We start from the raw sequence: 144179 nt of genomic DNA, 5'->3' as shown, positions 1-144179 counted from the left end.
GTTAGGGAAACAGGACTTAGTGGCACAAGATAACACTTGTGAAACAAGTGAACACTAAGAATACATTGGACTCTTTTCACTGATTTCTCATCCTAAATGAAGACAACCCTGTAAAGTACTCAAATTTTGGCTAACCACTTGGACCAGAGGGGCAACAAGGCATATTAGAGCTGAGCAGAAAAATTTCTGTTTCACAGGGGATTTCATAACTTCAGTCAATCATAAATTGATTTCATAACTTCAGTTCTCTGTGAAAGGGAATGGAGCCCTGCTCCAGGGCAATCCTCATGACAGGCTGCTTCAGAGCAGGGGTCGCTGGTATCCACCTGATGGGCTGCCTTAGAACCATAGATCCTGGCAGCCCAGATTGCTGAGGAGCTGCAAGCCTTAGAGCTTGGGAGCCAGGACTGAGAATGGTTCCATTAGAACTTTGTTGAAATTGAACGGTCTCCATGAAGAGTTTCAAGTTTGACAAGTCTGCAAATTCTGATGAAAAATGTTTCACTAATTTTTCCATCTCCCTCTTTTGGGCCTGGTCTACGCTGGGGGGGGGGGGGGAGGGGGGAATCGATCTCGCTGAAGTCAAAGTATCTTAAATCGACTTAGAATTACTTACTTTGCGTCCTCGTGGCACGGGATTGATGGCTGCAGCTCCCCCGTCGACTTTGCTTCTGCCTCTCGCTGAGCTGGAGTTCAGCAGTCGACAGAAGAGCTATCGGGGATCGATTTATCATGTTTACACTACACGCGATAAATTGATCCCCAATAGATCGATCGCTACCCACTGATCCAGCGGGTAGTGTAGACGTACCCTAAGTAAAACTCCTTAGACAATCTCTCTCTTTCGGAACTGACACCAATAGCAGCAATACCAGAGTGGGAGAAAGCATCAGAAATCACCATCCCTAGCCAGTCTTATCTCACCCACCCTCAAGCAAATGTTTAGGTGAGCAGATTTGCCTTGCATGAAAGCCTGAATATCATCTCAGTTAGATTGACAGAATCAGAAGGGGAATAAATTCCAGAGTTTAAGTTATTCTGGAATCTTATTGCAATGAAATCGGAGCAAGTTTTCAATGATTTGCAGTAAAGCTGGCATATAGCATTTTTCATGGCTCTCATATACGTTAGATGTTATATGCAAGATTAGTAACTTTGGTTACTTCCATTTTGGGACATCCAATTTGGACTCTTTAAAGGAACCTGGTATTCAGAAAGTACCGAGCACCAATCCTCTGGGGGGTGGGGGGGGGGAGGAATCAGACCACTTCAGCATCAACTTGGGCATCCACAAATTAAGATGCTCAAAATGTGACTAGCAATTGAGTCTTCTATGTCTTGGTGAAGTGTTTTCAAAAGTGACTAGTCATTTTAGGTGCCCAAGATGAGACATCCCTAAAGGGGCCTGATTTTCAGAGGGTGACGGCTCAGTACCGAGCACCAGGCCCCTTTGAGGAGTCCCGGAATTGAGATACCCCCAAATCACTAGTCACATTTGAAATTTTGGCCAAAGCTTTTAGTTAAATGGGCAGTAAGGTTTCAATCTGACACCAGTGATAAATGATACATGCTGCAAATACTATAGCTACTTAACTGAGAGGCAATGTATAGAACTCTCACTGCTTGCTGCCCGGACAGCTGGGGGGAGCTGCCATTTTGTTTCAATTCAGATGTAGAGTATTAGGGAGAGTTGCTATATTCTGTTTTTCTTATTGAAACTTTAAAGAGAAAAACAATACAGAATAGTAAAAAGCAACAGATAATCTCACACAGGAGTCACCTAAAAAACAGCATACATGTTTTGCTGCACAGATTTATCACGCCAGCCAAAAATGATAGAAGTCTGATATCTAAGCCAATTAACACCAATATAGTCTTTTTTCAATACCAGTTGGCATGCTGCTTTAAGAACTAAATGGCTGAATTAGACTCTTCCTCTACAATACTTGAGAAAATTTACAACTCTTTACGGAGGCAGGAAGCTTCAAACAACAAGTGTACAAACAATTGATGTACCATTGTAACAAAGTACAAATCTTTAAGGTCATGCAAGGATGTTTATAGCTATGTTCACTGCCCTATATTATGAGTCTTATTTGTTTTAGTTATAAGCTGGATATTTCAGGGTAACTTCCTTTTTTTCCCTGTAGGGAAAAACCTTAAAAAAAAAAAAGTTTAAGCTTTTGCACCACTGAGACATAGAACATTCTTTGTATTAGTTAAAGAAACATCACTATGATGGATTAAACCACATTGATTAAAGGCATACTATAGGCATTACTCTACAATCTTTCCCAGGAGAAACATTTAACCTATTTCCATTAGCTATTTTGAAATACCATTGAGAAATTTATTCCTATTGACTTATAAATGCAGGTGAAACATTAACATTATCAGCTTAAAAATCAGTGTTTGATTAGTTAGCAATTAGTACAAATAACATTAATGCTGTTACTTGCTGCAGTATATAAGGGTCAAGTTCTGAAGTCAGGGGAGTTTTGCCTACATAAGGATTGTAGCAAAAAGCTGGATAAGGCTAGCAAGACTTAACCCTATGCATTCTCTTATGCCCTAATTCAATGCAGTGTTCAAGCACGTGTCTCACCTTAACCTGAATCCACAGAGACTTAAGCATGCAGTAAGCAGTTCCACGCAAAGCTGTAGCACCCTCCAGTATCAGTTCCTGGCATTGCAAGGATATTCACCTTGAGTGCCCTTTGATCACTTTATGGCCTTGTGACGGCCTATTTCTGTCCATAACATAGTCCTCCAGCTAAGCCACATCTGTCCAGACCTCTTCCAGGGAGACAAGAGTCCAACTAGAAACCTAAATGTTCTAACAAGAGATTGTTTCATTTGTCTTGGGTACTCCTCCATCCTTCCTCTGTGTTCAGTCCTCAACCCCATCACAGGCTCAATAGTCCTCATGCTAGGGCTTTTACACCCCTTCCTTAAGGCTGGTAGCAGAAACCAGATCCACGCTTTGCTCTAGGTTGCAGCTTGGTCTGCTCCTTTAGATGCTGGGCTGTGTCCCCAGGACACTCCCTACCTCTAAGCCCCTGGTGCTGTTTCCCAGTAGCTTTGTGTTAATATAGCCTCTCCTTGAGTTCCCAAGCTTCTCTCTAAGTCCTTCTAGCTCCTTCCCTGGAACGCCAACCCACAAGTATGGCTCTCTGGGTCTTACCCCATTTCCAGGGCTCACCAGTGGAACTAAAGAGGCTCTCCCCAGAGATAGAGAGAGCAAGCATGCACACTCACTCATTCCTGGGTCTCCTTTTTCTGACACAATTCTCCTATCTCTATATAGTGAGGCCATCCTGATCCCTTCACAGTCTGTGACACATGCTTCAGTGCTCTGCAGAATTGTGGCCTTAACAATCACTCTTGTAAAAACAAATCCTTTCGGAGGATTCTCCCTATTCTTTTATAAAAGGGCCTCAAATTTAATTATTGTAATTTTCATTTATTAAAAGCAGCTACCTTGTTACATAGCAGCTGTTCCTGTTTGTATCATCTCCCAGTGGGGTTATCCACTACTTTATTATTGATTCATTTGCAATCAGTATGTTCAGGGGTTTGTAGTAAATTGAAGACACTATTGTACACATACTGTCCCAGCAACTAGTTACACAAAAAAATCTGATTAGTCATAATGATTACAGCAACTAGTACATAAAAGCTAGATTGATTAGCAATAATGATTTCCAGATGTGCACTGATGACTCACTAATGCAGTAGTCTCATGTTCTGCTTTATCGGAAGACTAGATATCCATCACCAACTGAGAGGGAAGATAGCAACAACTACAGCAATGCCTAATTTCTAGAAGTGCCTAACTCTCTGGCCAGCTGTTATAAACTAAACTGGGAAAAGAGGCAGAGACTCCATGAAATTTACTAAGCACTTTGCTATTGCCAATCAATTTTATATGGAAGACACTCAGATACTATGAGGAATGGTGGCAGTATAAAATCTGAAAAGAGCACTCTTCAAAATAGTACTTGAGAGATAGGCAGTGACACATGTATGTGCAGTAAAATGGTTAAAGTATGCCCTGGAATTTATATATCAATCAACCTATATAACATTATGAAACAAAATAGAGCCGTAGGCCTTATTTACAGCACACCTTTCAAACATTGCACTGAATACAAAATTACTAGTTTCTTAATGAGACCAGGTGGGTGAGGTAATATCTTTTATTGGACCAACTTCTGGTGGTGAGGAATTGTCCCTTGGCCTGGCAAGAAGGGATGCCAGGCACCCTTAGACTCTTCTGGCAGCTGCTTCCCCCACTTTCTTTACTCTCTAGGACTGGAGGGGTAACGGGCCACTGCACATTGACTGGACCCTGGAAATATGTGTTAACTACTTATGCTAAACAATCTTGTATTTAGCTGTGACACCCTGAGTAAGTTTCCCAGATCTGAAGAAGAGCTCTATGTGTCTAGAAAACTTGTCTCTCTCCCCAATTACCACACCCACTTGTCTCTCTAATATCCTGGAACGGACATGGCTACAACACTACATACAAATAATAGTTTCTTCCTGGGAATCCTAGGCATTTCTATGGGTTTTACACCATAGGGTCCAAGCTCTTTAAAACCACTAATGAATTTATATTCACAATACCCCTCTGAGAACAGGTGATACAATTCCAGATGAGGACCTGAGGCAGTTTGTTATGTGTGCCCTGTGTCACCTGGGGTTTCACCCTTAATGTTTGTTTTACCTCCCTCACCTAGCACCCCCTTGCTTGTTTGTTTGATGCCTCCCCTACCCCACCTGAGCCCCTTCACATTTTGTTTTCAGGCTTTCCATAGCTTGTCCCAGCCCCATGCTTTGCTGTTTATTCCCTGCCCAGGCCCTTCCCCTTATTGTTTGTTCCTTGCCTCCTATGTCCCACCTGGCTTCGCTTGCCCCTCCCCTCACCATTTTTGTTTGATACCCTGTTCACAGCACCCCCTCACACTTACATCTACCCCTCATCCCAATGCAGCCGGAGGAGCCAGTTTCACCCAAACTGCTGGTTGTGACACACACCCCCAGCTTCTCTTGTTTCACTAATCTGTGCCCTCCTCCCACCACACACAACTCAGTGGGGAGGAGCAGTTAGCCTCTGCCTTCCCTATCACCACCTTTCCATTTATCACTCTGATCCCCCACCCCTTCTGGTGACTCTCTCATTGGCAGACCCCGACTCAGCCACTCAGTGCAAAGTTTCCACTCCAACAGCTTTGTCCATGGGGACACTGGGGAGAATGCTGAGCTGGGGACCCGGGGACACTGGTGTTGCCCCCACCTTGGCTTTTTCCCCCCATCTGCTCCCATGGCAACCACCATTAACACTGCTGCCAGTACCATCAATGCCCTCAGTGGGGCGGCGGCAGCAGGGACAGGAAGGGACTCCACTGCCAAATCTGCTACCACCAGCAAGGGAGCCCCCTCAGCCAGCAGAAAAGGCCAGGGGAAGAAAAAGGGCAGGAGCTTCACCCAGAAGGCTCCTTCCACCATGGTGGCTGCCACTACTGCAGCACACCATCAGCTGCAGCTCCCCATCCGCCTGCAGTCCCTTCCACTGGCTCTGGGGTTGCTCACTCCTCAGCCCCCAGAGCGTAGGCCCAGCTGGCCATGGCTCCGCATGCTATCCCATGACCCCTTTGCCACTGCTGCCATTACTGCTGCTGCCACCTCTACTAACATCAATGCTCGGTGGGGCCCTTTCCCCCCACCCTGACTAGGAAGCACAGTGTCTGCTGCCTCCTCCTAGCGGCTGCCTTGCCCTACACTGAAGCCTACATAGCAGGCATTGACACTGTGGCCAGGCTGTCAGCCATAGAGTTGGCCTCCAAAATGTATGGGATGGTTGTCTTCTTCCTGGCATTGGAGGCTGGCACCCAGGAGCTAGTGGCGAAAGACATCTCAGTGGGGAGGGCTTCTTTGTTTCCCTTGAACCTGTGGAGGACCTGGGCATACGGGGGGTTCTCACCTCCATCTCATCCTTCCTACCCAACGTTATCCTGTTTCTCCTGTTCAACTGGGGGAAGCTGGTCTCCGACCCTCTCCTGCTGGGGTGAAAGGACTCCATCCTCTGCTAAGTCACCATTCAGCTGCCAGTAGTAGTGTGTGGCAGGGGGAGCTTGGAGGGGTCTTTTCTAGTGCCCTATCTGGGCTCCTTGTACCAGGTCCGCTACTCTTTGGGGATGCTCGGTGCTGCTTCTGCCAGACTTCAGGGCACATCTCGAGAGACTGTCCTTTGGCCTGGCAAGGTGGAATACCAGGCACCCCCAAGACGCAGGAGGGTGTTGGTCCTGCTACTGCCAGCGACCCTACCTGCCTGGTTCCCCCTCCTCCTCCACCAGCCAACAATCCTGCTCGGGTGTCAGAGAGCCATTGGGCGGGGTCTGTGGAGGAGGGGGTTGCTCTGCCATCCAGGAGCAGGTCTACATCGGGGAAGACCACCGCTCCTTCTTTGCCCCATCCCTGCCTCCCCAAGCCACAGTCTCATTGCCCTTGCCCGTTGGACCTACCCCAGCTGGATGGCCCTCCAGTGAGCGCCGTGGAGGTCTGGGTATTGGTTATCGGGAAGGAGACGGAGGAAGTGCGGCAAGCATAAGTTGCGGGCCTAGCACCTCCCCCTCCTTGAGGGGGAGGAATGCCTCCACAGGACATGTAGGGGGGCCACCACTGAGCCTGATTCTGTGCCCCCTGAGAATGTCCAATTGGTGGATCCCCTCCTGAATCAGGGCATTTGTTGCCAGAGCAGCTGGAGAGCCCCAAATCAATCAGTATCCAACATGATATTGAGGCTGTGGGCACACTGAGCCCATCCCGGTGCCCGAGCACTGTGTCAGAGAAGGGCCACCTCACACCTGCCCTCAGTGCAGCACCATCCACAATGTAGTTTCTGTCTCAGCTCCCGACACAGAGTGAACAGCAGAGGGAGTACAGCAGCTGCCCGTGAAATGACGTAGGGGAATAGAAATACCAGCTGCACAAATGTTCCTGCCTGAAGGCTGTAGGGCCATTGATGGGGCTTAGCTGGAGGACGACCGGGAGTCTGTGGGATTGGCTGGGTCTACAGAGTTCTTGACCCCCACTGTGCTGCAGGATGACCTGCACCAGTTCCTGGTAGATGTCTTTGGCTCCAAGTGGAAGGTACAGCTCACTCTCCCGTGGTGGTGGTGGGGACTTTAATCTTGTTCTCCAGGCCTCGAGGGCCTTAATGGGGGAAGGAAAGGGGACCAGGAAACAGGACATCACAGACTAGCAGTGGGCAAACAGCTTCCATGATGCCCTGATCTACTTTGGGATGGACTATGGGTTGCTGTGGGGGTGGATGGCACTCATGGCTGTGAGGATTCTCGGCCTTCAAATGATACCAACTACCATCAACTCACTTAACACCAGAGGCTGTAGGATGAGTCTTCACAGGTGCCTCTCTTTCCTTCGGGAAGGGGGGGGGGGGGCGGGGGAAAAAGAATACTCTGTGATCTTCCTGTAGGAGACTTTCACTGATCCAGCTGCTGAAGCCAGATGGCAGGTGGAGTCAGGGAATGGGGTGTACTTCAGCCACTTCACCACACTCTTGGATGGTGTAGCCACTGTTCTCCCTGGACCTACGGCCCGAGGGGCTGCTGAGGTCATGCTGGGATGCCTACTGGACCTCTGGGTCTGCGTGGAGGGGATTCTCAACCTGGTTAACATCTCTGTCCTGATGCTGTGCCCAGAGTGGGTGCGCTTCTATTGCCAGGCGTCTGACCTCCTCACCACTTAGAACCCCCGCCCAGGACCAGCCCCTTGCGAGGGTACAAACATCACCCAGGACATGTGGGACTTCCTTGTGACAAAGAAGTGCCGGCTACCATGGGTGTCCTCAGGGAGATTGTTGATCATCACTCCCTGTGGATGTCTGGCGCAACCACCTCCCAGACACCACCACCTTCACTTATGTCCATGTGGAAGACACATGGTTGTGCCACTCCTGGATGGACTGCATCTATCTTTTAATTTCACATCTTGCATGCCCACTCCTCGAGCATCATTATCCCATTCTCAGACCACATTCTGGTGGCCATCACGGCCTTGCTGACACCTGAGCCACTAGGGCTGACCTACTGGCATTTCAGTAACAGCCTGTTGGAGTAAGTGGGTTTTGCAGTGTCCTTCCAAGAGTTCTAGAGGGCCCGCAGAGGCATGTGGGAAAGGCCCATGCCCATCTCTTCTGCCGTGACTACACCCGGGGACCAGCCAGAGAAGGGATACAGCAATAGAGCAGCTGGAGTTGGATGTTTTGGAGCCAGAGAGGAGCCTGGATGCTTGCCCTGGGGATCTATCCCTCTGGAAAGAGCATCAGAAGAAGCTGGAGGAGCTCTGGGCCCTCAGCAGCCATCGGGTCTGGAGTAATTTCATTCGATCCTGCATCCATCTCCTTCAGGAGCTGCTTCTTCTACACCCTAAAGAAAAGGAGTGATGCCAAAACAGAATATCACCTGCCTCCTGAGGACAGCATCCCCACAAGGATCCAGGGAAAGGCCATGACCATCTATGCCCCCTGTTCTCCTTGGATCCAACCAATACCAATGCTTGCGGGGTCCTGTGGGATGAATGCCCTACATCAGTGCGGGTGACCAGAACCAGCTACAATAACTTCTCACTCTGGCAGAATTCTCAGAAGCCTTCCAATGAATCTCCAGGCATTGACCAGCTGACCTGGGAGTTCTATCATGCTTTCTGGGCTGTCTTTGGGCAGGACATCACCATCACCTGGGCTGAGTCCTTGAGGATAGGGGTGCTCCCCCATAATGTAGGCAGGCCATGCTTGCCCTGCTGCCTAAGAAGGTGTACCTCCTCGACCGAAGGACCTGGTGCCATCTTTTGCTCCTGAGCATGGACTACAAAGTTTTAATGAAAGCCATCTCGTTGCAGCTGGGGTCCATGCTGGTGGATGTGATCCACCCTGAGCAGACCTATGCCATCCCAGGCTGGACTGTCTTCAGTAACTTCTATCTGGTCTGGGATCTACTCCATCTAGCATGTAGGGATGGTCTGTCACTCATCCTCCTATCCCTGGACCAGGAGAAGGCATTTGACAGGTTGGATCACAGGTATCTCAAGGGCACTCTGTGGGCATTTATCTTTGGACCCCACTTTGTGGGGTTTCTCCAGGTGCTATAAGCCACGGTGGAATGTCTGATCAAGCTCAACTGGGCCTTGACTGAACTTGTCACCTTCTGTCAAGGGTACATCAGGCTTGTCTGTTGTCTGTCCAGCTCTAGACCATTGCTATCAAGCCCTTCCTCTGTCTTCTCTGCAAGAGGATGATAGGGTTGGTACTTTGGGAGCTGGATGGTCTGTGGTCCTATCAGTGTATGCGGACAATGAGCTCCTCATGGCCCAGGACCTGGGAGATCTGGCACAGGTGAAGGCTTGCAAAGCCATTTATTTGGCAGCCTCCTCCAGTTGGGTCAACTGGGTCAAGAACTCTTGCCTGATGGTCAGAGATGGGTGGCAGGTGGGCTACCTCTCACCTGTGCTCCATGCCATCCAGTGGGGCACAGGTCCACTGCTCTATCTGGCCATGTACCTTTCTGCCACCAATCCCTCCCCACTGGAAAATGCGATTGACCTAGAGGCCAGGATGTCTGACTGGTTGGGGAGATGAATGGGCCAGTTCCGGAGCCTTTCCCTTCAGGAGAGGGCACCAGTGATCAACCAATTAGTCCCATCCATGTTCTGGCATCGGTTCAACACCCTAAGCCCAAGGGACTCTGGCCAGTCTCCAGCAGAAGATTCTGAAGTTTTTCTAGCTGGTCTCTGTGGGTGATCTGAGCCTTCCCCTGGGAGAGGGTGGACAGGGCCTGCTCTGTGTCTGTAGCCAGGTTCACACCTTCTGCCTCTGCAGAGACTCCTTTACAGTGCAGATAGGCCAACGTGGAGCATGCTGGCACACGCCTTCCTCCGCTGCCTCTCAGTGCTCCAATATGACAGGCAGCTCTTTTATCTCCACCTGTGGTGTCTCCCCCAACACCTCTCTGACTGCTGGTCTTTTACCAGGACCTCCTCAGGACCTGGAAGCTAGTTTCAACAACCAGGTCCATAGCAGCCATCAAGGGGGAGGATCTCTTCATAGAACTCCGACTACATAACCCCCACCTCCATGTGCAGTGGTAGAGTTCCCCCATGATGTACCAGAGGTTGGTCTTGGCTGGCATCACCAGAATCGGAGACCTCCTGGACTATGATCAGAGGAACTGGGTGGACCTCATGGCACTTGACCAGCGCATGGGGCTGCCCACCCTGTGTGTCCCTTCATTTGCTCCAGGAGGTGAAGGCAACCTTGCCTCCCACATCTCTCACTTTTCTTGAGTGGGTCATGTGGGAGGGTGCTTCCTGTGGATACCTCATCTCTTGCCCTCTGGAACTCATCATTAGGTCCCTGCCCTGCAAGCCCCGCCAGCTTCCCCTGACAAGCAACCTAAGTCAACTGAAGAACATCCAGCCAGTTCACCGCCAAACTGCATCCCGAGACCATCTGTACATTCTTGTGCTTCATACCACCTACTCCCTTGTCCTCATGTCCCACCATAATACAAAGTGGTGGGACCTGCTACTACCTGAGGAGGGTGAGGAATCCCAGTGGGCGAACCTGCATTCCATTCTGGCTCCATGGCCGACCAAGGATATCAGTTGGCGGCTGATGTGGTTCACTTATCCCTTCTGTGGAGAGAGGGAGACACTTGCACATAACTACATAGGCTGCTTCAGACTGAAGCCCCTCTTTTGGCTCCTCCAGAACCTCTTACTGGGGTTCTGGCTGCAGTTCTCCCTGCACCTCCTTATTTACACACACCCCCATCTGTGGCCCCACAAAATTGCGAGAACTCCTCATCAACTTCCTCCGGGCACTGGCCAAGATGGCCATCCATCACGCCAGGAGGAGGAAGTTGGATAGGGGTGTGTATGCTCTTGTGGGGCCTATTTCCAATCCTTGTGAAGAAGTGCCTCTGAGCAGCATTCCTCTGAGCAGTGTTCACTGACTCCTTAGATGCCTTTGAGGACCAAAGAGCACTGCTGGGGGTTCTCTGCTCAGTATCCCCTTCCAGTTCCCTGATTTTTTTCCTTTTGACCTTCACTCCTGTCCCTGTTTTCCATTTGTTGTCCCTGGTATTTACTTGTGGCCTAGATTCAATGGCCCCTCCCCCTTGGAGTAGGGCTTTTAGCTTTGGGCAGGCTTAGGCCCTCCATCTCCTGGCAACCACAATAAGGTGCACACCTTCCAGCATCTGCAACAAATGGTGCAGGGATCACACAGACAACACCCTCCTTCCCTATACAACCTGATTTATCCCCAGAGCACGTAGGCCACATATTGAATGAGGAGACTAAAAAGAAATATTGAATAACTACTCATTCATGGAATGAGACACCGGTCCTGTGGGAAAAAAAATATGGATCATGTAGTTAAAGATTATATCATAATGCATACACATAATGGGGCAAATAAAGGCTGCATGGGCAACCTTAATTCTGGCATTTTGTAACTTTGGAGTGCTTGACTTTGCAACCATAACATTCTTTTAATGTAGTTCTGTGTAAAATGTAATTTCCTATTAAAAAAACCCTGAAAAACAAATTCCATTATGTGGAACTATATTGACCCCACAAATCGTGTCATCAACAGGGTTTGGACTGGTTTGATCTACAGCACAGACATCTACCACTTGAACTATTGAGAGCAGCAGTAGTCGGATTGTGCAAAGGGGGATGAAACACGTACATTACCAGTGAGTTACACAACTATTTGCCAGTAGTACAGGAATGTAGAGAATTGGGACTCCTGGGATCAATTCAAGGTTGTGGAGGGGCATGTGCTCTAGTGTTCATAGACACTTCTGCGCCCCTCCCTCCTGCCAACTTATGTCCCACTCCCCCGCTTCCTATCATCCTCCTCCCATCTGCACTTTTGTATCTCCCATAACTCTCCCCCTCCCCTCAATGAGCTCCTATCAAAAATTCCCCACTGGCTTCTGGATCCCACTGCTTCCCCTCCCCCCCTTCTGGCTATTGTCCCCCCCAACCCCGCTGCTTCTCCCCACTCTCTAGCTCCAGTAACCCCCTCTCCTTATGTCCCATCCTCATCCCCCCACATTCCTTAAGACATTGTATTCTGTGTCAGTCTGCTTCCTTCTTCCCCTCACTGCCTGGACACCAGCAGAAGCATTGAAAGCCCTAGAGAATCAGTCACACTGTTCTCAGTTCTGGTGCCTGGCACCACAGAGCAGCAATTGCAGGGAAATTTCTGTTCAGGCCCTACAGAGCATGCTCAATCACTCTGAAGACAGTGTATGCACAGTCCTGTCACATGCAGGAGCCAAGCAGAACTGGGGCATGCTCAGTGCTGACAAATCTTCACAGAATTTAGAAGTCAAACTCTACCAAATCTCTCCTCAGCATGTGCAAACAGAGAATTTAGCTATCAACCTTTAACAAAATTCTTCTGAGCATGAGGGTTACAAGGAATAGCTGGCATGGATTTGTCAAGAACAAATCATGACGAACCAACCTACTTTCCTTCTTTGACAAGGTTACTGGCCTAATGGATGGGGTAAGCAGTAGATGTGATATATCTTGACTTTAGTAAGGCTTTTGACACAGTCCCAAATAATGTTCTCATAACCAAACTAGGGAAATGTGGTCTAGATGAAATTACTATAAGTTGGGTGCACAACTGGTTGAAAGACCATATTCAAAGCGTAATTATTGATGGTTCGCTGTCAAATTGAGAGGGCGTATGTAGTGTTGTTTCACAGGGGTCAGTCCTGGGTCTATTATTGAATATTTTCATCAGTGTCTTGGATAATAGAGTCGGGAATACGCTTATCAAATTTGCAGATGATACCAAGCTGGGAGGAATTGCAAACACTTTGGAGCCAGGAGTACAATTCAAAATGATCTTCAGAATTGGAGAACTAGTCTGAATTCAACAAGATGAAATTTAGTAAAGACAAGTGCAAAGAACTTCATTTAAGAAGGAAAAGTCAAATGGACAGCTACAAAGTAGGGAATAACTGGCTAGGTAGTAGTAATGCTGAAAAAGATCTGGGGGTTATAGTGGATCACAAGTTGAACATGAGTCAACAATGTGATGCAGGTACAAAAAAGGCAAATATTCTGGGGTGTATTAACAGGAGTGTCATATGGAAGACCTGGGAGGTAATTGTCCCATTCTACTCCGCACTGGTGAGGCCTTAGCTGGAGTACTATGTCCTATTCTGGGCATCACACTTTAGGAAAGATGTGGAGAAATTGGAGAGTGTCCAGAGGAGAGCAACAAAAAATGATGAAAATTTAGAAAACCTGACCTATGAGGAAAAGTTTAAAAAAAAAAAACTGGGCTTGTTTAACCTTCAGAAAAGAAGACTGAAGGAGAACAGTCTTCAAATATGTAAGGACGGTTCTAAAGAGGACTGTGATCAATTGTTCTCCATATCCACTGAAGGCTGGACAATAAGTAATGGGCTTAATTTGCAGCAAGAGAGATTCAAGTTAGATATTAGGAAAAGCTTTCTAATTATAAAGGCAGATAAGTTCTAGAATAGGCTTCTAAGGGAGGTTGTGGAAGCCGCACCCTGGGAGGTTTTTAAAAAACACAGGTTGGATAAACATCTGTCAGGGATGGTCTAGGTCGGGGTAGTCAATTATTTTTTGGCAAGGTCCAAATTTCTTGGTCAAAGTATAGTCAAGATCCAGTCTTCAGAGAAAATAATTAAAAAAATAATAATTATAAGTAAATAAATAGATTTTAGGTTCCGTTCAAAAGCGCCTGGTGGTTTAGATTGGACCAGTGATCCGCCTATTGACTACCCCAGTCTAGGTTAATTTGGTCCTGCCACAGTACAAGGGACTGGACTTGGTGACCTCTCAAAGTCCTTTCCAGCCCTATATTTCTACAAGTCTATGATTCTATGTGCAAACAGATTTTTTCAATGGCTCGTAACTTGGCCAAAAGTTGAATGTTTTTTGTTTGTTTGTTTTCATGCGAGAAGAAAAAGCACATCCCTGACACCAGGGTGACCCCCTTCAAACCTCAAATCCCAGCTCCAAAGCTTGGAGGCACTAGAGTGTCTGAAAAAATTCTTATCACTTTGTTAAAATGGGGAAAAAATGAATTTTTCCCCTAATCTCATTCTCTGAAATGGCTGAACTGTTTTTACTAAAACAAAAACAAAACACAACAAAACAAACAACGTTCAGCCAGGGGCAGAAAAGCATCATGGAAAATTTCTTATCGTGGGAAACATTGAGCGACCCTAACTATAGTCCCCATTACCAACTACCTATAATAAAAGTCATCTGAACTGACCACTGACATAGGATTAGCTGTTCATTCTCATTGAATGTATAGTGAGGTTTCAACAAGATGGGTTTTGCCAAAGGACATGTTAAAGAATGATCAAAATAGTTTGACGTAGAAGCAGAAGAAATTCTTAAGTACAACCACTATAATGATTTTTAAAATCACTTTTAGTTTTAATAATCTAGGTATTATTAAGTAAATGATTAAATAATTTGAAATGCTGTGTATAATATTTGTAGCCAAACCCAGCAACCGCCTTCATCAGCACTGGTTTGATTTCAACAGCTTTCCTGGTATGGGCATTGTGACGGGGTGCGACTCACCATTGCGGTGCCTCCTGCTGGCTGTCCTGGGAATTAGCTCTACACCCTCTTCTGGTGGTGTCTCACCTGCTGTCACCTCTATTCCTGGACCTGTGGTGGTCCAAGGACACAGCCCTCTGGCTGTGCTGCACTCTATGGTCCCCCCTTCAGGGGAATGTACCGCAGTCCAATGGTCTAGCCACTTCCTCAGTGGCAAGTGGGGTGGGGGGGGGACCCAGGCCCACCCACCAATGTTCCCTCTAATTTTTTATATCCATGTACAGAATGAATTTTATTATGTGCATCAATATGGAGGTGATGTGTGGCAGGGGTGAGGCTGAGGAGTTCAGAGCGTGGGAGGGGGCTCAGGGCTGGGGCAGAGCGTTGAGGTGCGGAGGGGTGATGGCTCCAGCTAGGGTTGTGGGCTGTGATGTGGGGCTGCAGATGAGGAGTTGGGGGTGCAGGCTGCCCCAGGGCTGAGGCCAGAGGACTCCCCCCAGCCCTCTCATTGCTGGCAGCAGCGAGCTCCAGGGGAGGGGCCCCTCTCCCCATGCCGGCAGCAGCGAGCTCTGGGGCCGGGGGAGAGGCCCGTGGCTGAGGCCCGTGGCAGCCCTGCACGCCCCAACTCACTCCCCTTGCCAGTCCCCACCCACCCTCTACCTCTCTCCACTCCAGGCCCCTGTGGCTGCGCGGCCCTTTATAGCCCGCTGCATGGCTGTGCAGCTTAGAGGGAACTTAGTCACCCACTATTCTGGTCCCATCCAGTCCTATAGATGGCAGCCATGTGCTGCGTCTCCTCAAACCTCTCAGTCTACTTCCTTGGGCCACTTCCCCACAGCCCCAGCACCATCTCTGCCCTTATCTCAGGGCCTCAGCATGCCAGCAGTCAGCTGGGAGCTTGCTCTCATTCCCTTTATCCTGCTTAGCACTACTCTGTCCAAGGTGCTAGCTTTCTTCCTCCTGCAAGGCAGGCAGGCAGCCTTCCTTCCTCAAGCTCCAGGGAGCAACTGCCTCTGCTCTGCCCTACAGTTCTCTTTATATTGGCCTGCCCAGCCTGGATAGGCTGCTCCTCGCAGCCTCTCTCCTATTAGCTGCTTTTCTCACAGCCTCCTTAGGCCTCCATTAACCCTTTATAGGCCAGGCATATTGTTAGGATGGAACCCCAACAAATTACGAAGTGTGTTTACCATGGAATATCACTACAGGGTTGGTCAGTGCTGCAATAAGATAACCAGTGACAGACAGACTGAACATCCAGACTGTTTTAAGGACCCACTTAGAGCTTGCTCTCGGCGGTGCTCCATCTGTAAGGAGGCTACATTCCTTTGGGATTAATCCTGATGATGACATATATGATGTTGAACCTGATAGTACTCCCTTTAAAATGTTTTCACTATGCATGCTACTTAATATTCTGTCATTTTAAATTAAGGATACATTTGTAAATTGTTTATAACATTTATTATCCTTTTATAAGCACGTTATGGACATGAGCAGTATGTTACACATGGTTATATGCACATTTGCCTAAGATCGTACAGTTGGTCATTAGCCATGGTTACATGGAAGCTATTAACCTGTTGGTTATTACAATTGATTAACCGTTTATTAAAACATTTATTAATTATTAATCTTTATAAACTATTGATAATGTACCCTTAACATACAGCCTGACTAAATATTCTCCAAAGCTCTACTATATGTTCAAGAAAACTGGCAGCAATTCCTTCCTCTTCCTCCCCCCTCCCCCCCCCAAGGTCTTGATTAAACAGGGGGAGGTAACATCAGGAAAAGAGTGAATTCCAGATGTTCTTGCCATCAGTGACCAGTTCCACTAAAAAACATGAACATTTAATAATAAATTGCAGTCAGATACCCATGGCCCCACCAGGTGCAGTCATAATACTGGCAAAGAAAATATAAAGTATAACTAGCATTAGTTAATATGAATAGAAAATGAATTAATGATGATCTCCCTTGAAAAAGCACTGGCCCTTTCAAGATGCATGGATACATCTGCAAGAAATTAAGACAGCAAGTGCTGCATGCAGCACTCCTGATAAAAGTCTGGTTTTGCACATTTGTTACAAACTTTACAAATGTTATTAATTCTCTGCCTACTTCAATACTTAGTCCTATTTATCATAAATTACTGAAATGAAGGCAAGAAAAAAACCTACTGATTTATTAAGGATCCTGTGGTATAAAACTATATTATATTAGCATAATACTAACTAGATTAGTAGAGCATACTATGTAGATAATTTCTCTAACTGTTTAACATATTACCTTTTCATAAAACATGGCATCCTTCAGGAAAAAAATATCTATTTTACATTTATCTTGTCATTGTAATTACTTATAAGAGCATTTTAAGTATGTTTCATTCAATTCCTGTTTCTTCACACGTGTGTGCTCAAGTATACATCAATTTTAGATCAATGGAAATGCAATAAGCGACACCTATCCATATGATCTAGGCGACAGCTAGTGCAGCTGAACTGACCCCGAGGGAGAAGTAAGATACACCAGGAAAAGGGCTGGCACTACCTATTCTCCTCCCCCGCCCCATTAAGCAAGGAGAAAAACAGGGACAAAATTGTGACTGAGCCACGGTTCAAAACCTACTCTGCTCGCTCCCCATTATTCAGGGCAGATGGTAGTCTTAGTGAGCTGTGTCTTTGACTTTGCAGACTTTCCACTACTAAAACATACCTGATTAGATAACCTCCTGGCGTTTGTGTGCACTCAGGTGCAGCAGTCCACCCACGCCGATCACAATGCAGGATGTGGGGGCCTAAGGGGCTTGTCTAAATGGGGAGTTAGTTTGCAGCAGGATAGGGTGTAACATTTACAGCGCGCTAGCCTGCCTCACCTCAAAGGTCTTGTGGATCCTGCTACCGCAAACTGAAAGTTCCATAGTGCGCTTTGATCTACTGTGGTTTGAACAGCAGTCGATCAACGCTCACTGTGAAACGTTTAGTGCATGGCAGCATGGTCCACAAACACATGTATGGGGTAGATTTACATCACCACTTGCTGCTCACTAGCTCTCAATTTAGCCAAGCTCCAAATCTTGACACTGCTGTCGTGCAGCATTCCACTATGATACTTCGTTGTACCATAAAGTAGAGCAACTTTAAATGCTGAGGTTTCTTTTAATCAACGTCATACAGTGTCTGGGCCCACGTGACCCTGCATTTCTTGAATATCCAGCATTTCTATTGGCTTTAGGGATACAATGCTACCACGTTGCTTATTTCCTAATGGGATTTAGGCCTAGAACTGACAAACACTTAAAACATTCTTAACTTTACACAAGAATAATCCACTGAACTCTTTGTAACTACTCACATGGCATGTACAATGTTAAACATATCTAAGTGTTTGCAGAATCTGGACCTTAATTATTACACTATTATTAATAAAAGTGATACAATTTGCATTTAAAAACCAAGTAAAATATGTATTGGATTTTTTTTAATAGGGGGAAAAGTGAGCATAAAAGTTTATAAATCATAAGGACACACTCAAGAATCACATCATTAAAAACTGTGTAACATGAGCCACAATGGAAAATATGAGAGAATATAATATTAAATCAACCAGCAATACTTCATAATCACTACAACCCAAACTACCAGCAAAGTTCATCTATAATTTAATGACAAAGATAGCCCTATATTTCATTGAGCTAGATTAGCATATCTTAATAGATTTATGTACAGGGCCTTGAGCCAACACAGAAACATTTGGAAGATGAAACTGAAGAAAACAATCTCAACATTTCCATGTGTACCTTTAGTAATTGCTACAAATATCTGGATTAAGACATTAACCTCAAATAGTGTTCAGCAGCTGCTCAACTACCAACTGAGAATCTCCACAGCACTTGAGAGAATACTAGGAGAGAGCTTAGGGAAGGGGTGGGGAACCTTTTTTCTATCTTGGGCCCTTGACCCAGAATAAACATCAATCGTGGGCCACACACAAGTAAAAAGCAACTTAATTTAGGGTGTTATTATTATTATTCTTTTTAAGAGAGAGAAATATAAAACGTTCAACTCACCCGCCTGGAGGTGCGCGGAGGTTCGGGGCTTCCCCCCGCAGCGGGGCGAGCTGGCACTCATGGCTCCAGCCCCAAGGGGTGGCGCCAAGGCTCGGGGCTTCCCGCCTATGGTGGGGCAAGCCAGTGCTTGCGGCTCCAGCCTGGGTTGGAAGCGCAGAGACTTGCTGTGGGCCGGATGAAATGAAGCAATGGGCTGGATCGGGCCCATGTGCCATAGGTTCCCCAGCCCTAGCTTAGGGAGACCACCCAGCCATCAACCCAGGTAGAACATGTGTTGTACTCAGCAGCAAGCACTGCTCCAGGTGTATGCTGCTATTGATTAATGCACCAGCAAAGGGGACTTGAGAATCTGTACTCCTGGCCTGCCTGGACGACTGCTTTCCCCAGCATGTTTCTTATGGCAGAGGACACATCAGCGTTATCTCTGCTTTTCCGTGCTCCCGTGGGAAGCATTTGCCCCACAGTTTGTAGATACTGAAAGTCATCCCCCACAGCCAGATGCTGCTCCTTTGGTTGTTGCAGCCTATAGCCCAATCAGATACAACTGATTCTCCTGCTTTAAAAATACTAACTCACTAGCAATCCTGTGCACTTTACACATCCTGCCTTAAGTGTTGCCCTCAGGTGGGCAGCATCACACTAAATCATCTGCACAATTCATGAAGCAAGAGCCTCTGGTTTGCCTATTTCAAATGGGGAAATACCTCAAGAAAATAATAAGAAAATAGAAATGATAGCTAAGGCCCTGTACACACATACCATCATCCAGACAGGCAGAGGAAAAATACATTGGACTTTGGCATCACTTGTATAGCTTGTCATAGCAATAAAGTGTTATTGAATGGCACTGAAATTGTGATAGAGTCATTCAGGGCTATTTACATCAACTGCAGCTGTTGGGAAGAGAGCCCTTTAATTTATACTGAGGCTGAGGTTAGCTTTGCCTTGGGGTTTGTATAGCTGTAGAGAGTCTGGGCCAGTGTTTGATTCTAGGGACACTGATGCTCTCTGTTTAATAAGTGGGTGGAAGAGCAGACCATGGAGGTTTCTGGTGAGCCATGGCATGTCTGAAATTCCCTACTGCTGATATAGGCTGCTTCAAGATAGCTGCTTCTGATGAGCTTCTTATAAACAGGTCAGGATTGTTGCTCTAGGTTTGTATTCACCTATGGGGAGGCTCCCTTGGGAGAAAAATATAGCTCCTACAGCAGCTGCACCATACCTGCAGCTATGAGTTCACTAAGAGCTCAGCCCTTATACGGGGCCTAGAATCACCCCTCAGAGCAATGAAGCTATAAATAAGGTCACTGATGCTGGAGAAGAATGAGCATCCAAGAGGAAGCAGCGTTCCCAGCTACTGTCTCTAGCACTAGGATTATCACAGGCACCAATAGTAAATGTTTGTGTGAGTCTTTATTTATTGCTTTAATTCCTGTTCCTCTGTCTGTTCATACCAATAAATCATTCTGCACTGAAGAGGTTGAGTTTGAGTCTCTGCTCCTCCCCCTACCATTTGTAACATCTCCACGGCCACAATTTCCATATTCAGAGCCCAGATGAAGGCTTGGCTGCTAAATCCCTGTTTCTAACCACTGCTTCCTTAAACATCTGTTCCCAAAAAGTGCGCTCATCAATGCTCCATTGCAACTGATAATTCCAGGTCCCAATTTTCCCCTCATGCTGTAACTACTATTTTTCCTTCCACTAGATATACATTTTGGGTAACATGTTGGATACACCTGTGGCTATGTCTTCACTGCAGGATCACCCCTGGGGTCTTACCTGGGGTTTAGCCCACGCCCTTCTCACCCAAAACCCTTTACGCCTGGGTTTATATGTGGCTTCGATTCTGGGATTGCTTGCCTGGCTGGAGCTATAGGTTAGGTGACATAGGAGCCTAAATCCTATTTTCAAAAGCATTTAAGTGCAATGTTACCTGCCAAGGGGAGCAAGGAGACCTGCACCAAAGGTGAAATCAATGGAAAAGCTCCTGCTGATTTCAGTGGGATCAGGATTTCACCCACAATCAAACACAGGATAAGCCATGCTGGATCAGATTACTGGTACAGTAAGCCTGGCTTCCTGTTTCCGGCATTGGCCTATACCTCTACCCTCTGATGATGGCAAGGGAAGAAGGACTCCTGCTCATCTTGAATATAGTCTATGCAGGGTTGTTCATGAATGAAAGAAATTCCTTCCTGTTCCCCATAGTGATCAGCTTATGAGCAGGAGCATGAGATTTAATTACCCTTACTACTGTAGCTTGCACTGCTACAAAATTGGTAATTTGGTGGTCAAGAAATTACCCATTGGTTTGTCAATCCTGCCATAGCATCTAACTCAATGACCCCCCTGCAGCGTGAATTCCACAGACGCAGAACCCAAATGCCAGCCCTTGAAACTGACAAATACGTCCCCATATGTAAAACAGAAACGCACCAGTTACTCGCACAGGAGAATGGAAAAGCCAGTTTATCTAAATTATGTAAACCAAACGTTGAGAGAAGGTTTAAAGCCTCAGCAGTTATTTTTAACAAGTAAAATATAAACTGCAACACAGCTTTAAAATCTGCCTTTGAATTATCTGCCTTTGTACGATAAGCAGCCGAGCTATTTTAAGAGCTGATCCTGAGAAGGAGCTGCGTGTCCGCTGCTCCCATTGAACACAGCAGAGTTGTGGGTGCTCAGTCCCTCTCAGGATTAGGCCCTGCAAGCCTCGGCCTCCTAATTCTCTAGTGTGCTCTTATTATTCTACATGAGAGAGACTTGAATCATTGTGGAAGAGTTGAATGTGAAGTTAATTTGTATTTAACTTCTGCTCACTAAGAAGAGGGAGATGATTGCCTTTACTGCCATTTTATCTCACTTATTTGCATTAGAGATGAGTTGGAACCAGAACACAGGAGCAACACCCACTGATCTTTGAGGACCTTTTACCTCTGGTTTACAGCTGTTACTAAGGTATCCCTGTATCAATGGACAAGTCAGTAAAAAGGGAGATAGATGTGATCCAGTGGATAGAACCTTTGTCTTAAGATTTAGAGACCTGGATTCTATTCCTAGCTCTGGCCCTAGCCTAAAAGATGGCCTTGAATAAGCCCCTTTGCCTCAATTTCCCCTCTGTAACACATAAGATGAATGACGCTTACCTCCTTTGTAAAATACTTTGGGATTGATAGAGGAAAATTACATAAAAACTAGATATTGTTTACAGCCCAGGAAAGAAGGTGGTTGTAGCAGCCTTAACACTGTTTTATTGTTAGGCTAGAGAGGGCAGGCAAAAGCTAGTTCCCTCACTATTCCACATTTCTAGAACTTGACGAGGCACAGATGAATGCTTGTGAACAGTGCTGAACGAAACAGGTGAAAAAACAAACATCCAGAAACTTTGGGTTACATTTCTTAGTTCATTTTGTAAGAGTTTTTTCTTTTCTTTTAACCCCTGGAATGTTGACCTTTGCAAAACGTGGAGGGACTGGATTATTCATAGCTGAGTGGGTGAAATCTCAAAAGCCCTTTTTTCATGTGTGCAAAAAATTCACCCTGGACACAGGAGGAGGAGGATGACAACCATGGTGTAGTTTTCCTGCCTACACCAAAGCCAGGCGGTCTTCTAGTGGAGTAAGTACAGGGCTGCGAGATTGTGAGTTCAACCCTACCACTGACTGACCTTCATGTCTTGCACCTTAGAAAAACAAACACTCTTAGCAGGTGTCATTATCTTCATTTAACAGTGGGGAAAAACAGAGACTAAGAGAAGGTAAGTGACTTGCCAAATGTCACAAACAATTCAACAGAGGGTCCTGTGGCACCTTAGAGACTAACAGAAATATTGGGAGCATAAGCTTTCGTGACAAACAATTCAGTGGCTCCGTTTGTAAGGAAAGGTTGTGTTCTGGATATTCTTAAATTGGACACAGCTAAAACCTAAGGGGCCACATTCCTCCCTGGTCTAACTCCATCAGATCTACACCAGACAGGAATTTGGCCCAAGATATCTAATATGCAGCAAATCAAGTCATATGATTTAGCATAGAAGGACTACAGGCCAGATTTACAAACGTTTACTATCAGATGCTGTACTTACTACTGTGAGTAGTCCCATTAGGAATGATCTTGTGAACACTTATGACTAACTTTACTAACATGAGTTAGCCCCAGTGTCCACCCTTTGATTACAAGGTCACATGTTTATTTTCAGGGACTACTCCTGGTAGTAAACACTGCTCCTGGTAGTAAGTAGTCGTAGGATCAGGTTCTATGAAAGTAAGCCCTTACTGCAACACGCCTTCTTTTTCTTTAATTGGATAGTTGTGGTCCCTAGCCAGATTGAAAGGAAAAAAAGTGTAGACAACACCACTGGATGCTAGAGCTTTGTTATTACATAGGGTCTGATTTTCAGAGGTACTGAGAACCTACAGCTGCCACGTCAATGGTCCTGTAAATCAGAACCTTAGTGTGCCCAAACTTGAATACAGCTTGAAATTCCTTATCTAGCAACACATGGAGTGATTGTAACTGTTCTCCTTAAGGTCTGGTTCCTGGTCCTACTGAAGGCAATGATCAGACTCCCATTTGACTTCATTCGATGCAAGCTCAATCCAGAGAACTAAAGTTTACTGCTTTCGCCCTGGCATACATTTAAATTCATTAAAGTCTCTGGACTGAGTTTCTTTTAAGGCAGAAACCCTTTCTATAGTTTCCATTTCTGGCCGGTGCAGACATTCACGGCATTTCCTCCCTCGTGGTTCTCCCACTTGGGTTAGGCGTTTAGTCACAGTTCCCACTACCAGCCCATGAACCAGCCCCTCGCACATTTCCTTGCACACCACGCCTTGTTCCGCTCAAGCCAGCATCTTGGTTTCATTTGATCGTGTAGGCACGGTTCCGATGCTACACATTTAGAAAGGGGGAGTCTCCATTTCACCTGCCCCGGTGCTGTAGATTAAACACCTCATGCTCACAACCTTTCACACACCCCTTATCCTTCAATGCTGGTCCCGCTGCCTGCCCAGCTGTCTCGCTGCAGCCCATTCCGCGTCCTAGCGCCGGAGCACCTGCAGGGGGCGCCAGAGAGCTTTCCTGCGACTGCCGTAGCCGGTAGGAGAAGGCAGCCGCGGAGAGCTGGTCCTGGGGCTGTGTGAAGTCTCCGCATTCTGCGGCAGAGGGACTAGACCGGGGGAGAAAGGAGACTACGGGCAACCCACGATGGCTGAGGTCGGCTTCCTTCTCTGATCACACAGCTAGGTGAGCCGGCCGGCAACAAAGACCAGGGCTGAATTCCCGTCCTCCCAAGTCACCCTCGTGCTGCTTTACTGGTGTGGAGAGGTGAGTTTGATGCACGAAGAGGCATCTGGCTGAATAGGGCTAGAGCGCACATAGCCAGGGGCTACTGCAGCAAGAGAGGGACCCTGGCGAAGCCAGCCGCTATCTTTGTGCTTTGCCAAGAGCAACAAACAAGCTCCTTAATTGTTACCGGGTTATCGCTTCGGCGATGCCCCAAATCGGGCAGAGCTAGAACAGGATGGGCTTCCTGGGATCATCTCCGGATTCTGCATGGGAAGATATTAGGGGAGACACCTCTACTTCTGGGGATCCCTCCTGGCTGTTAATTGTAACAAGAGTAGCAAGGTGGCAAGCACATTGTGAGCTTGTCTATCTGCCCAGCAGTGGGGGAGGATTCCTTCAGCCCTTTCATCAGGAAAGCAAAATATTACCTGTTGCACTGTATTATTTAATCAGTGACAGCAGTGGGTTTGGAGCAGCGATCTGTAATTATTTCAGGGACTGTCTTGATGTGCTCATCACATATGGGAAGCCAAACATTTACAAGCTGAAGGTGAGAAAACTAGAGAGAACCAAAAAGTATCCCTTAGATCACACTGTTGCTCTATATGCCTCTCAGCTCTTTTGCTATGATAACGACACTGAGGCAGAGACCTACGGAAAATCGGAAGAGAAATTAATGTGTGAACTAGTATTTGTTTATTAAAGTGGGGATGGCAGTTGTGTGGTTGACTTAAACCAAATATACCTTTTTATTTTAATGCATGGGCCTGATTGAGAAGGGAATCTTTGCTCATAGTTTTTTTAAGACGTTCTTGGTGACAAACCGGCATTCATACTTTTTTCAATGACATTTGAGTATGAAAATGAATATTGGATTTCTTTTGGAGCCAGAGTACACCCAGTAGTATGTCAATCTTTACTTAGAGAGAGTATGTTTTATAGCAACACGTTGTCTTGTTTTCTCTTTTGCTCTGATATAGAAATATGGGGTTCAGATTCTCAACTCAGTTGCTGCAGTGTAAATAAGGAACAAATCAAGCTGATGGAGTTACTCCAGATATAGACCAGATTGGCATCTAGCCCAGGTGTTTTAGAGGAAGGTGGCATGTAAATATAGAAAAGGGACACTTGCAACCCTCTAATTTACAGTGTGCATTTATGGTCATCCAGAAATAAGCATCCATCTCTTTAAACAGTAAGGGTCAGATTCTCAGTGTAAATTGACATAGCTCCATTGACTTCAGAGCTACTCCAGTTCACACCAGGTGAGAATCTGGCCCAAGCTGCAAGACGGTTTTTAGGGTTGTCAGCAGTTATGTGTATTAGAAACCCCAAGAGCCATTAAAACTAGGGATTATATAGTACAGATTGATTTAAGTACTTTCTTCTGCCAGCATACTATAGCATTTTTCATTTCCTATCTAAAGCTGAAAGTGAGAGTAATGTATTGGCTGCATCACATTTATGCCTTTCTTCCATGAGCGGAACTGGAGTAAGAAAAGCAAATCTTGCTACAGATGATTTTACATGACTCGCTTTTCACAAAGCATGCCACTGTGACTTTATTAGGTTAGAAATTGGAAGGCAAATGTATGCATTTTTTGGAGTTAAAGTCCTGTCTCTCTTCTGGTAGATGAAACAATTCATAAAAGCTTTTGCCTTTCTAAATGCTTGCACGGGATGAATATGATTTGCCGTTTACTCCTCTGCAAAATAAACCAGGAGAATGAGATTTCAAAAATATATTCATATCCTTCTCTAAATAAAGTACATTGGACAAAATTTGTGCAACATATTGTATTCTGGAGAAAATTTAATAAAACATTATTTTATTTCACAAAGTTGCTTGAAATGTGTTATTGCTTTAGTGTGGGTAATGCTAATGTAGCAATTAATATATCTGATATTTATGATTAAAATAATCTTATGTCTTTCTATAGAAATATTGGCAAACCTTTCTAACAGAGATTGGTATTTTTTGTGAAACATGCTGTGTACAGAAGTAAAATTATACTATGGTGTAATTGGTGAGATGAATTATCCACACTAAATGGTAGTATTGGTACAATACTAATCATCTATAGTGCCTTCGTCCATAGATCTCAAAGCACTTTACAGAGGAAAGTAAATTTAGTTATCCTTAAATTCACAGATGGGAAAATTGAGGCAGAGAGCAAGGTGACATAACACGCTGAAAGTCATACAGCAGGGCAATAGAGGTAGTAGGAACATTCTTATGTGGTCTTTAAAAATATATAAAGAGAAACTTCAGTGTCCCTTTCTAGCCTATGCTTTTCTGAATATTTACGTCTGAGCTGAGTCATCTTACACAAAGAACATCAAGGAACTTTGTGTAAAGGTTCTGTTTACTGGAATGGGCAAAGTGCAAATATTTAGAACTGTTGAAGACTTTTAATAACTGCTGCTGAGTAATTGGGGCTTTGAAATAATTGAGGGTTTGGGAAAGGGAGTTCAACTATCTGCAAATAGATTAATGAATACTTATGGTTTTTAAATATATTCTGTAAAATAAAATTCATTAAAGTTAGTTTGGCCAAAAGTAGTAACTTAATATAAACTATCCCAGCTGGCTTAAAAAAAAAGTAAGAGGGAACCTTATATGGCATTATGAGCTGAGCGCTGAAGATTATTGAATAAGAACCTTTGTTCAACAAAGTGTAATGGGGCATGTCTCAACAGCTGAGCTAGAAAACGAATGTGATATATATTCTACATGAATGGTGACAAACACCAAAGGTGTCAGTATTGTTACCTCCGTGTTTGAGGATATTAGCATATGGTTTAAATAAAGAAATATTTAGGAAGAGACTTTCTGCCTACTCACTGTATTACACCGCTTTAAGGTTCTGTGCAGAAGTCACAATGACGTGGTGAAGCTGAAGACGGGACCTGGGAACCTTCCGTCTGCTCAATTTTGGGTAATCCAGTGAATTCTCCAGCGTTCCATTTTCCCACCATGGCTAAAAGTGCAGAAGTGAAGCTGGCGATCTTTGGTCGAGCTGGCGTGGGGAAGTCAGGTATGTTTGTTGTCTGTTTTTCTTCTGTCTTTGATCAGGTGGCTTTTTCCTCACTCTGTCCAGTGTTCTCAAAATGAGCCTTTGTGTATGCAAAAAACTGCTGGGCCTTCCTCTGATTTTATCTATATCAGCGTGAATCATGCAGAGCGTCAGAGAAGCCAGTGGGGTGATGTGGGTGTAAAGCTGGTGTCAGAGAGATCAGCATCAGGCCCCTAATTTTTAATTTAGCTTTCCACGCCATTTTTCATGCTCTAGGCTCTGCAAATAAAAGGAATAGTATAACAATGGAAGTGGGATCAGGCCTACTGTTTGAAGTCAATGCCAAGACTCCTATTGATTTCTGTGGAGATAGAGATGGACTAGCATTGTTTAATTTGTCCCTACATAGCTTGCTTATTATCTTTTAATTCCCTATACAAAAGGAGGTCAGAGCCCAGGTAGAATAATGCACTTGTCCTGAGCAGTATTGAGTGCTGCAGTGCCTATTGAGTCCAGTGGGGATTTCTGATGCTTAGCAACTCACAGGATCACACCCTAGGAAAGTACACTGGAAGCGATGTGGAGCTAACAACCAGTTGTGTGATATCCCAGCAGTTTTCACAGGATTCTAGAGAGAAGTGGAAGGACCAAATCAGATCAGGGTGACTTTTTGGATGACCCAGTTTTGCCCTGTTTTGAGGAGGATAAAGCAACAACTGACTTTATTCACAACATCACCATTTTGGCCTCCTGCAGGGTGGAGAGGAAACAGCTGGCGTCTGTTTTACATAGAATATCCCTCCTTGTTGCTTCCACTTAAAATTAGCTTTGAATGAGCAAGTTAAAAAAAATTAGGCTCAGGGGAGTCACAGAACTCCCACCCACTTCAGCGCCCAGGGAATGACTGAGCCCTTTAGTGAGCTGCTGGCCAAATTCACCTGCCAACTCCATTGGTGTGCCCAGTGAAACAAACCCCCATCAGCAAGTGACAATCTCAGTAGAAAACAAAAGTTTAGACACACGCACCCCTTTTCTACTGATCTATTCATTCCAGGCTCGATTTTCTCACTATTGTCTGGGATTTTGACATCAGAAGGTTTACATAAGATGCACCATTTGTACTTAGAGCAGTACAATGGTGCATTTGTAGAAACAAGTACTGACTGGTAAGTGATATGAGGTACACAAGCTACCTTGAGTAGTGCTGTAGTCTTGCAGTTACTTGACGACTTTAAGGCCACCTTAATATACACTTCAGACAATAGGACCAGAAGGCAAGGCCTAATTTACCTCCTGTGGCAGTTTGGGACCTTGCAAAATATAAAACTGGCCTCCACAGGTACCATGTATTGTAGCTGTTTGTTTGAAGTGTGAGCAACATGAAGTTACAGTGTGTGCTTTTAAGAACATAGGGCTAGATACTCAGCTGTTGAAAATCAGTGCAGTTCCATTGAAGTGTATTTTAGTTGATAGCAACTGAGGATCAGGCCCATAAACATTATTATTGTTTAGTTAATTTGGACCCAAGTGTGTTTATTCAGAAAATATTGTACCAGGAAAATATCAGTGAAATAGCTCACTTCCATCAGCCTACAAAGGAAGAGTGTACATGGGACAGAGGACATTATAGTGATCATATCACAAAGGAAATACAAATTGAATCATATCTACTTACATAACGTATTTAAAAGGGTGCTCTTAAGATTAAAAACAAAGATTTAAATTGCCTTATCTGTGTTATAATGCCACAGACTGTTAACTGGAAGTGCCGTAATGAATCTGCCTTTACTTTGTACCATTTATCCTATTTAAGGTTTGGAAGTCAGTTTGGACAGTGAAATAAGGCCAGTTAGTTTCACTTTTTGTTTGTAGTCAAACTCTGTTTATGGTTGTGGTTGCCTAGCACAATGCTTTGGTTGGATTCAGAATAATGAAGGAGAATCTCCCTCCCAAGTGTCCCCTATCCCAAAAAGTTTTTTCAGCAAAATTAACCTCCCTCCACACACACAAAATATTTCTCTTCATATGAGGTTTCGTAACTTTTATTTAAAAAAAAGAGACTTTAAAAGTTCAGTCAAAAGTAATCAGCAGTGTCCTTCGTAAGAACATCGAGCATGCGAGCGGTACAGTTTTCACATTTGGTCTTCCCTTTATGGCCTTCACTACACTAAGGTTTTCTGGCAATTATTCCCCACTGTGATAATATCAGGACAGTAGCAATACTGAGACTGTTATTGTGGATCATCTATGAGCAGGATGAGACAAAATAGTCCCCAGAGAGCAAACTGTTGTGGACAGAGAGGCCCAGTGTTAGGCTGTAATAGATGCTGCCTCTAAATGGCTTTTTTGTGAGAGAGATGTAGATTCTTGAGAGTGTCCATATAATTTTCCATAAAGATATGTGTCCAGTTTATGATATGTAGTGTGTGAAATCCTGGTTTCTCTGAATGTACAGTACTAGACTTGACTAAGCCAGACAGCTGGAAGTTAAGCCAAGTTCTAAAAGCCAGAACATGACTCAAGACACTGGAGAGGACTAGATGCATATGAAGAAGGAAATACATGTGGCAATAAATAAGACTGTTTTGATTACCAGAGAGTCATTCCAAAATAAGGTCACTGTCTTTCTCTCTTTTTTGGCTCATCCTCATTTAACGAGACAGGGCAAGACATTAGATTCTAGTCTGGCTTAAGCCTTTATTGGCTTCCCTCCCTAAAAGCAGAACATTTGTGAAGTTACAGAAGCATATTGTAATGTCCAAGAAAGATTCCCCTCCCAATTCTTGATCAGGGTTTGGGAATGATCGAAGCTGAGGTAGCCATAAAGAATTTTTTGCAAAAGAAATAGTGTGTGCTGGGACAGGATGCTTTGGGAATTTTAGTCTTCCATCATGCAACAGTGAAGCCAATGGGAGTTTTACCATTTTTGTTACTGGCAGTAGGATCAGGGCTTTAGTCTGATCTACGTAGTAGTCCACTTAATAGGATGTGTTCAGTAAGACTTCCTATTCTTTCCTTCAGTATATTAATTCAAGGCTCTCAGAAAGGTGGGATGGAGCATGAGTGGTGAAGTCTGAAAGAGCTAAAGCCAGATTAAAACAAACTTCTACACTTGCTGCTACTTGTCAGGTTTCCTTGCCCTTAGGTTTTCTAGGCTAGAGGGTTTTTTGTTTGTTTTAAATGGTTACATAAAATCTGTTCTCAGTCATAGCCACTATTTACTTATCATCCTACCAGATTAAGGCCAGTAGATTTAATTGCTAATCTACCTCACCTATTTTATTTTCCTCTCTAGATATAAGCCCTTCAAAGATAGAGGACCAAATCTACTCGCACAGGTGTAAATCAAGAGTACTTCCACTGAAGCTAAGAAGGTTACTTCAGAATTACTGAGCAATAAATGAGCATTTGGTGCATGGTCTCTCTCTCTTGTGCAAGTTAAACCAGTGGAAGTCTTCCAATGCACGAACACACCACGAGCTGCATTCTCCATTCTGCTAAGGCCAGTTTGCACTGCATAAACAATGCAAAGTGGCCTTAAACTGGCTGCAGGTAATGGATAGAGAATTCCTTCTGAGCAGCAGAACTGTTTGCTGTCTCCTGTGTCACCCATGCCCCTCCCCCACTTAAGGGGAAGAAAGGAAGTGGCATTTCAAAGGCAGGGAAGGGGCATGGCACAGCTCTACTCTACCCAGTCCTCCACTGGTGTAAATTAGGGTGCACTTGCACTGGAGCCAGGCAGCCCTGAATGAGAATGGCCACCAGCTCTCTATGTCCTCCCCTCTCCATAATGTCTTGGATGGAATGGAGAATTAAAGCTCACAGTAGTTTAAACTAGGGCTGTCAAGCGATTAAAAAAATAATCATGATTAATCGTGCTGTTAAACAATAATACTATTTATATAAATATTGTTGGATGTTTTCCACATTTTCAAATATATTGGTTGGTTTCAATTACAACAAAGAATACAAAATGTACAGTGCTCACTTTATATTTATTTTTATTATAAATATTTGCACTGTAAAAATAAAAGAAAGGTTTATACCATTTGAAGAGAAACTTTTCAATTCACTTTCTACAAGTACTGTAGTGCAATCTCTTTATCATGAAATTTGAATTTATTAGTGTAGAATGATGTACAAAAAAACCTGCATTAAAAATAAAACAATGTAAAACTTTAGACCCTACAAGTCCATTCAGTCCTACTTCTTGTTCAGCCAATTGCTAAGACAAACAAGTTTGGTTACAATTTGCAGGAGATAATGCTGCCCACTTCTTGTTTACAATGTCACCTGAGAGTGAGAACAGGCGTTCACATGGCACGGTTGTAGCCGGCGTTGCAAGATATTTACGTGCCAAATCCGCTAAAGATTCATATGTCCCTTCATGTTTCAACCACCATTACAGAGGACATGTGTCCATGCTGATGATGGGTTCTGCTCAATAACGATCCAAAGCAGTGCATACCAAAGCATGTTCATTTTCATCATCTGAGTCAGATGCCACCAGCAGAAGATTGATTTTCTTTTTTGGTGGTGCAGGTTCTGTGGTTTCCGCATCGGAGTGTTGCTCTTTTAAGACTTCTGAAAACATGCTCCACACCTTGTCCCTCTCAGATTTTAGAAGGCACTTCAGATTCTTACATCGAGTGCTGTAGCTATCTTTAGAAATGTCACATTGGTACCTTCTTTGTGTTTTGTCAAATCTGCTGTGACAGTGTTCTTAAAACGAACAACATGTGCTGGGTCATCATCCGAGACTGCTATAACATGAAATATATGGCAGAATGTGGGTAAAACAGAGCTGAAGACATACAGTTCTCCCCCAAGGAGTTCAGTCACAAAGTTAATTAACACTTTTTTTTTTAACAAGCATCATCAGTATGGAAGCACGTCCTCTGGAATGGTGGCCAAAGCATGAAGGGGCATATGAATGTTTAGCATATTTGGCGTATGGTAAATACCTTGCAATGCTGGCTACAAAAGTGCCTTGCGAACGCCTGTTCTCACTTTTTGGTGACATTGTAAATAAGAAGCAGGCAGCAGTATCTCCCATAAATGTAAACAAACTTATTTGTCTTAGCAATTGACTGAACAAGAAGTAGGACTGAGTGGACTTGTAGGGTCTAAAGTTTTACATTGTTTTGTTTTTGAGTGCAGTTACGTAACAAAAAAAATCTATATTTGTAAATTGCACTTTCACGATAAAGAGATTGCACTACAGTACTTGTACGAGATGAATTGAAAAATACTATTTCTTTTATCATTTTTACAGTGCAAATATTTGTAATAAATAAAGTGAGCACTGTACACTTTATATTACACGTTATAATTGAAATCAATATATTTGAAAATGTAGAAAAATGTCCAAAATATTGAATAAATTTCAATGGGTATTTTATTGTTTAACAGTGTGATTAATTGCGATTAAATTTTTTGAGTTAATCGCGTGAGTTAACTGCAATTAATCAACAGCCCTAGTTTACACAGTGCTGTTCAAATCACTGTTCAGTTTGATTTTACACCTTCATTCCTATTCCACAGAGAGCTGGGATTTCATAATGCAAGTGGCTATTTTAAAACTCTGTGGTATTAACAGCCATTAAAGAAAGTCACAAAGGTCTGATCCCCCAATGGTTGCAACGAAGGTCTGCAATACATGCATGGGTGGGAGGGGGAAAAGAAAGGCTGGAGAGGAATGACCTGTACGGAAGGGGAAGAGCATGAATATGTGTGTGTGTGAGAGAGAGAAAAGAATGGGTGGAAGCATTGAAATGGTTGAAGTCCTTTCCAGCTCCCAATGTAATTGGCCTTTAAATACAATGTTCAAAATACAGTATCTATGCCTCGGAGACTTTTTTTATTTTGACCTCGGAATGATTAGTGTCCAGCTAAGGTATGTGCAAGCCTAGCTTCCAAAAGCCAATATAGCTTTTACTCTGTAAGGCCCCATCTCAGTGTGGCAGATTGCAGGGTTTTGCACTGGCAAATAGAGCACATCTAGGTCACCAGGATGAAGAGTTATTTCTGCTGACAAATGGCTCCCATCAGTTTCAAGCCAGGATGGAAGAAACTGCCTGAGAGAAAGGTAGTAGGGATACAGGAGCCCTGCAGAGAAAATGCTAGGAATAGCCATGCTCAGGCGAAAAGTCTAGCCAGAGGTTGTGGTATTTTGTTGTGGCTATTTAAGTGAACAGCAAAGGCAAACCCCAGGAAAGGCCATGATTCAGCAAAGGCTTATGCACTTGGTTAGCTTTGCACACTGTGACTGGAAGGGCATAAAGTTAAGCACATGCATAAGTTTGGACCATATCCAGCATCTGCTTATGCTGTGTTTGGAGCAGTGTCAGAACTGCACTTGTGATGGGGCCCTATGCTACATTGACCCTACTGACTGCAGCGTGCAGACCCAGGTCAGCATATGGCTCTTGTTCAGTGATCACTTCGTTGCAAGAGATCTGCTTTATTCTGTGTTCAGTTTCAACGGGCTGTATATAACAGGAGCTTCACAGCGCCCCATCCAGACTATGTTTGGGAAACTCAACCCTTAAAGGCATAGTCCCCAATACTACAACCCTGACAACCAAAGCAAAGCTGTGTGAAAAATGAAATGGATGAATCTGGGCTTTTTTCTGAGAGAGGTGGCGGTGGTCTGAGGAGATCCTTTTTGGCCATGTGATTTGTCCATGTTTTAAGTTTTATCAAAAGGGAGATACTTTTACATTTGCCAAAAAAACCTGAGTGAACAAAAATCTCTTCACTAGAGCCAGTCAAAAACAAGAGGGCAGGCAGGGAATCCACTAAATTTGTTTATGTGTGTGTGGGGAGGCGGAAGGGGGGGTTATGAAATTTTACAAGGTGCTGAACACACAAGCATCTGGTGGAATCACATGCGAACAACAGAAATGTCTTAAACCAATTCCCTTTTTGTGCCCAGTATATAATTAAGTACAGAATAGAGACGCAGTACAGTGCAGTACAATTTTTTTTTTTTTTGCATAGCACTTTTCATCCAAGTCTATAGGATAAAATGTTTGTTGTAGAACTGGTTGGAAAATGGTGGGGCACACACAAAATTTTCCCATTTATATTTTTGAAGTCTCAAATTTAAAAACATTTCAGCCAGCTCTGGTTTGTTATGCTACAAAGTTCAATCTTCAAGACTGGATGGCAACAAGTTACTGAACTCAAAACTAGAGTAATTGGGTGAAGTTCTACATCCTGTGTTATACAGGATGTTGGACGACATGATCTAAACATCCCATCTGGTCCAAACATTTTTGAATCTATGGATGAAATAATAGCAGGGGAGGAAACCAAGTGGTTGAGGCGGGAGACAAAAATATATGTTCAGACAAGATTTTAAATGTACAATGGGAAATTCTTGTAGATGATCCAGATAGATGGAGCTTCAGAGGAGAGGGCTGTCATACCAGTTGTGGCCAGATTGTATGAATTCAGCAGAGAGATGGGAAGTTGATGCTAGACATAGTTGCAACACCAGGGAAGGGTGTAGAGAGACTGTATGGAGGCAGGCTAGAACGAGTCCATAGAGAGTTGTAGACACAAGAAGGCAAGCTTTGAACCGAGTTCTACGCCCTCCCCACTCATTTTAGACTTTAACTCCAACTCCTTTTTTTCAAAGCTGCACACACAGTTACCAAAGATGTCTCTTTACAAGTGATTTTCAGCCTCACAATGCACATTCTTATGCTCCCACCCCCTTTCTTTTACCGTTTTTAGTTCAGTGTATTTACTAGGAAATGTCAAATTCTTCCTCAACAGCAATTACTCATCTAGTTATCAGTTCTGTCAGGGGGAAAATCCTCATCACACAAAAGCTTTAAAGTCAGGGCAAGTTACCATACATAACAGGTTACTTCAGAAGTCCAGAAAATGGGATGGAATTTCATGGTGGTACAGTGGGTCAACTGCTTTCATTATTTAGCTAAAGACACTCTTATCATAGTGCTTGTTACAGGATCAGCTGTATTAGTTTTTCCTAACATGCACTGTATTCATTTTTCCTAATGCGGTGCTGGTGAAATATTATTATTTTTCCATATTAAACAACTCCTGCCTCTTCTGTCCTCTGGTTTTATGCCTTGGATGAGAGGATGTGCTTATCAGAGGGTCCTGTGTACACATGTTTAACTTTTGTGTATTACTAGGAATAGAATGGTAGCCAGTGCAAGGAGAAGGGGACGGGAACGGGCCTCTGGCCATGCCCCCAGGCTACTCAAACATGTTCCTTTTTGATGTACGTCATGCTCTAACCTGTGATAGGACTCTTCTGCACCCTTCATCTGGGGTGCAATTGATCCCTTTGCATAGGGCCAACCCAGGCCCTACGCACCAATTAAGCCCCTGAAGTAGATCAGTTTCATCCATGAAAAGCATGTACAGGGATTCTGGCCACTCTTTATCCCCTGCTCACTACCCTCTGCACTCTTGCTCGTGAGCAGCCAGCATCAGAGAAGACAAAGTTTCTTTTCTTGTGAGTATGTTTGACATTACATCCTCCTCCTCCCAGCTAACACAAATCAAGGAGTAACTAATGCAGGAATTTGCTAGCCTAAAACCAAAGATGTTCATAAGTCTTATCCCTCCTCTCAACTTCATCTTCTTTACTGTCACTGGCATCTATTCTACCTGCATCTCCTCAGAGCAGCTGGTGACAGCTGTCAGAATTAAGTCTTGTTCTGCCGTTTTTGGTGTCTGTTTAGGTTGTACTAAATATAATCTGCTGCTTGACCACTGGGGAAAGGATGCCAGACTCCAAGGTTTGTATATACTGCACTGCTCTCTTAACATACACAAACAAACCACAGTGCTTGGCTTGGTGAGATGGGGACCTTGATTGTTTTTGGCCTCCAGGAATTACTGCAAAAGATCAGCAAAGCCTCCTCGTGGGGTGGTCAGAGGACTCACTTGCCAGGTTACCATAAAACCGTATACAGTATTTTACCACTAACTGCATGGTAACTACCTGAATGTATCATTCAGTATTTCTTCTGGGTAATTACAAATGCTGGCTTTAGGATTTGGGTCTCCCCCAGAGAGGTTAATCTCATTCCCTAATCCCACCTTGAGTGCTTGCAGTTCCTACCTTCCCCTTGTTTCCCCATGTCCGTTCACGTCTGTGTCTCTCTGACCCAGTTTTCCACCACCTTCCCCCCCCACCCCCAACTGATCAGCTCCCATTTCTGGTCTTCCGCCTTCATCCACTAGCTCTGTAAGGCTCCACAGCCATCTGCTAAACCTCTTCCTTCATTCACAGCTGCCTCTTTAGCCTCCCCATTCAGATTAAGAGAGCTGACAGCTGGTGGTGTGGAATGGCACATAGTAGCCCCTCACAAGACACTAATGCTGTCCTAGCAACTAGGATCCAGATTTGGATTTGTGGGTGCTCAGAACCTCTCAAAAATCAGGCCCATTGGTTGCCTGGAGAAGTTTCTTGCTGGGTGGGGTTAAAAAGGGCAGCAACACGTCTGTTTACATTGTGCAATGTTTTTAGCTCAGGCAGCCCAAGCTGGGGAGTGAACATAAGGGCTCACTCCTCAGCTGTAAGCTGCATGCCATTAAGTCAGCATTCTTGCATATCATTAATAGACTCCTGCAAAGCATTCCACTGCTGTGGTGATGAGGCTAGTGTAAGAATGTGATTAGACTGTAAGTGAGCATCAGCTGATGTAACTTATCACCTGATTTGCAGAGTTGCTGAACTGCAAGTCAGTGGGAGCTGATGGGCATCCAACACTATTGCACATCAAGCCAGTAGAGTACATGCTTTGGATAGAAAGGATAGGATTATAATGAGAAAAAACAACCTTGTCATTCCCTATATTTCCACACCCACTGCCCCCACTTCACTCCTGTTGGTCGCTTTTTCTGCTACATCTTCCCCTTTTGTCCTCATTGGGGCCTGATCCAAAGCCCAGGAGAAAGACTCCCGTTGACTTCAATGCTCTTTGGATCAAGCCTTCAGTGCCAGTTACTTTCACACCAGTGTGTAGCTTATGCAGTTTATGTCACCTCTGAATTGCTCTGTTTGATCTAGTATTTCCTTCCATTTGCCCAAGATTATACCAAATATTGCTTTAACTGTGTCACTCCTTTTTTGAAATAGAGAAGAATGAAAAGAAAAAGGAGAGATCATTCTCCTTTTCATAATTCTGTGTGCACACAAACACACACAGACACACATATGTATTTTGAATGGGTGGAGTACTGTTATGATTCTTGTGTTCCCCAGTATATACACACCAGTCCCTTTGCTTGGAGTTACTGTCTGGCAGCTTTTATTATTGTTTCGAATGCATTTACCATGTAAATTTTGTGAAATGCTGCATATTATGGTGGTAACTCCATAAATGAAATAACTCGTGATCATTACCATTGTATACTCTATACCTGCAGGCCAAAAGATAACGGTGAGAGGTATGAAACCCAGGAAAAAGATGCAACGGATATATTAAACATATGTGCAGCTTTAAAGTTGAAAGTAGAAAAAAAAAGCCGTACAAATTGGCCTGAGTGGCAGATCAGATTTCCAGACATGTTAGATGTAGTTGGAGTGCAGCAAAATGAGAGTGTGATGAAATCACCACCTTGGTTTCAAGAGACCATGAAATCCTTGATGCTCACAGGTCAGAAAGCTGCTTCCATGCAGGAGTTTGCAGAAAGGAAGTTGTGGATATGTAACAGAAACAGCTTGTGTCAGAGGTGCATTAAATAGCTGGAAATGTTTATATAACGGTGCATGAAAACCTTTCAAGTTGGAAGGAAGCAACTGGTCCGGAGAGTGCAGGATTTGCTACACTAAAAAATGATGAACATATTTAGTGTTTACACTGTGGGTTACATTTCCGAAGTGCAGTGGTAACATTAATTCGCCACTAAGACACTCCTGTGAGGTAGGTCAATTAGTGGAATTATCCCCACTTTACAGAGGTGGAAACTGAAGCAATGGGAGAGGTGCCCAGTTTGCGCAAGGCCACACAGTGAGTCAGTGGAACTATCAGGACTCTGTTCAGGAGTTCCTGATGCCCAGTTCCATGTTTATTCCTCTGGTAAAATCCTTCTCCTGAGAATGCCCGAAGCCAGTTGTATAGGGTTCTGTGTGACGATGAATCCTGGGTGGTGATGTACACTTGAGGAGGTTTAGAAGCTTTCCAAATTAACTTCAATAATATCTATTCTGTGCTGTAACGTGGGAAAAAGCAAAAGCAAAGTGAGCTATTTATTTGTTCACTGGAAGAACACTGCAGCCTATCAACAGGAATACATTTGGGAGTCATCCCAGAAGAATGCATAGTCTGTCACCCATGGATAGATTAAAAAAATCCCCACAAAAATGGGGCACCACATTGCAGTGCCAAGGAAAATACTGTGTTAGAGTTCTGCAGTAACACACCCGAAACTATTGCTTAACCCCTGATTGTACATTAGTGGTTGCTGCATTCCGGCGTTGGCCAGATGCCAGGCTCAATTCCTACATTAAACCATTTTGAACTTGTGAGCATCAGAATGAATTTGTCCCATGAGTTCACGTCTGACATATCTGTTTCCAGACAAACAAATCTCCTGAAATTTTATTTTAAATTAAGAAAAGATTGATCTACAGCTACTGGGACCATTGTAATTCACAAGAGATGGAAGGGAAGTGGGGAAAAAAGAGTCACTTCAGCGAAACTATGTACACCAGCTGAGGTTCTGGCCCAGGAAACTCTTGGCAAAGCTGGGAATAGAAGCCAGATCTCCTGCCTCCCAGTACTGTGCGTTACGCACACCACAGTCTTTCCCCATGCCATTATGGGTGCTGGAGAAGAGCTCTTCTTGACTTCAGAGGGCAATTAACTTATTCCCTAAGGCACAAGGAATGACAGCGCTTGTAACTTGTAGTAAGTGGTAACTGCAGGTGCTGTTCTTATTTATAGCTAATCCTTTTATTATTTAAGTCTACTACTCTATTTTGTCTTACGCTTAAAAAGGCTAAATCAGGAGCACAGCATGCTTCCACTTTGGACAGATATGTAACTCTGGAAGCAGCCCTGATGCCAGAAAGGAGTTGCTGGAGAAGTGGAGGGAAAGGCAACAAGATGTGATTGAATCCAAGATAGTCAACCTGCTATATTTTAAACCTTATACTGTTTTTTTAAAAAAACAACTTCATGCTCTACTGAGGATATTTTGGCCACAGGACTGTAGCAAACCTGGGGCTCTGACTGTACATTAGCCAGGATAGATTTGCCATGGAGGAAGACGGTGGAAATTGAGTAGAAAAACACCAGTTCTTGAACCTATAAGGGTGAAAAATATGGATAGATGTTCTCCTGGGCTTAAGGAGAGAGGATTCATTTTCAAACTGAAGTGGAAAGACTTGAAAAGCACTGATCTTCAACACTGATCCAGGCTCATTTTTCAAATTGAGAGGAACAGAGCAGCCAATATTTTGAAAGGGAGAAGGAGAAGTGGTTGGGGCCCACTGATGTGGGCAAAATCTTTCTCTGTTCATATCTAGGCAATGCTCCAATTGAAATGAATGCAAGTGTTACCCAAGTAAGGTGGTTAAGATTTGGTCCCTCCCAATTCCCTATCTACCATAACATAAATTCTTTTTAGAACAGGTACATAGACAGAAATAAGAGGCCAGGGGATGAGCCCCTTAATCTCAGGTGAATGTTCCTGAGAGCTACTTTTTTAACAATGTAACTAGGAGGCTCACAATCTGGCTCAGACCATCTGCCCCCTGGCATCTCCATATAATCCAGTGTCACTTCTGTAGTATTTCTGGGACATTCTTTTCCCATTCCTATGGAGACTGTGCCCTAGTGTAGACATACCACCTAGATTGCAAATTCTCTGGGGAAGGGTCTGTTTTCTCTGTTACTGATCCGTACAGTGCTTAACACAATGGCACCCTGATCTTTGATCAAAATTTCTAAGCACTACCACAATATATAGTAATAGGGTTTTACACAGAGTCCAGTGCATGTTTGGGGAGTCCTTTGGGAGTTGAGTCAGTACTTTGGGAATACTTGTGCAGTATGAACATCATTAACAAGCCTTGTATAGTTATCACCTCACTATAGAATCTCAGTGCTATGATGTAAGGAATCACGAAGTACTTCTATTTCCCTTCTGTTTGGGAAAACAAGCATGCTTTATAGATTCATAGATTTTTAAGGTAAGAAGGGACCATGATGATTGTCTAGTCTTGGGGTTCTCACAACAAATTTTTTGGTGGCCTCAGAGTGCGGCCACCAACACTTGCTGGTGGCCGCACTGACACTTTTTCCTAAAATTATTTATTTTTCCTAAATTAATAAAGTAATATGCACATATATACGTCCAAATCATTGTAATTTATTTATGTAAGGTTTGGGGCTTTTTTTTGCAGACTCAATAATAAAAATCATGCACAGTTCTCTCTACTGGACCTAACAGAATAGAAACACAAATAAGGTGCTTTGCATGTTCTTGTCTTTTTTTTTATTATTGTTTCTTTTGCTTTTTTGATAAAAGTGGTTGTACAACAATTCTGAAGTAAATTTAAAAATGCTTTGACATACTAGAAGTCTAACTAATAATGAAAAACATCTGGGTGACTTGGGTCTGGGGAGAGGAGGGGAGGTACGGCTGTGGCTGCAGCTGGCCCAGGGCTCCTGGCCAGCCCTGAGCATCTCAGGACGAGGGTGGAGGGGCAGGCGCTCCAGACTTCAGCCAGTCCAGGGCTCCTCTGGGCAGGTGTGTGTGTGCGCGTGCGGGGGAGGGCGGGGGGAGCTTGGGACTTCTCCAGGTGGAGGGCTTGTGGCTTCAGCTGCAGGGAGGGCAGGGGGTCTTGGGGCTCTGGCTGCCGGGGTTGGGGGTAGGCGGAGAGGGTGGAGTCAGGGGCTACCCTCCCCAAAGGGGAGCTCCACCCACTGCCCATGTGCCCGCTGCCTCCTGAACCCCCCGCCCACCCGCAGCTCGCCTCCTGCATCCCTCCTCAGTCCCCCACCTGCTGCCCACCACCGCTCGCCTCCTCACTCCCCTGCCCCAGACACCCCTGTGCCCGCAGCAAGAACCCCCACTTGCTGGTGGCTCACCTCCTCACTCTCCCGCCAGGCTCCCCCACTGCTTGCCTCCTCCCCGCACCTTAATGCTTAAGCATTGTGTCCCCCACCTGTCTATCCAGAAAGGCAGCACATGCAGCATTTACAGTGTTCCCTCTAATTTTTCCCAGCCATGTGTGGAATGAATTTTTTTATGTGCACCAATATGGAGGTAATGTGTGGTGGTGGTGGTGCCGAGGGGTTCAAACTGTGGGAGGGGGCTCAGGGTTGGGGCAGAAGGTTGGGGTGCAGGGGTGTGAGGGTTCCAGCTGGGGGTGCAGGCTCTGGGGTGGGGCTGGGGATGAGGGGTTTGGGGTGCAGGAGGGTGCTCCAGATCTATGGCAGGGAAGACTCCCCCCAGCTCTCTCTCCCCGCAGCAGCAACTGAGCTGGAGGGGAGAGGCATCTGTCCCCGTCACAGCAGCTCTTTTTGCCCAGCAGGTCTGGGCTGGGGCTTGGCTCAGGACGGGGAGGGGCGTCCGGGCAGGTTCCCTGAGCACCTGCGCAATGCTAAAAAGGTTGCTATGCGGCCGCACAGCTTACAGGCAACTTGGAGGGGCTGATGCTTCATCCCCTTGCCCAGGAAACTGCAGTGGCTGCAGGGATACCCCCTGGTGGATGCATATGGCCACGGTGGCTGTATTTGAGAAACAGTGGTCTATCTGGCCTCCTGCATAACACAGGCCACAGAATTATAGGGGGAGGGAGTCTATTACTGTGCATGTTTCGATGTGAAAAGCTCAATAAAATGAATTTACAAGAAGAATACCACCCACAAGGTACAGTAGTCTATAAAATTGTGGCAGAAACAGCTTCTTAGGGAGTTAGCAGATTTACTGTGCATCAAAACAATCATCAGCACCCAGTGTATGTGGAATACTGTATCTCCCTCATTAACTGAGATGACGTAATATGAGTGCATTGCATTTAGCACGTTCCTGCTATTTATCAATGTCTGGAATGAGTTTAGAGGAGTTTATCCTCCCCACAAGCCTGTTTTTTTCCACCAGAAGGTTTACATTGTGATCCTGTGTAGTAGATGTTCAAGAGTTTCATTACAGCATGTTTGAGTCACATGATTTTCAGCAGTGGAAGCAGAAACAATCTAAGTATTATTTGTGGTACCTTAACGTCACTCTCTTACTGCTACAGTGGGAGAAATGACTTGCTGCGTAGAGGACAAAGAGATACACGGGAGTGTATGATTTTCAAGGCTAAGTTAAAATAGTCTGTTAACACTCTGATGCTACTTTTAGGCTTTGCGCAAAGAGGCTTCTGACATTTGTGCCATACAAAAGGTTGGAAAAATAGTGATGGCTGTTGGGTTCTCAGAACAAGGCTTTAGCAGATACGTTCATAATTAAAGCATCCTGAAGCTGGATTTTGTTGTGGCATCTATTCATACCGTAGGCTGCTGCTACATAAGAAGACTCTTTTGTCCTGTGGGGGTGGGAGGCAGAGAGGATTAAGAAGGGGTCTTTATGGTATCCAGTGTGGGCAGGTTGACTTCATGTATTGAGAGAAATGAACTAGCTGTGTAATTGCTAGACAGCTGTGCTTACTTTGTTATTTTTGGTACTTTAGGTGTATAGACTATTAGATGCAATTGTTCTTGGTTGTATAGCATCTTGATTTAAAAAAATATATATTTCTTATGGGGATATAAAGCATTTTGCAACAGTCATTCCGAAGTGCTTGTATCAAAGGCATCCTCAGATCCCAGGTGACAGACCAAGGCAGCAACCTACCTCTGATTAATACCCAAAAGGGCATGGGATTTACTAGTACGAACCTTCTATCCCTGTTCTGGTGGAACACTACTGCATAACCTCGTGTAGGTCTGGAACATAGGTTTACATTTCATAATCCCTGATTAGAAGTTCCCAGGTGGTGTGGGGCAGGATAATCTGGTTAAGGCACTGGACTGCAACCTAGGAGATCTGGGTTTGATTCCTTCCTCACTCATGGAAGCAATGCCTTGCAGTCTCTATACTTCGGTTCCCCAGTTGTAAAGAGGTGTCATGAGGATATTTATATCAATATTTGGAGCTTCTCAGACACTAATTTGATGGAGAACATGTAAGTAGGGTAAGACCTGCAACTTGTCTTGCACTTACCATACAGTTGGTGCTTAACAAATAATGACCACTATGGATATTTGGGTCCTTGCTTCTCCAAAATTGGATAAGTACTGCTGGGATAAGCCATGTGTGCTAAAAGCATCTTGGAGGGAGGGAGAAGGATAGGGATAGGGATATGAAACTCCCATGTGTTGATGGAGGCATTATGCCTCAAGAAGAGTTCAGTAAGCCTGGACAGAGCTGATCTTTGCTATTCCTTTACAAGGATGTCACCAATGCTCCCCTTAAGACACAGTCATCTTGGCCGTCTGCCCAGATGAAGTAGGACTATGGCTTTGTGCCCAGCTCAAGGCCAGCGATAGTTCAGCCTCAGATGATCATAGAGGAAGTGAGGAATGGAAGTGGTATGATGCCATTTAATCTATCCCTAGGGAATCAATGCAGGATTGTATAGCAGTACTCACCCATATTTTGGCCATTTTTAAAGTTACACATAGAATTTCTATTCCCCTTGGGATACTATTCCCTAGCTAATAACTCTCTCCCCTACAGGAATTCTATGGCCTGTATTATGCAGCAGGACAGCAGACAGGATGATCAAAGATTTTTAAAGTCACAAGGGCCACTCTTAATCTAATAGACCTCAGTTTGAGGAAGTGTTTCATGATCTCACTTTTCCTGTTGCTTAATTTCAGTTTTTTACTCATGATCACATTCCCTTGGATCCCACTCTGAACAATTCCTTTCCCTTTGTGGAGTTTACACCCTTCACATACGTAGAGACTGTTATCATTTTTGGGACAAAGGTTTTTTCCATAATGTGATTATAACATCTTTTAAATTTGATATTCTCTAAATAACAAAATATTAAAGATGATTCCTGTAAAATGAATGTGAAAGAAATGCATTCAACTTTATAGCATGAACTTATATGCATTAATTCCATCAAATTTTTGATTGTGCTGCAGCTACATTTAATAAAACAATCATACAAACCCTGATTCTCATGAGTAGTTCCATTGAAATCAATGGAATGACTTGTGTGGCTAAGGCCTATTTGCATGAGTAGTAATTGACAAAACTGGGCTCTGAAATGGGAGACAGGTGCAAGCTCTTCTGTAGAACCACCCTAAGCTCAGCCGCTGAAACCCTTTGGAAAGATGTAGTACTTTCTGCAAACTCATGCTACCAAGTGGATCTTGTTAGTTTTAATCAGGATATGAGATGGAGTGGTCCTGGAACAAAGGGAACTATGGGTTCAGATAGAAGAGGTCTTACAGGGGAAAGTCCAGGAACAGCCAAGCTTGGGGAGAAAGTCTGAAGATTTGTTGTTATTTTATTTGCCAATAAAGCTAAATCCCAAAAAAGTGACAAGTCTGTATAAGTCTTTGGAGCTAGAGGGGAACTTCACCTGTTTATTTATAAAGCTGAAGGCATTAGTTATGGGAAAGTACAGCACTGATGGGTAGACTAATGGGTGAAATTAAACAAAAGCTACACCAAATATTTGCATCTTGCATTGTTTCCTGAAATTCACTAGACGCAAACTGTAGTGAGCAAGAAGGAGGCTTTTTGGGTGATAAATTCATTCAAACGGACGGGAATCAATACTGGTCAGTGCAACTACTTCTGTGCTGCCATATTCCTTTGTAGAACTAATGATCCATTAGAAAGTTCTTGGTTCAGTGGAGCTGTTCCTTGGTCAGGTACAGCACTGGAGGTTTTGAAAAGATATGGTTTAAAAAATTCATTCCGCCAAAGGGCTGAAAAAGGTGAAGTTCAAGTCATTTCTTATTTGATTATGAACAAGTTTTCTTAGCCCTATTTCTTTAGGGCAAGCAATAAGTTTTTTTCTTGTTCATTTTCTGTGACAGATCTGTGATTTACAAGGAGAGTCTTTCCACCACACAGATACTATTTTCAGCTTCTTCTCTGCATTGCCAGTGTTACATTTTCCCAGCAATATTTCCACAATTGAAAGGGATTGATAAACATCTGGGGTCTGACCCAAAGCCCACTGAAGTCAAGGGAAAGAATCTTTGGGCTTGGGGGAAGATCCATGGAAAGAAAAGAAAAAACTCACTTGTTCTTTGGGCTCAATCCCACCATTTCTCTGTGGGAGTTCTGCCGCTCATTACTGGAAGCTGAACTGAATTCTGGTGACAGGAGTTCCATGCACAGCGTGTTAGCAGGGTCAGTCCCGTAGAAAGTAACTTACGATAAAAAGTTAGATAGTAATAAGTTCAAGATAACATCATTTTAAAACAAACTTTCTAATTGGATTGCGGTAGACTGTTGAAGCAAAGGATCTGTTCTCTGTCTTACAATACATGTTACAGCACAGAGTATGAGAGTTCAAACTATTTGGGGGGCATTCTACAACCCCACAAAACACACACACATTTGTCACCTGAAAAGCTAAATGTCTGACTTCCTATCTGTACCCCACTGCCAGCCCACATCAGTAATAGAACCTGAGCATGTTCATTTATCCTACTGAATATCCTTGTGAGATAGGGAGTACTATCATCCCATTTTACAGAAGGGAAATTTAGGCACTAGGTGACTGATCCCATATCACAAAAGTTTATAGAGCTGAAAACGCAGATCTCCTGATTCACAGTCCCAAGACCATTCTTCCTCAGTAAGCAATTTGATTCAGATAGTCACTTGTAATTAGGTTCTAGGGGGAGATTTTTCAAAGACTTAAGTACTATAGGGAGACTTATCATGCACCTAATAGCCTCACCTCTTAGGGTGAAGCAAAGACCTGTTAAGACACAACCGGTTATCGCAGAAGCAGAAAACACCTATCGCCAGTATCACTCTTGTATGTGGATTCTCATTTGGAATGTTGACAGTCAGCAGTGATATGGTGTTTCTGGTCCTGTTTCACAAATGCTACTATATGATCAAGAGAGAGGTGATTTGTTTAGAGGTTTGTACCATTCATATAATGAGCTGATAGTGTTCGTTATCACAACACAGGGCACCAGGGTCAACTTTGAAACAGCAGCCACAAAGTGTGCTATTTACACTTTGGATAAATAAAGTCTATGTGGCTCCCATATTTCATTTTCTAATAGGATGAATGTCTGTCACACTAACCCTCAGTCTTCAGCACTATTGGTGGAGCTGGTACCACTACCTTTAATTAAGGTTGCCTAAATAAAGCTGTGCAAATAGCAATTTTTTCAGTTTCCTGGCCATACCAAAGGGGGAAAAAATGTTTCTGGTCAAAGCAAAAGGAAATTGTTTTGGTGAAATGAAAAGTCAAAGTATCTATTTTCAGTTCAATTGAAGCACATTGTTTGCATTTAAAAGGTTTATTATTTAAAATAAAATTGAAGTGACTTGTGAAGCAAAGTAATTTTGAATTTAAAGAAATCAAAATGTTTCATTTTAAACAATGAAACAACAAAAATTTTCAAGTTTTTTTGGGATTGTTTTTGTTTGTTTATTTTTTTCCCTGACCAAGACAATTCAGTGAATTCAAACACAAATTCATGAAATGTTTCAATTGACCCAAAGCTGTAGTTCACTGCATGGACATTGCTTTGCTTGATATAACTTGCATCGCTCAAGGGGGGTGACTTTTTCACAACCCCAGCGACCAAGTTACATTGACTTAAGCAATAGTGTAGACAAGCCCTAAATGCTCAAGTCACTTCTGAAAATGAGACTTAGAAGCCTAAGTCACTTAGCTGCTTTTGAAAATTTTACCCCACAACTGACTACACATGGGCTGGATGGAGGCTAAACCAGCCTCCAGCACACCTGGGGTGCTCCTCTTTGGGATTGGATTGAAAGATGACGGCAGAGGAAGCTTCCATTGACTGTCCATGCTGTTTGGATAAACAGAGGGCTTCAGTCTGCAAGGCTCTCAAGCCAGCCAGCACTTTTCACAAGCACTAAAAATAAACTAAACACTAAGATGAGGTTTCTCTCTTTTCAGTCAAAAAATTTTAGCTCACAAATCCAAGTAGAACTTGCTTTTTTGGCCGTTGTGAAGGTGACTTCATACTCGCTGCATTTGGCGTGGACCCAAAAGAGACTGCAGTACGGGGTCCAGCTTTTTGAACAACATGAGAGTTATATAGACTATGTGAATTTGAGAATGTGGAATGCTGGTAAGAAAGTAAAGCCTTTCTAATAAGACCTCTTCTTATACCCAGGCCTCTTAGGGGATATCAGTGTTTCATATGTTTTTCCATTCAGTCCAATGGCCTACATAGAAACCTTTCCAGAACAGTTATATTCCCCAACCTTAGCACTCCCCCTTTCTTTTGAGGAGCAGGGGGGGGGGGAGGGAGAGAGAGATCAGTTTTCTTGTGGCCTCTGAATGATCTTTTGTGTGTGTGTGTGTGTGTGTGTGTGTGTGTGTGTGTGTGTGCGCGTGCGCGCACACAGGTTGGAATGCAGTGCTCAAGGGAAGCCAGTGAGTAGCTCTGGAGGCAAGATTTCATACACTGAATACAGTATATACACAATGTAGCTGCAGACCTAGCTGCCTTTATTGGTGCATTAAATTATCATTAGGGGTGTACCCCCACAGGACTCCCAAAAGGCTCTTCTATTAGAAAAAACAATCCAAATTCTTTGCACATAATTTCAGTGCTTGTCACTTTTTAGCTTCCGGCTAACATTGCAGATGCAACAGAAAATGAAGGTGGTTTTGTTTTTAAAGGCTCAGCTAGCCATTTCATGGACCCAAATAATCACTGTGTAGCCATTTACACCGGTGCAAAGGGTGTGCAAGACATGTTACCATTTTGATTTGAAAGCATGGTTCAGATAAAACACAAAGGGGGTGGGTGACGGACAGTGTGGAGAATCAAAATTTTGCAGCTCAGGCTCATTTGTAACTGAAACAGGCGAAGGGCAAACTGATTCATTTAAAAACAACAGTCCTGAATCTTGTGCGCTTCCAATGAGCCAAACTCCCAATTCAAACTTCGAGGTTTGAAAGTATTTGTTGAGCTCACCCCACCATTTATAGTCCCCTCTTTGCTTCGGGCTGGAAACAAGAGTGCTGCACTACTGAGAGGGATTGTTCTAATGGCATTTCTTGCATGACCGAAAATGAGAATGACCAGCAATCCTACTGTCCCAGTGAGTTTTCCAGTCCAATATTGGAGGCCCAGGAGCTTCAGATAGATAAACTCCCAGAGGCATACGTTCTTATCCAGACTCAAGCTTTTGTTTGTCCATTGCTAAGTGAAACCCAGAAGAAAAAAAATAGAGGCATGGGTTGGTATGTAGCCCCTAGATCGCATGTGCTGCAATATCTTAATTAAACTGTACCTTGTTTACTCAAGCCCTTAAGCATGTGAAACTGAAAACTTAGCAGAATTCTATTTATAGGATAGTGTCGCTGTTCTATACAGCCACATAGTTAATCATTTTTTTCCTGTTGCCTAGTGTAGCTGGTATGTGGGGCAAATTCCCCTCCAATGTAGGTCAGTGTACACAGCAGTCGTAGGTCTGATTCTTTACTGGCTTGCATCTTGGATAGTCATTTAAACCTAGCAACATTTTGACTGCATAGGTTAGAAGCTGGTAGATAATCAGGGCCATTGTGTTGCCTCCTGAAATACTGCAGAGCTCAAAGATATACTACAAAATACAGAGCTGGTGATTTAGAGCCCAGGTGAGCCAGTGTCTGATGTCTGATGTCACTATTGCAAATAATGCCAGATAGCTAGTCACATGGTGCCATATTAGCATAACTGGATTGAGGCAATGGTGCTACCTGATCCCCAGTCAACAAGGGGTTAACTCAGCACTTAGTTTCCCATGGGACAGGCACTCAGAGGAAGGTCTAACAACAAAACCTAGTTCTCATACAACACGTATCATCCCTAGATCTCAAAAAAGTTGGCAAGAGAGGCCAGTATAATTATCCCCATTTTACAGATAGGGAAACTGAGGCACAGATCAGGGAAGTGATTTGCCCAAGGTCATGATGTGAGGAGATCCCCTGGTGGGAATCACCTCTTTCTCTAACACTCGTCTTTTATGATGGGAGAGGATGCTGGGACTTCTACTAAGGACCCTAATAGGGTCAGCTTAGAAGAGCTTGCCTTTGGAGAAGCTGGGCTTCAGACCCAGTGGTGAAAGGCCTGGTTAAATCCCAGGCACCACCCGCTAAAGGAAAAGGCCAGATACTTCCTATGTATGAATCAGACAGCATGCTTTCCTTGAAGTCAGTAGAGTTATGCTGGTTTCAACTATTCCATCATTTCACATTGGCGTACATGGTTGAAGGGCATGTGGTGGTTGTTGAATATACGTATTGGGTTGCTTACGAGGGAGGGGTCTTATGGTCAGAGCACTAGAGGACTAAGCCTACTAATTGGAGGTAGATACAAAAAATGAGGGTGGGGCAATCCCCAGGTGAAAATCACCTTCCTCCCAGCATTCAGCAGTTGTGATGGGAGAGGATGCTGAGACTTCTGCCAAGTTGCTGTCCTCAAGGCAGTCCTGGACAGCAGTATCAAGGTGACATGACTTTTGACAGTTTCACTAAGGCTTAGGGGTGCCAATACCTCAGCCATATTAACCAGTGACTCATTACTTTCACTCTGATGCCTGGCCAAGTTCTGAGCAGCAGGGGAGGCAGTAGAGCTGTGTGTCTGCAGATTCAGAGTCAATACAGCATCAGTTACACTCCATCTATCTTTGGAAGGTCATTTGCACCAACATAAGGACAAGACACATTTTCCCCCCGCCCCCGATACCTCCAGGTGAGTGGATTTTCTAAGCCCTGGTTATGGCCTTTTAAAGATAAATCCATAAAATGGTGTTACAAAAAAGCCACTGGAAAAAAAAAATCTGTTCTGCAGCTTTGTCATCATGTTTTCAAACACTGTATAATGAAGAGGAAGAGAATTTTCCAAGTGGAGTTGAGAAGTGCTCCAAAAACGGCTTATTAAACAAGAAGAAAGTGACAAAATATATTGTTTCCCCTTTCGTTATTTTGTTCGCTTCAAGGACATTAAATGTGATGAAACAGACAAAACAGATGTGGGCATAATACAAATAATGTCCTTGGAGATACAAAGAGGCTGGAAGAGTTAGGATCTGACCTGCAATAGATGAGAGTCATATAGGCTTAAGTGCTAGTATGTGGCTGTTTGCGGTAATATGCCAATCTACCCTATCGGTACATTTGAAACATGGTGTTTTTCTGTAGCTTAGGTGTGCATATGAAATGTCTGTACACACAGTGATGAACAAATGGTAAAAGTCTATACCTTATCCACTTGTACAGTGAAACAGTCTTCACAGATTTTTTTAAGTTTGATATTTAACCTTAAAACAATAGAATTGGATTGAAGTCCTGAAACAAGGCTATATTAAACGGCATCCAGAAACTCGAAGTGTTGGAATGAGCCAAAATGATCTAGTGCTGACAGCAGCAAACTGGAACCCAGGATTTCTGGACTGTATTCTTAGCTCTGCAACAGATTTATGTGGTCTTGAGAAAAGCAACACCATTCTGGGTTTCTAAGCTCATCTGTAAAATAAGCATTCTTAAACATCACACCAGAGTGAAGTACAGAGAGGAGTCTTAATTAATGGCTTTTAAGTGCTCAAAATCCTTGAATGAAAGAAGCTCTATAAATACAAAATATGAATGATTCAGATAGATTTCCCGTGAATAAAATCTTGGGACTCAATCCTGTAAATTTATGCACGTACATAAATTTATTCACGTGACTAGTCCCGCTGAAGTCAATGGTACTACTCGTGTGTAAAATTATGCAGTTGTTCAAGCCTTTGCAAGATCAAGACTTTAGTGCTAATTAAGTTACACTGGATACCATGCAGCCCAGTAGAGATGCAGCTCTGTGCATTGATTTCCTTCTTATGTGAACTATTTTCAGTAGAACAGCCTCAGGCTTTCAGATCTCATAAGTCAGGATTCCCTCTCCCCATCCCATGAGATTGGCTTAAAGACAATGATATTTTTAATATACACACTACCGGGACGCCGGGGCGGGGGCGGAATCTTTTTATTTGCCTTCTGGTTTCTGAGCCTTTAGGACACACTTCATGTTTTCAAGCTCCACAACCATGAAGGATAAAACTCTTTTCTTAAATAAAAGCTGAGTTTCTCATGCAGCCTCTTGATACTATCTGATGGAGCTGTGATAAACAACTGATAGCACAAGACTTGCAATAAAATGAGGAGACACTGCACTTCAGTTTTGCTTAGTCACAAAAGTGGAGCAGGCTGTGAGCAATCTAGAAGTTTTTATATGTATTCAAGTTCCACAAATCAAGGAGATGTCTGGCTTCAATCCAGTTGCAAGTGTCCACATCAAGCAAAAAAAATCTAACCCGGTGTCACTTGAAGTCTCAGTACAAAGGTTAAAGGATGAATAAGTAATAAGCTAAATATCCATTTTACCCCGAGTGGCCCCTTCTCATCGGGATCGGGGCACATAGCCATAGCAGTGTGGGGAACTTTCCAGAGATGTACTTGTGCTGTGGATTAAACAGAGGACTTGAGTCTCAAAGGCTGCCAGTTGGAAACCTTTCCAGAGTACCAGATAGTTGCATGGATGGACATCAGTGTACCAGAGAAAAGAATCTAATCCATTGCTTTTCTACTTTCCATGATTCCTAAGTTTTTCTTATGTTTGATTGTCCTTCCATATGGTATTTGCTTTGCAGAATCCCTTTATTCCATCAAGTGTAGTTCTTTAGGTTATGTGTCAAATGATGGCTAACCATATTCCCTCTCTTTTCCCATAACTGCTTCAGAAATAAAAGACAGCAGCCATCAGAACAGATTGACAAAGATGCAAACACTTATTCATAAGACCAATAAAATTTCAATCTAACATTTTAAAAAAAATGTTTAAAGTAACCCCACCCTCCAGAAGTAATTACCAAAACATAAGAAATACCACTTGGGCAGTAATAAAAAGCAGGAAAAGTCAAAATTACCTTATTGTAAACAAATGTCTACTGTATTCCTGTATTATGAGCTATTCCAGTCTCTTTAGGAGTTAGTACTCAGCTAAAGTACCCCTGCACCCTACTAAGACATGATGCCTTTGTCCTCTAACTCTCTGGATTAGGACAACTATATCCTTCATATTGAAATTCAGGTGTTTAGTCCTTAACCCAAGAGGGTGCAACCTGCTTCCACCCAGGGCAAGTTGCATGGTGGCTTTACCAACTGAAAATCCCAACCAGAAGAGATTCTTTGCTTGAATCCCTTGTTGTCATGATGAGGACAGATAGCCAAGAAGACATTTCAAGGTAATTGGAGTCTTATCATGCATAGCATGAACATTTCAGAAGTGCCCTGAAAGTACCAGTTGAAATGTTATCATCCATGAAGAAAAGACTCCACACCCCTATGGCTCTTTCATGTTACGGTACAAAGAGTGACCCTCACTATGATCTCTAGGAAATGCATTGCACTTCCAAGGTCATTGCTGAAATTAGAATATCATATCAAGGAAATATCTAAACTCAGTTTACCCTTTTCTTTAGGATAAATCTTGTTTATGTTGGAGCAGCAGCGTATTTGCAGGCTACAATTGTGGACTACAAAACATGAGTCCTACGATCTATTTCTAGCTATGCCAGTGATTCACTGTGTGACCTTGGGCAAGTCATTTAACTGTCCTGTGCCTCAATTTCCTCAAACTGTAGCGTACATAATGCTTTCCTATCCCGCACTATTTGATTACAGTAGTAATCCCAGGCACCAGTCAAGATCGGGGGGCCCATTACTGTATGTGCTATACAAATAATGATGATTTGTAGCTTAATCAAAGAGTGTTTGTAAACTGCTTTGGGAATCTTAACTGGAATGAACTGTCTGGATGCAAAGTACTGTCTGGCATTTTCTGAGATCTAGAGGAGGGTTGTAAAGCTAAAATTCAACTGTTTAAGAAAACTTCCATTTTATTTATGTGAGCCTCTTCTCCCTCCCACCCCCATTTTCCTAACATATGGAACGTAAGACAGGTTATGGATCAGGGAAATGTTTACTTGTGAAATGAAAAACTCTTGCTGGAATGCACTTTTTGTGAGTTGGTAGCTTTTTGCTTCTTTCAAGAAAGGTTTGTGTAGCATGTGTACATTAAATCTTGTATTTCTGTAAAATGCCATTTGATTTGTCTGCACCAATGTTATTAGACTTTTTTTTTTTAATGTTTGCCTTCTTAACTGGTTAGAAAATAAAGACCAAGATCTAGTTTTCCAACCAACTAAAGTGTTTCCCCTTTTGTGTTTGTTGACAACTTTGCATTTGTGGGGTCAGTTGTACTGTATAATACTCAGTAAATTAGAGGTAGTGCTGAGAGGCAGGATTTCCAATGATTAGGGCACTAGCCATAGACTTTGGAGACAGACAGAGTCCTTTCTCTGCCATGACTTCTTGTGTGACCTTGGCTAAGTCACTTAGGAAACTGAGGCACAGAGATTACCTGTACTGGGGTGGGGGGAAGATTAACAGCACTTCTCTACCTCACAGGGGTGTTCTGAGGGTGATGCATTCTCAGAGTTATGCAGGATATACTTTACCATGAAGAGAGAAAGCCTGTCATAATTATAAAGATGCACTCAGATTTCCCCTACCACTTCCCATTTGTTTATCTCACCATCTTGTTTTAAGCCTGTTGGGGCAGGGACCTTCATTTCAGATATTTGTACTGTGAAGCCGTGACCTGGTTGAGATGCTACTGAAACATCAATGAATGAGAAGTAACTGTTTAGGGGCTGCCATCTTTCAGAGAAGTCAGAATGCAAAGGATGTGACTATTTATGGGGTCTTTAATGAAAATTTTCCAAAGTACCTATCTGACTAGGAGCCTAAGTCTCACTGAAAGTCAACAAGACTTATGCTTCTTATGCTCTTGAAAATGAGACATCCTAGTTACTTAAGTGTTTTTGAAAATTTTCCCCTCTGGTGGTTTTTTTTTTTAAATTAATTAAATAGAAGTGGAAGTGTCAATTGTAGTGTCCTGGCCAAATACTTCCTAACCAGATTCCCCCTGCAACTTTGATTGGATGTGGTATTCTTCTCTTCTTGTCCTAAAGTGTTGTGTTTTGTTGGACTTCGCTAGTAGACAGCAGTCCCATTCTACTTCGGAGGCGACTGCATGTCAGTGATCCCTGTACATATGGCTTGAATGTATAAACACCTCACATGTCTATGGCACAGTATAAATAATTCTCTCTCTTAAATTTGTTAAGTTTGGGGTTTACCAGGACAAAAAGGCAAAAGTATGAGTTGCTATTATTGCTCCTCCTTTTTGCTGGAGGCAGAGTTAATGGTGTTGTAGAAGTAAATTTGACCACGTGATCCCCCAAGGTGGTGCAGACCTTGTGAAAAAAGTGCTAAGTACTCTGCACTCCCATTGACTTCAAATGGGAACCCTTCTTGGGTTCTGGGTCATGGATAGTTCATGCACCCTTTGAACAGGCTGGAAGATAGATCATGCCTCTTAAAGAGGCTTAAGAATCTGCTGCTATCCTGGTAAGCTGTTAAACAAGAAAAAAAAATCACTCTACTCCCCTTGATCCTTTTTTAAACTTTCCCTTTATTCCTTCCATAGGCACTGAAAGCGCTCAGAACCCTGTCTCATCTGAGATACAGCTATAATTTTATTTCACTGTTTCATTCATGCCAATTGTGAGACAACACTCTCACACTACACAAGTCACCCCACAATGACATTCATTAACTCTTAGACATATCTGGTGTGCTTTTCATGTGTGACAGCAAAGTTGTGTAGAGAGTTAACAGCTCCTTATAGTATTGCAGCTTTTTATTGACATCAGTGAATTAAGAATTTCAAAACTTCAGAAATGAATGTCGTAAATAGAAAACCAATAAGAAGTCACTCCAAAACAAGGATTTAGAGACGAACACTTCTCCAGTGTGTTACAAGAATGGACAGCCATAAAATGATTACCAGCCTCACAAAATTCCACCGCTATTCATTTAGGGCTTGTCTATACAGGGAAGTCATTCTGGATTAAGATAGGGAGTGAATTTAGAGCACAGTAGCTAGTCTGAAATAGCTCCCATGTGAACATTCTTACTCTGAAATAAGAGTATCCACTTGGGGAGCTATTCCAGAATTGCTATTCCAATTAATTTCCCTCATGTAGACAAACCGTACGAGTTCAAACTGTTCCTCTTCACCTTCCAACATCAAGGACCCAGGAGTGAACTACAGGTTTGTAATACTCCCGGTGTGCTAAATGAATCAAATATACCATACCATTCTCTCTACAGCTTCTGTATTAAGGACTGCAAAAACTGTTTGGAACAATGAGACAGTAGCTTGTTTAGTTACAGGGATAAGGACAAGCGAATGATGTATTGTTGTCACTTCAGATAATGTTGCTTCTCTAGCCAACACTGTCGAGATCATGCATTTCAGGAGAAGACTGAATATGGTTACTGAACCAGATTCTCAGCTGAACTCCAGAAATGCTGCCCACAGCTGAAGGGGTGCAAAGGAGCAATTTAAAGTATCTCTATCCTGGGACTGATTCTATGCAAGCCCATCTCCTGGGTAGTCGACCCATGTGCCAGCTACCTCCAGCCCTCAGTGGCTAAATAATCTGGCCATAAAAGCTTAAGGAAGCTCCTTGAATGGAAGTGGATAGGGCTGATTGATGTAGCATTCTTAACTGCAGAGGTGCTGCTACCAGCAGTGACATAATAGTATGGCTTCCATTAATCCCTTAGATCAATTGGCACCCATTCAGGCCCTGTACTGTGTTTCACTATTCTTCTTTTCTAGCGCAGATCTGATCACACCTAGATACCACCATAATGAGTGCTTTGCAGTGATAAGCATTTGAGATAAACGGGTGATTCTTATGCCATTATGATTTCCCACCACTGGGATCAAGCCAAAAAGTTGTTGATTTCTAGTGAACACATGCAGGTTATGTGCATGGGTTTATGGTGGCTCCTCTGTTAAGATGTGGGATCCTAAGAAGCTGCTAATACAAGTGGCATAGAGGGATCCCCTAGCATGCAAGGGAAAGTGGGGAATATTCAATCCTGGAAAAGCTGGCTCTCTCGTTGTTGTGTATCCCATAGAAACAGCATAACATTTTCATTGGATAAATGCCAGTGATAAAGGATTCCAGCCAAAAGTCTACAACAAACAAACAAAAAACCCCACACTGACTAGTATAAGCTCAAGTGCCAAGTCTTCAGGATGAAACATTTTCTACCTAGGTTGGTTGCTCAGTGCACTTCCCGCTAACTGAAACAAGGCACCACCTCAATTTCAGTTGTCGTGGAACAAAATCCTGGGCATTCCTTTTACCATGTGCACAAAGTGGTGTCCCAGGCTTTTCTCTGTTTGGGTCAGACAGACAATAGAAGAGGTTTCAGTTGTTGGGCAAGCATCTGTCCTCCTCCTTTGGGATTCCCTCACACTCGTTCCCTTCCCTCAAACTCTTGAATCCTTTCTGTTGCTCCATCCTTCCTATTACGATAGCTTCGGTTGTGGTTGTGCCTAAGGACCCAGATGACAGCCACATTGTGCTAGGCTCAAATAAGTAACATAAAGACAGGCCTTGCCTCTCAATGTGCCCTCCTCCAGGATCTGTATGCTCTCCTTCCTGTTTCACTTTTTCCTCAGCCCCCCTTTCCTCCCCTCCGCTCGCCTTTCTCCTTACACCATGGACGCACTTCTCAGAAGCTCCTAGTCCGCAGGGTTTGTCCCTCCCCCTCCAATCACCACTTAGCTGTGCATCCTGCTGTGCCTGTACCACACAGAGAGCCAGGCAGCAGGCCCAGTAACGGGGAACAAGAAAGCATTGCATTGGTCCCTAGAATAGAACAGCAGAAGCAGCTGATATCTTATTATATTGCAGAGACATGGAACAAAGTGGAAGACTAGCTAGGATAGAAGGGAGAGCAGAAATTAAGAGCGGTTGAGAATAGCATTGCAATACATCAGCTAAACACTCTAAATATTTGATATATTGAAGAAAGCCAAATATAGGTCATCTTTAGGTGTATTTGGCTTCAAATTGTACAGGGCATGTGCCCATCGCTCATTAGTGCCAGTATACATTGTGTGGCTAAAACCCCGTGCAGCCAGTGGAGAATCATGACAAAATTGGCCCTTCATACTTACCTAGTGGGGATGTGCCTTTAAGTAACCAGTTCGAACCAGAATTCTTAGATCAGTCCCAGAAGTGTGGGAAGGAAAACAGTGCTGAGTGAACATGTTGGTGTTCCGCTTTCTCTGGCAGAGAGGTCTCACCAATCCCTAAGCACAAGGATCTTGTGGCACTTTAGTGCTAGTGGATTTCCCTTCACAGGTGATGGGAGAAGATCCTGAAAGTCTGGTGGCTCCAGCCCCCCATTTAGTCTGAATCCAGCCCTGACCCTGCACACAAGAACATTAAGTACCTTATATGTTTCTAGTATGAAGTGGCATTTCTATATGAAGAACCATCTGCATCTTGATAAAACTGCTTTATGTCAGTTTGACTAGAAATAGAGTTTATTGCCCTAATTAGGCTGAATCCAAGTGAACAAAGGAAACACATCCAACCCAGAAGGAGTTCATCACAAACATCTAAATGAACAAAAAGCACTTTAGGCTCCAAAGACATTTCATGTTCAATGCAGTCCTGTCCTCAATGACAAGCAAATCTCCCTTGACATTTATTGCAGTGTTTAAAAATCAAAACCCTACACTTAAAAGAAAAAAGCAGCAGCTGCATTACATGGATGCTAAATGTCATTGAATTTGCTTGGCCTTATCCTTGAGCAGAAGCTGATGATTAAAAAGAATAAAATAGAGGGAGAGCTAGTTTTATAACATCTCAGAATGACAGCCTGTCTGATAAATGCTCGTTCAGCACACACAACTGCTCATGTAACATATTTGGAGGCATGCAGGCCACAGTTTAGGATTTGTTATAAAAAGCCATCACCACAATATACAGGACTGAAATTTAAGGAATAAGTATTAGTATTAGAAGAGATAGTGATCATCCAGGTTTTTAGAAGAGTCTTTCCTTGCATAGGGTTATCTTCTCCCAGAACTTGTGCATCATGGATTGATGAAAGGCATTAGTAACTTACAAATGCAGCCTCAAAAGCTGACATGTGATTCAAAGTAGTCTTATAAGCCCACCAGTTTACAATGGTGGCATGCTATCTCCCTGGCACAGGAAGGAACTAGTCCATTTCAGGGCACTTTTTATTAAATACACGATCAAAAGTAGAGCTGGTCTAAACATGAATTTTCCATTTAGCAGGAAATTCTCACATTTAGAAGTGTATTTTCATTCTGAAGTTAAACATTTCAGAATTTCCCATTGACATTTCTGAACAATGTTGGTTTGGGTCAATTGAAATGGATTATTTTCATTTTAAAATATTTTTATTTTATTTATTTTTCTTACACAATACAATTTCAGACCAAAAACCTTATCAAAATGCTTGGATTTAAATTTTTTTCCTCTTCAGAACAGGAGATTTTATCAAAATTAACACCTTCCCATGGAACATTTAGATTCGGATGAATCAGCAGTTGAAAATTCTCTACAGCTCTACTCATGAGTAACACAAAACAAAGTGATTTCCCTGACCAGCCTGGGCTGCCGTCCCCAGAGCCTTTCGCTTTGCCTCTCTCCGCTTCTGGAAAGAGGACACATCCTTCCCTTAAATCCCCTACTGGTTCATGTCACAGCTCATAACTCTTCACTGGCAGTTTTACACTGCCTCAGCCACATCAAAGAAAATTGGTACTAAGCAGAAGATCACCACAAGTCAGCAGGCACCGCAAATGGGAGTGTGATTGGTGGAAATATGGGAGAAGACAGAAAAAAAAAAAAAAACTCATTACCATGTATCAAATCCTGTAGACAAATCAAATTTGCTACAGAAGAGGCACAGCAAGACAAACTACTGCTGCAGTGACAACAAGGTGCATCTTAATACATTGTAAAAACAATGGATTTTCAAAAACAATGAGTGGGGAGGCACAGGGCAGGGCATTGGGAAGTATTGTAGGTTTGGGTGCTTCATCTCAGATAGCAAGACGCTTGAATGGTTTCTCGGCACTTATGCCTATTTTGACCATCTCCTACTATTGTACACATACATATGGAAGCTCCTAAGATTCTCATGCATGCTTTCCATAGGTTCAACTCTTTAGTTTTTCTTAGTCATACACCCCCAATGTAGACTTTTGCTATTTATCATGCACTGTACTGGGTTCTTACCTTTCCAGTGTCACCATCTCCAATTCCCTTCAGGTCTCCCTCAGTGGTAGGTTTAGTGCTTTTTGGTTTCCAGACAAAACAACAGTCCACCTCATCTGGAGCAAACCAAGTCCCTGACAAAACAAAGAAAATGCCCCCTCTCCCACGGGCTCATTAATCTTCTACCCAATTGACACAATGCTCTTTACCCTCCCCAGGCTCAATTGTCTCTTTCCTGTTGATGCAGGGCTAAACAGTTCTTTCTTTGGCCTTCCACAGGCCATTAGCTTCACCCCATGTGAGACAGAAGAGTGAAGAGGGGGTTTCTTCAGGCCTCAAGCCCACAGAACTACTGCATAGTCCTAGGCCTTTTACTTCACTAGCTCTCTCTCTCTCTCTCCTTGGATTTCTTTCTTTTCATCAGCCTCATTCTAGGTTTCTTCCCCAAGCTCTGCACATGCCCTTTTCCTGGGCTATTTCACTCATCTCTCTTGGTGGGGAAATACACTCCAGGTCTTTCCCAAAGAGAGCAGTGTTTGCAATATATAGTCCACCCATCACCTGATCTCGGTCACATGACCCATTGACTACACCTCCCATCAGCCTCTTCAGACTACATCTCCCAGAATGCCCTTATTTGGAACTTCATGGGAATCAGGACTATGCCTGGCCTATAGGATCCTTAGTTTAGAAAGCACATTTACACCCTGTTACAGATCCCTATCAATTTGGTATTTAAGTGCAATGAAATAGATGGGAGGCAAAATAACATCATATACAAATATTGAATAGATTTTTTTTTTTGCAGTAAGCTTTGGCTTCTGCAAAAGGGGAACATACAGTCCTTACAATTAAAGTTGATATTAACATACTGAGTTGGTCAACAAAACTTGAGCCTTTCAACTCAGAGTATATGAAGTTATGGAGGCAATATATCAGTTCCTCAATTAAGGCTGTGCTGAGATTTGCATTTAAAGCAGAAATTCAACCTAATTTTTAAAAAATGAAGAATAAAGTGTATCTGCCCAAAATTATAGCACGTACTCTGTGAGTGAAGACTGAATTTTCTGAGGATTTATAAATAAATGTATTATTTAGCTTATTAATAAATCTTCTGCTATAGTCTTGCATGCTGTCCAGTTTTCAGTTTTGCCCAGTAAAGCCAATCAGTTTGTACTGGATGTACCTCAACATGGAATTTGGCCAAATGTGTGCAAAGGCAGGTCTGCCTTGAGAGATTTTGAGCCCTCACTCCTTGATCCACATGCCACTTGAACCATGGTGAGACAATTGCTAAACAATGGTCAACCATTCACTGCTGTGGTTAAATATGTTGCCTCGTGGTCTTCCCATTACTGGGCAAAGTCTCTGGCCTCATTTACTGAGGTCTGTTATTCTGAGATGCTGTCTCAGAGTGACATAGGCCCATGCACCATTTCAGCCCTCAAAGTAGAACCTAAGTGGTGATTTGGCATAATTTGATTTGGCAGCTCTACTACACCAGAGCAAATTTCACCCTTTGAGAGTTGATAGCTGGGGCTGTGGAAGAGGGAGAGGCCTCAAAGTCAATGGCGAGGAAAAAAATCCCTGAACATTAGTTTAGCAAACAAACAAGAAATCAAAATGCAAAAAAACCTGAATGTTCTGCATCTAATTTTGTTATGAAATTCTCATCTTCCCACTAGGAGAGATTTTACTAGTAAAACATGAACCTCCAGAGGGCTGATTCAAATAAACAGCCAGAAGTTCAGATGTTTATCTTAAGTAGTTGGACATCTCTTTGGGCTGCGAAATTGGGTTGGAAAACACACAAGAATACCCTTCCAGTGAGATTTCTGGTGCCTCCTGTCTATGGTTGAACTGGAACATGGAAGCACAGAAGTTCATAACAAAAAATGATAAACAAAAATAACCAGACATTTTTTGAGCCCGAAAAAGGTTTGGCTTGAGTTCGGAATGTAGGTTTGGGTCATTTCTTATTTTCTCCATGCTGTCTCGCTGGTCCCTGAAGAAGCCTATATCTATTTGAACTTCCAAGAGAATGCAGGTTGGCAGAATGGAAGGTACCTGATGGAATTCGGCCAGGATTAACACCTCTATTCTCTCTCCTGCTAAAGTGGCCATCTGTTAAATTCTCCCCTTCCAACTTTAGAATTCTGGTGTGATCTTTGGCAACCTCCTTGTTTCAGTTTCCTATTTGTAAAATGGGAATTGTAGTCATTCCCTGTCTCACAGGAATTTTATGAGGTTCTAAGATGGATGATGCTCTTGAGGTATAAAATATAATTGTTACTATAACCTGGAAGATAATTAGGATCAGTTTAAACAGTAAGAAGCAATCTAGTAAAACCAAGAGCTAGCTAAATGCATTCACTTCCAGCTAGACATCACATTGATTCAGGACCTCAGAATATGAAGTTAAGCCTCCTCCTTCACATCAGCTCTAGAGACGCACCCCACTGTCACTTGTCACACTAGCAAGTGTTAGGTAACACTCCAGACTGGACTTTATAGTTCAGAGTTTCTAGCACCGATGTTAAGTGCATAAACAGGAAGATGTGATTGTTCCAGCTAAAGAAACAGGAAACAGCAGACAGCTGCACAAATCCACATTCTGGCTGCAGCAATGTAAAGGCCAGGTGTATAGGGCCCGAAAGACTTAGAATTTGAGGGGGTCTGTAAGTGCCATCATGCATTGGGAGGAAGTTCTGCCTAACAGTTAGAGTCCAGGACTGGGGTTGCTTTCTAAATCTGCCTCTGACCTTGGACAAGTCATTTAAGTGATTCCTGCCTCAGTTTCCCAACTGTAAAATGAGGATAATTATACCTTGCCATCTTTGCAAAGTGCTTTGATACCTATACAGGTAAGGTCTTATAAGTGCAGAATATTACTTAAACATCCAATAGTTTCTAGGATAGCACTACATTACATACTATAGGAGTAAAGGGCCATCGGGGCTGGGGAAAACCAGAAATAACAGCCCCGTGCCCCTATTCCTATCCCAGTTTAACTACTGTTCCTTTTTCAGAACACTTTACAGTGTTCTAGCCAGTTATGACCTTCGCCATGGTCCTTCTATGCCATTTTCTGTGAATGATTGCTTCCTTAAGCATGGCCTTAAGCACATGCCTAATTTTAAATTTGTGCCTAACTTTAGGGACATGGCTAGTCTCAGTGATTTTTTTGAGGGCACTGACTTCAATGGAACTACTCATGCTTAAAGCTCAGCCTGTCCTTAAGTGACTTGCTGAATCAGGGCCTAAATGATCATGTTTAACTCTGAGCTCTCGCTGAACCAAGGAGATCTGTATGTGCTTTCTCACACCCTAGGTATTTTACAAACTAATCACTGCCCCTTACTATGGCCAGTACACCTGGCCTTGAGTAATTAAAAGGATTAAGTTCACCATAGCTATCTAATCTAGATAGTTGTACTTTCCCTTTTGTTCTTTCCTTTGTGGTTATTTTTGGAAGAGCAGTGGGTTACTCTACTCAGGCTTTTGCTGCTTGAAATTCAATGTGGAAAGCTTGCTTGTGTTTTTTGAAAAGGCCTCTCTTTAAGCCTTGCTTTCTGAAGCCATGCAGCACCTTATAAATGTTTCATCAGAAAGGAGTTCCTCTACAGAACCTCTTGCACTTTCCAATCTGTCACATTAACGAGGCCAGACTGCAGGTTTTTAAAAATGGAAAATACCTTGTGGAGGAAAGAACTGAATTAGGAATTATTTATGCAAAAGGAATGCAGAGCTAATGGGAGAGGATGAAGTTCTCTCAATCCAGGCTTTCACCAGCATCAGGATTCTGAGCCCAATCTGAGACACCTTGAGCCTGATTTCAGAAGTGACAAGCACCCGTGACTCCCATCGGCCTCAGCTGGAGTTATGAGTACACAGCACCTCTGCAAATCTGGCCCTTGGTGTCTCAAATTGGGCCCCTAAAAACGGAGGCATCCAATATCTGCAGCTGCTTTTGAAAAACGCTGGGCCATATTCATTCTGTTTGGAGCTCAATTGCAAGTGCTTTCAACATTTTCTTTGTGTACATTTTCTGGGCGAAGCAGGGTTGTGGGACAATCAAACTTTTAAGAATGAGTTTTGGCTTCTGGCTACCAAGTGATAGCCAGCCACACTTAACCAGTGAGTCCCTCATTTTCAGTAAACTCCTAGCCCCACTGAAGTCAATGGGAGATTTGCCATTGATTTCAGTAGGACTAGGATTTCACCCTTGGGAACTGACTTGCTCCTCAGTGGAATTCCACGAAAGATGAATTTGTTCCACTGTGTGTATGCAGCACATATAATTGTAGTGGGGGACACAAACTGTCTGGGAGTCTCATGGTCAATACAGGGCTGCTATCAGGCATGTTTTTCCTAGGACTGGCTTGACCATGGGACCCAGGCAGGAGAACCATTGAAAATTAGTAAGGCTTCCTTCCTCCTTGCACCCAGCACTTCAACTGTCCTGGCTGGTGGTATTATATACACCTCTACCCCGATATAACGCTGTCCTCGGGAGCCAAAAAATCTTACCGCGTTATAGTTGAAACCGCGTTATATCGAACTTGCTTTGATCCATTGGAGAGCACAGCTCCTCCCCCCCGGAGCACTGCTTTACTGCGTTATATCCGAATTCATGTTATATCGAGTCGCATTATATCGGGGTAGTTATACACGTCTTGTCCCATGTTGTGTAAATTGTGGCTACAGCCCTATGACCACATACAACAGATCTAACAGTTGAGCTAAAACAAATAAGAACCCAAGTGCTTCACAGGCTGCACGTTTGCTACCGCTCACCTCACACACACTGGAATGCAGCTGTCTCTGGGGTTGAACCCAGACACCATTATGAGCCAAAACCACTCCAGGTAAGATTTTAAGGAGGGAAGATGAGAAAAATGGATGATTTTGGGGTGAAGGCAATAAACTGGGAATCAGAAAGTCTAGGTACTGTTCTTGTCCCTGCCGGCTCATGTACTTAAAGTTAAGCATGTGCTTAAGTGCTCTGCTGCATCAGGGCCTTAACCTGTCTCTCAGTTTGCCTCTGCAGAAATGGAATGATCCCTACCACATATGTCCAGAATATGAAAAGACCTCATCACCCACAATCAGTGCTAGATTTTTCCAAAGAACTCAGCTCCCATTTAGCCAACAAAATAAGTGGACAGATTTACAAAAGAGTTTAGCACATTGAATACTGAGCTCCTTTGAAAATCTGGCCATAAGTGTCACAATGGGAGATTCCGAGTGCTGGGAACCTTTGAGAATCTGATCCTTATTTACATGCCTCAGTGAAGGATGAGCTCTTGTGAAAAATTGACCCCCAACTGTGGGTGTGGAGCAGTCAAAAATCTGGCCTTCAGCTCTTGAAAATCTTGCCCATAATACAGTAGGATCGTGCGGATAAATAATTAATGCAAATGAGGTGCTGGGATAACATAGAAAAACCTGTAAAAAAGTGAGGAATAGCTTCTTGAATTGAAACTTGAGAGGGAATGTCAAATAGGCAGAATGTAATTACCCATTAGAATTATGCCACAACACATCCAGGACATGAGGTATTGCAAGTTGCAGGCAGCCATTATATTGGCATGCCATTTAAAAAGCTTTAAAATATTAAAGGGCAGGCTTTTAATAAAGAGGAGAAGCACATTGTGAATCTGTAATGCTGGCTTTATGATGAGAAAGTGTAAAGGGTATTTAAAACCTGCTCCTGCAAACTTCACCTGAATATCCATGTGTTGTCAGCTGGTTTTACATTTGCCAGATGACGTTGAAAAATGAAAGGAGATGGAAATGAAATCTATGAAAGCCAAGAGCACATTGCTAGTACATTGCTAGCTCTCAGTTGTTCCTTCCCATAAGAGTTCTTGAGGGACTTTCATGACTTCTAAGTTGCTGGGAAACAGAATCTGTAAAAGAATAATGAAAATACAGTGACCTCGAGCAATCATTTAGTTCTGTTTTTATAGTATATTCCCTAGAAGGCAAAGAGATGAGACACCAAGGCTTATTTATGCTACTTCTACACCTCAGTGAAGTTACACCTGATTTAGACCAGTGCGTGAGAGAGGATAATCAGGCTGTATCAGTTCTATGCTTTATTCCTCACCCACCTGTTCAGACCAGGCAGGTATTTCTTTGGTTCTCTCTTCTTACCTATTTCTCAGGCATTTTTGGCATTTTCTTTCATTTTCTCAACACTTTCTCAAATGTGCCACAAGTTTTTGGCCTGATCCTGCAAGTCTTCTTTATCTTGTGGAACTCTCACGTCTTTGCTGGGAGTTCTGTGTGCTGTAGCAGAGGGCCTGCAGGATCTGGCCCTCTCTGAGATGTAGTGATTGTAGCTTCATGGTCCATGGATGGTGTCTTTCACTTTGTTTTTGCAATGTTTATCATACAATATTGGAACTTAACAAATAATGGGCCAGATACTCAGCTGGGGTAGCTCTGATGAAGTTAATGAAGCTACCCCAATTTACATCAGTGGAGGATCTGGTCCATTAAATAATCCTCTTCCAAGTACTCCAATTTCACACTCTCTTAGCACAGCACTGCAAACCTATGGAAATCATGATAATTCTAGGGCTGTCAAGTGATTAAAAAAATTAATCACAATTAATCATTCAATTAAAAAAATTAATTGTGATGAATCGCACTGTTAATAATAGAATACTATTTATTTAAATATTTTTGGATGTTTTCTACATTTTCAAATATATAGATTTCAATTACAAAATAGACTACAAAGGGTACAGTGCTCACGCTGTCATATAACTCTTGGAGCTGAGACTTCAAGACAAGCACAAAAAATAAAAATTATAAGAATTGGAAACACAACTTTCTTAGGCTGGAAGTCAGGTTCTTTCTTGAGATTTTTGAGGGTTCTTTGTCCTGGTTTCATCCAAGTGAGAAATTCCAAAAAAGTAGCTATTCTCATGTTATTTTCACATTTCTGCTTCCAGCTTAAATTGCTGAGTGTAATAGCATGTGGTATTCTCATTTACATTAATCATATTAAGGTTGTTTATGCTAATCATTCCTGAATCACTCTCTACTGGAGGGTGTGGCTTCCTGTTTGTTGGCCAGACTTAAATTTGTGGTCAGAAAGAGCAAACGGAAATAAAAATATATTCCCAACAAGGGTATGTTTGTGTGCTTACATAAGACTGAAAACATTACAGGCCAAGGTGCCCAGGAGAATAAAGACGTTATTTGAACTTTAAACCTCAAAGCACAATTGTGTTCATTTTAATTTGAGGCTTTGATGAAAGGTCCAGCCATTTTCTGTTTCATCCTAACTCTGGATGATGGATGGAAACTGTCTAGTTTCAGTGTTAAATGTCTGTGCTATGCAGTGGGATGAAGGAATATCTACTTGGGTTGGGACACTTGTCTTAAATAAGTTCATAACCAACCACCCTCCTCAGTAGGGCTGGGAACTAGTAGAGGAAGTTGGGCCATGTGGAGGTTGAGGTCTAGGAGGGAACAAGCTGAGGAGCTGGTGCAGGGAGATGGGTGAACAGAGGAGGACAGAGACAATAACAGGGAGCGGGTGAGTCAATTTGCAACAGTTTCTGGGAGGAGATACATGGAGAGCGAGCAGGGTGAGGGTCAAGTCTCTAGTCGGCTCTAAGGAGGAATCCACAGACATAAGGAGGGCTGGGACAATTTGTGGTCAAATTCAATGCTGACATAAGCAAATGTAATTCCTTGTCTTCTAGCGCGTTGCATCTACTGATGTCCTCAATAAGATACATCCTTTTTGGGAAAGAGGCAGAGCTGAGGCAAATTTATTTCTCATCAGTTCCTTAGTTCTAGGGCATAAATACAGACTTAAAAATATACCCTACCTTTTATTACTCACTGATTATGACTCACCTTTCACTGGTGCTAGCTGCCATTTTAATGCCTGGAAACAGCGTGCAGCAGAAGCAGTACAAAAGAGAGCCAAGTAACAAGATGAGATTACTGATTCATGCTGTGGATATGTCATCACTTCAGAGCTGCTTGCTGTCGCTTGGTGCTATCTAAAGAACGACACAGTCCATTGTCCCTAGCTAAGCACCTTATGGTTTGTTCAATGTGTTTCAAGGAGAAGATGAATAATAAATTTTGGGTTGTAAATAACAGACCTAATACGTTGCACTCAAAGAGGCACTAGTCAGTCTCCTTCCTGCCCTGCTTCTCCGCCTCCTCATCTCTTCCGATATTATTCAGAAATAAGAGTACATTGTGTCACGTGCATACGGTAATGAGAACAAACCATATTCCAAAGCAAAACGCTCCACTGCACACACTTCTGTCCTTGGGGAGAGGATGTGAGAACAAACACAGTGACAGATGTTAGTCATGTTGCTGAGAAGACCACTGGAAGGTGCTCAGATACTACGGTGATGAATGCAGCATAGACTATGTAGAATGCAATAGACTATGTGACCCCAAACTAGTAGTATTTTCTAAAATCTTCAAACTACACACTTAAATAATCTTAAAAGAGAGAGGAAAATAGTCTTATTTTTACATTATAACAAAGCTCATCCTTAAACTGTCCATTCATGACGTCTCTCATAAGAGTCCCACATGCTGGATTCTAGCCTTCTGTATAATAATATTGCTACTACTCATTTTCAGTAATATAGTAGTGTGTAGTACCTCAAAAAGCTTTACCGACATTGATTCATTCTCATAGCCCTCTGAGAGAGAGGTGTTATTGTACCCACTTTGATGATGGGGAAACTGAGGAACAAAAATTGCAGCAATGTACCCAAGATCACCCAAAGAGTCTGGTGGCACCTTAAAGACTAACAGATTTATTTGGGCATAAGCTTTCGTGAGTAAAAACCTCACTTCTTCGGATGCATAGAGATCACCCAGTAAGTCAATGGAAGACCTGGGATAAAAAGACAGCAGTCTTGTCTCCTAGAATCCAACTCTACATATTAGACATGTTAGGTAAAGCTGGTCAGAGAAACTTTGAGGGAACCATATTCCTTTAGAACATGCAGTTCTGTCAAAATTGAAATGCTTCATGAAATCAGGTTGATTTTGCTGGAATTCTCTTTTGGGAGAAGACAGGGGAGGGAGGGGAAGAGTTCTGACAACATCAAAACATCCCATTCTGACATTTTTGGAATGAAACATTTCTATTTTTCATTTAGAAATGACTTTTCATTTCCATTTTTTTAATAATACAAAATAAAACATTTTTGAAATCAAAACAAAATGCTAGGAGAGAATCTAGTCTATGGTTGGGCTTTAATATACAAAAATAACTTTGCTAAATGTGGGAAATTTAAATGTTTTCATATCTCCCTGATTCTTTCCTGGAACCAACTGTGGGAGCTAGAACGGCTGCCTAGACCCACAGTCCCAACACACTGCAGTGCTCTGCTCAGCAGACCTTGTTCCAACTTGGCTGCTTATCACCTCTTATACAAGGGAGAAAATTGTCTAAAAAAAGATACGAGGCAGCCAATATGTAGGACACAGAAATAAAGATGAGTCAAATATAGATGTTGTTCAGTTATTGATGGATTTATAGCACACAACCCTCCCAAAACTTTTAACTTTTTGTTTTCTTTCTGAGAGTATCTGAAAGTTCTATTTAATAAGTGTGTCTGTGAGCATGTTAGTGAGTGTTACACATACTTGTGCACTTAGGGAAAAAGATGGTATAGCATTCTCCACTACAGTGAGAATTTTACTACATTGATTTGGGCAAATAAGGTTTGAAAAAAAGCTGTTTTTTCTCTAATTGCCTGAAATTTGCCCATCTCTTAACACAAGTTCAGAGCAATGTGGACAGGGTTTAGAAAAGGAAATAGATAGCCGGTCAAACTGAAAAGCCTAGAGAATGAGAAAGAGGAATGGGGTGAAAAGGTGGATTTGGGGTGAGTAGAAAGTACAGAAAGAAATAACACACGTAGGTGTGATGGTGCCAGTAGCAGTAATATGTCTTCTCTCCTCATGCATTGCCTTCCCATTATTTCATTCTTCAAGACTTGTAAGATTAGTCTGCTCATTCACCAAACAGAACTGCAGACTCGGCAAGTGAAAGGCAAAGGCAGATGCAGTAAAGTATCCAGTGAGGCCCCGGGATCAAACTGCCTGTGCTCATGTATTTAGGACACTATTCAGAACTCAGGAGGGGAACTTTGGCCACATCGTTCATCAGGGAGTGATGTCAAAGGAGATAAAGGCAAAAAAATGTTTTTTTAAAAAGTTTTGTTCTCCTAAGTGTTAGGGATTTGATCCTGCCATGTGCCCACCACTTTAGTTCAGTCCATCAAAGTACTTAAGCATGAGTGGTCCCACAGAAGTCGCTTCAATATAAATAATAACAAAAGCTGAATAGCAACTGGTCAGCCTAAGGCCATGTCTACACTAGGAGCACTATACTGGCATAGGAATACCTGTATACTATACTGGCAAAGCACTCCTACTATGGACAGAGCTATACCAGCAAAGCTGTGCTTTGTACAAGTACAGCTAGACGACCCCACCCTGAACAAAACAAGCTATAGCAGTAAAAGCACAGCTTTGCCAGTACAGCTGTAGTCCCTACACTAGGGACTTCTTGCCGGCACAGCTATGTCAGACAGGGATCACACCTAGGGTGAGCAGATAGAAAAGTGTGAAAAATTGGGACGGGGTGTGTGGGGGGTAATAGGGGCCTATACAAGACAAAGCCCCAAATATCGAGACTGTCCCAATAAAATCGGGACATCTGGTCACCATAATCACACCTCTTAAACTACTGACTGACAGCTATGCCAACAAAAATCTGTAGTGTAGACATGGGCTTAGTCACAGATCTCAAATATGTTTACATTTAATTTAAATAGGCAACTCTTATATGAAAATATACCACTTCAACCAGAACATTTGAGACAAACAAGTAGAGTTTGTAGCTGATTATTTTTGAACAGATTATTAAAGTACATTAACAGTCTAACTAAATCTAAATTAAATGTATATTTGGGAATCTTACTTGAAGGGATTTCCCAAAATGTTTGGATGAATCATCATTAATTACAATCTCCTTTATTTCATCCAAACAGCTGCACTATCACATGTGCAGGATTTATACACTGTATTGTTATAGACTTCGATTCAGCAAGGTATTAGAACATGTGTGTTTAACTCTGAGTAGTCGCATTGGCTTCTATAGGATTTTACACACATTTAGTTAGACTCTTATTGTACCTTAATAAAATAATAATAAATGGTTAAAGACTTATTTATGGAAGTTTAATTATAGTATTAGGTGTTTAAAAATAATCTATTACAAACTCTACTTGATTATCCCAGATGCTCTGGTATTCTATTTTCATATAAGAGCTGCCTATTAAAATTAAATACCTTGCTGAATCCAGGCCATAGTTCCGAGTAAATGTCAAGAATGTTCAGATGTCATCAACAGTACCAGCTTTGGTGTGTACTTTAATAAGGCATAAGCAAATTCTCAATTATATATGCAATTAGTGGCAGCGACAGCTGCTGAACTGATAGCCCTGGAGAGTGAGGTCTTCATACACAACATACATACTGTATGAGGAATGCCAGAGCAAGCTGCCCCATGTGGCAACTGCTACTAGCCTTGGAGGGATCCTCTGAATGGGTGAGAGGCGAGTTCCGTCTTCATACCAGTGGAAGCCTTGGACTCTCTGCTGAAACTGCCAACTCGTGCTCGTCATGGTTGCTTTTTTGTTCAGTAGTTTGGACTGGTCTCTTCTAGAGAGGGGACTAAACTGAAACCCTGGGTCAGACTTGGGGTCTCAAACCAGTCTTTACAAGAGGCTTAATCAAAACACCATGAACTTCAGGAAGGGTCAGATTTAGAGCGGGACTTCAAACTCCCAAGTAGATTCTTAGTCAGCTCAGGGTCACACCAGTCTCCTGGAGCAGATTAGAACAGCCTGACCTGTGCCAGCTGCCAACGGTCCCCAAGGATCATTAGAGCAGCCGAGGATCTCTGGCGCATAGAGTTGCTTTACCCATGTCCCTTTTCTCATAAACTAGGGTCCCCATCCTATGGGAACCCTTCCTGGCTAATTACACCAGCTTCAAGCAACTTTGGATCAAGAAACTATCACAAACCTGCCCTAAATGGACAGGAACATTTGGCCTATGAAGTTCAGATCTGAGGTTGTGGTTCCAGCCTATTCTAATATCTACTTGGAGCTTGACTGAGCTTCAGCACCTCACTTTATATAAACCATCAAACAACCATCAGACAGTGGTGACTTGTTGAGTGAGAAAGAACTGGCCTTGTGGTGAAAGACTCCATATCCTGTTATCAATCCCCCGGCATTTTTGCTATCTCCAATGCCAGAAGGAAGAACTGGGTCTAGAAAACACATTCACAACTCACATAAAACTTTAAACCTGAAATCTTAATTTAACTTCGCTTTTCCTTTAGGTCTTACCGATGAAGAACTTTATTGAGTAATTTATGCCCTGCTATTTCACTGTATTGGGTAACATGCTATCATTTATGTTAATAGAAGAAAATACATGTAAAATATCTCCTAATATATTTCCCTTGAAATACATGACGATTACAGCTACTGCAATAAACTCCTAATCTCTGAATGCTGGACTGGAAATATTTGACATTAACGGGCTGCTTTTACAAATGAAATATCTGCAGCAAGGATATCGAGAAATTAAGAACTAACCTGAACTTTGTACTATATTGACCCCAAAGTGGGTGGTGGGTGTTTTGTGGGGGGTTTTGGTGACATTCAGAAAAGTTCAGCGAACTTTTTTAAAGTTTTGCACATGCCAGAAACAGAAGCAGCAAAATACCACAAGAGGAACTGCTCTCATGATCATTCATAGCTGACTGAATCCAAGTATGGGAAAGCTTTTGAGAAACTCTGATCTCTTGTATTTTCCTGTCTGTAAAACTGCCATGGAAATCCCAGCTTCGGGAGACTGCATTCATAGAGAGACTTATATCCAGACTGGAGCATAGACTGCAAGAATATGAAGTGGTTTGAACTTTGAGAATATTTGGGCTTGAAATAACATTGAGTTCCTAGCACTGTGTGGTTAATTTATCACTAATAGGCAGGCGTTTTAAGATTAAGGGCCCAAACACTCAGTCCCTTTGTCTCATGAGTTATCTCATTGCTTTTAGGACTATAGGAGCAGGTCCTCCATGTTACTGTGAAGTGACAGACAAAGCAGAGATTGAGGAGGATCAAATTTTCTGTTACAACAGTTTTACACCTGACTTTGCTGGCCATAAAACTGGTGTAACAGAGTGTAGAATTAAGCCCAGAGTTGGGTTATTGGGCACAGCTGAAATGAAAGAATATGGTAGATTTGTACTTTATACCTGCTATGAGATTAATGAGATTCAGCCCTTTTAAATAAAATGGGGCCCAATCCTGCACTCCTTGCTCACCTGAAACGCCCACTGAAGCGAGCATGAGTTTTGTGTACATTGGGAATGCAAGATTTTCTTCTTTTCTTCTCTTACGTATTGTTCTGCTTCTGATAATCATGCCCCAGGAGAACACGGCAGTAGAACACAACTTAACCAAATGTTCACTCATTACCCTGATGACTCATTATTTTGTTTCATAGTTTTAACCCTTTAGTACTGTTACACTGAACTTATTTCTCATTTTTTGAAAGGCCATAACTAATTATCAAATTCAAGCAACATTGCCTACTGTGAATTCCTCTTTCCGAGGGACTAGATCCTTTGTCGTGATGAATGGTAGTTATTAAAACTCCTCTCTTGAAAAGTGTATTCAACAATGGTCTAAAAAATGAGAAGAAAAAGCATACCACCTCCAGCCCCCTTGAGTTGTGAAGCATATAATAAGAACCATTCATCTTCTGGAAGTCTTTTGTTTGCACTGTAGAGTGCAGCTTAGTTACAAGAGGTGGCTGTGTCAGAAGTGAAAAACGATACCCCCTACTTGCCCCATCATACTTTATCAGCTGATGAAAGCAACAGAGGGTCCTGTGGCACCTTTAAGACTAACAGAAGTATTGGGAGCATAAGCTTTCGTGGGTAAGAACCTCACTTCTTCAGATGCAAGAAGTGAGGTTCTTACCCACGAAAGCTTATGCTCCCAATACTTCTGTTAGTCTTAAAGGTGCCACAGGACCCTCTGTTGCTTTTTACAGATTCAGACTAACACGGCTACCCCTCTGATACTATCAGCTGATGGAAATTCAGATCTAACTAGCAGCAGAATTTTAAGAAGTGAAAACATTTTTTTGTTTTCAAAGAATCACTTACAAATAAGAGTATCCATTTTGCCATGGAAGGGCATTAAATACATTAATAAAGACCATACTGTATTACATTTGCTTTCCATAGGGGAGAAGGAGCTTGTTTAGAGTTTAATTTAGGTGTCTGTTTCACTTTCCCTATACATATAGCAAAATCTAAACAACCCACTTACCTATAATAGTCCAAAAAGGTGAGTTGAAAACCATCTAGTCCTTCATCCTGGTGAATTAATACATTTATGACAATGTGCCAAAATCTATTGTCAATTCCACCAGTGTAAATCCAGGGTAATTTCAAAGGAGTCAATAGAATTAATCTCCGATTACTTGTGTAACGGAGAGCAAAATTGGGTCCTTTTACACTGACCAGCTGGGCAAGTCACTGTCTCTCTCTGTGCCTGTTTCCTCATTTATAAAATAGCGATAATGATCCTGACCTCCTTTGTAAAGTACTGTGAGATCTACTGAGGAAAAACACTATATAAAAACTGGACATTATTATTTTTATGATACTCATAGAAGTACTATCAAGATAAAAATTACATAGGCCCAGATTTTGTTATAACTGTAGCCCTTGAATTGACCCGGAGAAATCTTTGGGACCACTGGCTGAGTAAGGAACTGATCAATGTGAGTAAGGGTATCAGAATCTAGCCCATTATTTTTATTAGCTTCCTTCTCTTTGTTTATTACCAAACACAGAAAAACATTAGCAATGAAAGATTTTTTTAAATGAATTTACTTTTACTATTTATTCTAGTTTTTTGGGCATTGTACTTCCCTTAGACTGTGCAAATAGGCTGATCTGTTTCACTTTTTGGTTCTTATGTACTGTTATCTTATGTACTGTACCTGTAAAAGAAGAGTAAGAGACAGTCCCTGCCCTGAAGCGTTTACAAGCAACGTGTTAGCTCATGAGTTCATCATACTGCACAAGACTTAACTGAAACCAGTTTTCCTTGAATTTGTTTACAATTTCCTGAAAACATGACTATTTATTCTAATTTTTTTTAAAACACCTTCCTTAAAAAATACCCAAACAAATCTTATTTTGGGGGCCTTACCTAAGCTTGCAGAACTCCTTTAAAATGTTTCCTTTTGCACTTTTAGGGTGATGATTTGAAAGACATGATGCTCTTCCAGTAATGGGGGGAATTATGTTTCTGTACTCATAAACCTAAAAAAAGCACAGAGCAAAGTACCTATTCACACAATTTACATAGCAAATTGTAGAAGCTTAATAATACAGCCTGATAGTACAGCTCACAATGATAATCAGGTCAACAGAGCTTCTGCATTAATAACAGGCACCAACAGGTTTTGTACACTATTATTAATTATCATTATTATTATGTTTAATAAATGAAAATGCAGATAAGGATGTCCTTGGATGATTTTCATAAGTATATGATACTGAAGAGTGCTAGACCTGAAAACACATCAGATTAGGTAGAAAATACATCAAAATTAAATAATAATAAAATACTTCATCACTTTTTCAGATCCTGATTGCAGTGGGAATGGGGGGGGGGATACCATTCAGTACCTTTAAGGCGAAACTCAGTATCTTGCACAACCAAATTACTATTTTACTGCATCATCTTCTTTAGTTCTGTTCAGTATTTGCCAATTCCTAATGTTCAAAAATCAAACCAGGCTCCAAAAAATCATGAGTGTGTCTTCAAAATCATGAGATGATTAAAGAATATGGGTGTGGGTGGGTGGGGGTTATTTGCCTTCCTGTTTCTGAGCCTTTAGGGTACACTGAGGATAACATTTTCAAGCTTTTATCTGCAGCCATGAAAGCTAGAAACTTACTTTAAAAAAAACAGATTCTCACATAAACATGTATCTCTAGGTGCTGGTGCATTATGTAAAATATGAGATATCATGAGAGTCATGATAAAATCACTGCTTTTGTGAGTTACATTTTAAAGACCTGATATGCTGTTCCTAACAGAGCTCACAGATTTCCCCCTTGGAAAATTTTGACTTTTAATTAAAAAAATCAAACACCGAATTTTTTGTCCAAAAACCATTATTGAAAAATTTGATTCTGAAATGCTGCCGTTGTGCCTCACGCCCACATTCTCCTCTATGAGCCAGGATTCCTGGCCAGACTACATCATTCATGATGCACTTTGGTCTCCCCTCCTGCTAACCCACTGCATTTTTTTCATGGGAGATGTAGTCGATCTGGGAAACCCAGCCCACAGAGGCGAGTTTTCCACAGAAAGCACGCCATAATGAAAAATTTTGTTCCTTCAAAACCCCAATTTTCAGTTGAAAAACAGTTGTGATGGAAAATTTTCAAGCAGCCCTAGTTCATAACTATATAAAACTGTCCAACTTCTGCAACAAATGATACAAGTCTCCTACAGCCAACAGTCTCACTTGATACAAAGCCCTCTCGGTCACCATCCAGCCTGTGTATTGAATGAGGCTGGGGTCTTGAAGGGGGAAATTAAAACTACATGGGCATATAACTAAAGACGATCATAACACATACATATAAGCAATCCGAATTAAGTTTCCACAAGCAACCTTAATTCTGGCATTTCCAAACGTTTGAGTGCTTGATTTTGCAACTTAAACAACAGTCTTTAAAGTAGATTTTTTTGGTACTGAAATACATTAGAGCTGGTCAAAAAACCTGTAAATTTTCTGCAAAAAAAAGTGTGTGTGGGATCTTTTTATTAAAATGTGAATTTATATTCTATATGAATAAAATTTGTGTGTATAGCGCTCTCTCTCTCTCACACACACATACATACTTCTTTAGTGTTTTTTTAAAAAAACTAAAGAACCTGGACAAAGATTGTACATGCATCTCACCCATATAAAAAAAAGACAATATTGTGGGATTAGTACTAGAAAGTGCAGATGTGTCCAACAAACATTATGATGGCCCCTGGTGGGATGATTGTAAAGGGATGAGGAAGCATGTGCAGCATCAGGAAGTGTTAAAGGTACTTAGGTTTCTCCTTTGTTCACATTGTAACAGGAGGCAAAGCTTTCCCTCATGCACATCTGTCTCCTATTGCTTATCTTTGAGCTTTTAAGGTGTAATACTATTGATTACATTTTTTTTTTAAGACTACCATGATAGTGTCCTTGGAAAACACCTGTTCTCAGTCAAGAACAGTGCATTAAACACTGCCTTTGCCCTCTAGTGTACATAATGTCTTTGAGTCAAACCTGAGGTCTTTACTTGGTTAAATTCCTATAGATTTTAACGGAAGTTTTGCCTGGGTAAGGATTGAGGAAAGACAGAGAGTAGCTCATGATTTGGCCCATTATGCAAATGTCAAATATCCACTAAGTCAAGTTAATATAACACATTTATCTTCATGAGTGTGGAGAGGTCATCAGGCTAACAGGCTGTGACATTCATCTGTAATTGAAAGATTAAAATGCCCACTCTAGCCTCTATTTGCTGTAATTGATTGGCTTTTCTATTTATAACTCACGCCAATGGCTCTGAGTTCAGAAATGACATTTAATAAGTGGGGGACTATTGCCCAGGAACCTAATTTTCAGGGGCTTGTCAGAGCTGCTGTTATTACTGACCCGTCTGCCAGAGCCCCAGGCCTGCTGTTTCAGGATGGTATTGAAGGACTGCAATAGCTTCTGAAGAGGGAAACTGACAATTTTGGTCATGGACTACCACTTTGTTGTGTAGCTTTTGCAAGTGTCTCTGATGCACAGCATTAGATTTCTAACTGAAAACTGTGTTAATTATTCAAACACCATACTGTATGTTAGACACCTTAATGAACCCAGGCCTGCTTCATGTACAGCATCAGCTCTGTACACAGCATTAGTCCATGTATGTTGTATGTACAGCATTGGCTGTCTGCACACCATTAACTCGGGTCTTCTTTGAGCCACTATGATTCTTGCAGCATAATCTAGCTCTCGAATTCATCCCCTGATGTCAGGTGAGGTCATTATCCTGTTTGAATGTTTTATACAAGCTTGCCATCTTTAGACTGGGTATATAGCAAGATTCCAGGTTGTGGTTGGGTTTTTGTTTTTCTCTCTCTTACTTGCTCCCTCTTTAAGTTTCCTGCTCTGCATGCTAACTTCAAGTAGATGACTTATATATATTTTTATTTTTGAAATTTAAGAGCTGGGATCCCAGTGAGTAAGGCATTGCTGGAAGTTAAAGACATACAGTACTGAACAAAGTGTTTTAGATAATTTGATAATATGAATAAACTGTTCCTGTTCTTGTACAACTGTAACACTAGATAGGGGGAGTTATCTGGTTCATTTCACGCAAGTAATGCTATAAATTTAAATATGAGATGCAATAAGATGGTGATGGAAATGAAATGTCATACCCAGGTGCTTGCTGTCTGCTCAGAACTTACTGCTACATGATATTTTGCCAGCATGATAAACACTCAGGACTCCACTGTGCCATTTGGGGGTGGAGGTACACCAACCCAGTGAGAGCACCTGAGGTACTTTGCCTCACAGAAACCGAATGCCTCCAGGAGAGCCCCAGTGCACAGGAGGGAGTGTGTGCACTGCTACACCCCTTTAAGGGATGCAGTGTACACTCTCTCTCCCCCTGACATGAGAGTGGTCAACTCCATGGTTGTGCATAGTGGGTGGAGCCAGGACTTTGCCTACTCTATGCCCCTCCCTTGAAGTGCCTCATAGAGCTCTGCAACTAACTGGTTTTTGGATCCGCTGACCATGCTGAAAAGTTAAAAAAAAAAAAAGGTTTAATTTTGGTTGAATGAACATTTTGTTTGATGTGAAATTAAACATTTCCTGTCATGTTCAAGCTTCATTAAATGTTTTTTATAAACAAAACTTAGATGGAGAAGGAAAGGCAAATCCCCAAATCCCTGTAGTTGTATAAAGACTCCTCCTCCTTTGGGATAAGACCTTACAATCAGATTTTGGTTTGTACATAGAGTAGATTTTACTGTATCTGTCTTCATCAAGTGCCAGATGCTGATCTGAATTGCTTCAAAACAGCATGTTTGGAATTCTAAAAGTTTAGAAGACTGTAATAGGACAAGACACAGGGGATGTGTAAATTATATCAGTACATATCACCAGAGGTCAGCTAAAGTTCATACTGGAATGTCTGTGGAAATTTAATCTTTATAGAGATTTTTAAAATATTTAGATATATGGAGCATATGAGTTTTCTAAAAATTAAAGTATGTTTTATATACATATTAAGAAGACTAACCTATATTTTGACAAAACTTTGAAAAAACTCTTGTGGAGCCAGTAGTGAAGACCATAGAAGTTGATTCTGCAAAATTCATCTCCTGAACTTCTATCGAAGTTCTATCAAAACTGGTTTGAGTCAGATTGTGCTTTGAAGGCACTGGTTTTTGTTGGGAGCTGTGCAGGACACTGCCAGAGAGGAGTGCATGCCTGCATGAGGAAGCTATTGACCAAGAAGAATGAGATGTTCCTGTAACCCATTCCTGGGGATTGGGAGAGGTGGGGCAAATGGTAGAGAAGAGAAAGAAAAGCAGCCCAGGTTAGAATTTACAGTTGAATCCATATCCAAGCATCCGTGTTTCTTCATGCCCAGAGGGAAACACTCTGCTGTCATTATCCTGATTTTTATGGTGGTAGGGTGATACTGTGGATATGGCAGCGACTAATACAATGAATACTAGAATGAATACTAGAAGTCTGCATCTGGGGAACAGTGTTAAATTCAATATGCTCTTAAAATCAATGTGCCTATTGAAAGTTAAATACTTGGGGTCAAATTTTACCTGTAATCCCCAGAAAAACCTCAATGGGGTTGCTTGGATTTATCTGAGAGAAGAATGTGGTCCACTGTAGTTATGCTCAAAAATATCAAAGCACTTTAGAGGAAATTACTTATCACCGGAACTACGGTACTTACCACAAGACCAAGTTTCTGCCTTGATACTGGTCCATTTTGGCAGCCTAAGATATACATATTGTAGCTGGATTTTCTACCACTTTGTGTGAGATTTTGATGGCAAATAGCCTATCATTTATGTAGACTCATAGACTTTAAGGCCAGAAGGGACCATCATGATCATCTAGTCTGACCGCCTGCACGTCGCAGGCCACAGAACGTTACCCACTCTCTCCTGTAATAGACCCCAACCTTTGGGTTACTGAAGTCCACAAATCATGATTTAAAAGCTTCAAGTTACAGAGAAACCACCATTTACACTAGTTTAAAGTTACAAATGACCTGTGCCCCATGCTGCAGAGGAAGGTGAAAAACCCCAAGGTCTCTGCCAATCTGACCCAGGGAAAATTCCTTCCCAACCGCAAATATGGTGATCAGTTAGACCCTGAGCATGTGCACAAGACCCACCAGCCAGACACCCTGGAAAGAATTCTCTGTAGTAACTCAGAGCCCTCCCCATCTAGTGTCCCATCACCAGCAATTGGAGATATTTGCTGCTAGCGGTCACAGAACGGCTACATGCCATTGTAGGCAGCCTCATTATACCATCACCTCCATAAACTTATCAAGCTTAATTGTGAAGCCAGTTAGGTTTTTTGCCCCCACTGCTCCCTTTGGAAGGCAGTTCCAGATGAGCCACCATACTGGGTCAGACCAATGGTCCATTTAGCCTAGTATCCTGTCTTCCGACAGGGGCCAATATCAGGTGCTTAAGAGGGAATGAACAGAACAGGTAATCATCAAGTGATCCATACCCTGTTGCCTATTCCCAGCTTCTGGCAAACAGAGGCTAGGGACACATCAGAGTGTTATTTTGCATCCCTGCCCATCCTGGCTAGTAGACATTGATGGACCTATCCTCCATGAATTCATCTAGTTCTTTTTTTAAACTGTTATAGTCTTGGCCTTCACAACACTGTCTGGCAAAGAGTTCCACAGGTTGACTGTAAGTTATGCGAATAAATACTTCCTTTTGTTTATTTTAAACCTGCTGCCTATTAATTTCATTTGGTGGCCCCTAGTTCTTGTGTTAGGAGTAAATAACATTTCCTTATATACTTTCTCCAAACCAGTCATGATTTTATAGACCTCTATCATACCCCCCCTTAGTTGTCTCTTTTCCAAGCTGAAAAGTCCCAGTCTTATTAATCTCTCCTCATATGGAAACTGTTCCATATCCCTAATCATTTTTGTTGCCCTTTTCTGTATCTTTTCCAATTCCAGTATTTTTTTTTTGAGATGGGGCAACCAGATCTAATGCAGTATTCAAGATGTGGGCATACCATGGATTTATATAGAGGCAGCATGATATTTTCTGTCTTATCATCTCTCCCTTTCCTAATGATGCCCAACATTGTTAGCTTTTTTGACTACTGCTGCACATTGAGTAGATGTTTTCAGAGAACGATCCACAATGACTCCAAGATCTCTTTCTTGAGTGGCAACAGCTAATTTAGACCCCATCATTTTATATGTATAGTTGGGATTATGTTTTCCAATGTGCATTACTTTGCATTTATCATCATTGAATTTCATCTGCCATTTTGTTGTCCAGTCACCCAGTAGATCCCTTTGTAATGCTTCACAGTCTGCTTTGGACTTAACTATCTTGAAAAATGCAGATGATACAAAACTACTCATTTCATTTTTCCACCTCACTGTTTATCCCTTTTTTCAGATCATTTATGAATATGTTGAACAGTACTGGTCCCAGTGCAGACCCCTTTTACCTCCCTCCATTCTGAAAACTGACCATTTATTCCCACCTTTTCTTTCTTATCTTTTAACCAGTTACTGATCCATGAGAGGACCTTTCCATGACAGCTTCATTCCTGTGATGGTTAGAAACCTTCGTCTAATTTTCAAGCCTAAACTTGTTGATGGCCAGTTGATATCAATTTGTTTCTTGTGTCCACTTTGGCACTTAACTTAAATAACTCCTCTCCCTCCCTGATATTTATCCCTCTGATGTATTTATAGTGAGCAATCAGATGTCCCCCCAGCTTTCATGTTGTTAGGCTAAACAAGCCAAGCTCCTTAAGGCTCCTCTTAGAAGGTAGGTTCTCCACTCCTCTCATCATCCTAGTAGCCCTGCTCTGCATCTTGATAAATAAAAAGGTGTACTTTCTATTGCTGTTTCATTTAATTCCTTCTGTTTCAAAGGTTCTATGTGACTTGCAAACCCATTATCATTCTTACATGAAAGGCCTGGAATAATATCTGGTATTAAATTACAGGGAGAAAAACCAAGCTTATAGGTTAGAGTGCTTAATTGCTTTAAAGGTGGCTATGATCATCTTGCCTGGGCTTGGATAATTTCTCATAACAAACAAGGTCAGGCAAGACAGATGAGTCATTGACTAAGTATCTCTCCTGCATACAATGCATTCAACAGAGACAGAAAAAACACTTAGTGGGGTCACTAGGAAGCCTAATTAAGGCCAAATTCTGATCCCAGATGCAGTTGTGCAGTACTTAATGATTTCTGTGGGTGTCTTTAATGCTCCTAGAAGAGCAAAATGTTGCCCTTAGGCATCTCAGTACTAAATAATAAAAATACCAACATTTTATATAGCATATTTCATCAGTACATCTCAAAGCACTTTACAAAGGTGGTAAGTATCATTATTCCCATTTTACAGATGGGAAAGCTGAGGCACATGGATGGCAGTGACTTACTGAAAGCCAGTGGCAGAGCTGAGATGTATGTGTGGGATCTTTGGAGTAGGCAGGTGTGTTTTACCATCTCTGTGAAAATCTGCCCAAATTTTACCAAATGATAAGCCTCTGGAAAATTAGTTTGCAAGCGTGTAGTAGAGACTTCAATTCTAGCAGCTAAAATCTCCAAAGATTCTGTCCTCACTGAGCATGCACAAGCCTCTCTCAGCAACTAGTGCTGACCAGGCTGTGCATGCACCATCCCCATAAAGCAGATGAGCATGCTTCAGCCCAGAAAGCCAAAGCAAAGACAGACTTTCACTAGAACAGCTGTTGCGGGGCAGGGTTGAGGAGGGTACTGGAACAGAAGCGGGAGCCAGTTTCTCCTGTGCTCTCACTGATCCCCCTGCTGGCACCCAGGCAACATGGAGGAGGTAGGCGGCTAATCTGAATGCAGTGGGGACAAAAGTCTGATGAGTGGGGAGGGAAAGGAATTGGGACAAGGCGTCAGGTGAGATTGGGACTGGAGAGGGGACTGGGGCTGATTGGGACAGGAGACTAGGAAGGCAAGCTGTGGGAACGAGGCGGGGAATGGTTGAGCAAGGACACTGGGAACTGGCGGAGGAGGGGGACTGGGAGCCAATGAGGGAAACAGGGGGAATGACTTGGAGTCAGTTGGCTGTGAGGGTTTGGGGAAACTGAAATTAGAAGGAGAAGGATTGTCTGGACAAGGAGAACTGGAGTGGGGGAGGGGAGACTGGGACTGCTGGGCAAGGAGTCTGAGATTGGAAGACAGCAAGTCTAGAGGAGGAGATTAGGACTGGGTAGGAAAGGAGAATGGGACTGGGAGCCAAGAATAGGGAAGGGACAAATGCATTGAACGAGGCAGGGGCCCTGCAGAAAAAAATTGTATGCAGTCATGTAACTAAAAGCTGTCATAATGCCTATGCACAAGGGGGCTGAATGAAGGTTGCACCAGAACTGTCAGTGCTGGCATTTCCTACCTTTTGAGGGCTTGACTTTGCAACCTCAACAATGTTCTTTTAATGTAGTTTTATAAATAGTAAACATATGCATATAAGAATTTCTTCAAAATGACATTGATTTTGGACTGGTGTTTGGGAATAGGCAATACTTGTACACAGTGGAAACATCTCCTAGTGTGACAGTTACCCTTGTGAAGAGGATCCACACAAGGCCTATGTACTACCCTGAGGGTTTAAATAGGATGTAAGTTGTGCTGATTCCTTTGGATGCCTCTCTGCCCAGAGATTAATTCCCCCCACCCCACGAGAACAATCTCACTACGGTGAAAGTTCACCATACCTTGACCTACAGTTTTCATGTGGTAATGTCCTGAAACAGTTCAAGACCTTCATTCCGCTAAGCTACACATTGTTTTGTTATATCCAAGTCTAGGATAGGCCAAATCCCTCAGTCGTTACTCAAGCAAAACTCCATTAATGTCAATGCCAGTTTTGCCTGAGTCAGATCCGGCTTTCTAAGCAGATCCCAGTGAATATTAGAGAGACAGCATACTGGAACTATTTATATTATACCCTCTTTCTAAGTGCCACAATATACCATCTCTCCCCTTTTACCTTCATTTCTTTTGTATTGACCCCAAACTCAATAAAATAGTATTTTTAAATAGACAGACCTATTCCCATTATATTTGGTATGCCTATAGAAGACACCACTTCATTGCATGCCACAGTTAAGATAGATGGAAATAACATTTTAAGTTCCATTTACCTTTTGAATAGATTATTAATTATCCAAATATGATGGATGGTTAGTGTGGCAGTAAAACAATCTTGAATTTTTTTCCCATTCTTTCCCTCAGATATAAATTATGTAACAATCTGAGATGGAATATAGTTTTCAAAATGAATTGAGCTAGTAGAAATGAGATACAAATTATGATGGATGTTTTAAGAATGTAAGTGTAAAAACACTGTAGGCCAGATGCTCTCCTCATTCCAGGTGCAGAATTCCCATTTATATCAATGGAAGATCTGCAGGCAGACTGAAGGTGGTATATATAGCCTATGGGCCTAATTATCTTCTCTGTTGCAGTGGTGTAAATCAGAAGCAGCTCCACTGAAGCAAATGAAGTTACATAAAACCAGCATGGGGGGAGAATTAGTGGTTACAGTGGGGCTACACTGGTGTAAAACTGTGGCTTAAAATATCTGCATTGTTTTTCATAGAAATATATCTCCACAGTATGTTTTATTGTGGAATTTTCAATATCACTTATGCCCCTGGGAGCTGCTTATGTATGTCTTCTACACATAACAGCATTACATAGCTGTTTGGAATATTTTGCTACTGGCTCAGAAGTTTACAGTGTATTCTTGTCCAGTATCATCAGAGGAGCTGCTAAATACAAGGGTGTTGATAGATGTGTCCCACGGTGCACAAGTTCTATTTCCCTGGGGGAAAGAGTTTCTGATGGCAACAGACATGGCTTATTTTATTTTTTCCCCCATGTCTGGCTTTCTATCAAAGGTGAACTGAAAAGGTTTTGCTACAGGCTAACCACGGGAGGTGGTCTGGCTCACTGGGTGATTAGCAATGGCGTTATGGAGCCTTTCATTATTAAACCATTGGTTCAAATCTAGTCATTTTTTATTTGCTTGGCAACTTTTGTAAAGGAGCTGATGATTTCAGTCCTGCTCCTAAGAGACACATGTCTGTACCACAGAAGACCCACCGTAACTGGCTTGCACTGGAATCTTTGCACACTATTTTAACCCAGACTAAGGAGAGGGTCTATCTAGCCGCTCACTCTGAGGGCTTGTCTTCACTGCATCACTTAGCTCGCATTAATGCAGTCGAGTTACCCCACTTGAGCTAGCCTAGCTCCAGTGAGGAAAGCGACCTTGTGAAACAACACTTGAGTCACCCTGTGAATTTGATTAGCAGCACAGAGTATTTGGATTAGCATCTGATGAGTTACGCTAATTCATGCTGCAGCCTGTAGCTGCATCCCCACTAGCTCAAGCATCACCAGTGCTCGAGCTTCAAACCATAACCCCTGAGGGGCCAGTTGGCTCGAGTTTAAAATAAAGCCCCACTTAACTCAAGCTAGAGATGTGTGTGTGTGCATGGGCGTGTGCATGGGTGTCGGGTTAGGGGCAACACTCCAGTTATACCTCAAGCTAAAATCATAGCAAAAGGCAAGCCCTTAGTGGTGATGCCCTCCCCCCCCCAGTTCAGTATGGATACACAGTAGTAGAGCAAAGTCTAGGGAGCCAATGTACACATAGTACCTATTCTGTGGATAAATAGAGAGCTTCACGTTACAGCATTGCCTACACAGCACCTTTCAGCAGCAGTAAATTCACTCTCTGGTTTAGAGCCCCAAATAGGATAAAGTATATGGTTGTAAAAATGTTTGCCTCCATTGTACCAGGACAAACCTTGAGGCTGTAATTGCTTCCTTGAGGCAATACTAACCTCCCTAACAACATGAGAAGTTTAATATACACATTTCCTGGGCGTGGCCAGAGTGAATGAATTCACAAGTATCATAAACAGAGGACGACTGAAAGTGCCCTCTGTTCTAATGAACTCCAGTTTTCAGTCCTTCATAACTTAAAAATTCAAACACCACAAAAACTTTGAGACTGAAATTTCTCACTCCTACTTTCAACCAAAAGGTGGACTCCTTTAGAAAGCTTTGAGAAACGAGGAAGTTGAGCCATTTTTAGGTCACGTGTATGCCTTTTGAATTATCTGAAGGTGAAAAATGTCTCTTTGAAAAAAAGAAGCACACACACGCACACGCACACACACTGGGCTAGATCTTCAGAGGGCATAAACCAGCATAGCTCCATTGACTTCCATGGAGACGTGCCAATTTACACTAGCTCGCCCAAAGCTTTTTTTGGCAGTCAGATAATTCGGAAGAAGGTTAAGCTTGCTTCGTCCTTAGTTCCTAAATGAAAATGGATGCTTGTGGTGACATGGTTATGGAAATTTGGTTCACAAATTAAAGGCTACAAGAGATTGAAAAAGCTGCCAATTAAGTATTGTGCATGGCCAGTGCATCATTTCCAATCTCCTTTAATTGCGTTTGTGAACCACATTTTTCCACCCATTCTAAAAGGTATTTTTTCCTCATAGAGTAGAAAGACTGGAGAGCTATTGGTGATTCCTTTGTGGGACTAACGACATGGGCTTGAGAGCCAGAAGAGAAGGAGCCGTCTATCTCAGCTGAAAGAGATTAGGGTACCAATTGGAAGAGATAGAGTTAGGCCGTGGGGTTGCTGCTGCAGGGTAAGGAGGGAACAGAAGACCCAAATAGGTCTGGAGGAAGATCCAAAACAAGGATGCTTATCCAAACAAGAGGCCAAATATACCACTGGTGTTAGTATGAGTAACTCCACGAAAGTCAATAGAATTGCACCCACTTATGCCTGCAGTGCATTTGGCCACCCAGCATTTCAAGGTTTGTCCAGCACTAATTTCCAACCATTGCGTATAGACTGTAACTGTGGGATGTACCCAAAGTATTTGCAAAGCATTAGTAGGAAGGAGTTTGGCATAACCCAGATCTCAGTGGCCTCCTTAGAAAAGAAGCTTGAAGGTTCTGACTCAAGATTGTAAGAAGCAGAGAGAAAAAATGAAGATATAGGTGCCATGACACTACTAGAAGTGAAGTTACCAAAGACTATCACTCCTGGAGCAATCATTATCAAGACATGAAAAACAAGCTCAGTCTGAGACTTAAGGGGGAGGAAAGTGGGGTTTATGATGGTGCTGAGAAGGGATAATTTTGGCTCTTCTTAGTTTTACATAAGTGCTGGAGTGTTTAATTGGGCACCCTTGCTGTGAAGGTTTCTGGTCTCACTGGTACAAGAGCATGTATGTTCTTTTTATCAGGAGCTTTCCATTAAGTTGATTCATAGCCTTGCTAGTGCAAACCAACGGAGTTGTAACAGTGGGCAAAGATGGTGTTGTGCAAAATAAAGTTGTAGAAGTTCCTTTATTTCTCGCAGACTGAAGCTGGTTGAAATTTCTCTCTCATTTTAGGAAAGATTCAGATTTTCCCTCAGGGAAAAAGCAGGGGAATAGAGAGCCCACCTTGTCTATATCCAGATTTGTTATCTAGAGTAATTTTATAGATTTGCCATTTCAACTACCCCCTGCCTACTTTTCTACCAGTTCCTGGTCTTGTTAACTTTGTTTCCAGGTGGCTCTTCCTGTCTATACTTTGTGTCCCTGACAAAAGAATTTCCATATGTCACACTCTGTCCTGTTTTCTTAGTCTGTTTTTTAAACAACCAACCAACCAATCAATCAAACAAACAGCCATTTGCCCTGGATCCCTGAAAAAAAGTTACCAGCTGAGCTAGAGACACTGACAGCAAGTGGGCCAAGTGCAGATACACCTCACGGACCAGTTCCTACAAGGCCAGTTGGATGTTCAGCCCTGTCCCATCTCTCCCAATACGCACCTCTGACTTTGTGCCAGCTCTTTTCCCCACACAATCAAATCCATACAGAGCAAAAGATACTCTGTGCCTGGACAGCGTGGTGAGTGGTGAACCTAAGCAGATTGGCTGTATTGCCACCACCAGCAAGTTCTATTGTCCCAGCTAGGGCTTAACTGTCCTCGCACGTACCCTGATGCAAATGAGGAGTATCCTCATTGAAATAAATGGACTGAATCCAATGTGAAGCAGGTGTCAGTGGGAGGAGAATCAGGCTCTTGGTGCCCCAGTTCAACCATCTGGGAAAAAATTACATCACATCACCTGCCTCACAGGGGCAGCAAAATTAAAGCTTGAAGCTTAATTAAAATGCCATGTTTACTCCCAGGTTATTCTGCCTTTGTGGATGTAAACCTAAGTGCAGGGTCTTCAGAGAAGAAAGCCTGCCAGAGACAGCAGTTGAGAGAGAGCAAAGTGCCCTTAACCGCCCATGTACAAGGGGTAGAGGGACAAGTGGAAAGGCCTCCACAGCCCCCAAAGTGGATGGCACTGGCTATGGAGGCGGTGTGGCCAGCATTACCAGGAAAAACACTGATTCAGCACATCCTCTTGGCAGATGCACTCAGAAGGGCTCCCTGGGAGTCACTGGCAGAAACTAAAGATGCCCCCTGCTGGAAATTCCTAGAGATCTGTGCCTGACCTGCCTACAGGAGAACGCTGCCCCGTATCCAGGCCCTTGATGCCAGGCAGAATGAGTTAGGCCCAACATTTGAAAAATTATTTGAGATGCTGGGATGACGGAGTGTGATAATTAACGAAGTCATGTGTGTGCCTCAATTCATTCCCTGGTTTCTTTGGCTTTCTCAGAAATTCTTTGTAATGTCATCGGTGAGGTTGTATTTGGCGCTTATTTTAGTATTAAACACATTTTTTTTTACATTACTCAGAAGGGATTGTGTCGTGATTACTCTGGTACTTCATGGAATACAAGTGCTTCAGAACCTAGAAGCACATTGTTTGCTATGCAACAGGCCCCTCGTATATCATCTCCTTCGTAAATATGTGACTCATTCATCCCACATCAGTATACAACCATAAACAGCAGACGTTTAATCACTTGAGAGAAGGCCATGTTGATGTGTGAGTGATGAATGCATGTCTCTAGATATTAAATCATTAAGCCGAGAAACAACCCAAACTTCATAACCAAGTTAAAATGCGTCATTGTTTTAGGGAATTTAATTTTAGCAAGAGGGGCCTTGCAATTTTAAGCTAAAAAAGAATAGTCCCTGCTGAGATTTTTGAATTCTTCGTTTAAAAAACAAACACATATAATGATAACTATTAACCAATACTTTTTGTTCCTGTTTTAATATCCTTTTAACAGCCAAAAATACATTCATTGTGATGCAGACTGCTTCCAGTCAAAATGTGCCTGACAGATCATAATTAATACATAGAAAGAGACAGTTTTAGTGCAATTTCCCACAGACACTTCTATAGGAATTGTGTTTCTAGGGAGCAATAAAACCACAGGGAGGTTTTGCAGTATAATAAAGCTTGGCTGTTTAACTGAGCTTGCAGTTATTTGGCCACTGCATGTTCTTACTCGGTGGTTGGGGACTGAATTAAAAAATAACTAGCCTTTCACCTTTGGGGACCTTGAGCTAAATCGAGTTCGAATATTTTCAATGAAACCAATATGGTGGTCTGAGCTTTGGTGGAGTTATATAGAACCTAGGGTCACATGTTGCCCCATGTACTCCTGTAGTTCCCACTGACACCACTGTAGCTCTGCAGCAAGTCAGATGCAGTATTGGTGACTCCATAGTTACAATTACATTGAGATTTGCACTGAATGCAGGATTAAAATCTCTCTAGTTCCCACTGGATTGACAGAAGTTAGGTTCCAGATTTAGTTTCCACAAGAGCTTTCCAGAGGACAACTGAACTTTCTATGGCTGAAATACTTATGATCTCTTCCAAAGGAAACAGTTTTAAATGACCTTTGCTGTTTTAATTTGGCTTTAACAATGCCACTTGTTTGGCCTCCCATCAGCTATAGCAGTCACTTGAAACTGTACACTTCATATACGTACACATTGTCATAAAACTCCAGATGTGGCACTTTTCACATTTTTAAACACAGACAGTAAACATTATTCCTTTTTATTCATCAAACTAATCTAGTTCTGCAAAGAAAAGACAAACTGTCAAACTTCACCAGTTACTTCCATTTGCCTCTCATATTCACTAACCCTTTACCATACTATTACTCTCTCCTGGCTACACCCCTGACCAGACCCCCCACTCTACCTGCCTGTGTTCCTTCCTCTCACCTTCCATACCTCCTTGCAATGTAACCCTCTTCAGCAGCAGGAGTCCCAGTCTGAAAGGCTTGGTTTCATTTGACCTGGATCCACAGGGGATTCACTAGAGGGAGAAGGTATCTTCATAGCAAATCTTCAAGCTCTGCTTCTTAGGAAAGTATGTCATTACGTCTCTCACTCTCTACACCCCCCAGTGGGAGGTGGTGGGGGGAGAGTTGGAGTGAAAGTTTTCTGAGAAGCTGAGCTTGCAGCGCCACTAATGTAGGCAGCTTCTCTATCTGATGACCCTCCTGAGTTCTAGGTACTCCAGTGTTGGCCTCCTGAGCTGCAGTTTATCTTGTCTGGTAAGTGGGTGGTGACACTAATGGAGGAACAGGGAGAGCCAAGATACACAAGAGCTACAGAGCAGTACTGGGGACAAATGAGTAGCAATGCCACAATATCAGCAGGGAGCCCCTCACACTGAAGATGGGAGTTCTCCTTACAGCTGGATAATATTTTTCACTGAACTCAGCCACAGCCAGTGATGATGCAATCATTTCCCTGAGCAACACAAGGCCCCAATTCTGCCGTTGGTGAGTCTCTATGAAGCCATAATGGTCTGTAAACAGGCATTTGATTGCAAGACTGAGGCCTAATTAATTAGTTAACCTGTGCCTTAGACCTCAGGAGCATTTACCTGGATGGAGGTAACAACAGACGTCTACTGACTCATCACACAATTGTTGTCAGCCGTTCATGAGCCTGTGTTTTCTTATTACACTGTTTGTAACAAAAGCTAATGCTGACTTCATGCCTGCACTTTCTAAGCAAAATATGTTTTAATGAAAATTGTGGGCTACGGTAGGTTAAACCACAAAATCTCTGTAAAGAAGGACTGCAATTTCATCTTCTTCAAGCTTTGCTATAATTGTAGGAAAATTATTACTGGTGTCTAAGTATTATAGGTTCCAGAAAACCTCCATTGCTTGGGTACAGTAGACAAGGGTTAGGAAAATAACCAACTATTATAATGAAATTATACTGAACAATGGCTCGTCTTCATTATTATCTATTTGCCAAATGCTGAACTGCACTGTTTGAGTGGTTTCACTTTAAATAACATATAATTGAGTTTTAAAAGGTTCAGAGGAAGGCAATAAAAAATGTTGGCTGTACAGCAGAATTTGCATTGCAAAGGTTAGAGATAATTAATCAGGGATGGGGATCTGAAGAGGATGTGAAATTATAAAGGGCAAAGTGAAATTCAGTCAGTTCCTCCTTTTTGGCCAGTACTATAATGTGAGAACACAGGCTCATTAGATAAGATTAATAACTGGTACATATAATTTTAGAGCAATATAAAAGGAAATGTTACTTACCTGTGGGTTGCATATCCACAGACAGTCAGAACATCAAATTCTCTAATTTTTTAAAAGAGCTAGAAGATTTTACAACCTGCAATAACATTTGTAATTATATATTCTAGGACAAGCGGCGTTTTTATAAGAAAAGATCTGTATTACACTGTGAGCTGAACACTGTCAGAACTGGGCTGTCTGGTCTCTATTGGCAGGGATTTCTACAGCTGGGATCCCCCCACCAAGAATGCTCTGTTCCCGGTGCTTGATAGTCAGAATCTGTATTTGTATTTTCACATATAATTGTAAGCTTCCCATTTCTGACTGTGCAGACATTTACTCAATTCGCATATACAATTGCACATTGTATGTAGTCAACTCTTGGAAAACTAGCTGTGGAAAAAAGACTGAAAAATAATGAGAAAAGAAGACCTTAAAATAGAGAAAGGAAGAAGAGAAAAAGGAATAAAGCTAAAGGATGAAGGAAAGGAAAAACTAAAATTCAAAGCAGAGTAATTGTCAAAATGTTTTGCCACATTTTTTCCAACTTTGAAAAACATTGTTTTCAAACCTGAAAAACAGTGTTAAAATCTATTAACCACAATAGGAGGGCAGGGGAACTCTACACCACTCACCTTCTATAAAATCAGGTATAGAAAGGCAAATAGAATATTTTTGGGGGTTGTCTGCTAAGGGAAGGAGTAGAGGTGGCCTCTGGACTGGTGGTAAGCACAGCTCCGGTTCCTCTGCTAAAAGCAGGATTGCTCCCCCTCCTTAGTGTCTCCTTAGCTTGAGGGAACTCAGTTTCCTCTCCTTTCCTCTATAACTGAAGTGAATCCTAGAATCATAGAAATGTAGGGTGGGAAGGGACCTCAGCCCCCTGCGCTGAGTCAGGACCAAGTAAACTTAGACCGTCCCTGACAGGTGTTTGTTCAATTTGTTTTAAAAAGCTTCCAGTGATGGGGACTCCATGACCTCCCTTGGAAGCCTATTTCAGAGCTTATCTGCCTTTATAGTTGGAAAGTTTTTCCTAATATCTAACCTAAATCTACCTTGCTGCAGATTAAGTCCATTACTTCTTGTCCTACCTTCAAGGGACATGGAGATCAATTGATCACACTCCTCTTTATAACAGCTCTTAACCTATATGAAGATTGTTATGAGGTCTCCCCTCAGTCTTTTTTTCTCTTCATACACAGTTTTTTTAACCTGTCCTCATAGGTCAGGTTTTCTAAATTGTCCATCATTTTTGTTGCTCGTCTCTGGACTCTCTCCAGTTTGTCCACATATTTCCTAACGTGTGGTGAGGAGAATTGGACACAGTGTGCCGTCTGAGGCCTCACCAGTGGCAAATAGAATACAACCCAGAACGATATGAGTTTTATTTATTTTTTTACTAGGACAGGGAATCTGAAATGGGAGTACGTGGAGGTCCATGACTGAGGATTTCTCTTAGCCTTCTGCCAGCATGTTTCCATGTGGGAGAGCAGCAAGAAAACATGAGAAGCAAAGACAGGTTGTCTCAGCTGGGAATCCCTTATTCGACCTGTTCTCCCTAAAGGGGAATCTGCCCCCAGCCTCTGTTCCATATCCTGCAGGGGGAGAGAAGAACAGGAACAACCCCCAGCTGCCTCTTTCACTTTACAAAGAGAGGGAAGGAAGGCCAGGTTACACTTCCCTACAAGGGAAAGGAGATACCAACCTCCCCTCCTCCCGCACACATACCTCTCTCATCTGGATGGTTAAATTAAACCAGAGACCTAAATTCTTCATAACATCTGTCTTTTGAAATATCACTGTTCTGAAATGGAAGAAATGTCATAGGGCATTCCAAAGTTTTCTGGGGACAAGCCCCCAGAACCTCAAACTATTTCTTTTACAGTCATACAAATTTCACACCTTGGTATCAACTGGGGTAGGGAAGCACCGGAGACCTTCACATCCTAGCACACAGATGCACACCTTGGCTAGAAACCTGTGTGAGGACACACTGTTTGGATACAATCTTTCTCTTGTCCCTTTTCTCATGCCCTTGCTACGTCCCACCTCCACAAGCTGATCCAACCCTGAATCACCGCATAATGTCGAGACCTATGATGAAGGGCACTTTACACTTGTGAACGCCCCTTCCTCCCTTGATCTACTTTAACCGTTGCTCTGGCAGGCAGCCAGATTTGGCACTCCTGCCAAAGGTAAGAGTGGGGCTGCAAAGCTGCAGGAAGCACTAGTTTCTCCTGCAGCTCAGTATACAGTGTTGTGTGGGTGTAACTAAGGGCAAAATCTGGTTTCTTTCTGGTTATTTGCTCTCCGTTCCATGCCAATTTCTGTGCAGAAGCCCCTCTGACTGATATTAGATACAGTAAGATGCTGATCTTTAAAAAGCAAGTGCAATTAACCAATCCAGCCACCCACACATCAGTCACTAATTCTAGACTAGGAGAGGCAGGAACCAGACAGTTATATTCTAACAAATATTATTAACGAGGAAAGGGAATTAGCCCCAGCTGCATAGTGCTTAGTCCATCTGCTAATCCTGCTTACAAATCTATTATGATTAACAGCAAAGACTAAAATCTGTTGAAGTCAGGCTAGAGACTTGGGGCCTGATCTGAAGATGCAGCGCAGCCATTTTGTGATGTATTGCCACAGAATATGGTCATACAGCTGGCAAAAAAAAGCCCAGAGGGATCACCCAGTGCAAGAGAGATTTTCTGGTGGCATAAAGCCAGAACAGATGCCAGCTCTTTTCCCTAATATCAGCAGGGCTGGAGCAAAGGAATCTTGGCCAGGATACTGCATTGATCACTACTATGGTTGGCCATTTGGGTTTGTCCTAATTTATGCCTGGGGAATGGCCCTGTACAGAGTGCCCCAGGATCAGGGAAGTACCCGGGTAATCTTTGTTCCACCTATAGACACATAGCTCAACTTGTACTATATACTCCTCAGCTATAGCTGAAGACGTAGCCCTTAAACTCTTGTCAGCATAGGTTGGTATTAGGCTACGAGGTCAATTCTCTCTATTCCCTGCACATCCTAATTAGAGATGGGCTCAAGTTGCAAAATGTGGATCCAAAGTTCTCTGCTGTTTAGATTCAGGCTTTCGGTTTTTGAAGAGAGAGGAAACATTGGTGAAATTGATCCATAGATCAATCACCTTTTAAACACCTTCTTTTACCCAACCCCCATATCAATACTTTTTAAAAATCTGGCCCTGAGTGCCTCCTCCTTCCCAGTGACATCAACAGAAGCTTATTACCATTGACTTCAACAGGGCTTGATCCTGTACCCAAGTGTTTACATGGGAGCTAAGCTCCTGAAAACTTGGCCTCACAAGACTGATTGTTCCTCCTTCACAGGCCTTTGAAGGATTTCCCAATCTAATCTATTGGATTGTTCAAGTGTCCAATCAATTTTCTTCTTTTTAAAGGTCATTTTCCAAATTTTACATCATTTCTGTATGAAATGTCACCAACAGTATGAAACTAAATTAAAGTAAAGAGATCCTTTATAATAGAATTCAGCTGTTAGATTTATGGTCTATTGGGATTCTGAATGAGTTTACATTTATGCCATCTAAAGAGCTATGGTTTCACAAACTAAAAATAGAGAGGAAGAAAATATATGGAAAAGTACTTGCAGTGAAAAGAAAAACAGTACTTAGTATGCAAATATTTTGCCACAGTTTACATATTTCATGATATTTAACAAGAGTAATCCATCATGAAATTGATATTGATCTCATAGGTCCATCGAGTAAACATCATATACCAAAATAAATACCATCCCTGACAAATCTGTAGAAAAACAGCTTCCTAAATCCATTTCAACTCAATTCCATATAATCATCAATACTGTAATTGCAGTTCCCATCCAAAAGTGATGTAGGAATAATAAGAGCAATCAAATACCTTTGTCTAAAATCTATGATGGAGCAGTTATTGAAACTGTCTCTTTCCTTGATATACAGTTTCCTTATACATTATTCACCCTGGCATATGTCAGTTTCCTAAATTTACCCCAATGTGCCTGAAAATTCCTTGTCTTAAACTTACATCATCACTGTCCCAACTGGAGGAAAACTTTTTTTTTTTTAAAATACAAAAATTACAATTATTTTGATCTCCTGGACATCTTTAAAGCCAAAAGAGTCTATGGGAGCCAGCCCAAAATGAAAATCTGTGTCATAAGATAAAAGATGGCCCATACATGTATGTATGTATATATAGGCAGATATGGGTCCTAAAGGTGAAATTTACCCATCTGCAAAGGGTCATCACAAGGCCTTTTCACCACATAAACCCTCGAAACAGAGCTTAAGTGGGACATTAGTTGTGCTTAGATCGTCTGCTGGCTATCGGCATGGTTGGATTTGAGCCTGCTTACAGTGTCACTGTTATGAAAGATTCACCCGGGTCTAATGGGAAGTGAGGAACATTGGGAAATGGGAGACTGCGTATTCGATTGATACAACCACTTTATTTACTATCTACTTTTAACATCTATATGATTGAAGGGAAACAATCTACAGTGATACTACTAATTAAAGTTGGACACAAATATTAAGTATGTTTCTCAACAAAATTCTGAAAATTTCTTCTCAAAGTTTTTGCTTAAAAAAATGAACCCCCTCCCAAAAAAAGCATGAACCCCCAAATTTTTCCAAACCATTTTTTTTTCCAGTTTTTGGTTTTTCCAGGGGAGAAGAAATGGAGAGAAAAGAGAGGAATAACAATAACTGAAAACCCAATTTTTTTCTGTTTTTCAGGTTTTCGATTTTTGTAGAAAAATTGGAAATGTTAATTTAAAAAAATATCAATTTTTCAATCAATAGAAAAATGGCAACTAGTTCTACTATTAATGATAATGTATAATAGTTGCTATTAGATGGGCTTTAGATTTTTTACCATATGCATGCATAGCTACCTTCTCTTTATTCCCGCTCTCATTTTGGCCTATAAAAGAGAGCCCTGCACCGGACTATTTGTGAATCCCACATCCACCTGCTCCCTGTATTACAGCAGTGGGTCCTGCAGGACCGATGGGATCCCATTCCCACTGCAGGGCTCTACAAGAGTCCCACATAGGGCTCTATTATACGATAGTTGTAATTTTACCTTGACCTCTTTGGCAAGCAACCCAGCAATGCAGACTACCTTTTGGGATTCATTAGTCATCTGCTGATTACAATGTGTCCATCTGCCATTAATTAGGCAGTCTCTTAGCTACTATAGAGAAACCAGCAATCAGCTTGATGAAATAAGTAAGTATCAGGGCAACAACAGTGTCTGTAATGTAAGACTGCTCTATGGCTAAGTATCATTAACTTTGAGTTTCTGTGTAGGCAATGCTCTTTTTGTTTAGCTACACATTATCTTTAGCAATTAGTGTAGCTTGAACAAAAGATTTGCTGGAATAAATTGATGATGCCTGGTAATTGGATTAATGAGAATGGAATGGAAAGGCAAGGTAAACAGCATGAGTGACATATTTCACCAAAATAGGCCAAACATAAAATACAGTTGCAGAGGATCAGGTGAGCGCAGGGACTAATCACATCAGTGTATTACACAGTAGTTGCCAAAACATAGCACTTTAGTCCTGCCACTCTGGTACCCTACCTTTGGTAACAGTCAGTAACTTTTGCCTTCTCTCTGTTATGTATCTAATCAGTTGTGTAATGTCAGACATAGGTGAGCAGATGGGGTTGGGGATTCCTTTCTGATCTCAAGACATCTAAGACTTGCGTGGCATTTGAATGGTTGCTTTTTAACCCCAGTGAGAGCACTGAAATCGGGAATCCATATTGCAATTTAATGGTCTGATGATGCTCCCATTGAAATCAAGGGCTTTGTCTATCCATTTCCATGGGAGTAGGCGCAAGGCCTATGTCCTGAGGTTCTAAGGATTTGTTGACACAGGCACATTAACCAGAACAACTATTCTTCGTTAGCTATTCCAGAATAGCTATTATTCCAGAATAGCTATTTAAATTTACACCCTACATTCACATCTTTTCAAGCTTAGACAAGCCCTAAGAGCCTTGAATGGTAAAGCCAGGTCAGTCTTGAAATCAGTATCTGGTGAGGGTGCTAGTATAGTCACTTGGGGGTGGGTTCACAGGGAGATCAGAAAATTAAACAAAACAACTTTTCATTCTACAATGCAGGAATTTAACACTCATTCTGCAAGCACCAGCTCCTTAGGCCTTGGCTATACTCGGGACTTCACAGCGCTGCCGCGGCAGCGCTGTGAAGCGCAAGTGTAGTCGCGCCGCCAGCGCTGCAAGAGAGCTCTTGCAGCACTGTATGAACTCCATCTCTCCGAGAGGAGTAGCTTGCAGCACTGCGAGCGAGCGTGCAGTGCTGCAGGCTCTGATTACACTGGCGCTTTACAGCGCTGTACTCGCTGCGCTCGGGGGAGGGTGTTTTCACACACCTGAACGCAGCAAGTTGCAGCGCTGTACAGCGCCAGTGTAGCCAAGGCCATAGTCTCACTTTCTCTTTCTTCATGTGTGGGTGGGGGAGGGGAGACCACTGCACACTCCTGACCACTTACACACAGTCCCAACAAAGGCCTGATCCAGAGTTCACTGAAGTCAAAGGAGAGGCTCCCATTGACTTCAATGGGTTTGGGATTAGGCTACAACAGAGGAGGATGGGTTCAGTACAAAAATCAGCCTATAAATTCATGGCCAAGAGCAAACAATGACAGGATACTTCCCAGCTGTTGAACAGCTTAAGAGCCTAACATAAAACTGCCACTTGCTGTAAGATCCTCTAAGAACAATCTCTGTGGCACTTGAAATCCTCTGTTCCTGATTGCTGGAGTTTTCTTTCCAAGGATTTCTGTCCTGTTTTCTAGCCATTAATGACATTTTCACTCACCATGGCTTTATCTAGTGGAATGGGTAGTAGGCTATAGTGAACGCCTTCTGATCTTCCTACTCCCCTACCCACATTATATTTCCTAAAATGGGAATGTTCCAGGATTTTTAAAAAAGTCTATTTTATGTAGCCAACGATGAGAGTGTAATGTATGCCTGTGTCACACACACCCCTCCCTCCCCCTCCACACACACTTACCCATTTAGACTAGTGGATTTTCCATGACTTCTTGCCATTCCTGGTGCTTGCTCTGGGCTAGGTTCTCACAGCCTTTATTTGGCTGCATGAGCTCGGGATGGCTAAGAGGCAATAAAACCCCTCCTTACCGCCCTGCTCAGACTTTGATTCTGGTTGCAGTAGACAGAGCAGGAACAACTCATCTGATTCTCCCAGCTTTGAGAAAGTGGGCAGGAAGTGGGAGGAATGCTGGCTATGCCCCTGCACATTCACAAGCACATTAGACAGAATAGCTGGATGGGCATCAAAACTGCTCCAAATAAAGGTGTGAAATAGCTTAAGCTTAACTGAGGATTCCCCTACATGCCTCCCACCCCCAACTCCCTCATCCCCCCTTAGTGGTCACAGTGTTGCCAATTTAGTCATTTTCCTGTATATTCGAACACCCCCTCTAATTTCAATTCCTGGGGAAAACACTCATTAACTCAGCAGGTAGAGCACAGGGGTAGAACTGTGACTCTCTGGATCACAGTGTGTCCTCTAGGTTGTTCCTAGGGCTGTGCGACCATGTACTGCCCCCCTAGGTGCTGGAATTAGGGGTGTTGCCTCACCTCCTGGCTTGAACTGGTTTCCATTATATACAGGGTTTACAGTTTGGCTCCCAGCACCCCCACTATACAAACTGTTCAAGAGCCACTGGGTTGCCCCTTACGCAGGGCAGATTGTAACATTATAATCTAGCCCTCTGAAATATTCTATAGTCTGAACTGGCAGGCCAGCCCTGTGGGGCCAATGCCCATCAACAGAGTTAAAGGGGCACATCTTCTTTTTTAAATAATGGCAGGTAGATAATGAGGAGATGACACTGCTTTAAATAATAATAAATAAATAAATAATAATAAACTGATCCAGGGAAGTGCTGAGGAAAGCCCTCAACTCCCCATGAAGCTCTCAACACCCATCTGGTGGCGGGGGGTACTCTGCACTTTGCAGGTGATCATTTGTAAGATCTAGCCCATAGTCATTGCCTTCTGTGGAGGAAGTTTCAGGATGTACCAGTAAAAAGGAAGAAGCCAACATAGTTAGAGCCTGTGGTTAGGACAGTGGTTTTCAACTTTTTTTTCATTTACAGACCCCTAAAAAATTTCAAATGCAAGTGTGCATCCCTTTAGAAATCGAAGACATATTCTGTGGATCCCCAGGCGTCCATGGACCAAAGGTTGAAAACCACTGTTCTGTGCTAACAACAACCTCTCGTGAACCCCTTAGATAGTCTGCAGACCCCCAGGAGTCCATGGACCACAGGTTGAAAACCACTAGTTTAAGAAATATTAGAAAAAAAGGTGGCTGTAGAAGGCTCTCACTGTCTATAAATATCTGATTAAAATGCAACAAGTTCTGACAAAATGCAAGTAATTTAAGGAAACTGAAATCCTTTTTAAAATATATATCAAAACCAAAATTATTTTAGCTTCCAACTCAATAAAAGAATACACCCATTATGTTAGGTAGTTAGATGGCCCTATTACCATAGCATCTGAGCACCTCACCATCTTGAATGTCTTTATCCTCACAACACAATGTGAGGTGGGGAAATTCTATTATCCCCATTTTACCAAATTTTCAAAGCTATTTAGGCAAATAGGCACCTAGTGGGGTCTTTAAAAAACCATCTACTCACGATAGGCACCATGGGAATCTTTAATGTCTATTCAGCGAAGACAGGAACTTGGTTTTTAAAGGTCTCAACCAAAAGGAATGATGACATCCCATTGCTTGGATGAGGTAAAACTAAACTGGACACGCCACTAAATGAGATAACGAGAAGAACAATCCTGCCTGTGTGGACTTGATAGCTTGGACATCTGTAATTTCCATGGGCTTGATTCAGCTGTCCTTCCTCAAGCTGATTAGAATCTTCCTATGCAAGTAGTCCCATTGAGGACTGCCCATGAAATAAGGTACTGTTCAGCATGAGTATAGGTAACAGAATTTGACCCTGGGGTATGAACTACAACATCAACACAGCTGGAAAGCATTCCCTAAAGTCTAATACATTCTAAGGATGCAGAGCCAGGTCTCCTGGCAGCTGTGATGAACATTATAAGCCAGTGATTTTACAACATTCATTATCCACTACTGTGGATTTTATTTTGTTAGAAGATTTATGATCTTTATTAACTAAATACCCTTCACTGTTGAAAATGAAAGCAGGCTTTAACATCCTAGAACTTTACAATTTAAATTTAGATCATGTTTCTTTCCCCCACCCCATTTAAAAGTTTACTCTGCAAACTGTTCCCAGGGTAGTGAGTCCAGATCCCAAACATGATGCTAATAATAGCATTCACTTTGCTAAATAAGTGCTATACAAAGTACAAAATAAGTGCTATAAAGTGGTGCTTGCAGACTGAGATCTGAGATTATAGCTGTTTAGTTTACTGGGAAAATTAAGAGAATTTAGCACTGTTACCAGAATAAGGTGCCAGGCTCCTAGCCCTGGAGCCTTAAGTCCTCCATTAATTCACAGCGTAGATAGTGTAAATTTCACTACATCACTCCCCACCAGTGTGCCTCAGCTCTGATCTGAAGGAGCCTCCTCCACGTGGGAAGGGGTAGTTCAGACTTCATGCCAATTTGGGTTTTTTTGTGAGATGAATACCTGCCCATTAGGGACTAGGTTAAAACCACAAATCTCATTCAGCATAGCTCACCAATCAGAAATTAGATTGTAACAAAAACATTCAGTCCCTATTCACCTATTGTTAGATACTCTATCTTCCCCCATCCATCTGCTTCCCACCACTCACAAAATAGTGGTCACAGTTTTTAAGAGGGCATTATCAGGTGCTAGTAATTTCTCATTTTACTCCCCTGCTCCCATTGCACTAATCACTCTCCTGTTTCACTCTGCAGTGGAAGTCTTGTGGATTGTGCACACGATGCCTTCTGGAGATCAGGATTTGTATAGCATCTTACAGCACAGACACTTTTATCCTGTGCAGAGCATTTTGCGCCAATCTTTTATAAACCTTGCAACTGTGACACTCAAAGACAAAGAGACATATGGCCCGTGGCATTTAAAAACAATTTTGCTTTTATTGTTGATCACATCCTTTCTGTATTTCTCTTCTCTTGTCCTTTTTGTTACCATGGACCTTTGCAAGGAAATGAAATCTGTTTCTTAAGAGATCATCCACCCCTGCCACTGAGTCCCCTAATCCTCTGTGTGTGACATTAAAGTTGTTTACTGTGTAAATTGTTATATTACAGAGGACTTTTGGATACCAGGTGGTAAACGAGCAGCAGGAGCAGATGTCTTAATAATAAACAGAACAGAAAAAATAAAGATATAAAAGATCAGGTATGTGAGCAGTATGCAGAGTGGATATCATAGTTTTCCAGAGGGAGTTAGAAGTTGTTTTAAGAATATATATTGGCAATAAATACTGACAGACATCTGAAGATCACTGTGGCCTACATCATGCTCTCTCCTGTTTTTGCTCTTTTGCCGCTCTCTCCATTCATTACTTTTGGACTCCCTTCCTCCCCTGGCAAGTTTCATATAGAGGGCTGCTAGCCCCTCAGGTCAAAGAGGTCACACAAAGCAAATATTTATATAATCTGCCTCCAAATTTTCAGTTACACAAGGAACTGTGATATGAAATGAACCAACTGCATAATCAGAAATGATTGATTCCCAAAACTCTCCTATACACATACTCGGCGCAAGGTAAGAAATGGTGCTGTAGTGTTTGTGACGAAACTCCTTTAGGGGCAGGCTTATAAAAGGGGGAGGGGAATCATGAAAAATCCATAATGTCAGTTTTCAATACATTCATTATTACCCTAAAAACGTCCCCCACCACATCACATGGTCCTCCTGAGTTTACTTTGTGAACACTATAGGGATCTGTGGGATTGTGAGCAGTAGTTCTAGACTCTTTAACATTCTGATGTTTATTGAACCTCCTTGGCCTGTCATAGTACTGGAAAACTTGGAAGACAGATGCTTTTGCAAGACTTTCCAGCACTTCCTGCTTATAGTTGGGCTCTAACTGCAACAAGGAAAGGCAGTCTCTTCGTAATTTGTTACTTCCCTGTCTAATTCCAGCCAAAACCAGGAAGCAATGGGGCATGTGAAAAACTAAACACAAAAATTAACCATTTCCAAACCTTAGAAAAGGTTTGGATGTAGATCAGTTCTCATTTGCTTCAAACTTGCAAAGGATGCTAGTGGATGTAAGGAATATGAAATACTAAAATGGTCAAGGTCAGATTAGTGACGAGAAGTTGTGGTATTCTACTCAGGCTCTTGTCACAGTCCAGAACAGCTGGCTGTTTCTACTAAAATAAACAGTAGTGAATTATGTAGCAAAGTTGACCTTAAAATTGTTATTAGGTTTCAGAGTCAACACCTCACTACGATGAATGGGAGTAGTCACAGTTCATGCGACTCCCAGTTAATGTATTTTGGTCCATCTGTCTGCAGACTCAATAAGACCCTACCGCATCAGGAACCATTCAGAAGGTTCCCTTTGCAATCATGGAAAAATAAAAATGTAACATGTGATACTACCTTCAATTCCAGTTGATTTTAATGGGACATAAGGACTCTCCATCTCTTGAAGGATAGACCCTCAAGGAAGCCTAAATTCTGCAGATACGGATAGAACCAGCAGAGGAGCGCTGGTATGGCATGCTGCCATCTACCAACTTAATTCAGAAAGAATAGTACAAATCAAAAGCCCCATTTCTGATCTACAGTTACACTGAGACTTTAACACAGCACTGAGCAAGAGGAGGTTCGTAAGGTGCACCACTCCAGAAGTAGGCCTGGGAGACTTTGTATCGAAAAATCATAGAACCATAGGGCTAGAGGGGGCCACAAGGGTCATCTAGTCTAACCCCCTGCCAAGATGCAGGATTTGTTGTCTCTAAACCATCCAAGACAGATGGTTCTCCAACCTTTTTTGAAAACCTCCAGTGAAGGAGGTTCCATGACTTCCCTAGGCAGTTTGTTCCATTTTCCTACTGTTCTTTCAGTTAGGAAGTTTTTCCTGATATTTAATCTAAATCTGCTATGCTGTAGTTTGAACCCATTGCCTCTTGTCCTGCCCTCTGTGATGAGAGAGCAATTTTTCTTCATCTTCTTTATAGCAGCCCTTCAAGTATTTGAAGACCACTATCATGTTCTCCTCCCGATCTCCTCTTTTCTAAACTAGACATGCCGAGTTCCTTCAGCTCATATGGCTTGCATTCCATCCCTTTGATCATCTTTGTCACTCACCTCTGGATCCTTTTCAGTTTCTCTACATCTTTTCTATACATTGGTGACCAAAATTGGATACAGTACTCCAGCTAAGACCTAACCAGAGCTGAGCAGAGCAGTATTATCATCTCCCATGCTATGCCTCTGTTAATGCAACCCAAAATTGCATATTTTTTTTGCAACAGCATTGCACTGTTGACTCATATTGTGGTTGTGATCCACTACAATTCCCAGATTCTTCTCAGAGTGCTGCTGCCAGGCCAGTTATCCCTCATTCTGTATTTGTGCATTTGTTTTTTCTTCTCTATGTGTAGCACCTTACATTTGTCTTGGTTGAATTTTATTGTGTTGTCTACAGTCCAGTTCTCCAATTTATCAAGATCCATCTGAATTTTAGTTCTATCCTCCAAAGTGTTTACAACCCCCACTAGCTTTGTGTCATCTGCAGATTTGATCAGTGCTCTCTATTTCTACATCCAGGTAATTAATAAAGATGTTAAACAACACCAGACACAGAACAGATCCCTATGGAACACCACTAGAGACCTCCTTCCAAGCTGATGTCATTCCATTAATAGTTACTCTTTGTTTGCGATTGTTTAACCAATTATGTATCTACTTATTGGTAGTTCTGCCGAGGCCGTATTTCTCCAGCTCACTTCTGAGAATGTCATGTGGGACTGTGTCAAAAGCCTTGCTAAAGCCCAGGTATATTATGTCCACCGCATTCCCCCATCCACCAGACCAGTTACCTGGCCAAAGAAGGAAGTCAGGCTGGTTTGCATGATTTGTTCTTAGTAAATCCATGCTGGCTGCTAGTGATCACTGCTTCATCCTCCAGGTATTTGCAAATTAAATGTTTTATAGATTGCTCTAGTAGCTTTCCAGGTATGAGTCAGACTGACTGGTTTATAGTTCCCTGGATCCTCCTTTCCCCCCTTTTTAAAGATGGACACTACATTAGCCCTTCTGCTGTCTTCTGGGACTTCTCCTGTCATCCATAAGTTTGCAAATGTTATTGCCAGTGGCTCCAAGATTTCTTCAGCTAATTCCTTCAGCATCCTGGGATGAATAGCATCAGACACTGCTGACTCGAATTCATTCAAATTAGTCAGAAGATCTCTGACATGTTCTTTACTTATCCTGATCTGCATCCCTTCCCTTTTATTGTCTATGATAACTTTGTTAGTCATCTGATCACATTATTTTTTGTGAGAAGACTGAAGCAAAGTAGTTACTGAGTAGTTCCGCCTTCTTATCATCTTCCGTTACCAGTTCGTCTTCTTCATTGAGCAATGGACCCACACCATCCCTGAACTTTATTTTTTGTCTGACAGTTATAGAACCCCTTCTTGTTGTCTCTCACATTTCTTGCCAATTGTAACTCATTCCTTGCCTTGGCTTTCCTGACTTTGTCCCTACATGCTCATGCTATTTCCATGTATACATCCATAGTGACATGCACATCCTTCCATTTCCTGTATGTATCCCTTTTGGTTTTTAGATAGCTAAAAATTCCTTGTGCAGCCACATTGGCCTCCTGTGGCTCTTCTTATCTTTCTTCTGCATCGGAATAGCTTGATGTTGAGTCTCTAGTATCACATCTTTTAGGAACTGCCAGCCCCCTTCAACTCCTTTTCTTCCTAATTGGTCTCTCCATAGTACCTTGCCTACTATTTCCCTGTATGCAGTATTCAAGGTGTGGGCATACCTAGATTTATATAGTGGCATTATGAAATTTTCTGTCTTTATTATTTATATCTTTCTTAATGGTTCCCAACATTGTTAGCTTTTTTGACTATCATTGCAGATTGAGCAGATGTGTTCAAAGAACTATCCATGTTGACTCCAAGATCTCTTTCTTGAGTGGTAACAGCTAATTTAGACCCCATCATTATGTATGTAGAGTTGGGATTATGTTTCCCAGTGTGCATTACTTTGCACTTATCAACACTGAAGTCCATCTGCCCTTTTGTTGCCCAGTCACCCAGTTTAGAGAGATCTGTTTGTAGAACTTTGCAGTCAGCTTTGGACTTAACTATCTTGAGTAATTTTGTATCATCTGTAAATTTTGCCTCACTGTTCACCCCATTTTCCAGATAATTTATGAATATGTTGAAAGTGCTGGTCCCAGTACAGACTCTTGGGGGACCTCGCTAATTACTTATTTCCATTCTGAAAACTGACCATTTATTCCTACCCTTTGTTTCCTGTCTTTTAACCAGTTACTGATCCATGAGAGGACCTTCCCTCTTATCCCATGACTGCTTGCCAAAGATTTCTGCAAGTCCAAGCACATCAACTGGTTCACCCTGGTTGAATAAATTGAATGAATAAGTACTTCTGTCTAGACCCTTTCATTCAGAAAGTTCCCAAAGCATTTTACAAATTGATTTTTTACATCAATGATTTCATTTTGATCACTTTGAACAATCAGTCGTTCAGCCCTCATATAGATTGTGCCGATTACAACACATCTTCCATTCTTCTCTTATCCTGGCCTTCCTTCTCCATGTGCAGCTATGCCTTTTCACGATAAAATCTTGCCATCTCTTTGGAGGTTGGCCGAGTGGTCGTTTCAGTTCTTGTGGGTACCACTCAGCGACAGCTGCAGTCCATCGATTCTCAGTGAGCCTCGCTTTATGTCCGGCCTATTGCATTTTATTATACCTGCTTTCAACAACGATGTCCTGCACTCCACTCTGCTGTCTGATCACTTCATTGGGTACTCGATCACAGATTGAAATCCCCAGAATTCTTCTTTCCATCGCCCTCTCCGTGACAGACAATTGTTGCTCCTCTATCTTTGTCAGCACCCATGTTTCGCTGCCGTACATTGTCAGCAGTACTGTTGAGTTGAAGAGGTTGGTGCATGTCACCTTGTTGATTTTTCCATGGAGGACATCTTTCATAGAATTGAATGCACACCAACCAGCTTTCTTTCTTCGTGAGAGTTCGCGTTCCTGATCATGGTGCATGTTAATTTCTTGGGTAAGATAGCTGTATTGCTCAACTACTTCTATTTGTTCTCCCTGGACTATTATTTGGGCTTTTGGCAAGGCATCAGACTGCATAAATTTCATTTTAGAGTGGTTCATTTTCAGTCTGATTTGGCTGCTTTTTGTGTCAAGTTCCCACACCATTTTCTGTAGTTTGATAGTTTTTTCAGCAATCAACACAATATCATCCACAAATCTGAGGTGGTTTAGCTGCTCTCCGTTGATGCTGATTCCACCCTTCCTGTTTATCCGCCTCATTACCATTTCGAGGCAGGCTGTGAAGAGTTTTGGTGAAACCGCGTCTCCTTGCTTCATATCTTTTTTGACTGGGATGCAAAGGGGAATGTTGAACAGAGTTATATCCATAATGCAGTCAGAGTTTGCTTCCTTTAGTAGTTTGATGTAGTTTGTGTTAATGCCCTATTCTGCAAGAGCTTTCAGCACTGCATTGATCTCTACGCTGTCGAATGCTTTTTCACAGTCGATGAAGGCAGTACATAAAGGGAATGTGTAGTTCCTTGAGTGCTCCAATAGCTTGTTTATAGTGAAGATATGGTAGACTGTGCTGAAATTTCTTTGAAAACATGCCTGCTCTCTCAGCTGCTGTTCGTCCAGACTCTGTGAGAGTCGGTTTGATATTATTTTGGAGAACAGCTTGTAGACAAGTGAAAGCAGGCATATTGGATGATAGTTCTTTAGATTTTCATGATCGCTCTTCTTGTACAGCAAAATGGTGTTGGACTCCTTTCAGCTAGATGGCATCCTCTGCATTTTCAAGTAACAGCTAAATCTCTGGGCAAGGGTTTCCCAGAGGTCTTGGCCTCCAGCTCTTATCATTTTGGTTGTCAGTCTGTCTTTTCCTGGAGCTTTTCCTTCCTTCATTTAGTAAACTGCATGTCGAACTTCACTGATGAGGAACAGTGCAGCAGCGAGCCTGGCTTGTCTGACAGCGATGATAGTGGAGTGTACTCTCCAGTAGGTCCTACCATACTATTAAGGTGTCAGACTGCCAACCCAGTGAGGGGACAGTTTGACTGAAAAGCAGCCACTGAAAGCATAGCCAGCAGGTGGTTGAAGAAATTGCTAAAACAAAACAAACAAATTGGCCCAGTGTTCCTCAGGTGTCCCTCAATCCATTCCACAGTGGCGGTGTGGAGTTTGATCGATAAGAGGCTGCTAAGAATCTAAGGGCCCAGAAAAATGACTGCCTTCTCAGTGTGAACCTACAACTGCAGGACACTGACAAGGGATGACTTGATCAACCATCTAACGGAGGAGAAGGCAAGGACATCCTGCGACGTCCTTGATTTCTGCAAAACACAATGAAGAAAGGAGATGGAAGCAAAGTGGAGAGATGGAAGAACCACTGGAGGAATTGGTTTTATCATCAACAAGGAATGGTCTTCAAAAATCATCTCCTGCAAGTCTAAGTCATCACACATCAGAGTGTTAAACCTCCAACTGAACAAGAACTGCACCCTCAAGATTATCAGATCTACGCTCCCACCTCACAAGTGAAGATGATGATGTGGAAGAATTCTATCAGAAATTAGAGGAAACCCTCGCTCGAAAATCCATATATATAATTGCAATGGGAGATTTTAATGCCAAGGTCGGAAGAGGGAAAGAAGGCAAAACGTTCATTGGAAGGTATGGCATAAGTGAACTGAATCCACGAGGAGAACGTCTGGCAACTCAGGACTGGAGACAAAATAAATGTTCATTGGTAGCACCTGGTTTAAGAAGGCGGCCAAGAGGAGGTGGACATGGATTGCGCCCAATGTGAAGAACAAGAATGAGATTGACTATATTCTGATCGATAAGCGGCACATTGTACAAGACATCTCAGTAGTACCATTATTCAACACCAGTAGTGACCATCGCTTGCTCAGAGTGAAGCTCAACTTCAATGAAAAGGTGGAAAAGAAAGCGCTACAGATGGCAAATCAGAGACAGCAGCCGAAAATATGCAACAAGGTAATTCTGAAAGTGACATTTCCAAGAAAGACTAGCTTCTTAGATAACTGCGACGAGGACTATAAAAACTTTGCTGATAAACTGACACAATGTGTGAAATTAGCCAAGAAAGAAAGACCGAAAAGAGCGAAAGGAAGAATCTTGGAGGAAACGAGGATCTTGCTAGAGAAGAGGAGGAATAAGAAGTGAAATGATAGCAACAAACTTGAGTACTCGCTCCTCTGCAAGCTGATAAGAAGACTACTAAAGAAGGACTTTGAGAAGTACTGAAATGAAAGGCTCTCAAAGACGCCTGAAGATCGCAGAAGCCTCAAAAATGCTAACGGGAATTGATGCTGTACAGGTCGACAATAATGGCGCTGAAGAACAAGGATGGAAAAGCAGTAATCGACAGAACAGGGATGGAAGCTGTCTGCAAAGATTTCTACACAGAACTGTTCGCATCTCAAATAAATGTCTCATTACCAACATTTCAACAGACCAACGAGCACGTACTTCTGGTCCAATCATTTAACCCAGCATTAAAATGCAGCCATCTCTAGGATGAAACGCAACCGCCATTTAGCATCGTACAACACAGCTCACCACATTAGTACAGAAAGCAAAAGAAGAATATCATACCAGATTGAACATATAGGGAAACTTTCAAATAAACAGAATATAATACCCAGTTTGGAGTTTGGCAGGGCACTAGGGTGAACACTCAGACCTTGTGAAGACTGCTCTAGTCTTATTAATAAACACATAGCTTTACATTTCATCTATAAGAGCCCTGTGTCTCCTAACACCCTGCTGGAACATTGCTTCCCTTTTGAGAGCTACCTGCGGAATTGCAGACATTCTGCTATTCTCCAGGCATTCCCTGATCTTCTGCCGTCCAAGCACACCCATGTCCAACTTTGTCTAGCCTAAAGATGGACCCAAGATACAAACTTAAGATCTATACTTCAAATATCTCAAAATCTGGAGGTTCTTGGATGTGGGATATTAGCTTGGGCCCTTATAGAATTGTGGAACAACTGTGGAATTCAGATTGAGGTCTGAGGTTGGAATTCCAATCCCTCCACACCACTTTCACAATTCAGGGGTGGTTGAATCATTGTGATGTCTGGTTTTGAGCTCATCTCTAGATTAGTTTGAGATCTAATAGAATCATAGCCTAAGTTGATATGGTTGGACAAATTCCTTGGATAACAGCGATAGGGTGAAACAGCCAGGATAGGATTAAGAGCTGCCTGTCACACAATTCAGCAGGGATATAAAGGAAGGGTATGTCCTCTTTCCAGGTTGGACAGAGATGCAAGAGGAAAAGCCTCTGGGCCTGTACAGCTGGCTGTGGGTCAGGGTTAAAAAAAACAATGTGAGTATTATATTCAAATAATAAACTGTGCCCTGAGATAAGAGCCTGAAAGAGACCCCAGCGTGGCATTGCTTCTTTCCTGGTCGGGGGAGGGAGTTCACCAGCTTACCGTAAGCAGTACAATCTCCTGAGAAAAAAGAGCAGCCCAGCAGCTCTCAGCACATAGCAAGCGAGTCCCAATCTGTCAGCATTTACTATTCTTATTATTTATGTCACGTATATTATCATAGCCTCAATAAGAGTTGAGGGCCTTGTTGTGCTGTCATTGCTAAAACATAGAAGTAGGCAGTCTCTGGTCCTAAAGTGTTCACAGTTTAAGACAATGAGTAAAATGTACTAGTTAGGGGAACAATGAGACAATGTAATATGTTCAGTTTTGAGGTTGATAATGTTTTCCTTTCCTTTTTCCCCTCTGATCTCATTCCATAAGCCTATTAAATTCCCCTTTTTACTTATTACAGCCTGCTAAACCTCAACAATGGGATTAACCACAGTGCATGTCCTGAAAGAGGTTGAAATGCAGAGAAAAAATGTTCCCTTAGTGTTTGCAGCACCACCACTGATCTCTATGTCTAGCTTTGAGTTAGCTGAAAGAATGTCAGACAAAGACAATCCAGAGCCACGAATGCTGGACCAGATGTATTTACTCTATACGGGTATAACTGAGATCAGAATATGGCCCTCTGTACTTGACATTCATGCAGATATTTCTCCTGAGGGATCTGCACTTTTAGAAACAAAGAAAATGCTTCTGCATATTGGTTTAAAACAATCCATCCTCTTTTTGGATTGAATGCAGTGCCCTTTTCTGATCACATTGCATTCCACAGTACTGTACAGCTGCCATCTTAGAGGGCTTGTCACGTGATATGAGTCAGGGGAGATTTAGATACACAGGAGGCCACTAAAAGGAAAAATAAGAAATGGACTCAAAGAAAAATATTTTTTTAAAAATGAGTAGCTTAGTTTACATTAGTGCCCTTTGATCATTATAACAACTAGTTTTAGCCACATCAGCTTCTCTTACCAAATATAGTTTAAAGATGATATACCATCATAACAACAACAGCAGACTGGCTGATGTTTTAAATAATGTGATTACTTTAAGGCCATCTTTATGGCTTCAAACACTCATTGTATAAAAGAATCATCATTCATCAGTTATTTCACTGGAGAGAAATGTAATTTTTCTTAGTGTAACTCTAAGCTCTATAGTCTTTATTTAAAAAACAAAACAAAAATCCTAAATCCATTTTCTCTCTTCCACTAAAAGCCCAGCTTCTATTAGTTGGCAAGATAATAAATTCATGAAGTCATGTATTCAGGCAGATTGTAAATTTAGCAGAAGCCAGAGCATTTGTATGTCACTAAGTCCAAACAGAGATCTAAGTACAACTGGATGATTTAATATAATGGTCCAAAAGATATGGGTTGAGATTTTTAAAGCTGAGTAGGGGACTCAGTCACACAACTCCCAGTGAAATTAATTAGTTGTGTGGCTAAATCCCTGAGCTGGTTTTGCAAATCTCAGCCCAAGTGCCAAATTAATTCCTGGTGTAACTTCCTTGCCTTCAGTGGAGTTACACTGGGGATGACAGATGCTCATGTTTCTTTTCCAAGAATAACTTGGCAGGAGACTTGAAAGTGAGTGAATGACAGTGATGGGACAGATTCTATCCTCACTTAAACCCTGCACAGCACAAATGACTTCAAATCAGTTGAATGTGGTGACACTGATTCCTTTTGTGGGTGTTGTGTCTATGAAAGGAAAACCAAATTCTAATCTGTCTGGCTTTTCCTTCCTGACAAGTCTGAAAGATGAAGCACTTCACAGGCAGTAAAATGTTTTGAGGAGGCGGCCCGAATGTTCTTTGTGGCGGATCCCAATCTGTGGAACTCACTGCTATTAGAGATCAGGCTGAGCCCGAGTCCTACAACCAGAGGCAGATTAGGGGTTTGTGGGGCCATTGGCCATAGAAAGTGGGGGCCCTTCCCCACCCTTTCCACCTGCAGTCCCCCCTCCGGCACTCCTGCCAGGTGGCAGGGTTGGGGCACTGGGCCCCACTCTCTGGCAGGAGTGCCGGGCGGGCTCGGAGGGGAGCGTGGCAAGCCTCCACACCCCAATCCCCATCAGGAGTTCTGAGTGGGATGCAGAGATGCCCATTTTTCCAGCCCCCACGCCCCCATTGGCCAGGGCCCCTGGGCCCGGCCCCATTGGCCCAGTGGCTAACCACTGCCTGCAACCTTCAAGCGGCATTACAAGGAGCATCTCTTTCTGCAGGCCTTTGGAACTGACCCCATAACATTATTGCTGGAAGTAATCACCTAGATTTAGTTTCTCATACGTGGCTTCAATCTGAAGAGAAGGGGAGCAGATGTTGGTCCCTTTTTTAGAAGGAACTGATGTTCTTCTAAATATATACAGTGGGGCCCAGTTAGATCCTACAGTGATAGATGCCTTAGCAATGCTGGCACCAGTAAAATGAATCTGAAAATATTTTTTCAATTGCAATTGCATTTTAGATCAGATCCTGTGGTTGGATTTTTCACAAAGGGCTGGATTATTTGATGGTTGGTTATCATACCCAAACAAACCTCATGGTTCAGGGCAAAGGGTGACTCCTATCTCTTTTATTATCACCATCAATGGATAAGTGGATGAGTCACTGTCCTGTCCTTCCTGCTGAGAGTGCAGGTGTCTTAAGATGTGGGTAGGGGAAACTAAGACAACAGGAAGGAAGTCAGTCAATCATCACAGTGTGAAGAGAGGCAGCTTGGGGGGAAGTGATGGGAGACTGGGAAAGGGAGCTGGGAAATAGCCACTCAGATCCATTCACCTGGCTCTACATCTGCCAGCTCTCTCCCCACCTTCCCTCCTTGCATTCTATTCCCTCCTGCGTGTATTACTATCTGTTATGTCTACAGAATCAGAGGACTCTATGGAGACAAATACAAGACAACTTACCCCGCTTTCTGTCTCATCCCCAGAACTCACACAGATCTTTTATTCGTCAGCTCCCTTGTGCTCACCAAAACCTGTCTCTTTCCTTTCTCTGCAGCTAATGTTGCCGTCTCCTCTCACTCTCTAGGTTTAAGGCCACAGTGGTGGCATTCAATTCTTCTCTCTTTTTCTTGCAACTTTTGGCCCCTTTGCCTGCACAGCTTGGTTATCTTTGAAGTCCACTCCAGACAAGGGGCGGCTCCAGGCACCAGCGCAGCAAGCGCGTGCCTGGGGCGGCAAGCCGCGGGGGGGTGGCAAGCCACGGGGGGCGGCCTCCCGGTCACTGTGAGGGTGGCAGTCAGGCTGCCTTTGGCAGCATGCCTGCGGGAGGTCCGCTGGTCCCGCGGTTTCGGCAGCAATTCGGCGGCGGTCCGCCAAAGGCGCAGGACCGGCGGACTCCCACAGGCATGCTGCCGAATCCGCATTACCAGCAGACCTCCCACAGGCGCACCACCGAAAGCTGCCTGACTGCCGTGCTTGGGGCGGCAAAATACATAGAGCCGCCCCTGCTCCGGACAGCTGCTCTCTATCTTTTCCTTCAGAGAGGCAATTTCCCACCTCTCTTTCCCAGCCCCCACCCCATCGCTCACCCCCAAGCCTCCTCTTCTCAGACTCTGATGCTTGACTGACTGACTTCCTGTCACCTTAGTTTCCCATGCCCTCATCTTAAGATACTTCAGTTTACACGGTAAGTGTAAAAATGAAATTTGTTTAAATGGGAAAACAAGTGAATAGATTCCCTAGACCCTCATCCTTCCTCTTTGTGAGCAAGCCCAACTCAAGACACAGGCTCTCTAGCAAGTTGTGACAACATGGCAGCACATCACCGCCTTGGCTGATGATAGCGGATCCACTTCAGTGCAGAGATTTTGTAACAGTGAGCCAGGTATTAAACTCTAAACATTCTTTTTAGTGTAGGATTGCAAAAGTCAGACAGGCAAGAAAAGTTTCCACCTCAACATAAATCACACATGGGACTTTCAACTCTTCTCGAAGGTTTAATGTACAGCAATAATTATAGGTGACCTCAGCAAGAACTCCTATCCTCAGCTGAATAAACAGAAGGGGCAGCAGTGCTTAGTGTTGTTACCCTGCGCTTCTCTCATTGCACAGTATTACACAGATCATGTCTTTGTGCCTCTTCTGAGGTTATACAAATAAGTGATGAAATGCTGCTGCTAGCCATCTATGGACCACTCGCCCAGCATGTGTGCTAATGCCCTCATAATTAAGGTTGAATCTAGATTTTCCCTTTGACAGAATAGGTGTATAGTGCTCTATTTAAAAAAAAGGAGTAACTATTGAGAAGGTCTTTAATAAAGCTGTTTGGAATATTACTTGTGAAATTAGGAGAGGTATTGAAATTTGCCCCCTTTAAGGTTCACTGAGTTACGGTAAAATTATTTGGCCTGTTGCATGAAATTTTCTATATTAGCAAAACTTTCATTGGCATGTGGAATTTATACCAATTTCTGAATAGATGTGGAATCTTCATGGCAACTTTTCACATTGTATTTTGAATTTCAGGCTGGATTGGTTGTGATGGATCACATACTATTAGTTCTGGATTCATGACTGAGTGAGAGTCTACTCTCCTAGAAGGCTACAAGGTTAACAGAAACCATTTGAAAGCTTTTCTCTGAAGGAGATATTGTAGTTAGGATGCTTTCTGGATGCTTGTCAGGAAAACCCTGTCCATGTATTATTTCCCCAGTCCAATATAAACTTTCTATTAAAAAAACCAAACAATTCAAAGTCAAGGATAAGGTCTTGCCTACAATTAAGAGTTTTGCCTCTTTAACTATGCCATAGTTAAGTGGCCAAAACCCCATAGTGCAGCTGCAGTTATATGGTACAAAAGTCTTATAATATGAGTATAGTTTATTCTAGTTCAGCAAAGTGAAATAAGTGATACCATTATAAAACACCTTATACTGATGTAACTGCATCTGCATTAGGGCTTTTATTGGCATAATTATGCAAGTAAAAAAAAATCACACCTTTACTGATATAGTTATACCAGTAAAACTTGTTAAGTTTAGACCAGGCCTAAGAAATGAAGCAGTCAAATGTCAGGTATTTTGAGAAGTTAAGATTGAGCCTTAAACCTTAACTTCAGCCCTTGTGCCCACATTTTAAAATATTGTCTTTCTAGAGTTAAATTTGCAACTTGCTTCCATCATAAAACCCTATTAAACTCTGAAAACTTTTGTCCTGGAAAATTAGTTTGGCCTGAAAATTGCCATATCCACTCTAATCAACTTTGTCTTTAATTTTCTTTATACTTCTCAGAAATAGTCTAACAGCTGCTTTTAAAAAAAACCAACAGATTATCCAAAAATTACCCCAATTTGAAACTGACTTTTGTCCAATGTTGTCATCTCCCTGAGGAATGTCTTATTAATATTACCTCTCCAAACTTTTATGTTTAGTTAAGTGTTCTTGAAAACTCATGGTCTGGCATATTTGAAGAAAATAGGCTGTAATTAAGCAAAGTTATTAACTATATTTTTTGGATCAAGATCTTTTTGAGTAGGAACAGAAATGGAAGAAGCCTGTGTTTTTCAGAGCTAAAGCAACAGGGTTTCTGTCCCAGCTCTGGAAATATGTATTTCATTATGGAGAAAGGATTTTAATTGTCTGTTGTTGGTGAATGGCCTAGAATTGTCACTTCTAGAACTGTGGATTCAAACCATTCTTTTGTTTCAAGTTAGATTGCTTGAATTTCATCTATACTAGACTCAAACCATCTTAGATTTTTTTAAAAAGAAATAGACAAAATCAGGCATGATCATATAGTATATAAGCATTAAGATTTTGCTCCTAAAATTGAAACGTACTGTGACTCATCTGATGCTCTAATGTATTTATTGCACAATGCATGTATAGAACTACAATTTCATTAATGAATTTGTTAAACAAGTAGATGGGAAGTGCTATAGCAGGATACACAAGATGGCAAGTAGACAAGACAAGGAGGATAAATTGTTTCAGGAGAATGGTGGTGAGAAATGCTCACACCCCAAGAGAAAAACCAAACTATTTATCAGATTTATAGATTTGCTTTATGATATTTAAAAGACCTAAGTCAAGATTTCAAAAGGGACTGGTTACTTTGAGTGCCTCAGGTTTTTCTGGATGCTCAACTTGAAATGCCTTAAAGGGGCCTGATTTTCAGAAGGTAGGTGTTTGGAACACTCTAAGGCATTTCAAGTTGGGAACCCAAAACAGCTAATCCCTTTTAAAAATCTTGGGTCCCCTGGTCATTACACTGCCAATATTCAGCAGCCAGGCCCTTCATTGGTGTGTGTTTCCGAGAATTTGTAAGCTACTTGGAAAAGATAAATTTAAATGGGGGAGTGCCATCTCAACCTTATCAATAGCATTTTCACTGCAATATTATATGATGGAGTAAACAGAAGCAGTTAAGTTCTGTATATTTTATGCATAATTTCGAGGGATTAAGTGGGACTTAAGTGGTGCAGGGGCCTGGTGTTTTCCCTATAAGCAGAGATTAATTCTACTCACAAGTAATTCTACTCACTTAGTGATAAATACAGGCAAATAGTCTGCATTTAACTGAATATCTGAACCTGCAATGAGACATAACTCAAAAATTGACACAGCGGGATAAATTTACTTGTACAAAGGTAATTACCAAAGACACCCAGGGACATAGCACAGTATTCAAAGTTCATCCGCTTAAGTGAGCATTTTCCCCATCTAAAACATCTGTGCTGCCATGGTAGTAGATAATTAAGAAAACATAATTAAAACTACTCACTGCTAATTCACCACTCTGAAGGAAAATATCTACAGAGGTGCAGGTGAAGCTTTGTTCATAGTCACGCCACATCCATCCAAACTCAGAAGAATAGTACATCAGCTGCTGGAATTTAGAATTCAATCCTATGTACAGTGGATGAAATTCATCCTTGTGCCAATGGCCAGGACACAGAGTATGTACCACTTAAAGCCAAGAGAGGGATTTGATACTTTTCCTCTGTAGTGGAGTAAATTTCACCCAATGCGAGTTTTGCCTAGGTAACTCCTATAGAATCAAGTCTTTTATAAATTGCTCGTGACCTTGCACTTGTGTTTCTTCTAATATAATACAGGTTAGCTAAAATGAATAATTTCCCATTATGAAATGAAAACTAAACATACTTTACTCCCCCAAATATATTCAACTGCATGAATAGGGATGTGCGGGGGAAATAAAGACACCAAAAGCTCCATTGGCTATTACTCAAGAAATAGTTTGAAAACAAAATTCCAACACATAATTTTTACTGTACTACCGAACAAGGATTGTAACATACTGTAGCTTAAAAATGGAGGAAACGAATGATTAAGGAGATGCAGAGCCTGTTGATCTATTTATGCATACACCGGTTCCAGTATTGACACTCATCACTGCAGTATCCCAGTGCCCCCCGAGAATAAAACGCCAACAAAGTCCCCAGTTCACCATCTTCCTGCATTTGTGCAAAAAGAGTTTTTAATGCTATTGAATGAGAATGGTAGTTCTTTTTATAACTGCTTTTCACTGGCTACATCAGGAGCAGGGCAAAGGAGGATCAGGCCCAATATCTTTCTCTTTTCCTTCTTTGCTGGGAAGATCCAGGCTTATGTTTAAAGCCAGGATTGGGATTGAAAGTTACCATCTGATGGTTCTTCAGTAGCTTATGTGTAGTTGTTTATGAATCTCAGTCCTCCTGTCAATTGGTACTTTTGTTGGCAATCTCAGCAAAAAAGCTGGGCACTAAAATAAGCTCTTGCTCTTATGGCTGGTCCCAGAAGGATTGAGCCCATAGGCATGCGGGGAGCTTGCTTTGCCACTGCCTTTCCTTTAGATATTCTGTAAATAAACCAAGAAATTCAGTTTCCAGGGCTGTCAATCAGGCATCTTTCAAAATTGGTAAATTCCTCTTTAAAACAACCCCAAAAGAGTATGTACTATTGACACTAAAATTTATGGTGTTGCTTACCTAAATTGCCATAGAGCTGGGCTCAAGACAACATTCAAATCAGGATCTGGATTTTGAACAAAGACATTTGGGGAAAAGTCAGATTCAAGATTCAGGCTTGTCCTGTTATAAAGAGAGAGGTGCTGTTTGTACAATTCCGAGCCAGATCTGCATTTGGATTTAAGCCTTCCATTGCCAAAGCTTGCAGGTGTTTGGATTGTATCTGTGGGTTCAAGTCTATTCTACGAAACCTCTGCACTGTCTCCCCAGGGCTCAGCATTTCTATATAAGCCTACAGTCAAAAGACCCTCCCCTCTGAAGTGAATGAGTCAGGGGTTTTAAAATTTCATGTGAGATATTTTTGTCCCCCCAGCTCTCGTCGTGCGCTTCCTGACCAAACGATTCATCTGGGAGTATGACCCCACTCTAGGTAGGTTACATTTTATTTTAAATACTTATGGAATGCTGCAGGTGTTGGCTTTGTAGAAGCAATGGAAAGGCATGGTGTAAAGATTCCCAAACCTCATTCATCCCTTAAATATGATGTTAAAGCTTCTCTGAGGTAAATCCCTAGCTCGAATGAACAGCCAACTGATGTGGCACAATCAACAGGTATAAATACATTCCAACAAAGGCTGTATGTGGGGTTAAAACCTACCCCTATCGAAGTTAACCGGAGTTTTCCCATTGATTTCTGTGGGGCTAGAATTTGACCCATGGAAATAAAGATGTTAGTTTTCTGCTTCGGAGTAACTGCCCACTGTTTGTGGAAGGTAGAAGGGCTAGGGAAGAGTGCTCAAAGGGGCAAGGGAGGAATAACCCTGTGGACAGTCATTTCCTGTGTAAGCTGTGCAAATCACTTGGGACCATTGCAATGCACAGAACCCCTGCTGAAATGCTGGAGGTACCTAAACTCACTCAATGCCTACGTTTTTGCAGTAAGTCTATGTTTCTGCCTCTGAGAGCGCACACTGCTGCCTCCCTGTGGGTGTCCAGACACCCATCTCCCACCTAAGCCCCTCAGCGATTTACACACCGGGGAAGATAGATGTTCAGCTTGAAGGGCTCTATCCGGTAGGTGTGATCAGAGGCTGCCCACTGGATCAGGCCCTCATAGGCAATCTTACACAAAACAGTTGGGGCAGGGTAGGGAGAGGATGACCTCCCTCATCACTTCTTGTCCAGTGGTGAGTGTACTCACCTGGGAAGTGTGAGACCCCCAGTTCAAGTCCCCCTGCCTAAGAGGGAGAAGAGATTTGAACAGGGATCTGCCACTTCTCAAGTGCCCTAACCCTTACAGCATATAGGCATCTCTTTAGATACTACATAGCTGGGTTTACTATGGCTTTTTACGGAGAGAGGTTTGTTTGGTTTGGTTTTGTTCTGTTCTTCTGTAGAATCATATCAATCTGTTTCTCTGTTTAAAGCAACATAAACTGTGTCAGTGTGACATATTTACCCCACATTGAGGATAAGCATGTTTGTCAAGTGCCTTTTCAAATGTAGAACTAAAACAGATGCATACCACACGGCTACTAAGCAACAAGAGATTTTGCCAGAAACACTGAGGCTGCAAGCAACAAAAAAAAAAAAAAAAAAAAAGTCATGTTTACAGCTGATTTTCTATATCAGATCCAATGGGATCCATTAACTCTCCCATGCTAGAAGTGGTTTCCCTTGGCAATTCCCATTTCTACCAGGACTTACATCAAAACTTCCAAGGCACAGGAAATTCACTCTATCTAGAGTGAATAAAACATCATAAAATTCCTTGTCCTCCTGTAATTCCTGAAAGGGATCATACATTTTAGATTAAAAGGAATTTATGGGATTCAGTACCACTTTAAGCTTCAAGATAAAAACTAGAGACTCCATGTTACCTCTGTGTGCAGTGTATTATTACATCTCCAGGACCCAAGTTATAATGTTCAGATGCCACACACATGAAGAGGGAGCATGAATGAGTAGCATGGCTTTGTTAAGGACCCTTGATGCATGGAACTTCCATTTAAAGTGAGGGTTTTGCAGCACTAGGGTTGCTACACAGGATATTATTTCTATACATGTGCCCTGTGTGACAGCTTGGGCAATTTCCTGGACAAACCATATTGAATTAAGCTAAACCTTATTGAATTAAGTTTATGTATCATTGTGGGCCAGGGATTGTGTGTAATTTCATAAGGGAGGGGGACCACAACCCACTAATAACAGTTGGGAGTGGTTTGGCAAATTCACTCAGGTTGTAACACCTCCAGAGAGCTGCTACCACCGCCTGGAGAGAGGCTCACATATACTGGTTCATACTGGAGTTTACAGGCATAAAACAAAGAAAGGAATTTTAATTAAATAGCCTGAGTTAAAATTTACGTGTGACCTTTTTTCTGAACCAACAAATGGACAGGACATTCTGTACCAGGGGATGGGGGGTGTAATCTTTCCTGGGAAGGGTTGGATGGATTTGGCTCAGTCTGTGTTATTGTTCTGAGAAAAGGAGTTATGAACTCGTAATCATGGGATAACCCCTTGGTGGGATTTGAAGGATGGTCACCAGCCAGAGTGAATCCTTAGAGTGAGGGGTTGATCTCTGGTAAGCTTACTAGTAGGTTCTTTTATTGTTTTTAATATATTTTCTCTTTAAGGCTTTTACCTTAAAAATAAATGTGCTTGCTTAGAAAGAGCTGTGTGGTAACAGCTTTTGCAATTACACTGTGGACTGTCTCTGAGAAGAAAAGTAATGCAGGCCTGCTTAGGAAACCAGACTTCACCGAGGAATTCTTATTGTAGGCCAGGAGCTGTCAGCCTTGAAATATCTCAGTCAAGAGGGAGAGAGACATGTGTCTCCATCCAAGAGAGGAGGCAGCTGGGATCCAGAAGCCTAGGGGTGCCCTTGCTGGACCATAGAGGGGGAATAGAAGTGTAGCTGCCCTGAACTCTGACCCTGCACAACTGTATCACGCTTAATATTTTAATTTTCCATTCTCAACTTACTAGGAATGACAATATCAGCAGAGCTCATTACCCAGAGAGTATTAACTATCAGCCAACTCTTGGCTGCCCTACATCTTGATCATTATTGCTTAGTTAAGCACATTCCTCTATCATTTTCTCGGTAGATGTTTGCTACCTTTTTTTTTTTTTTTAAAGGTACCAAGCGATTGAGGCTAATTTCTAGAGCTCTTTGCGGATACAAAATTTGTATCCGCATCCAATCCTCAAACATGGTCTGTGGATATCTGTGGATATCGGTACATTTTCAGGGCTCTACTAATTTCTTACCTGCCTGGGTATATGAGGCATATCAATCTCTGCTTATAACAAATCAAAACATTGTGCTCTATATACACACCGAGGATACAGAAGGTGCATAGAAAAAAGAGAGAGAGACCAAAGTTGCAAACTTCAAGAGCTAGATCCAGATCTACTCTTGCTCCAAAGTTTGGGGTGTCTGAATTGGGTGTTTCAACTAGATTTTCTCTAGTTAGGATACAAGTTGGTGGGAAGCGGAGATTTGAGCACCAGGAGGCTTTTACCATACATCTGTTTCTATAACAAGCTCACAATTTCCACTAAACAAGGAAATGTGTTATGGTTTTAAAAAGTCTAAAGACACTTGGCACATCTAGGATACATTTTAACCAGCAGTCTAAAAGTGCTTCACAAACATTAATTATCAACCACACCCCTCTGTGGAACTGGAAATATTTGCTCTCCATTTTATTTTTGCTCTATTTACAGATTAAAAAATATCCATCACACCAAACATAACAGGGTGAAATTCACCTCTGTGGAGAGGACCAGCCCAAGGCCTAAGTACCACTAAATCTGATGCTTTCTGGTTGCTAGGCAATGGCACCATGAGCATTTGTTTGCCACCTCGCTGGCCTAGCATAGGTACAGCACTGTGGTTTACAACAGGCAGGCAGAAGTGTTCGCAAGGGCACAGCTGCAGGATGACCCTTTGGGGCAGCACTGCCACTGCCTGTTGCCATGACAGCAGAAGGACAAGCACATCATGCCTGCCAGACAATATCTTCTCAGGAGCAGAATTATTCACACGTATGCAGAAGCCCCGTGTCCCAGGCAAGCCCTGCAGGTGTGCACAGGCCTTGTGTTGGCCCTTTGTCATAGGGATCCATTTCACCCCAAAGGCCATATTATGACGTCTCAGTGATATTGGTGAGCAGTTATTCAAATGAGTAGCCTCACTGAGTGAAACTCCATTTGAAGTCAATTTGAGTTTTGCCAGGATTTCACCCATTGGCTTTACAAGGATTATTTGTGTGAGTTTCTGTTCACCAGTGTTAATAAGTAGGGATCACAGTCTGAAATCTATGACTCTTCCTCAGAGTATGCTGTGACATGACAGCTGTGATAAAGGCCTAAATTGATGGGAGCTGCAAATATTAGTAATGAAAGAAAAACAACATACAAGGAGATTAGGAGTATGAGAAAATAAAATGAGATTCACCCAGGGAAAGTGCATCCCAGGTGATGCAGGGGAATCCAAAACAAAAAGGGAGGGCATAGGGTTGCCAATTTTGGTTGGATGGATTCCTGGAGGTTTCATCAGATGGCATAATATTTAATTAAAGGTTAATCTTTAATTCCTAGAGACTCCAGGACAATCCTGGAGGGTTGGCAGCCCAAGGAGGGAGAAATTAGGGATATTACAGTGTCAAGCAAGACCTGCTGTGATAGTGGCAACAAACGAGTTTGCAGTGTGACAGAATAACAAAGGCCAATGCAATTTTGGGCTGCATATTTACAGTATATATTTTGGTCCAGAACATCTATATGTGAAAAATCCATGCCCTGGGGAGACAAAGATTATCGACCTAACCCCAGTTTAGATAGTGTTAGGTCGACAGACTAATTCTTCTGTTGACCTAGCTACCATCTCTGGGGGCAGTGGATTACCTATGCCGATAGGAGAACCTCTCCCGTCAACATAGGTAGTATGTACACGGAAGCACTACAGTCTAAGTATAGACATACACTAAGATTTTTAAAGTAATCTATATATTATATTTAAACTGATATCAGAGAGCTAATAATCTCAAACAATATCATCACTAATTCTAGTAGTCTGTTGTATCAAGAAAACTTAAATGGCAACATAATTAAAATGTAAGACATTCTTTACCAGCGTCCCCTGTCCTTCACATCCTCCATGAACATCTTTTTTTTTTCTTATCACAGTCAAATAATACAGTGAAGTTAGAGAAATGCCACAGACAATGGAGTTTGTATTATTTACAAGCAAAATATCACTCCATGGTTTTTTTAATATTACACTGGTAGATTTTTGCCCAAAATACAGCCTTTGGATAAACACTTTACATTTCTACGCACTTTTCAGACATGGAACGTAAACAACTTTACAAACATTAATTCATTAAAACTTGACCACACTTCTTTGAGGTGGAGGATTTTACTGTGGGGGGAGGGACAGCTGCTGCACAGGGAATTTAGGGGAGGGGGGAGCTGATAGGGGGAGCTGATAGGGGGGCTGCCGATCCACCCTGGTTCCAAGCTCCCACCAGCTAGCTGCAACGGGCTGCTCTTCCTGCAAGCACTGGACAAAACAGGCGGCTGCCAAATGACATTAGAAGGGAGCATTTCACAACTTTAAATGAGCATGTTCCCTAATTGATCAGCAACTTAACATTGAAACAACGTTAACCGGGATGACTTTAAGTGAGGAGCTCCTGTAGCTATATTAAAACACATATTGTTTGCTTGCACCCAGTTTATCAAGCTCTCCAGATCACTCTGAATCAGTGACTTGTCCTCTTCATTATTTACCTCTCCCCCAATTAGGGTGTCATCTGCAAACTTTATCAATGATGATTTTATGTTTTCTTCTGGGCCAATGATACAAATTTTAAATAGCCAAAAAACAACCCCTGTGGACCCCATTAGAAACACATCCACTCGATGATGATTCCCCATTTACATTACATTTTTAGACCTGTTAGCCAGCTTTTAACCCATTTAATCTGTGCCATGTATATTTTATATGTTTAGCTTTTTAAATCAAAGTTTCATGCAGTACCAAGTCAAATGCCTTACAGAAGTCTAAGTATATTACATCAACACTGTTACCTTTATCGACCAAACATGCAATCTTATCAAAAAAAGATATCAAGTTAGTTTGGCAAGATCTATTTTCCATAAACCCATATTGATTGGCATTATTTATATTACTGTCCTTTAATTCTTTATGGAGCAAGTCCTGTATCAGCTGCTCCATTATCTTTCCTGGGATCAAAGTCAGACTGACAGGCATATAATTAACTGGGTCATCCCGTTTACCATTTTTAAATATTGGCACAACATTAGCTTTCTTCCAGTCCCCTGGAACTTCCCCAAAGTTCCAAAACTTACGGAAAATCAACATTAATGGTCTAAGTGAGTGCCTCAACCAGCTCTTTTAAAACTCTTAGATGCAAGTTATCCAGAATTGCTGATTTAAAAGTGTCTAACTTTAGTAGCTACTGGATGAGGAAGTGCCCCACATCAGCTGGGTACCTGAGGTGTTCTGACTGATTTAGTGCAGTGCATTCCAGTTTGGAAACTGTGAAAACCTTTAGAGAGAGCAGCATTTGCTTCCCAATAGACCAATACCCTCTCCTTAGCCCAGTGCCAATTTGGGAGGAATCTAGTAGTGGCTTTAGACTTTCCTAGTCCTTGCACTCAGGAATTATAAGCAATAGGATTCTGGTTGGCTCCTAAGCAAGGATTTAAGAGGAACAATCTTCTCCACTTTGGCTTGTGCTTAATGCTGTGTTGGAATGGGGCCTTATACTGGGCCAGCTGCAATCTGCTTTCTTGGTGTCATCTGTGAATTTTATTATTGATGCTACTCATTCCTTCTGGATCAACAATGTTAAATAGGATGGGACCCTACACCATTCCCTTTGGTACCATGGTAGGCACCTCTCCTAGACTTAATTTTCCCATTTTCAAAGAATAATTAACTTGACCTCATACAAATTTAAGATATCTTCTGTTGCCTCCCATTGTGCTCCTCTGCAGTGGGAATTTATATAAAATGTATTATGGAAATGAGCTGTGAAAACATTCCTGGTTTCTCTGAAGTATCCATAAGGAAGCAGATGGGCATGGCCTAGAACTTTTTAAGTCCATGACACTGGCCTTTAAAAAGCATGGCAGACTCAAAAGCGAGAGGCCACAATGAAGAACAGCAGAGGAAGAAGCTTGGAACAATGTGGGAATCATTTATTTAATAGGTTTTATGTTTTCTTTAATATGAATCAGTCTCAAGATGTAGCATTCTTGATGGCAGTGATAAAATACAGCCTGTTTTTATAGCAGCCTTTACATATATACAGTATCCCAAAAGAATGGCTCATTTAACTTGAAGCTTGTCGTGGACATAACTCGCTCTGAGGACTAGTGCCTCTGCTTGGATTGGGGTGGGGGAGAATTAGAAAGGAAAAGATAAAAATTTGAAAAATTCTGAGGCTGGTCAGTACTGACACCGCAAAATCATTTAACATAGCCTAGCGAATCTCGCGCTCTTTCTGATATCATTGCGTATCGCCCTGCCTGGCTTCTGCTCAGACAGTTGGCACAAAGGGGGTTGTAAAATTCAGCCTTAACTTCCATATTTTCTAGACCCACATTTCTGGCTTTTTGTGTAGCTTAATATTGCTGTGGGTGTTGTAAACTTTGCACTGAAAGACAAGCATATGGAACATAGAACATTATCTGTTGAAGCCTTAAGTTTTGTATTTCCTGACTTTTTTGGGTTAAAATTTTTAAGTGATTTAAGAACTTAAATCACATTTTCAAAAATTACTTAGGAGCCTCAGAGCCTAAATCACTAAGACCCAGGTTTTTAAAGCTCTTTAGGCATTGCAACAGTAAGAATCACAATGCTTAATTGATTTAGAAGCCTAAATCTCATTTTCAAAAGGGATTTAGGCACTTAGGAGTCTAAATTCTATTGACAGTCAATGGGATTTAGACTCCTTAGTGACAATACCTTTTGAAAATGAAATTTAGGCTCCTAAACCAGTTAGGCATTGTGACACTGAGCATAGCAATGCCGAAATAGTTTTAAATACCTGGGCTTAAGGGCCTGTCTATAAAAACACTGAATTCACAACAAGTTGGGGTGTAATCTACCACACAATAGCCTGCCATGCACTAAGCATCCATGTGGACCCTGTTGCCCCCCACTAAAATTCCCCAGTGTCCTTTAACCTACGCGCATTTCAACGTGGGGTACATCAAAGCACGCTAGGGAACTTCTAGCGTGCAGCAGCTAAGGTCCACACTGACAGTTGGTTCGCAGCAAGGTGAGGTGTAAATCTACCCCACACTAGCCTGCAGTGCCCTAAGTGTTTATATAGACAAGCTGTTAGGTGCTTTTGGAAATTTTACCCTTTGCGATTTTTAGCGTGTAACTTTAACATAGCGTGAATGGAAAGCCCCATGCATATTTATGGCTCTGCATATATGACAATAATAAAAAGAGGGGAAGGAATGCATTCAACATAAAAAAAAATCCTGTTTTATAAGCACATAGGGCCGGATCCTCCACTGGTGTGAACAAACATTAGCTCCACTGACTCCAGTAAAATAAAAGCATGTCATAAGGGCAATAAGAGATGGAGTAGGCAATTATGAGTCACAGGCAAGGAAGAAAAATATTTTTAGATGAGATTTGACAAAAGATGGGTGGAGGGGGAAGAGTCAGAGAGAGAGACACAGACAGACAGACAGACAGACAAAGTCATGCTCTAGTTGGTAAGTGCTAAAGAGAAGATGTCCCTGGTCCTAATAGTGGTAAGATTGAAAAGGGCTGAGAGGAAGCAAGTGAGTAGATGCAGAGAGCAGCGAAGAAAGTCAAAATTTACTCATGCAGCTGGAGCAAATCCATGGAAAACAATATGAGACAACACTAGGTTTGTGTGGAATGGAGGTAAATTAGGTGTGCCGTGATTCACGGTTCTCAAATCAGACCAGGACGAATTCTGCAGGCATATACACCATGCAATGCCAGTGACCTCCATGGAGTTTTACGGGGGTAACAGAGGAGATTTTGGCTCATTACTTTATGACAAATAATTATGGCAAGCACTAGTCTCCTATGCATATTTCTTCATCCAAGGGAAAATGAAGTTTTTAAATGATGGTTTGAAAGTTCAGTGCAATTAAGCAAGCAGAAGTTTACATGCTTGCATCTCATTTCATCTTGTCTGCATCTCACTGGTCTACAGACTGGTCTGAAAATTTCACTGAACAGGCTCTCTCGCTAGGTCTCCAGTGCTTCCAGGTTGCATGGGAGTGGAAGACACCATGAGCACAAACTTTCTCACGCTATTTCTATACATCACCTTCCAGTGAGGCTGTCTTTTTTTTGAACATTAAAACTAGAGATGGACATGAGCCAAAACTCTGGATGAGAAAGAATTTGGGCCCATCTGTACTCAAAACAGACCTGGCTACCATTCAAAGTTTGGGATAAAGTTGTGGAGGTGTTTATTTCATCCAAATTGGTTTGCCTATTCCTATGATAAACATGTTTCTAAAAGCATAAAGCAAAAATCTCCTTTCAGAGCTGTTAGACAACACTTTACCCCCATTTTCTGCTCCCCCCATATCCATGGAATTTGTACTGAGCAAAACATTGGAGTCAAGAGACCAGATCAGCTGGTGTAAGTTGGTGTAGTTCCATTAAAGACAATTTATGCCAACTGAGGATGTGGTCCAAGAGCTACAAAGTGAATCTCAGAGAAAAAAATTGAATTGAAATATGCTCTTCTGGAACAAATGTATTGACCAATTCAGTTTTATTCAGGACAAGAAAATGTGTTCATTCTTCAAGTAAATACAACCCAAATCTCCCTTGAATGTATTACAAGCACGGCACAGAGATGCTATCAGATTTATCAAAACCTCAGGCTTTGTAGGACATTCAGAATGCAAATGCATTCTGTGGATCATATACTTCAATATTTTCTCTATATAATTGTAATAGTATTGTTTTTTCATAATGACTTTTAATCCATTGTTTAGAAAAATACAGTGATTCTCTAATACCCTTATTAACAAGATAGCACAAATAAGCCCAGGGAAAGCTTTCAATCTGGTTTTTTGCTTCTTCTTGTAAAAGACTTTCTGCATCTGGGAATTTAGAAGTTCATTAGTTAATGGGGACTGAATAATTGTGCCAATATACTGTAGGCTAAAAAAAATAAACTGACTAATGTTGCTTCAGAAATGCTTTTGGGGCCCCTTGGTATGATCTAAATATTTAAAGGATGAGCTTTAATTTTTCAAATGATGAATCTTGAAAGAGTTACGTGTGTATTATTGAAGAAAAGTGCTGCAGAATGAACTATTATACAAAGTGAAACCATCAGAGTAATAAAAACAACGAGGAGTACTCGTTGCACCTTAGAGACTAACAAATTTATTTGGGCATAAGCTTTCGTGGGCTGAAACCCACTTCTTCAGATGCATGGAGTGGAAAATACAGTAGGCAGAATATACAGTTTAGCCCACAAAAGCTTATGTCCAAATAAATTTGTTAGTCTCTAAGGTGCCACAAGTACTCCTCGTTCTTTTTGCTGATACAGACTAACATGGCTACCACTCTGAAACCCATCAGAGCAATGAGATCAACGGTAGGTCCAAAGCAATATGGTCAGCAACCCCTTTTCTTTAAATTACCAAAAATATTATATGACGTGTAACACCCCAATAGCTAACAAGAACTTGCAAAGTTTATAATAAATTGGGGTCAAGTGGTAAGTTTTACAGCCCCATTTCAGAGTTTCTGATGTCGATTGGCTTACCACAGCTCTGACCACAGTAGCTGACTGGTTCCTTAGGGGCCAGCAAAATCCTACTTTGATTCAAGCTTTTATGGACAGAGAAACACAACTATAAAATTTTCCTTCCACCCAGTTGGTGGTAGCCATATAATTACAGTATGGAATTATTACCAGGTCATATTGTGCGTGGTACAGGCAGAAAATCCAAGGCTCAGGAAATTGCCCATAGTCACCTGAAAAGTCCGTATCATAACCATAATTAGAAGACCACTCTCTTCTGTTAGAGCCTCATCAACTAGATCATGCCAACTCCAGTCAAAGCACTTTAACATCTCTGTCGCAGTTTCTCTATATGTACCGTGCAGAGGAGTAATGATATTGAACTACTGTAAAGCAAGGTACTGTACTGTGTGAAGTACTACAGAAATGCAAAGTCAAGACCATTTAATTTCAGAAAGGTAATACAACTCAAGATGCCATGGCTGGCAGCCCTGTGCTTTAATCCACTGGGCTTTTAGGAGGCTCCATGCCCTTAGTCGAAATTCATACTTGTCAATTTGAGACTAATAATGGCTTTTTCACAAACATCCAGATAGTGCTAAATATCATTAAAATTGCCTCAAATCCACAAACCTTACTCAAGCTCAAAACCAGATACATCTTTATCCAAAACAACTACCAACATTTCACACCTCTCTTACACATATCAATGCTACACATCCAAGATAAAACTCACCCCTGGGCAGAAGGCCAGAACAAGGCATATGTCCTACATAAATCCCACTTACGTCTTATTTTGAAGGCTAACCAGGTAACTGAACTTCTGAAGTGGATCCGAATGCAGAAGAGATGGAGATGACGCCTTCCTCTCTGCCACCTCTTCACTGATGGCCTACTTTTCTGTATTTGTTGTTCTTTTTCCTGTTCTCCCATCCCCAGTATTAGCCTGATATTACGCAGAAAACTGTGAAGTTAATTTTTGCACCAATTTTTGCCCATTTTGACAGTTTTGTAACAAACACCAGTAAGTTCTTGGGAAATTTTAAACAAAATAAAAACTGAAAACAAAGGGACTTGCCATTTGGCTTCCACCTGCCTAACTGATGGAGGGACTTGCCCATTTGTCCATATTGGTGACAGCTGCACCACTTAAAGCAATTTGAGTGATGAGGGCAAGTTACTTTTTTGGTGGGGGAGAGGGTGTTGGGTGGGGGAGAATAATGTGAGAGTTTAAACACATTATTCTGGAGAAGTGGCATCCCTCAGTAGGGAAGAGAGACATTCATAGAACATAAAACCTTTCAGAAGTTCTGGTTCAATAAAAAGTTTCCTTGAGCACATCCTCCCATTCCCATTGAAGAGATTTGCACCAAATAAAATGTAAATCTCCGACAATGAAAAGTGATCAGAATTGCTGGCTACAGTTTTACATCAAGTGCATTTGACTTTTGATGTAGACCATCTGTGAGTTGGCAACAGTAATAAATCTGAATGTTAGCACGAATCATTTTCCAAGTTGTAGGTCAAATGCTATCACACTTAAGTGTCATCTACTCATTAAGATAAAACAAGCGTCCTTGTGTCATTAATTATTTGATTAGTTGCCTATTTCCAGAACTTTAGAGGCAGCAAATGCACCCTTATTTTCCTGTAACCTGGATAGTGTGTATGTTTAAGTCCCCTTGGCAATTCTTATAAATCATACACATTGCTTTGAGTCTTTGCTAGAAAAGTGATGATTTCAGCATGTTTCAAAGAAACATTCTGAAAATAAATCCTGCTGTTCTGTAATTTTATCACAGTGTAAGGGCTATGCTTAGTGGGTAGCATGAGTCGATCCCTGGTCTGCAGCCACACCACTTTCAGCTCTGATCTGGTCAGATTTCAAGCTAAGCAGTGACAGGCATGGTCAGTTTTTTAATTGGAGACCTCCAAATAAGTAGCATTGGTGTTTCAGGAGGTGGCACTCTTCCCTCCAAATCAGTAGAGAAAGTATCCTCACAGCATGGGGTAAAAAGGCTGTCTGTTGCTGGTGTTGCTGTGCTTTCAGTGAGGCACAAATCCAAGATCCTGACCACTTAAAAAGCGTCCATAGCAATGGACTCCAACCCCCATATGTAATACTAGCAAGTAAGATAATATCTATTGGAACAAGCAGGAATGTGAAGGGTACATCAAGTATTCTAGGAAGAGTTTATAAACAGGCTAAATACAGTTCTGAGAGATGTCCTGAGTGAACCCAGGATTCTTCTTTTAATTACAAGATCTTACACCAAATTCATGTCTGCTGTAAATCCATCTTATCCCATGTGTGTGCATTTAGCTTTTTAATCTAGCGGTAACAATAATATGTACTGCAGAAACTATTTTAACTGAGAACTTTTTTTTAAATCAGTCTAATATATTGAAATATGGAAGCCTGCATCTGCTTTCAGTATTTTTGGCTAGTTTGATATTATAGGAAAATCTTTTGAAAAGAACTTATGCTGATTGTTTGAAAGATATTTTAATATGATTTAGCCCTTTTTCCTCTTAAAAAAATAAACGGAAGGGAAAAAAATCCATTAAAAACAAAAAAGAATAAGTGTGCTAGCCTCAGTGCCACGTTCCAGTCTGAATAAACAAATTGGATCAAATTCAGCCCTGATGTAAATAGAGCCATAGTCATTGAAACCAGTTTCATTTTTGAAAGTTATGATGATTTTTTAAACATTCCATCACAGAAATGTCTTGGGTTACATGCTCCAGATATTGTTTATATTATTGTCCAATAGGAAGACCCAGGCCTGTGAATATTACTGGATAGCTGGTTAACTTTTTAAATTTTTCAGTCCCTTTGTGGTAATTGCAGAGGTCCCATGTACAAAGGCTGTGTCTATGGACAGTCATAGTTCTAAGATGGGGTATAAAAGAAGGTTATGGGGTGGCACCTGGGGAGAGATGGGCAGATCTTAGCTGTGAGAAGAGGAGCTAGGATGTTCTATGTATGAAAAAGCTCCAATTCATGGATGCTGGGGAAGCTTTACAGAACATCAATACAGTACTTCAAGTTGCGTGATAGAACAGTAGCAAGGAACATATAGAAGATTCTGCTCTAACAATCTGCATTTAGATTTTAAACTCTTCTCAAATTGTTTTTATTATTTTTAAGAGTCTACCTATCGTCATCAGGCAACTATTGATGATGAAGTTGTTTCCATGGAGATACTAGACACAGCTGGTCAGGTGAGTGAGAACAGTCCGGAAGATCTGATTCTCATACACGAATAAACAGGAGAAAAGGGGTGAGAGTAAGGCAGCTGCACGACACTTCCGGTGACTAAAATCAAGTAGAGTCCATGCCACTCTGAGCAGTGGCTGCCAGACCCGGGTGCTGCACACAGATCGATGTTTAGAGTTTTGTAATGTGGAAGAGCGGGTGGAGATAGTGTGTGACCATCTGGAGAACTCTTTATTTTACATGCCTTAACTGTAACAAAGGCTGCGTAAGGAACTTCAGCAGGTGCCCCAAGGTATTCCACTTCATCATCTGGAAGCAACTGTCTCTGTGCACAAGGAGCTTCCCACATAAATCTGCAAGATGAAGGCTCTGCATGAAATCAGTGCAGTGTCATCTATGGTAACAGTGACCTGCCTGGCCCAGATCACATTACCAGATTTCCCTAATGGGTTATCACTCTTGCCTGGTGCCATTATCCAGAGGAGATACAGACAGTCTAGCAGTATTCCTCTAAGTGACCTATGTGGACACCCAAGAGCACCCCACGAAGCTAACCCCTTAGAAAGGAATCACAATACCAGGATATAGGCAGGGCCGGTGCAAGGATGTTTTGCACCCTAGGTGAAACTTCCACCTTGTGCCCTCCCCGAGCCCTGCGGGAGCTCCCTACCCCCCCCCTCCGCCCTGCGGCGCCCCCCCTGCGGCAGCTCCCCGCCCCCCCCTCTGCCCTAAGGCACCCCCCCCCCGCAGCAGCTCCCCACCCCAGCTAATCTCTGCTCCGCCCCCTCCCCAAGCCCTGCGGCAGCTCCCCACACCCCCCTCCGCCCTGAGGCACCCCCCCCATGGCAGCTCCCCACCCCCCCTCCGCTCTGAGGTGCCCCCCCACGGCAGCTCCCCCCCCCGCCCTGAGGCGCCCCCCGCCCCCCCCGCAGCAGCTCCCCACACCACCCCTTCACCCTGAGGCACCCCCCCCGTGGCAGCTCTCTGCCCTGAGGGGGCGCCCCCCCCCCGCAGCAGCTCCCTACCCCCCAGCCCAGGGAGCCATGCGGCAGCTCCCCACCCCAGCTCACCTGTCTTCCTCCCCCTCCCCAAGCACACCGTCGCTGATCCACTTCTCCCGCCTCGCAGTGCCAATCAGCTGTTTGGCGCTGCAAGCCTGGGAGGGAGAGAAGCAGAGCTGGGCGGCGTGCTCAGTGGAGGAGGCAGAGCAGAGGTGAGCTGGGGCGGGGAGCGGGTCCCCTGTGTGCCGCCCCCCCACTTACTTGCTGCAGGCGGCCCTCCCCGCGCCCCCCTGCACCAGCTCACCTCCACTCCACCGCTGCCCCGGAGCGCGCTTTTGTCCGCCCCCAACCACTTGGTGCCCTAGGCAGACCCTAGTTTGCCTAGTGGTTGCACCGGCCCTGGATATAGGTGGCAAACAGACACTTCCTACCGCCAGCTGATCATACACTATGGTCAGCCATGCACAGCCAGGACACAAGTATAACTTGTAAGCTACACCCACCAAAACAAACACTGTAAATTCTGCCTCACCATGGCCACCATTCACTCTTACCAAACACCGGCAGGTGCTCACACTGAAAACCACCAGAAACCCATCCAAACCAATCAGACTTTTCCTCAAAATCTACTACAGGGACATACAACAACATTATTCCGCTCACAGCTATAGATCCTTAGGGTCTGATTCTCCACTGCCTTGCACCCTGTGCAGTCATCTCCACCTTTGCAGAATGGATGTAAAATCAGAAAAGTTGTAGTTTTACATCCACGTTGCCCAGGTGTAAATGGCTTTGCACCCTGCTCAGTCATTGAGAGGCCAGCCTAGGGGACGGATGTCTACCTGAAGGGCTTGTATTAATTTCCCACTGTATTCAGCCAGTGCATGATCTTCTCCTTAAACTGGTGTCCTTCTTTCCAAGCAGGAGGACACTATTCAGAAGGAAGGACACATACGATGGGGTGAAGGCTTTGTGCTAGTCTACGATATCACCGACAGGGGCAGCTTTGAGGAAGTGCTGCCACTTAAGAACTTGCTGGATGAAGTTAAAAAACCCAAGAATGTTACTCTGATCCTAGTGGGGAACAAAGCAGACCTGGACCACTCCAGGCAGGTCAGCACAGAAGAAGGAGAAAAGCTGGCCACGGAACTGGCATGTGCGTTTTATGAGTGCTCCGCTTGCACAGGTGAAGGCAACATCATGGAGGCCTTCTATGAGCTTTGCCGTGAGGTACGGCGTCGTAAGATGGTCCAGGGCAAGACTCGGAGACGGAGCTCTACCACCCACGTCAAGCAGGCGATTAACAAGATGCTCACCAAAATCAGCAGCTAAAAGAATTGTAACTAAGTAGAGAACCGGTGTAGAGAAGATTAGGTTGGGGTGGGGAGGAGGCAGCCAGGACATATTAAAATAAAAGTTGGTCAAAGCTTTACTTAAAAAAAAAAAAATCACGTCATCCCTTTTTGAGTATATGGGGCAGATTCCTTTCTACTTTATTTAAATGGTTTTTGAGTGGTAGCATCCACTCCACACCATTTCCATCCAACATCATAGAGACATTCTAAAGGATTGGATGACTCAAAGGATTGGTTATGAGACAGCTAGGTTGCTGGCTCCAATCCAGCCCAGATTGGTAATGATTGAAAATCATTATCTTCTGATGGCTGCTCAGTGGCCTATAAGTAATGAGTCTCAGTCCTTCAAGGCATCCTCAGCAGAGAGGCCAAGGACTGAATCACCTGGGAGACTGCTTTATTGTACTCTCCAAAATTGTTATTCTGGCACATTTCACGAACACTAAATTTACACACAATTTCTTTTATTATAACTCCTCTTTTCTTGTATTATTTTTCCAGCCCAATACTAGTGCCTACATTCTTAGGTATGTATTTAAAATAGGAAAAATATTGCATGACAGTAGAGATTTCAACCGGGGTGATGGGTGAATTTCAATAGGTCTGAAGGACATAAATGTGGCTGGTTTTCCAAGTCTCTCGAATCTGCAAAAGTGGGCAGGGAACATAAATAACTTTTCTGAAGGCAATTTCAGCATTCCACCTCAAAGAACAGAAGTTTGTGTGTGAGGGTGGGGGGGTGGGGGTGGGAATCAAACAAAGATAACCAATCTACTAGTGAAGCTCCAGAGATTCGGTTATGGTTAGTTATGAGTTTTTGATGAAAGTTCCACTTTGCTGCTTTATCCAAAATGATGCATCCACTTTTACGTTAAACTAAAGATAGGCCCAGCCCAAGCCTCAAATTCTGGGACAACTGAGAATTCAAAATCCAAACTCATATGCAGATACAATGTAAATGGCCCCTTTCTTTACAATGGGACAAGCCAAAAGGCCCCAGACTTTCAGGTGTTTAGAACACAGATCTACATTTTATGGCTTGAGCCAATGGTTAGTTTAAACCAGCAGAGAAGACATTTTTAGGCTTTTTTGAGTTTTTAACAGTATTGATCTGATTTTTTAATTTTCTCCTTTCCTCCATCCCTATGGCTTCAGCCAGCTCTTAGCTTTCCCTCTACTTTACTCACCTATTGGCTGCATTTCTGGGGCCCTCTTGAGGGGGAAAAGGGAGGAGAAAGAGAGAGACAGACAGACACATACACACACATATACAGGAGCTAGAATTAGGAGGTAGTTAAGAATTTTCAGATTATGCTTCTTTCTTAGCAGTTACATTACACCCTTTTAGGCAGCTAGGAATGGAACCAAGACTACCATCATGCAGAGTCACAGGCAATTGGGTGGACCCACTAATAGGAGTCTGAGCAGCTCTTTCCTTTGATTAACATCCCCCTTCTATGCAAATACTCTGAGCTTTATTCTCCACTGCTTGGCACCTTGTGTAGTCATTTAATTTACGCCTGTGCAAGGAGAATGAAAAATGGACAGAGAATGCTATCATAGAGGTAGGCAAGTGGTGATATTCGATTTGTTAGCACTTTGCACAAGTGTAAACGACCACATAAGGGGCAGCATAGTGGACTAAGCCCTCTGCTTCCAGGTGAGCAGGAAACAGGAATCCTAAATCAGTTTTTTAAACCAGGAATGACTTAAAGAGACTCTGTCAAGTTCATTTTCTTTCGAACAATGTCACTAACACTCTCTCTGATGACTGTCATTGAAGGAATTCATACTCAAGTGTACTTTAAAGACCTATATGCTCTTCGTTTACTTTCTGAACTTCATCGCATTTGGGACAGTGAAATTAGACTGTTGAATGTGGAGTAAGTCTTCTTTTTGGTTCTCATAGGCTCACACGTTTTCTGTTGCAAACACTACAATAGAATCTTCAAAGCATGGCTCTGGTCAGAAGAGCAACAAATTGTTACCTTCTCATTCAACAGATCTTCCCAAAACGTGTCAGTCATATTGCTAACTTTAGTGACAACAATCAGGTTTTGCCTTTTTTTACTCCTGTTAGCAATGCAGAGTCAACATAGCTGTGGGAGAGTGAGCCAGATTCTGTTCTGGCTCATGCATCAACACTTGTTAACTATGGCATTGATCTTGCAAACATGCATGTGATTAACTTAATATGTATGAGAAAGTGTCGTCAGGTTCAGGACCTACGTTTTTCCTGTAATCTTTAATAATGTGATATCACATGAGCCCAAAAGAACAGACCTTACCTTTACATCCCAGGGCAAGATTGCAGACTTGGCAATGGGTGTGTGTGGAGTGACATTATTTTACTTGTACACTGAGGAAATTGATTTGAAGATCAGTGAGAGAGAACATGGGATGTCATGATGCTCTTTGGATAGACTACATTTTCAGATTAAAATTGCAGATGAAAATACACACACAAAATTAACTTTTTAAAAGGCGATGACTATGTTTGTAGTAGGAAGGTTTGTCAACTAAAGAAATAGTAAATTATTATCTTACTTCTTGACAATGTCCCTTGAAAATGTGTCTTTCCTTTTAACATTAGTTTATGGGGAAGTAATGAAATCCCTTTTGAAAGAACACATCATGCTGAGCAAACGTGTCTTACTTGTTAAGGAGAGACCCTCTATTAAAAGTAGCAACGTTTATTTGTGAAGATTGAGGTTGGAGACTACTGCAAATGACAGATGACTGGACAAAAAAATGGGGGCTATTTTGTGATTTGGGTATTGTTTCTATTTTGTTTTTAATTAAGAGTGCTGTTGTTTTTCCTCTGTTTAATGGGCTGATTGTTAAGCCAATTGTAACACAGTATGACTACAGTCTAATTTACTGCTTCTCTAGCTGTTGTAATTTATTATTGGCTGTTCTGTAGAAGTTTCCTATTTCTACAATTTCTCAAATGAGCCAGAAAATGCCGAAGTGTTGAAAGGTGCAAATGCAAAGTGAACCCATATCCACTGATCTTTCAAGCAGGAAACAGGGTAATTAAAAGCCTTCACTTGTATTCCTACTGACAATTTTTCTTTTTTAATGGTATTTCCCATCCCCCTTTTTTGCACTTTTCCCCTAAAGAAGTTTCCTCATTAGTTCAACATCATTGATCGTGATTCATTGAAGTCACAAATAAACAGTTAGAGATGCCCATACTGCAAGATTTGGATCAGGATCCAAACTTTCTCCAAGTTGGGGTGTTCATATCTAGCGGATTGGTGCAATCATTACAGAAAAAGGGGTGGGGGGGAAGAGACCATAAAGTTTGGATCCATATCAAGATAAACTTTCCCCAAATTTGGGGATGTTTGTATGTGGGGTTTGGGTACATATATACTCGGCACATATATTGTACCAAATTATATATAACTGTATGTATTTTGACATACAAGAATATGAAGGCCCACGCCTATAGATAATATATAAGAACAATATAAAAATAGAGAAAATCACTGCTCTCTGTATTGAACTCTTGCATGTTCATTTTCCTCCAGATACCTCTGATACTCTGTCTTTCAATTAACAAGGGGCCAAATCCTCAAGTCCTCACTCAGTTTTTATTTAGACAGATTTTTAAAGATATTTAGGTGCCTACCTCTGGGAATTCAGCACCTAAATACCTTTTGAAACATGGTCCTTTGGTCTTACCGTAGGTAAAGTCAAAGTGAATTTTGCCTGAATAACCTGTTCAGGATTTGGCCCAGAGTGAACAGATCGGTTTAACTGGTGTGAATCACAGATATTTCACCAAAACACCTAGGCATCCAATAGATGCAATAGCATTTATAAGGGAATATGGAGCTTTAGACCATTAGCAATTATAGCAATTCAAAGCTGATCAAAAGTGTTATAGCAATCTGGCTATTTGGTTGCCTGCATGAAATTGGTTGACAAAGGTCTGTGCAATCCTTATTCTGACATGTAAGTGATAAGTGGGTCAAAGCCATAAAGTTCAGGGTGGTTGCCATTGACTTCATTGGAGACAGGATTTCCCCCAGATGTGGCTGTTCCCAAATATCAGGGATAATTGGAATTCAGCCTCCAGAGCTGTCACTCTGGAGTGACACCTATTGTTAGCACTAAATTTGTTAAGAAGGAGGTGGAGGGATGCCAACTACACTGTTCTAGGGCCCTAATCAGTTTCCTTTAAATGTAAGGTAAATTGTCTTACCCCTATGAGAAGAAATGGGATTTTCCTGAAACAGTGACTGGCATTTCCCTAGGAAATGTTGTGGAGATTTTATTCAAATATGGTCAGGCTAGATCCTAAGTTGTAGCTGAGATAGGCTCAGTAAAGTTGAAGGCTAGGCATGGGGGGGCAGGAAATGGCGCTAAACACTTTAGTGTTTCCCCCAGTTCTTGGTCCATTCAGGCTGTTTCCCCTGGCAGCTAAGGATCACCAGGGCATAGGGATGCCTAAACCATGCCCCCTTCTCCTGGGAGCACCCCCTATGACATGGGTGGTGTCGAGCTTCTATGCTTGCCCTGTGCCATATGGGGAATCCTGCAAGGGCCAGGTAAGCCAGCTTTCCAGTTGTGATGTGCCACTAGGGCAGTGCCAAACAGCTGGAGTAGAGTCAAGAATCAGGCTCTTAAACTATAACTGCTTCATCAACTAGACTCAAAAAGTTTCCTGCAAAATAAATTACAGTACTGCAATTCTTAGCTTTCAAGGGGGAAAGATCCTAAAGATTAAGTATACATAGACTTTCTAGTTCTTCTCTCTTTCTCTAATGGCTCAAACTATTTACATAACTTTCAAGAGGAAAAAAAAGCATTTGTAAAGATATAGAGGCTTTATTTCAACAATACTCCTTGACAGCTTGGTGTAGCTGACTTATTTTCTTTGAATAAGTAAATCTATAATAAAAACAGTGTAATTTTAGAAGCTCTGGTGTTATGTGCTTTATTTCCATTACATATGCCAAGCAGGAACTATATGGCCATTAAGATGCAAAGAGCTTGAAATTCATCCATTACTTTGTGATGTTACTAACTGCCTGGGATGGTGGCCTATGGGAATTGAGTTCAGTCTTGATTCTAGTGGGCATAGGTCCGTATCACAGAAGCGATTTACATGATTTACACCAGTAAGTGTCACCTTGGACTAAATTCATCTCTGGTGTAACTCCACTGACTTCAGTGGGGTTACACTAAGGATTAATCAAGCCCTTTGTTGGCAGTCCTAGTAGAGTCAATGACTGAGTGGACAGGGACATAGCTACCCTATTCCCTGTACCCTATAGGCAATCCCTTTCCACCTTGGATTTGAGGCAGATTGGTGGGGTATTGTGGAAAAGTCATCAATAGTGCAAGCTTACCATCGAATAGCTGTGGTTAAAATGGGACTTCAGTCTCCAGGATTGTCGGAGACTGTAGGTGAATCTGTACCTATAAAGAGGCTATGGCTACATAGCAGAAGTATTCCATCATGAGAATACAATAGGTAGACATTGTGTTGCAGTCAGATTTTGAAAGTTTAAACATTAACACGTTACTAGTTCACAGACTTTGATATGAATGTTTGTTAGGAAAGAATGGTCTTCTGGTTCAAGTACAGGACCTTTGTCAAGAGAACTGAGTTCTATCCCAGACTTTTTGTGCGATCTTCGGTGAGCCACATAACTACTCTCCATCTCAGTTCCTTAGCTATAAATGAGGAATAACATTTCCCTAAACTCCTGGGAGATCTGATGCTTAATTCATTGATAGTGGTAAAACTATTTGCATCCACAGTAACAACTTCTATTCATAGATCTCCAAGCTTCAGCGCTAGAACTATAGCTTTGCAAGTGTGTCAGTTTTATTGGCAGTAGCATTTATTTGCTCAGGAACAAGAAGTTATGGTCACATCTTCACTTCCAAGGGTTTGTCTACATGGTGCATTAGCATGCACAAGCTGAAATAGAAATTCTAGCACACATCTGCAGGCCACGTACTAACTGCCCATGGGGACGATGCTGGCATGCACTAAACGTTCTCTAGTATGGGTTGACTTACTGCAGTTCGAAATGGGCAGGGCTTGGGTTCTGCCAGAACACCATTCCTGGACTCTTTTGGGGACCTAGAATGCCATTCTGGTACTTCTGCTAATTGTAGCCACTTCCCAGCCTCCATGCAGAGGGTGAGCAGGGCCCTGGTGCCAGTGCCTAATGTAGGGAGCCAGTGCCAGGAAAGGAGCCTCTTTCCCTCCTTGGCTGCAGAGTGTCCTCTGAGCTGGCAGGTGCTGGTACTGAGCCTTGTTAGGGGGCGCTCAGTGGGGACCAGACTGGGTAGGCAGCTGAGGGGCTGGAGCTGCTGGAAGCTTGGAGCTGGATCTGGGTAGCAGGAGCCCCCCTGCCAGGCACAGATTGAGGGGACACAGGAATGGGGTGGGCTCTGTGAGGAGTCAGCTTCCCTGCTCCCCATGGCCTGCCCCACTGCTCCTATCTTCCTCCCAACTCCCACCACTACTCCCCATTGCTTCCTCCCAGGGCCTCTGCATCTCTGGCCTCCCCCCTCCCATCTTAATATTTAGAACAAACTTCTGCCTCCTCCGGCACTTTTTTTTTTTTTTTGGACTCCAGCACTGGAAATGGGACTGTGTCATCATGCACTAGGGAACTTTTAGCATGCACCAGCAGACATTTAGTGTGTGACATGCTGATGCGTGCTAGAGTTTACACTCAAGCTGGTGTGCAATAACATACCCTCCCTGTTGACAAGCCCCGAGTAAGGCAATCCCCGAGTTCAATCTATCCATTGCTAGCTATGTACTTTCAGTTAGTGGCTGATTAATAGATCTGTCTAATAGGCTTGGTCACTATTGTTGTATTTTATCTAGAGCTTCAACCTACCTCTTCTGCCCTAGTCAAAGTTACCATGGTAAAGATCGTTGTCAAATATATTCAGATGGAATGACTAAGAATACAATCAAATAAAAACAAACAAGGCATATAACCTGTGTACAGGTTAAACTCCCACTAATTTCAATGGGAATTTTTCCCGAATAAGGAGTCTAGGATTTTCCACATAAGCATTATAATTTATTAACAGGACATTGGTATGCTGATGGTCCACCCAGAAATATAATTAGAAAGATAAAATGCATGACAGTTTTTTTTGTAAAAATATTTTTACAAATTTAATCCAAAAGAAATGCAAATATTAGTATTAATGCCAGTTGAACTGAGTTGAAATTTGAAATTAATGTCAGGCTTATGGTGTCCAAGTTTTAATTCCAGTGCGGAAATATAGCTTCTGGATCATTCCGTGTTTTAGAATTAGTTTATGTTGAACTATGAGAAATGGCTATCCCTAAACAATTTAAAATAATTTCCTAACAACTCTATTACCTTGGCTCCATGCTCTATCTACATGACAAGTTACAAATGTATAGTGGTTATTAAAAGAACAGGATGGCACATATTTTGTCTTTAATTCTTAAGACATTAGACAAGATAAATACATTACCCAAGATATATTTTGGAGCAAAAAGGTCCCATATTCATCTCTAAGTTCTGAAATTTATTATAATCTGATGCTAATACAACACCACCTACCAAGCCTTTCAATGAAGATATAGAACTCTGGACCTTTAGAACCAAAAGCATGGGCCCCTATCACATGAACTAAGAGTAACTCTGTTATCTGGTACTAGTAAATGGTTTATTTCACATGTCTGGTCCAGCCACTTATAGGGTGACATGACCAAACATACTTGTGTCACATAATAACTTCAGCCTAGTTTTCAAAGGCACTAAGGATCCTTGTTAATGTCACTTAGTTTCGGTTGCTCAGTATTACTACTACTGTGTCCCTTAGAGTTCAGAGTCTGGGTCAGATAAAACCTCAGAGTGTTTACTTTGAACTTCTATAGTATCATCCATTCAAGAATTCCAAAGCACTTTAGGTAGATGAATGAATGAGGCCTCATAACATTCCTGTAAAGTAGAGAAGTATCATTACCTGTATATTGATAGGGAAACAGGGGCACAGAGAGGTTAAGGGACTTGCCCTGGCAGAGCCAGGAATACAACAAGCCTTGTGACTCCTATCTTTGTGCTTTACCAAAAGCCTGTATTCTTCTCTCAGATTATCAAAAGTTTATCTATAAAATTGTGTTGAAAAACCTCACAAGAGCGGGTTCCATTTCTAGTTGCCATCCCATTCCTAACATGTGCTTTCATCCATGCACGCAGGTTATTGTCCAAACTTATTCCTTTCCTGAGGGATCCCCTTTATTCTTAAATCATGTAGCGAAGCTCTAAGGCCAGGACTGTGCTTACCAGCATAAATGTTAGCCCTCAAGGTTCTTCCCTGAGCTATTTGTTTTTAGTGTGTGTGTGTGTGTGTGTCTTCCTGTCCTCTATATTGCTCCAGAAAAGACACTCAGCATTTATACTTCTGCGCTGGAGGTAGTGAGACCCACATGGTCTGGCTGCCAGAGTGAGTCAGCAGCACAGCTCTGCAATTACACACATGATCATTTGTTATGATATCTGAATTACTTCCACATAGGGTCTGAAATAACTGGAACCAAGAAGTGCCGATGTATATGGAAAATTTATTTTTATATATAAAGAAAAGTTAATCACACATAAATAAAGGTTTAACTTGCATTAAGTTCAAGGGTTTAGGGCAGAAGTTTATATAATCTTTTATACAATCTATTTCATCCATCCTCAGTGGACTCTGGGGTGTGCCTAACATCTGTAGAATAGAATTCAAGGGCACATGTGAAATCACCAGATGTTATTAGAAATACTAGATGAGCATATTTTTACCATGCCATTAATGTGCTTAATGCTGGCCCAGAAGTAAAGAGGAGAGATGCCTGCATGAACTGAAAAGAGCAAAACAGGAGTGAACATGCTCTACAAGTATTAACATATATATGAGTTTCTTTAAGAAAAAAATTGCCATAGGCTGCCTTTTATTTCCTCTCACTTTTTCCCCCAATATTGCAGTAGAAGTGAAGTGTACAACCTCCATCAGACACTTTCTTTTAAAAACAATAGTTCTCTAGAGGTACAGTTAGGACATGCACATTTTATTAAATAAGCACAATAGGGAAGATATCAGAGGAGATGCCAATGGTAGTTATAGACAGGGGCAAAAAAGGGAGAGATCTCTACATGACATTTTTCAGAAAAGAAACCACTTAAAGACCCTTATGAATTCTGACATTTATACACAAAGATATGGTGGGCTAGGTGTACCCAGGATCCCCTGAAAATAATTAGCATTCTCCCGGGATGGGAGAAGTAGGGATAGAGGAATAGAGAGGTTTAGTATGAGGATACCAAACTTTCACCATTAGGATCAAATCTAGCCTAGATTGCTACTAAGTGAGGTGACCATCATGAAGAGTTAGTTATCAGTTCCAAAGGAACTAATATCCGCATCACAAAATATCACCATGACTGGTACTAATTGGCACCTGTAATTGGCAGGTTCAAACTAAAAGTGAGGATTGAATGGTCACACTGATTGATTTATTCTCTCAACCCTAGAAGTGGCTCATCTAGAATGTTTAATGTATTTAGATATCAGTGTGTGTGACTGTCCAAATACACACTGCCACTCTTTCCTGCACACACCCATACCATACCCATAGGGCTTTCATTCTAAACACTTCTCACCAGCAGGACACTTCATTGAAAATGGAAAGAAGAGAAGTAGAATGGCTATTTTCAGAGAGTTATTAAAAATACTTGCAAATAATGG

The 144179-nt window shown here is 42.2% G+C and overlaps 1 protein-coding gene across 5 annotated transcripts; it reads left to right on the top strand.

Moving 5' to 3' along the window:
- The first annotated feature begins 23515 nt into the window (after window positions 1-23515).
- On the top strand, window positions 23516-139359 carry RERG (RAS like estrogen regulated growth inhibitor). 5 transcript variants are annotated; one of them, XM_065567377.1, is made up of 5 exons: window positions 23516-23977; window positions 26884-27057; window positions 118416-118472; window positions 132005-132078; window positions 133996-139359. In XM_065567377.1, the coding sequence occupies exons 2-5, from the start codon at window positions 26997-26999 to the stop codon at window positions 134404-134406; spliced, it is 603 nt and encodes a 200-aa protein (XP_065423449.1). In that variant the 5' UTR covers window positions 23516-23977; window positions 26884-26996; the 3' UTR covers window positions 134407-139359. The 5 variants fall into 5 exon arrangements, with proteins under 5 accessions (XP_065423449.1, XP_065423441.1, XP_042705061.2 ...); XM_065567369.1 differs by having other exon boundaries at window positions 23518-24058; XM_042849127.2 differs by having other exon boundaries at window positions 23528-23977; window positions 133999-139359.
- Window positions 139360-144179: the final 4820 nt, after the last annotated feature.

The sequence above is a fragment of the Chrysemys picta genome, chromosome 1, assembly GCF_011386835.1.
Source record: "Chrysemys picta bellii isolate R12L10 chromosome 1, ASM1138683v2, whole genome shotgun sequence".
NCBI lineage: Eukaryota > Metazoa > Chordata > Testudines > Emydidae > Chrysemys > Chrysemys picta.
This window is presented reverse-complemented; position numbering and strand designations above follow the sequence as displayed.

Coding starts and splice junctions, on each gene's coding strand:
- RERG (XM_065567377.1), top strand. CDS start 26,997: ATGGCTAAAAGTGCAGAAGTGAAGCTGGCGATCTTTGGTCGAGCTGGC. Junction 118,473..132,004: donor GGAGTATGACCCCACTCTAG/GTAGGTTACATT, acceptor ATTATTTTTAAG/AGTCTACCTATCGTCATCAG. Junction 132,079..133,995: donor TACTAGACACAGCTGGTCAG/GTGAGTGAGAAC, acceptor CTTCTTTCCAAG/CAGGAGGACACTATTCAGAA.